Source organism: Kryptolebias marmoratus, linkage group LG4 (assembly GCF_001649575.2).
Source record: "Kryptolebias marmoratus isolate JLee-2015 linkage group LG4, ASM164957v2, whole genome shotgun sequence".
Classification (NCBI taxonomy): Eukaryota; Metazoa; Chordata; class Actinopteri; order Cyprinodontiformes; family Rivulidae; genus Kryptolebias; species Kryptolebias marmoratus.
In genome coordinates this window covers 15991617-16128788 of record NC_051433.1, presented here as the reverse complement: position 1 = coordinate 16128788, position 137172 = coordinate 15991617, and the positions used below count along the sequence as shown (strand labels likewise).

Genomic DNA, 137172 nt, shown 5'->3' with positions numbered 1-137172 from the left:
GTTCAGTTATTATCTTCTTTTCCTGATGATTTCAGGGTGTAACAGATGAAAGGTGGACTGGTGACGTGTTTCCTGGAATGACTGATAGAAGAACTCCGGAGCGTTCCAAAAACGGAAATAGCACCGACACAGTGTCTGCACACAGATGCACCGCAGTGGTTCTGTTAACATGAACATGCAAAGTATTTCCATTGTAGTTCCTAAAGAATTAAAGGAACCCTGGTTTGCTTTGCAAAGTCCATTTACCACCTCAGGCACACAGGGTGTGCTCAGTGTTTGCTTTTATAATTAAAACTGCCTTGAGCAGCAAACTTTTGTTACTTTTGCCTTCATGATTTCACACACAGAGAAGATTTTAAAGCTCCTGAAACTCCTGCGATGTGTCCTAACTGGAAACCGTGTGCTGGACTTCGGTCAGCCCACATCTAATAAATGGTACACCGATATGTGCACCATTGTCATCTTGGTTTTGTTTACAAAGGTGGGCATATAATTAGAGAGGAAACCAGATGTAGTTTCTAATCTATGTCCTTCTGTTTCTCTTTAATTTACTCCTCTAATGACTGGTTTTGTTTTGTTAAGCTGTTGGCTTCACTCGAGACACAAAGAACCTCGAGAAACATATTGTATTCAGTTTACAGTAACTCTGGTGGCCTCAGAAAGTAAAATGGACATTTGTATACAAAAGTTTGGAAATGTGGTCATGTAATTCATGCAGAGCAAAAATTGCAACCCTATGAGGCCTTTATTTATGCTGCTTCATGAAGTGGATTCTTTGCTTATCTGCAGCAGAGACAGTCCACAAACAGCAAACTGTCTTTTTATAAGACAAAAACTGGAAGACACACCTTATTTATGTAAAACAATGACATGTGAAACTAAAAGTTTAACTTATAATTAAAGGTCTGGCATTCCTCAAAGAAATTCATGTCACCCTTCACCTTTCATACATTTCAAGAGATTTAGACTAAGATCATATGTTGAGAATTTACAGAGTTGTAGTTGTTTTAGTCAAAAATAATGCTATTTATTATCTCATGCAATATCGTGAGATGCCCCACTCAGAGTATATGTTGTGAATGACTCTCAGTTACTACCACATCAAATTTTAGCCCAAATTTGGTAAAACTGACTGAGTTATAGTCATTTTTGTGTTGCCTAATGTTAATTATTAGTTGTGGCAACCATCTTGAATTGGGTTGGCTCTAAAAATGAATCATCTGTAGATGTACATCCAGTTATTATTTCCTGAAAGTTTGATTAAAAGCAGCAGTTCATGAGATATTTTGCTAACAGACAGAGTTGAGTCCAAAAAATTAAGAGCAAAGATTTTGTACAATCTTAAAATGCTAAGAACGTGTTAAAAATTAAGCTGAGTGACTACAACACTAAATTTTGGAACAATATCTGTAAAACTGACTGAATTATAGCCAAAACAGCTGATCATGACTGAGTGCAAGAAAAGTCATTATTCATTATTTATGACAGGCTGAAACTTTAAGGATCAAAAACTGCAAAAAATCTTTAAGTTTCCCAACAAGTTCAGACAAAAAATAAATAAATAAATCACCGAACTGTTTAAAAAAACTCATTTCCTCAAAGAAAGACTGATCTGCATTTCTCCATGAACAGTGCACTGCGTGAAAGAGCGATCCAAGGAATTTGGAGGAAATTAAAAACATCAAAACCCATCCAAGCCTAACACAAACACCTGAGACCTCCAGCCCCCGAAGCTTTCTGAAATATCTGATCCAACCATATCTGCAAACAGAAAGCTTTATGAAACGTTCAGCCAGGTACCTAAACTTCCAGATGTCACTTAAAGAGAAGAAGCCTTGTGTTAACTTTGTTCAGAGGCCATTTTCCAATTTAAAGTTGTCTTTCCTTAAATAAATAAGGAATAAAACCAGAAGAGGCTGTGCTCAATAGGACCTATTTTATTCAAAATATAAACCCAACCCACTGCTTTCCCCCTCCTTTCTGCCTTATTGACTCCAGCAAATTTCTTCCTTCTCTTACGTAAGTTGTGGTCATGTTTCACATTAATATCCTGTCCGCCAACCTTAGAGCCAAACCTGCAGTTTATTACAACCAAGCCACCAGCCAGGACGAGCGTCAAACAGAGATCCAGTTAGAAGAATTGCATCTTGTGCTTCCATTTCCTTCTGGCTCCTCCCAGACAGCTTAGTAAAACATTCCAGCCCACCTCTGGGAGTCTGCTGGCTCCTGCGCTCCCTCTCCCTCCACTCCAGTCAGGATTTTATGAAGAGAGCTCAAAGTGACCGAGCTGACCCACAATGAGAGGGCTCGTGGTCTTGGTTGCTTTGGCCTGCGTCGCCACGGCTCAGCATCAAGCACTGATTGACTACTTGGAGAGGAGGCTGCTTGCCATCGAGGTAAGACTGTCTTGACCGGCGCTCCAGAGTCCCCCCTCCCCGACAGGAAACTTTCAGGGACATGACAGATGCAATGGAATGCAGATGTGGGCAAATCCTGGGGAAAATACTGGAAAATACTGCTCTTCATCATCTGTACAGGATATGAGCGTCTCATCTGGAGAAAATGTGCAGCTTTTAAGTCTGAATGTTTAGTAGTGCTATAAAAAATAAGGACTTTCTTGTAATAATTTTAAACTGGTCTGTATCAACAGTTCTCCATGCTTACTGAAGGTCTTTCAAAACATTTCCTTTGCACTTTGGCTGCTCTTCCACTCATTTTCTGTCCGGTTCTTGTACCTGAGCCTGACAGCGTATTGTGCAGGGTGTGCTTCAAATATAAGGAGGGTTGACAAGTGGAGGACAAAAGAAGAAGCTTCAGGCCTCAAAAATACTATTTACAGCAGAAGGACATTATCTGAAACTCATCTCTTTAACAAAAAGAGGAAAAAAAATCATCAAAGACCTGAAAGACGCATCATCCTTCAGCTGGTCATTGGCTGTATGTCCTGTTTTCAGCTAACAGCTCTTTGGGAATCACCAGGTTGGTGCTAAAGTTATAGTATAAACTGTGCCAGCTTTGGTATTTTTCATAAACTTCATTATGAGGAACAATCTTTTTGACTATAGTGCCTAAAAAGTCCAATCTAAAATAGTTTCTTAGCAAAGTTATCTATTATGAGTTATCCCTGTCCTTCAGTCTCTGATTTGTTAGCTCATATTACCTGTAGATGGGATCTCTTCTAATTTTCTTTCTTCCGTTCACAGATCTGTTTCAAAGCTGCAGTAGAAAACATTCAGAACATTTCACTGAAAAACACTTGACTGACCCTGTATGTCCAGATTGTCACCTTGAGTCATTTCTAGCATTCACTGTGTCTATAAAGAAAAATAAATGCTATAGTTAATGGTTTTTTTACACAGAAACGTAAACAGGTTGTGTCCAACACTGATGGATCTGATTAAAAACAGGACAGGATCACTCTGTGGCAAGAGCAGACCACCCGCTATGCCTCGGAGCTGCGGGAGCTGAAGCAGCAGATGGTTTTGCAGCTGGAGAGTCTGGACAAAGAGAAGGAAACTCTGAGAACGAACCTGGACAGCGTGGGGACGAGGGTGGACCGGGTGGAACGGGAACTGGACTACCTGGAGACCCATAACGGGGCCCAGCCGTGTGTGGACGTGGACGACAAGCTGATAGAGCAGCAGGTGACTCTGGTGACCAAGAAGCAGAACTCCAAATACTTCAAACTCACAGGTGAGACACAGCTAAAACACTGAACCTGCCGTGGTTTAGGAGGCTAAATATTTATCCATCAAAGGGAAAGCTGGTCTTTTTATTTCTTGTTCTCTAAGCCCACTTGAACAACATCACCACCGATGCTTCTTGTGGGTCATTTTACATAAAAGTGACCATTTACTGTAATATGTATTCTAATAAACAGCCTAAATAATTCATTTAAAATGATTATTCCATCTGTGACAGCCATCTCCAAGCCCAATGACTGCTGCAGAGGATTTATTTAAAAAATAAAAACATAAATCTGACATTGGATAAGAGCTGAGGTACAGCCGGGACAAGTTTCAGAGACTGACAACGATGCATGTTCACACATATTTAGGGCTTTTCTGCATGGAAACGCACTGTACCGTTTCTCAGATTGTCTTCAACCGAACAGAATCACCTGAAACAACCCAAAACACTGCAGCATCCTTGCCAGGCGTGTGGACGGTGCCGTAATGCTGCCACCAAAACACACAGAAATCAGGAAATAAATTGTGGAATATGCACGTAAAGTTTGTACACTTGGTTTCCTGTTTTCTCTACTTGAAATGAAAACACATAGAAAAATAAGAGGATGCCCTCAGGTTGTAGATTAAGTTAGAGGTGGGGTTATGACATAACTGTTTACGCGAAAACGCAAGGGTGGCGTTTCATTATTTATTCAATCTAGTACAGTTTTTATAAAAAATACTGTTCTGGAGGTCCTAAGAACCAGTTACTGTGTGGACAAAAGGTTGACATTTACATATTCCCATCTGAACGGCGGCTTGGTGTCTCAAACTATTCTAAACCCCCAGGAAGAGCACGAAAGCTTAAAGTGACAGTTCCAATCTTTTGAAAGTGTGGTCCTGTGGAAAGGATAGGAACAATTATTATCTCACCTGCTGCAGTGAAAACAGAACAGAGTTTGGTTCTGACAGGACTGACAAAAGACTGTTTCTCCAAACTGAGGTCGTTCAAAGACCTATCTACAGCAGGTAAGATATTGAATGTTTATAACCGTAACTGGTAACTGAGATTTATGCAGTTATTATAAATGAAGATTTTTTTTATTTGAAATACCAGAGCCTTTTATTTAAGCTAAGTTAGTTTTGCAGATTGAAACAATCATCTTGAAACACTAGATTGGAAGGAGAGCTAAAACACACAATGCATTTTCAGGGTTCTTCAAAAAAAAAAAAAAACATTTTAAAGCTGCTGGAGATTTTTGACCAGCAATGATAAGCACGTCCACGTCTCATTTGCAGACTGCAGTGACATGATGTCCAGTATAAAAGCCATGAAGATCCTGAAGCGAGTCGGAGGGTCAAAGGGCACGTGGACCAAAGACACCAGCGGAGCCTCGGGGAAGGTCTTCATCTTCAACGGGACAGCTGAGGACACCATCAACGAGTTCGCTGACGTCAAAGACTTCACCCGCTCGCAGGGCCTCTCTCTGTCCACTAACCTGAAGCTCCCGTCCGCCTGGAGGGGGACGGGCCACGTGGTCTACAATAACCACGTGTACTACGTAACCCAGGCCGAGGAGATAATGGTGGTTAAATACGACATGGGGAACAGCTCTGTGACAGACAGCACGGTGTTTCCAGTTCAGGACCACGTCCCCGTGTACGGCCTGAACCCCGACACGGTCATGGACCTGGCTGTGGACGAGGAAGGCCTGTGGGCCATTTACGCCACGCGGCAGAACGAGAGGCACATCTCCCTGGCCAAGATGGACAGCGGCTCGTTGGACATCGAGCAGATGTGGGACACGAACTGTCCGAGAGAGAATGCAGAGGTGGGCTTCGTCATCTGCGGCACTCTGTACGTGGTGTACAACACCAAGCAGCCCGGTCGCTCACAAGTGCAGTGCGTGTTTGACGTGAACGACCTGGTGACGAGCGAGGAGGCGCCTCTGGTTTACTTCCCCAAACGCTACGGATCTCACTCCAGCCTGAAGTACAACCCACAGGAGCAGCTGCTCTACGCCTGGGACGACGGCTACCAGATCCTCTACAAACTTACTATGAAACAGAAGTTAGAAATTTGAGCTGAACAAAACCAAAGCAAGCAGTTTTTTGTTTTGTTTTTTGACTGTACCAGCATGTGTGGCATCTATTTTACTTCAGTCAAAACCCAAAACAGTGTTTGAACTCCACCATACACTTCACACTAGAAAATAATTGGCTATCCCTTTAAGACAGCATCAGAACCATCAAAATTTATTTTTCATTTTATTACTTTGTTTGCCTAATTCTGGTGTTTTAAATGCAAATGTCACCATTTTAGCATCCTCGGCAGTCATTGGAAACCAAATGTTAGATTGTGTGTGAGAACCTGCTGTACCACACACACACACACACATCACCACTACTTAATTTACTTTTTTGGTCCAGTGCATTTCTTTTCATCTACACATATCCATGTTTACATGTGCTTGTTATGATTATTTTCCGTTTCACCTGTTAGACGGTCTGTTTTTGTTCAATATGTTCATTTTCTTGTATCTTTCCCTGCTACACCCAGTTGGAGGTATGGTGCAGCACTTTGGAGTCATCTCCTTTTAATAAACACCTTTTTCTCAGAGATTCGTGAGCACTGACTGTCATAAAGCCTCAAGCAGTTATGTCTGAATCGGACAGAGGATCAGTTTGGCTTGGCTGGGATTTAAGTCTGTTGTTCCGTGTGCCGCTTTTAACGCTGTATCTGTGTACATAATTATTATCAAAGTGAATTGTTTCAGGCATAGAAAATTAGATTATTTTCTTTCATCAATCTGGTCAGAATTAAACTCTGTTTCTCCAAACCGAGGTAATCATTTAAAGTTATCTACAACAGGTAAGATATTCATTGTTTCTTCCATTTCCCGCTCAAATAATCTGATCTGCTGTTTTAAGGTGTATTTGACTAGTTGGTGTGAATTAAGTAAGACAGCTAATTTAACAGGTGGTGCAGTGGTTAGAGCTGTCGCCTCGCAGCAAGAAGGTTGGATGATCAATTCCCAACCTGGGTGGAGTTTACATGTTCTCCCTGTGCTCACATGGGTATACCCCGGGCTTTCCTCCCACAGACCAAAAACATGAATGTTAGGGTAATTGGTAACTCTTAAAATCATCCCTAGGTGAGAGTGTGAGTGGTTATTTGTCTCTGTGTCCCTGCGATGGACTTGTGACCTGTCCAGGGTGTCCCCCACCTATCTTTGAAACGGAAAGAAGATGGATGGATGACTTAATTAAACAATGGCGGACTGTTCAAGTGCGACTGACTAGTCAACCAATTATTTAGGCAGATTTTCAACAAAGGCACTCCTGAGAAAAAGTTCATTTAAAGGTAAGCACACAGGTGGGAATAAGAGTTCTTATACTTGAGTTACATTCTGAGACCTATTATTGTTATTATTATTATTATTGAATGCTCTAAGTATTATTCCAGATGTCTTCAACTGTTTGTTTTTCTTCCAAATCTAAATAAATCCGTCTGCATGAAATCTAAACCGTCACATTTAAAATTAGTTTCATAAACTGACCCATCAGCTGCCCTGATTCCTGCAGACCATCATTAATTATTTAGAAACCCTCATCAGTCGACCTCTGAGAGCAGTCTCTAATTCTGAGTCTCACTTTGGATATGGGTCCAGGGTGTACCCCACCCCTGCAGGAGACAGGCTCCAGCTCGTCTCGACTCTAAAAGGAAAAAAAAAAAAAAAGATGAATTCTTACGTTTACCTCCAGTATAAGACTCCGCTGCCCCTTCAAATTAAAGGCGTTTCTACTCCTGCCCGACGACGTTCCACCTGTCGACTTGATAATGTAAGCGTACAACCACCAACGACCTTTTAAACAAGTTTATTTTGTTCAACTCTATATAAACAATATCTATTTTTTTTTTAAAACTGTGCATTAGGTTTGGATAAAATCTACAATAAAAACAAAGATGCAACAGCAAATTTAATTCTGCAAAAACTACATTGGACATTTTTGTTTTGAATCCAAGAACTTCAGTTTTCAGGAAAGACGCAGCTTTAAAGCCCCTCTGATATAATTTGGACCCAAACGGTGCAAAGAACTGACAGAAAATTCAACTTTGAGGGAAAAAAAACCCAAACCAAAACTCCTGTAACCTCAGGTTGTTTAAAGCACCGACTGTTTTTCATTGCTTCACCTTACAAAGCGTGCAGTTTTATCCTTCCACAATCCCACAAAAGGTTTAATCATATTTAGTTCTAACCCCTGATTTCGGACATCCGCAAGCTAGGAAACTATTTAGGAAGAACTCAGTGGGAGGCACTATAGTGTCTGACTGGAACTGAGTGAGTCCCAAATCACAGATAACAGATCAAATTTGACAGCTGCACATAAATATGCAAAATATTATTAGAAATTACATTTTAAACACTTTGAACTCTTATAATATAGCGGCTGAAATAACAGCGGAACTTTCAGACCATCCAGCATTTTAAAAGGCTGAAGAATCCTACATATCCTGTAGTGTCCAGATCCTCTGACCGTCCGAGGCTCGGACCTGCGACGAGGCAGGGGTGGACCTTATTGCTTAGAGATGAGTGGTGTTTAAACACCCGGACAGCTTCGCACAAATTACAGTCTCAAATGAGGAGCTGGCATGGTGACGTCCCGGAAAAATCGGTGTACAAGTGCATTTTTGGCAGAGATCCTTTTGTTTGGATCATAATTCAGCATTTCCTAAAAAGAGATGCAGAAAAAAAAAAAAAAAATCAGAACATTAATCTCACCCTTTAGGTTTTTGGAAAATAGAACTCTGAATGTGCTTACTCCCAGCAGTTCTCGTCCATCCTCGTCAAGAAGAGGCACCACTTTGGATAAATCCTGCCGAGCCCACTTGGGAAAGGAAGGTTTGTAGTCTGGCATTGATGTGACTCCAGGCCAGACGGTCTCGTCAGGAGTCCCCAGCGTGCGAAAGATTCGGAATAACTGATCTATCTCAGAGTCACCGGGGAATAGAGCCCTCCTGGTGATCTGTGGACACATGCCTGCCGGTCAAATATCAACACTTTCTGCATAATGTAAGCTTTTGTTGTTGTTGTTGTTGTTCTGATCAATGAGGCTCATTGTTACCATTTCAGCAAAGATGCACCCCAGGCTCCAGATGTCAACAGCTGTGGAGTAGTATTTGCAGCCCAAGAGGATCTCTGGTGCTCTGTACCAAAGTGTTACCACCTGAAAATTTAGGAAAACACCTTTTTTTTTGTCCCCAAAGCAAACAAAAAGATGTGCCACAGCAAACAAAGACGTGATAATGAAAGACTTGTTTTAACCACCAGGTTAGACTTCCCAGGTTATAACAAAGCACTCAGAGAAAATAGGCGGTCACTGCTGCTAAATGTGTGTGTGTGTGTGTGTGTGTGTGTGTGTGTGTGGGGGGGGGTCCTTTAATTAAAGACCGTGTGAACGTGGTTAACCAGCTTACCTCGTGCGTGTATGTGCGCACAGGGACCCCAAAGGCCCTCGCCAGGCCAAAGTCAGCCAGCTTGATCTCACCCTCGGCGTTGATGAGGAGGTTCTGGGGCTTCAGGTCTCGATGAAGAACTCTGTGGGAGTGGCAGAAGGCTAGGCCTTGCAGCAACTGGAAGAGATAACTCTAAAAAAACACAGAAATCACACTTTCAGAACATAAACCCATGACATTTTGAGAGTGTTATGACGAATCTGAAGTGATGTTCACCTTAACCAAAGGCAGTGGGATCCCAGTGACCGTGGAGGAGTCCATGAACTTCTTCAGATCCTGATGGAGGAACTCAAAAACAAGGTAGAGCTTGTTTTCTGTGTGGATGACATCCCGCAGTCTACAAAAATAAAAATAATAATAATAAATTAGGTTTACGTAAAAACTGACACAACAAACAGGATTTAGATTCGGCTCAAACGTCAGGAATTTACTTGACAATATTTGGATGACTGAGTTCTTTGAGAAGTGAAATTTCCCGGATGGCTGTGCTCGGTACACCCTCTGTTTCTCTGAAAAACAAACAAAAAAACAAAAAAAAAGCACAGCAGGATGAGCTTTTTAAAGCTTATAGTAATGTCACCCCAACTTCTCTGTCATTTACAACATATTAGATGATGATCTGAAATTTAACTTTCCCATGATTGTAATAGACGTTGATGATCTGACACCCAGTAAAGTGTATGTCTAAAACTGAAAGATGTTCAGCTCTCTGTAAATAAATCACTGCAGCAACACTAATTTATACAATACATAATGAGAGCTTCATGCAGGGTCAAAGGTCAGAATCTAATGGAATTATCTACTGAGGCACACTGCTCTCTAAGGCAGAAATTATTAACATTCAGACACAGCAACAATAAATGTTTCCAGTTAGCTTTAATTGTGAAATGCAATCATAATCTTCCACTGCTGTTTTAGACTTCAAAAATGCTGTTAAATCACCAAAAAGTGTGCATATGTGTTACAGATTTCTTCTCTTTCATAGTCCCTGAAAACATACAGTGATCTCCAAGACGATGGTTTCCAAAGTTGGGGTCGGTACCCCGCTGTGGGTCGGGAAACGCCAAGTGGAGGTCCTTAGACACTCTCAACATATTGTCTTACATTTACAATTAACTGCTTATTGCATATTTTCACTATATTTGTTTTGCTAAATTAAAGTAGTAATCATAAATTATTACATTATTCAGTTTTTAATGGGTTTATTAGTAAAGTTTGTATATTTAAAGCAGTAATAAGGAGTCTGAAGCCAAAAGGTTTGAGAACCACAGCTGTGAAATTAACATTAAAGATGAGATTATTTACATTTTATCCTCATCTTATTATAACTGGTGATTATTTTAAGCTATGCAAATAATGTAAGGTTTTATTAAAGCCCTTTATGATCTAAAAAAACAACTTAGACCAGTTTTAGATTATATATTGGATTTGTATATGTAGGCTACTGGATAAATGGTTTAAAATGAAACAAATAAAATAGTTTTTTTTCTTCTTGTCACAGGAAGTTAGCAGCCACGTAGGGAAAGATAGAAACAGCTCATAAATCACGTTTGTTTTTAGCTCGAATGATAACTTACGTGTCGAGCCGGATTTTCTTCAGAGCAACAGTTTCTCCGGTCAGTTTGTTCTTGGCTTTGTAAACCACCCCGTACGTCCCTTCTCCTATCTTCTCCACCTTCTGAAATGTGTCCATCTTTTAAAAGAAGTGGCAGAAGAGTTTGTTTGTTTGCTTTAGCTGCTTAGCAGGACCTCTCTCTTTGTGTCGGAGCTAACAGCCGCTCGCGCGGTGGCGACAGCGACAGACGTTAAGGAGCAGCGCGGTGACCGACAGAGGATAACTGCCGCCCCGGATCACTTCACCCGGCCCGGAAACACCAGAGCGGGAGGACGGCGGGTTACCCCTCGGAGGATAAACTCTCTCGAGTCAAAGCGCAGCACACAGAAAGAAAAACATACACATTTGTAGCCCCTGGTTAGTTAATTGTACGCGTGAATTTGAAGGGTAGCGCGGCGGTTGCTTCTCGGTGAACCAACACAACAGCGTTTCCCGCGTTGCGCCGGGTGCGTGCGTTTTTGTCTCCAATACGTGCCGGTTAATTTAGGTGGGTGGTAAGTAGTTTTTTTGTTTTACCGCACACCGAGCAGCGTCCTCTCCGAAAACTGTTATAAAACAGACTGAAGTTTTAGAGTCTGTAAAATGCTTTATTAACTTTTGTCTCAGTAATGTATAAATTCTTGGTCTCATTTCACACAATTACACGTCGGGAGAGACGGAAGTAGTCATTAAGCAGCCCTCGAAGGGCACATGGTCGATTAATGATGACGTAGTTATTATGGGACGAGAACTTTGTAAATAAAAATTACTGATTTAAAATTGTTTCAGTCTAACCGATGTAAACTGTTATTCAATAAATATATCAAATACTTTTATGTATTTTTTTGTGTTGTTAAGAAAATTTTTGTTAACAAATAATAATAGATTTATTTTTTTATTTTAACTCAGAGCCTGATTGTCTTTTTTTTTTTTTTGCAACAACCAGTCTATATAAGCACACTGAAAAACAAAACATAGTTCAGTTTACATCTTTATGCTGGAGTTAATACTGTTTTATCACATGATACAAAAATTTAAAAGTTTTATTTAGCACAGAAGAAAGGTAAGAATGCATCAAAAGAAACTATAATAATTAAAACATTTCTATGCAAAGTCGACCTAATTTTAACATCAGGGTATAAACACAAATAAATAATCAATATCATGTATCTACAAAAAAGTCCAATGTTTACCAAAAAAAAAAAAGATTCACAACAGAACATTAACAGAAATCTTTTTCACCTAATTTATTTAAACCTAAACAAACGAAATATGAAACAATAGCAACAATTTAGTGCTAATGGCATAAAATACAAAACATAAACACCTTTATTGATATTATTATACCTTATATACCAAGAAAAGCATTAAGACAATCAACAAGTCTTTTATTTAGATTTCATGAACAAATACAGGAGCATGAAACTGACTAAGAAGGCCCTTATTTATTTTGTTTATTTTACACTTGCAGCATGAAAGCTCCCTCTAGTGGCAGCAGACAGTTTTTCTTTGTTTGTTTTTTTGATTCTTTATTCTTTTCTTTCCTTTTTCGTCATGTTATTTCAACACTGTGCATCATTGGCAGCATTATTATGTAGATAATACACATGCATTTGCATTAGTACATATGAAATATTAGCTCCACTTCATGTAGTTTCCTCTGGTCATGTGGTGGACACTCCTGCAGCGTTTTTGTGCTCATCCAGGCAGGAGGGGCTGGATTAAACTTTCAGGTTTTTTTTTGTAAGGTGGTGGTGGTGGTGGGGGACTTGCTGCTTTCTCTGTCAAATCCCTTCAGTGAATAATGAAACATGCAACAAAAGACCTCAACTGAAGCCAAACCATAATAGCTGTCTCATAATTTATTTAATCTGACCTGGCTGTGATAAAGTTTACACTAATGACACAAACAGGTTCTGCGACAGCTTCGGCAGCTCCACAAGAAGACAACAGAGGTCAACCAGCATGAAGAAATGAGCTTATAGTTATTAGATATAACTATGAGCTTTTTCTGCTGCGTCAACTTGAGGTCCATTTTAAATGGAATGACCTGAAATATGATGAGGCTCTTCTATAAGTCAGATGTCTTTTTCTCTGCGCCCTTTCAGACATAGAAAGCATTCATAACAATTCTGCACATGATCAAAGCCCCACAGCTTAACGCCCAGCAGATTTACAGCTAAAAGAAAGTTTCGGGGCCATAACAAAAGAGGAATTTTTCATGCCAGTGTGTAGAAAGTCATAAAATGACTGTCAGAAGTGGTCTTTCACAGCTCTGTAGTACAGCTGCTGGGTTTGGTTTGAGTTTAATGAAAGCTCCAGGGAAAATAAATCACTGGATATATATATATGTAAATGATTAACCTTTGGAGCCAACCCAATTCAAGATGGCTGCCACACCCAACTGACCTTAGGGAACATAAAATTGGCTATAATTCAGTCAGTTTAACAGTTATTGTGTTAAAATTTGGCATTGGAGCTGAGAGTCATTCACAACACATAATCCAAGCACCAACATTTTTTTATCAGTAAATGCTGGAGTTAGCAGCTCATATTGTTTTCACAATAAGGTTTTTATGGAACCATTTTAAAATCTCAAAGAAGGTTTCATCTCACAATGGCTTTTATGTCTTTTCACTGACAGTTCAGGCGGTTCCACAAGGCTTTTGTGTTTATTTTTTTAAAATAGAACAACCAGCAACCATTTTGTTTAGATACTACTCTATCCTTCTCAATGGTTGTTTGAGATTTTGGGTTCACTCCCACAGTCTATAAGCGAACACTGCTCAGATAGTATGAAGTGGAGAAAGAAGAGGAAGAAAAAAAAAGAAGCTAAAGGTTGATTATTTGTGGTATGTTGAGTCAGGTGCTCTTTTCGGGGGGATTTATTTCCTCCTGAACAGTGTAGTGAGCACATGAGGGGTCACATGTGGTGCAGCCTGAACAGTCTCACAGCCATGAGGCATCATCACTGGGAAAACCGCCCGATTCAGGGGAAGGAATTTGACTTCTTTAGTAAAACAAAATTGTACAATTAAAATTTCATCCATACAGCCATGAAAAAACATAAAAGAGATTGATAAAATGTTTGTTAGAACGAAAACTTTCATGTTATTGCTTTACTTTTAACTTCACTTTCATATTTAATTTAAGAAAACAGATTTTTAAGATTATAATTAAGGTTATTACAACTGGTTATCAAAAATGTAAATAAAAACAGAATGCTGTGATTTTCAGATCTTATAAACCCAGATTTTGTTCGTCATGGAACATAGTAAACATATCAAATGTTGAAACTAAGAAAAAGGCCCCTTTTTTAAGAAAATAAAAATGTAATTTTGAAATTTATGGCAGCAACACAACAAATGCAACAAATGGGTCAGGTCCATGTTTCTCTCTGTGAAACATCTCATCTTCTTTTAACATCAGTCTGTAAACATCTAGGAGCTGAGGAGAGCAGCTGCTGGAGGTTTTAGAGGGAATGTTGTCCCATTCTTGTCTGACAGAGGATTCTAGCTGCTCAACAGTCCTTTTAACTCTAATGCAGATCCTTTATGTCCTTAACATAATTTTTGTCAATAATTTGAGATAAAAGTGTTTCAAAGCTACTTATAATGTTATTTAGGAGCAGGACTTGTTTTTAATGAATCGATCTCTGACTGAATTACCATTACAAATTAAAATACTGTATTTTTCTCCAGCATTTCTGTTTCAACTCCGAAGCAATGTTAAATTAAAAACACAGATAAGAAAAATAATGGGCTGTGATGTAGCACTGTCTGTCATTCTCCACATCCGAGTTTTCTGTTCTTCTCTTCCTCTACACGAACGTTTGTTTGAGTCTTTATTCCTGAAAACTACAGACTCTGTGAGCTGCAGCAGCCCGAGGTGAGCAGCAGGATGTAGAGCAACGACCGAGGAAACAAAAAGATGCTTTTGAATGAGCTTCCACACTCTAATCTTGTGATATCCAGGCAGGCATGGCTCTGAGGTCATATTTCACATTCAGGCATCACTTGAGCTTTGTCCACGAGCACCACATACAGAATTTTTATTGACTAAAACTATTTACTGTATTTCCTGTAATGTTCTCAAGGCTTTCTATTTCCAGGGGTTCATTTTGAATAATTAACAGGCTCTTTATCCAGATTTTAATTTTTATTTTTTTATGTACATTACCATTCAGTAATCTGAGCTCCTGGTTTTGGGATTTAACAGTGAAAATACTCAGTTCATTAATCATTCAAAAATGATTAAATCAAAGGCCTAACATTTCCTGGAAGGAGTGAATTATAGCCGTTTTGGTCAAACCTTGTAAAAACAATCTGATGAGATATTAAAAAATCTGTTTGTGCTCAGAGTATGTGTTGAGGATGACTTTCCGCTACTACCACGCTAAATTTCAGCTCAATAGCTATAAATTTGATCAAATGATGGCCATTTTTGTGTTCACCAAAGTCAATTAGCTGTGGTGGCCATCTTGAAATTATTCAAAAAGTAAATCATTTCAATAATTACTTTGTGAAAGTTTCATTAAAATCCATCCAGTGATTAATGAGATATTTTGCTAACAGACATACAAACATTTATATAATCATCTATTTTTCGTGGAGGCGGGCAACATTAACAACAATGTTCTGACTGAACAGACGAAAAGTCAACAAGGGGAGGTCCCAGTCTGCAGACCTCCAGTGATGTCAGAGGCCAGAACAGATTTTATGGTAATTCAGGTCCAGGAGCATCTTAAAAAGACTGAGGGGGGGTTTGAGGTTTGAGGTCCGTTTGGGATTCAGGACAGCAGGGTGAGGATCTGTGCTCAGAGAGGAAACGCAGAACTGAACCCAGGATGAGGTCTGTGGCGTTACTCGTTTTGGCTTTTACGTCGGTAGTGGCGATAAGTAAGTATGTCTGAACTTAAAAACCAAAAAAAATTAATAAATCACAGCTGTTCAACAGTTTAGGTGCTGTTAGCACCTAAATAAGTAGTTATCACAACTAAGAAAAATATAATAACTTTTTAAAGTATGTTCTTGATTATTATTTTTTTTTTCTAACTCAAGCCACCTTCACTGAACTGTTTTATAACAATGCTCAAATCTTTAAAAGAATTTCTTTTTCTCTGGGTCATGCTTCAGACTTTGCACCAGTACGGTTTAAAACCATGGGCATAAATTATTTAGGATAACTGAAATCAGTGTGAATTTTACTCTATTATTTGAACTTTTCACGGTTTGGCCCACAAATCGAACAGCAAACAGTCGGTTCTGTTATTTCACGCTCGTTTCATGTTCACACACTCAGCTCTTTGTGTAACAGCATGTAAACTTCTACAAACTGATTTTACACCAATAAATTGTTCCTTTTTTATTATATTAAATGTGTAGCTTATAATTCAGCTAACTGTGATGAGAAAACAAGGTAGAACTCATTAATGATGTAAAATGAGCGTGTTTTAAGTAAAACATCTCATTTTTGGGGGCAGATTTTGTTGCAGCTGAGTCTGGGAGCCCTCACACCTCACAGTGGGATTGGCGGAGCTCAGCTGAGAGTCACATGAAAGGGATTGAGGGGGATTGTGGTCCGTGTGACTCCCACCACCAAGAACCTTCACTCCCATCAAAAACCAAAGTTCATGTTTATAATGTGCAAAACTTCAAGTCCACCTGATTTCTCACTCGTTTGTAGATAACTAAAACCTACGTTTTCCATCAGTTTCTCCTGTTCTTGCTCCCTTTGTTCCTCTTGATTGATTCTTTTTGGACTTTGTGGTAATTTTTTTGCAGGACAGAGAAGTCAGTTCACACGTTACCGATCGTGGAACTCCCGGATGTATCCGGTGTGGCAGGATGGAGACCCGAGGTTCAGGAACTGTTGGTTTGGTGAGGCCCGTTTGTTGTATAAAAAAAAACTAATGCTGTTATTTCTGACATTCTAATTAAATGTTAAATCGTGCATGTGTTTTTAATTTCCCCAGGTGGTGAGGTGACCTTTGACCTTAAGAATGATGCGCCCACTCTGACCGGAGCGAGATCAACTTTCACCATCAATCTTAATTTCCCACCAAACCAGACGATGCTGCCCGACGGCCAGGTGGTGTGGGCACAAAACTGCACCATCAACGGTGAGATAATGTTCAGTGTGAACGACTGATGTGGAAATCATTTTAGGTTTGGTCGTTATAAATAAATGTTCAGTACAACAAACTGACACTTATCGTGACAAATTTTCAAAAACCTTCACTACTAGATATAGGGATTATCTGAAAAAAGTCTGATTTTTTCTTTTTAAATCCTGGATTTATTTGGAAAGAAATCAGTAAAACCACATTTTTTATTCAAAAAGTTGTGTTTCAAAATGTTGAAATGAAATACTGAAGTTAATTATTGCAGAGGAATGACTGAATTGTTTTCCATGCCGTGTTTTTGATAAATGGTCACTGTCTTTGTTCAGGACGTCAGTACCAGGAGGGTCAGGCTGTGTATCCAGACCGGACCGCTGAGTGGACCGGAGTTTTCCCTGACGGCACGCCTTTCACCCAGTCCCAGAACAGGAAACCCCGCTATGTGTTTGTCTGGAAAACATGGGGTAAATTTTAAATAACCTTGTTGAAACAAAAACTGCTTTTGTCCAGTTTTCTTTAAATATATATATATGTTGTTGTAAATTGTGTTTCTCTTGAGATTAAATTTCCTGCAACACACAACTTGTACATTGTAGCACACAATAGTGTAGACTCTCATTCATTCAGGTAAACGGTAAATCCAAAAAAGTTAAAAAAAAACACAACTGGACTTCTATTCTGTAGTTAAATATGTTTTGCTTCTCATCTAAGGAGCAGCAAACACACACTTACACACATCTTCGCCTTCACCTTCGGCAGAAGGCAATAAAAATCTCCATTATGGCTCCTTAATGATGTTTTATTTAATCCATTTAAACAACATTTTAACAAAAAAATTGAGAATTTTAAAACGTTTCCAGATCATGAGGTGATTTATAATCATGGTTTATCATTTTGTTTTTGTCTTTGAGGCCGTTACTGGCAGGTTGCAGGCGGACCTTCCTCCTCACTCTCCATTGAAACAGATAACGTCCCACTGGGCTCCTACAAAATGGAGGTCGTCATCTATCACTGCCGAGGAAGAGACAAGTTCGTCCCCCTCGGCTACGCCTCTACGGACTTCACCATCACAGGTGGCTTGGGGCTTTTAAGCTCTAAGCTTCATAAAGTTAATTTGATTTTTTAATTCTCCTAATAATGTCTCTGTGTGTTTTTCTGTCATTAGATCAGGTTCCCTTCAGGATTTCTCTTTCTCAAGTCAACGATGTGAACCAGAATGACCAGAACTTCATCCAGAACCAAGCCATTGCCTTCGCCGTCACAATCCACGACCCCAGCCAGTACCTGAACAGCGCGGACGTCAGCTTCAGCTGGGACTTCGGTGACAACAGTGGAACGCTCATCTCCAGAGAGCGCACCGTCACACACACCTACCTGTCGGTTGGGACCTTCAAACCTCAGGTGGTCCTGATGGCGAGCATTCCTAACTCCTGTCAGAACCCCACAGCTGGTAAGAGTTTAAAATGATCATTCTGGGGGGTTTAATGTATCAGCGTACAGTATTCTGTTTTTCTTGCAGTTGTGCCTGTTGACGCCTCTGCTGCTCCAGCTGTGGTTGTCATGGCCTCCACCCCTGCAGCTGCATCATCTGAAGAAGATGATGTGATTGCTCTGGATATTCCTGCCTCTGACGCCACTCCAGTCGCTGCCTCGGTGCAGCCTGCTGAGGAGGAACCCGCCGCTGATACGGACTCAGAGTCTGTAGAGGTCGCCTCGGTGGCTCCTGCAGAAGTCGATGCAGCTGTTGTCCCAGCGGAGCAAGATCCTGCTGACACAGCTGGAGAAGCAGATGCTGCTGAAGAGGAGGCCGATGCTGCAGCAGCTGAAGAACCGGAGGCCGCTGAAGCAGCTGCTGAAGATGTGGCAGTTGCAGAAAACGTGCCCGCGACTGACGCCACGGCCTCGGCTGCTCCGGCTGCAGAGAGTGAAGAAGCTGCAGGTGAGGTGACTGACGGTGTCACTGCTGCCCCTGAGGCAGACGTATCTGAGGAGCAGGAAGCCACTGATGCTTCTGTAGAATCTGCCGAGGCCACGTCCGTCGCCACAGAGGTGGTACAAGCTGAAACTGAAGCACCTGCTGATGGCGTAGTTGCTCTTGCTGCCACTGAGACCACAGAAGAGATGGCTCCAGCTGACACCGAGGCTGAAGCGCTGGAAACTGACAATGTAGTCGCTGCTACTGAAGCCGCCGCAAGTAAAGATTTACCACAAGTTCAAACTAAAACGCAGTGGAAAGACAAACAAAAGCACTAATAACAGCTCTGTTTCGCAGGTGAAGAAGAAGCGGCTGTGGTTGAGGGTGAAGCTCAGGCTGAAGTGGAAGCGACTCCAGCCGAGGTTGCCCTGGTTGTGGCCAAAAGACAGGCCCCGGAGCTCACAGCTGACTGCACAATCTACCGCTACGGCTCCCTCGCTACGTCCGTGGATGTTGTTCGTAAGTGTTGTTCTATCATTGTGCGTATCACATTACTGCACTTTAAAAACAAGACAATACTGAGGGTTGCTTCATAATGTTTTACCGTCTTTGTTGTTGTTCTTAAACCCTGCAGAGGGTATTGAAAGTGTGGAGATTGTTCAGGTGGCCAATGTTCTCTCAGTGGCGACCGAGTTGGATCAGAATGCCGTGGACGTCACCGTCTCCTGTCAGGGAAGGTGAGTACAAGCTGTACCAGGTAGCTGAAGTTAATTACCAATCAGTACACCTCATCTATCCATCCATCCATCCATCCATCCATCCATCCATCCATCCATCCATCCATCCATCCATCCATCCATCCATCCATCCATCTTCTACTTATCCATGGTCGGGTCTTAGAGGGCAACAGGTCCAGGAAGGAACCCAGACATCCTTCTCTAGTTCCTCTTAGGGCAATCCCAAGGCTTTCCCAGGCCAGAGAGGGTATATAATCCCTCCAGCGAGTCCTAGGTTTCCCCTGGGGTCTTTTCCCAATGAGAAAACCTCAAAAGGGAAGCACCCAGGGGACATACTAATCAGATGCCCGAACCACCTCAGCTGACTTCTTTTGATGCAGAGGAGCAGCGTCTCTATCAGAAAGACTCTATTAGAAACATTCCTGATCATGAAAAGCACTTAAAAATAGTATATTGCATGGTTTAAACTGTTAATGTTCTGAAATTTCTATTCAGTTTATTTATATATTGCCATTTCACAACAAAAGTAATCTCAGTGCACTATTTATCAAATGAAAAAATCCAATTCAATTCAGTCCAAAATAGATCACGATCCAGGCTCAACAAGTAGATTGGGATGCAGAGCTTTCAATTATCAGGCTCCTCTCTTTTGGTATTTGTATTTATTAGTGTCTTGTGTTCCCTGTTTTTCTCCCCATAGAAACTCCACCTGAACCAGTCATTCTGTATTTGTTTGTGCCTCTTTTCTGTCCTCTCAACCCTCTGCTGGTTGAAGCAGATGGCTGCCCAAGATGTTTGACTTTATAATCTCCTTAAGAGAATATGTGAAGACTTTTAATGTGAAGCCTTTTAATTAGTTATGTCTTTTGAGCTTCACAACCTTGACCTTGCTTTTGATTAATCTTCTTGTAACGTCTCCTTTCCTTCTCCCACTCGTAGTCTGCCAAGCGAAGTGTGCACCGTCATTTCCGATGCCGACTGTATCACACCGGTACAGACCATCTGCAACACAGCCTCGCCATCTCCAGACTGTCAGATGGTCCTCCGTCAGTTCTTCAACGACACCGGGGTCTTCTGTCTCAACGTCTCACTGACCAATGACGTCAGTCTGGCCATGGCGAGCGCTAGAGTCAATGTAGCAGTGGGTGAGTGAGAGGAAAAATATAATATATCCAGAAATTGGTGTCAGAAAGGTGTTTTTTTTTTTTCATTTAAGTGATGTTATTTCATTAATTTCAGCCTCAGGTGGTTCACCAGCTGGAACTGCTGCGACTGTGCTGGGTGGTATGGTTCTCGCCTGCGTCGTTTGTTGTTTGGGTTTGATGTACAGGTGAGTGACTGAAGTGAGTGAGTGAAGTCAAGAAAGTGATCGAAATTAAACAAAAACATTGTTATTAATGTCAATAAAACACTGGAAGTTATATATTAATATTACATTCAAGGCAAGAATGTTGTCGTCATTACATGTTGTTGACAAAATCTGAGTTTTCAAAGTGATCTGGGTCTTTTTTTGTTGCTTTTTTATAGTTTCTTAATCACCAATTACAGTCCTCTCATTTTCTATAAACACAAGACTAAAAAAACTTATTTCATATATTATAGTTTTAAGAAAGTAAAAACTAGGATTTAATGGAAGCAGTGGCAGGGAGTCATCATTGGAAAAAAAATGGTGTTTAATTGACCTGTTAAACTAAATGTTCAGTAGCATATAATTTATTACAGCAAAAATCAGCCAGATTCAAAGAAGTTTAGTCATTAGCTGTCAGACATTAGACAAGAACACCTTAAAATTGACTGAAAACAAAATTCAAAGAGTTCCCAGCCAACATTACATCCATTAAAAATCAAACTAATACATTCTTAGTCTTTGTCAGGACTCTGGCATTCTATCAATTATAGATAAATTTAAATTTCACGTGTAATACTTTAAAATAAACCAAATTTTTTGGGGAACATGACCAAACTAATCTAATTTATATTTAATGTCTTATTTGATCAGAATACTTTTATTGATGGTTTTGTTTTAGTTCCAGGCTTTTAATCAATGTCAGCTACAAAAGATAAACCCTCTTGTCTTTTTGAACCTGTTTAAACTCATGTTTGAAGACCTCACCCGTGTCGTGTCTCTAACCAGGCGGTTTAAGCAGTACCAGCCTCTGAGGGACGACCACGCCGAGAACGGAGGCAGCTTCTCTGTAACGTCGGTGCCTTTGCTGCTGTGGAACCTGTTGAGTCGACAGTCACCAGGAGAAAGCCGTCCGCTTCTTCAGGGAAGGGTTGTTTAAAGAAACCATCATCAGTTTATGTACTAAAAATGTACAACATCTGCTAACATATCAGCTTTATATATATACACACGTGTGTCTGTAGTGATGCCATCGCGCTGAAACGCTCTTCACACCAAGAAACCCAAAACATGTAAAAGGTGTGAGAACCAACCCCCTCGTAAAACATCTGAACGAATCAGGAATCGTTTCTGTAACACTGAAATCACATATTTATTTTGTTTTAAAACATCTTTATAATGGGTGCAAATGGTAACGTATGTTATCTGTGGCCTGTTTATACTAAACTTATTAACAAATTTATTTCAATTTAATTCCTTTACAGCCTAATAAAGATGAGGTTTATCACAGAAATATATTAGGTGTGTGACCCTGAAATGAATAAATGGATCTTTATCACCATCATGTGCGTCTCTGATGCGTTTGTCTCGAGGCAGAGTCACATGACTTCACATCACCAGCAGTACAACAAAAAAGCTGAAACTGAAGATGTTTTTGTTTAAATAAGTTTGATGCTTTTTCCATTAAAAGGTCAACTCAGGAATCCATAAATCATAATAACTAGTGATGTAAATGAGAAGACAATAACCCCTTGTGCGCACCAGTATTTTCTTTGTAAATGAAAGGCAGAAGTAGATAATCTGCAGCAGCTTTAAGTTATAACAGAAGCATTAATCTGTAGGTAAAAGCAGCATTGCCCGAGCTGCTTTTAGACCAGCTGGACCAGCTCAATATTAGACCAGTTTAGTTTTGTGTTGCCTACTGGAGAGAAAAGCAGAAATCATTACTAACACCATCAATAAGTTCAGTTCCTGCAAACTTCAGCCTGAACATGACTCCAAGTCTGGTAAAAGCACCAAGTCCACTCCATGAAAACCTTCATTTAACATGTAGGATTGCAGCATTTCTTTCATTAAAAGCTCATAAACAGTGAGACGTATTTTAAATGCAGAAAACGCTGAGTCGTGGTTATCACGTCTGGTCTCATGTTTCTTTCATACTGTTTTTTTTGTTTGTTTGACTGGATATGATCATGTGTCATTGTTTAGCCTTTGTTGTAACTTTTACAGATTAATCCCAAAAATCTCTTTGTGAACTGATCATAAATCATCTACATGGTTGGTTTCTGTAAAAGCATCACGGCACCTAGAGCTGCTGGCTGTAAGGTGCTGTATTTTCTGAGTTTGCAGTAAACACTCTTGAACAATCATTCAAACTATTACATCAGTAAAACAGATATAATAAACTGCTTTACAAAACTAAATAAATCTTTAGACACAGATGGTGTGTTTGGGTTATTAATGGAAATACTTCATCGTTTTTATTCCATAGTTCTTGGTATAGAAGCTAAGGTTGCCCCCTGTTGTCCAGAGCTGGTTGTTGTATTACAAAAGTGACTGAAAGAGAGGGAGCAATAAAGTGTTTGTGCTAAATAATTGATTGGTCTCTTCAGCTATCAGAGTGCATTCATATTTTGTGTTTTTGTACATTTAGTTAAGTAAGGAGGAAACTTTAGTTTTGACAAATGCTTTGCTAAATGTTGAACAGGAATGCTTGGAGGGAATTTGATGCACAGAAACTTTACATATTCCAAACAGCAGATAAGTACATGTTCACTGTAAACAGATATTGGTGATAAATGAGAAGTAAAGAACTTCCTAGAAGGTTCAAGTCCATGTCATTTGTGGGAACTCTTTTTGAAGAATTTAATTTCATCTTTAAAGAGTTTGGTAAATTAGGAGTTTATTTTATAAAACATGTTTTATACCCATCAGGAATTATGTACTACACCCAGCAGATATAGTCCTATTCACATAACTATACTTTATTTATTTTTCAGCACACTTTAACTTCTTTAATGTTACATTAATGGAGTGTAACATTAGGTTTGGTCAGATTTGCACTAAAGTAGACCATAAGATTAAAGCACATTTACAAAACACTCAACATGTATAAGTACTTTGAGAGGAATTCAATGCACACTTACTTGTCACATGTGTACTTGTGGTAACATGTTTACATTATTACAGTAATAATATGTATGACAGCCTCACCCTCACTGTAGCACACTGCAGTGCAGGAATAAAGACTGACGTCACTGCAGCAATTTTTTTAATGGAAGAAGCTACAGCTGGCCCAACATGAACAAAGACATGCAGCGATGAGGGGGGAAATAATCTGAGAGACGGGTTTTGATAACAAAGTGTGCATGTAGAAGTTCAAGTTAATTTTTTCCCCTATTTTTCTAAGTGCTTCATGTTGCTGTATTTTCAAATTTTTCCTTTTAGTGTCAATACCTCTACTTTTTTGTATAATGGTAAAGTAGGAAATGAGTTTTGCTTTAATCTAGACATAAGGATATGAGAACAAACTGATCATATCATTGTTTCTTTCTAAAATGAACATGTTGGGATGCCAAGAGGCAGTTTGGATTGACCAAATGTCCACAGTCCACATGAAATTAACAGACCTGTGTAACACTGCAGTACTTAATTACAGTAATTGCCAAACATGACCATTAATCATGTCCAACTATTAACTTGTCTCTTGGCCACATGAACCATCTCTGTTCACTCCTGACTCTATGGATGGGAGACGCTCCAGAGGCTCATTATAAAAAGATCATGTCTTCTGCAGAAAGCAAACCATCACCGTGAAAGCCACCACCTCTCGCATCAAACAGAGACTCTTTTTTTTTCAAATGACTAGCCATTTTTGATTTTTTTGTCGTGACTGTGGGCAGTAAAACTGGGTATGAGTCTGTGAGCGGTGAATATCACCCAGGAAACCACACAGCTCTGATTGAGCTGAACGCCTTGTGTTGCTCGCCACTCCCTGGCAACAAATCTTTAAGGGATGTAATTACCTCCATCAGTCCTCGACACTGCAGGAACCTTTAAAAAGATGTCACGATAACTATCCCTGCTGCCAATAATCATAATAAAACGTCACGGCAGAGTTCCTCTCTAACACAATTAATTGTTTCTAATTGTTGCATCTGTCAGGCATAAACATTATTTTCTGTACTTCAACCTAAAGCAAGTAGAGGAATAATATAAGAATACTACTTGCATCATTATTAAAATGAAGACTTTTGTTGAAATCACCACAGCAAATAACTGATAAACCTTTTGAACAGATATTCAGTCAAAACACATTAATCACCAGTTTAATAATAGTTTACATGCAATAACTTTATTTTTGCATTTCTTTATCCAAAACATCACAATGTGTCCTGTGGATAACAGATGAAGATACAGATGGAAAAGTTATTTTGTTTAGAGCAAAGTCAAAACTGATGAAAGGCAGGAAGTCCAAAAAACATAAACAGCAAACAGACAGGGTGAGTATGACAAAAGAGAAAACAAAACCTGGCATGAGAAACACAACAGAACAGAGACAAGGAACATCTTAAATCAACTGTTACGACTAACGAGGGAGCGATGGGTAATAGGTGTCAATCACACTAATTGTGTAGTAGAAAAAAAGCAGGAAACAGGCAAAGGAAACTAAACAAGAGCACAAATTTAAAACACAAACAATAAAACAAACTTGAGCTCATTTTAACAAAACTTTCCAAAACACCTTAACAAATGTCAGGGTTTTTATTCTCTGAGAATTTTGAACCAAATCTGGAAATTACATTCATTTACTGTTTCAAATCTATGTACGCATGCAGATATAACTGTGCTGTTGTCTTTTTTAAAAGATGCCTAAATCTGACCAGATTATTCATCAGAGACTCACTGGAAAGTGGATCTCATCTCCTCTATAATAAGAACTGTTTAAATCCCTGCTTTTCTGCTTGAGATATTTAAATGCCTGTTTATATTTGAAACATGACACACATACTGACTTCTCAGTCTTGAAATGGTATCAGATATTTCAGTGTCAAAGAAGCAAAATTGGATTCAAGGCTCCTGTGGGAATTCTGGGAGCAGCAGAAGGATCATTTGCTAATGGCGTCATCTGGCTGAGGGTTAGTATTACTCACAGAAGCCAGAATAAATTTAGAAAGTTACCCAGTTTTTGTCTGTTTTTTTGTTTTCACGTGTAAATTTATGGTCGTTACACCCCACCTGTCTGAAAATGCAGACTTGATAAGAAATCTTCCACAGAGGCCATAAAGGCAGGATGAAAAAAAGTGAGATTGGGTTTTGTACCGAGAGAGAGAGGAAGACAGACAGAGTGAGTCGAAGGGGGAGGGAAGGAGAGGAGAGAGTTACTGACCATAAAGCAGGTTGATTAGATTACAGAGCTTTGTCTAACGGGCCATTTGTTACACAGAGAAACAGACCTCGACTGCGGAGGCCATTTAGAATGAGGAGGAAATGTATGAATGTATTGGTGAAAATTACAAAAAAATAAGAGATAAGCATACTTTTTTCCACATGTGGGCTGCACTGTAATGAGCTGCAGGAAGAACGAACCCAATGTTAAATTTAAGATAAAAACTTCTGCTTGTAGACTGAAACGTTCAGGTAAACACACTCAACAAAATGCATGCTGATAGGTTGTTGAATACAGGAGAGAATGAACATACACAGAGGACTAAAACCAGCGAGCATCACTTGGGACACAAAGGGAAGAAAGGAAGAAAGTGCCCCACCCAGTCGACACAGAGCATGCTCTGTATTACATCAACTTCATGAAGGAAAGACTGTCTGCAGACCTCAGTTAAAATGGCCTGAAACTCAAACACGAGCTAAAAGATGTGAAGATGTGCCACCTCATAAACTATCATCCACATTTATGTTTCACGATGCCCTTTGACATGGCTGCACACCACTATATGCCTAAATAATCTGACTAAATAAAGAAAAACTTCAACCTACAGCTTATTGATCAGGAGTTGGAGAGTATTGATTTATTTCTCCTTCTCTACTACCGGCTTTAAACTGCCCTGATATATTTTTAATAATTTCAGTGACTCCTAAATGAATAGTTCACATCTGTTAAGGAGGGGTTCTGTGAAAAGGTTGTTAAAAATTTATATTCTACCTGTTCTAGATATCTCATTGAACAACCTCAGTTTGGTGAAAAACAGTTTAATTCTGACCTGATTGACGAGTTAATGGCTAGTCTGAGCGGGGCCAAGACCAAAGTGGATGGCAATCTAAAAAATATAAAAATAAAAAATAGTAGTTTATTACGAACACCCTTTAAAAACCTTTAAACCACTGTCAGTTTCCCATTACATTGTTATTATGGCAGAAATATTATGATATTCCTGCTGAAAGTGCCCCAAAGTGCTACAGCCAGCTGCTGCTGCTATTTGTGCTTGCAAAAAATCAGTGTATATCAGTGTAAGGCAAAACTGATGGTAATGTAAAGGTTAAAATTTATTTCTCCAAACTGAGGTCGTTCAAAAAGCCATTTACAACATGTAAGACACTGATTACTCAAAACCTTCACACAAACACTGTCAGGATTTGGGTTTTCTTTGAGTTTTTGTATTCAGTTTGTTGCTTTTATTGTCTTCATGTTTCAGTTTGAGTTTATTGTTTATTTAATTCAGTTATCTTTGTTAGCTTTGTCTTAGTTCAGTTCTTGTTCCTCGTGTCTTTGTTTCCTGTCATCATTCATTTCTCCTCAGTCAGTCTCTTGTTTTCCTGCCACGCCCATCTTCACCTGTTCCTACTTGTAATCACTCACCTGTGCCCACTTCACCTAATTACCCTCTGTTTTAAAACCCAGTCATTTCCTCCACTCACTGCTGGTTCATTGTCACTTCATGTGCTGTCTGATTGTCCATCTCGTCTTGTGTCTCAGGTTTGCTTGTGTTTCTTTCCTGGATTCTGTTATGTTTAGTTTTGCTTCCATGTCAGCCTTTGTTTTGTGTTTATTGTAAATAAATTAGTTTATTTTCCTTTTTGAAAATGAGTCTGCACTCTGGGTTCGCCTCCTTCTCCACCCATCATGACAAACATCCCTTCAGCAGATCTGAACTATGCCTTTAATATGTTTTTTAAACACTGGATATGAAAGCTGAACTTGCCTGAAAACTCTAAAGACAAATTTTCATGCTGAAGATAAATCAAATATGTTTTAAGCAATAAGGAAAACATAATAGTACACAGCAAAATACAAAGTTATGTTGAACTAAATGACATCATGGATCTATAGGCCTGTAGACCTGCCATGACAATAGCCATTATTTGGGCTGTTTTTCAAACCTATTTTTTATTTTTATTGTCTTATTTTAATTATATTTGTCCGTTTTTGTTTTTCTATGATGAGCTGCTTGACCGTTTGGATAAATAAAGTATTTCTCTCTTTGTTTCTTTCTATTCTGAGTCTACAGGAACCTGCTTTCGACCACACATACAGAGGAACTAGTTAGAAAGCTTCCGCCCTGACAGGGGTTACTGGACATATGCTTTTCCAAAAGGATGAAATAACTGCAGAGTCATGGCTCTGCCCCAGACGGCCAGAATATCAATAAAGTATTCCATTACTGTAAAAGGAGAGACAGACAGGGAGGGGAGAGGCATGGAGACAAATGGACGGAGAAAAGAATCAAATCAATGGATCCGTGTGATTCGGTTTAGCTTGGAATTTCAGATTCTCTCACTGAGAGGCAGAAAACAAAATCTTTCACAAACACATTTCAAAAATTTTCATGCTAAGATCATTTATGAAAAGCCAGGTTAAAATTAATAGTTGTACACATAGGAATAATATGGAAAACAATTAAGACTTGATTTATTGCTTTGCAAAGTGGCTGTGAAGACATTATTAATGAGTGATGGAAAGGGGAGGACATGCTCATAGCTTTAGTTATCGAGGCAGTAAGAGGACGGCCGGTCTGGCTTCCTGCCAAGCTTTCTGGTTAAAACGCTGGCTGGAGATCAAGCTGGTGAAAGTGCAGAAAAAGGCAGTGAGGGGCAGGGAGTGGCCAAAGCCTGTGTGGTGATGAACGGAAGAGAAAGAAAGGGTGGAGTGAGGAGAGATGAGGGAGGGGGAGGTGTGATGCTCAGAGGGCCTGAGCGTATAAAAGCTCTCCGCACTCCTCAGTCTGATGTCCTGTTGCTCCAGGAGCATTTCAAAGCCTCCAGCTCTCCACCTTTCATCAGCCACAGACAACAGAACAAGAACAACCATGAGCCATTCTTCAATGCATACCTCCACCTCCTACAGGCGCACTTTTGGAAGCCCACACCCCATCACCCTGTCCTCCTACACCCCCGTGTCCTCCCGGGTTCCCATTCCTGGAGGCCGTTACATGCGTTCGGCCTCACCTGGGGTGATGTCCCGCCCCTCCACCTTCCACCAACAGCGTTCCCGTCCCAGTCCCCAGCCTCCTCGACTCTCCTACGACAAGGTGGACTTCACCTTGGCTGAAGCCGTCAACCAGGAGTTCCTCGCCACCCGCAGCAATGAGAAGGCCGAGCTGCAGGACCTCAATGACCGCTTCGCCAGCTACATCGAGAAGGTGCGCTACCTGGAGCAGCAGAACGGTGCTCTGCTGCAGGAGCTGAACCAGTACAAGGGCCAGTACCAGCACGGCCAGCCCAACCGGGCCTCAGAGCTCTTCCAGGAGGAGCTGAAGGAGCTGAGGAGTCAGATGGACGCAATCGGCAAAGAGAGAGACCAGTACCAGCTGGAGAGGGACAACCTGGCTGAGGACCTGGCTCTTCTCAAGCAAAGGTCAGTATCAAAGTGGCCAGAAAAGATGACGGATGGCCCTCTGATCACAGTTAAGGTTGAAGAAACTAGACTCCAGTGATGGTTTTGGGCGTGGCACAAGATTGTGATGCTGAGCTGCATCAAGTGTGCACACCGCTGTCATGCATGATTAAAATACACATGCTTATTAAATGTTTAATGAGGTAAAGAAAAGAAACTGAGAAACCGATAGTTTCAGTACAAAACAGCCAACTGTGACATATTATTTAAAGCCTAATTCAGTCAAGCCGAGAAAAAAAAAGTGTCTGTAAGCAAAAGGGCTTTTTAAGTACCACAACTTTACAGACTTTTACAAAACAAAAACAGAAGGATTCATGAGAGATGAGCTGAGAGAGGTGTTAGGGTGGAGGGACAGGACATTGGGTGGGGCTGGCTGAGAAGCAGGGAGAAAAAGGGGAGAGGAGAGGAAATGGGACCGGAGTGAAAGGGGTTGGGTATCAGGAAAAAAGAAAAAAAAATCAATGTGACTCAATAACTCCATTAGGTGTGTTTCAATGTCCCTCTCTACTGATGGGATGGTGCCAGAGAGCCCATTAGGACAATGGGGCCCGGCGTAACACAGCATGAATTAAAGATGAGGACGGAGGACATACTAATACTTTATGTCCATCCTGGGCAGGACCGCTGTCTGACCGAATAGATGAAGTTCCACATCCTCACACACAAGTGATCAATCAGAAAATGAGAGCAGAGGATGAGAAAACTTAAGAATAGTTCATCACAGGTTATTTTTAATGTCTTATGATGGCAATAAATTGCAGCATTAACCTTTTAACAAGAAGTCAAGGTTGGAAATGAATGAAACAGACCCTTTTCATTTCACTGTCTTTGCTCATTTTCGCTCGACGGTCCAAGAATAGCACCACCTTGGAAATGTTACGTTAATCTTTTTAGGACTGTAGAAAAGAGGAAGTGTCTGTACATAATCTAATTGGGTTTGTGCAGATGACCTTAGCGAAGTGCAGCCATGCCACATTTAGATGAAAGGAGCAGCTGCAAACCTGAATGTGAACACCCCCAAAGACCCTTTAATGGGACAGGGAATTAACAGATTGATCCAGAAAGCTTTTTCCCAGCTGATGCCTTTGACAGTAAGGGATATCCTGCTCAGCAAATAAAAACAACATTACATATTAACTAAACTGAACTTCAGATTCTTGGTGCTTTACAGGAGTTTGTATAATATATTGTCCTGCTCTCAGGTTGGATGAAGAAGCCCAGAAGAGGGCGGATGCTGAAAGTAACCTGGTTGCCTTCCGTAAGGTAAACACTGAGGTCATGGATAATTATTATCACACTGATGGCAGCGTCTGTGGTCTCAGATAACAGATCTAACTGATTAGCTTTGTTATATCTGCAGCCCACAGTGTCATAATAATATGACTGGGCAGATTTCTAGATATATTGACTTTCTAATGCTGTGAATATTTAATAAAACTAAAAATAATTACAAATCAAATGCTTAATAGTGGAGTTTTTGCAATAGGCTTTAGTTTGAGGCTTTCTTTGTGTCTTATAAACCAACCAGGATGTGGATGATGCTACATTGTCCCGTTTGGAGCTGGAGAGGAAGATTGAATCCCTAATGGACGAGATTGAATTCCTCAAGAAACTCCATGATGAAGTAAGTGATACTGCCTCTGCACTTCTTCACAATAGATTCCTAATAGATTTTTAATCTTATAGACATTAAAAAAGTGGATCTTACCTTCTGTATGTGCTTCCATTTGTTTGCAAACGCTCATATTATCAGGAAATCCAAGACGTACAAGTGAGCGTCCAGACCCATCAGCTGAAAATGGAGGTGGACAGCAGCTCCAGGCCAGACCTGACCGGAGCTCTGAGGGACATCAGAGCTCAGTACGAGACCATTGCCTTGAAGAACATGCAGGAATCTGAGGACTGGTACAAGTCCAAGGTGTGTGGACGGAGCAGGCACACACAAGCACATGGGGAAGCATTCATTTGTTCACTTTTGTGCTCTTTTGTTTTGCTCCTGCAGTTTGCTGATTTGACTGAGTCTGCAAAGCGCAACACCGACGCCCTGCGGCAGGCCAAGCAGGACGCCAATGAGTCCAGGAGGCAGATTCAGTCTCTCAACTGTGAAATTGATGCAATGAAGAACACCGTAAGAGCAAATACCACCTGTGGTAATCTACATAAGTACATTATACACTTTTAATTATGTTTAATCAGTTTTGCTGCCGTCTGTTTTTTTTTTTTCTTTTCTCAGAATGAAGCTCTGCTGAGGCAGATGCGTGAAATGGAGGACCAGTTTGGCAACGAGATTGTCAATTATCAGGACAACGTAGGCAGACTTGAGGACGAGATTCGCCACCTGAAGGAGGAGATGGCTCGCCACCTTCGGGAGTACCAGGACCTCCTCAACGTCAAGATGGCTCTGGACATTGAGATCGCCACTTACCGTAAACTGCTGGAGGGCGAGGAGAGCAGGTGGGGGCAAACGTTGGATTAATTCCAGTTTTTACAGTTAGGAACACTTTTTTGTTGTTGTTGTTTTTCTGTTGTCTCTTTCTGAACCAAACTGCAGAGCTGTGCAAGTTCAGTTTTAGGGCAAACCATGTTTCATTATATATATTTTTTCACATAGGATCTCTGTTCCCATCTTTAATGTTGGCATGAGCAACCACCTTGGTGAGAGAGGTAAGATATATCATTTTATTTCACAGAAACAAATTTAAATTAAAAGTCAAAAGGTTTATTTGTGTCTTTGACACAAATAAACAGGGGTACCAGTTGTTTTATGGAGGTATTTTCTCTTCTTTGACCAACCTTTATTTCAGCAGCAGTTTTTAGTTTCTTAGCAATGTTTTGTCTCAGTTAGGAAACTCGCTATCATTTTATCTTCTTTACTTTATGCTTTCAGTCTTTATGTAAGAATTATTTTCTTCCAAAGCAGTGGTTCCTCTTTAGGCAGATTGTTAAATCAGAAAGTTTTATGCCAGTGGCAGAAGGAGAACTAATCTAGTTATTACTAGAGATAGTTTAGTTCAGATCCTTTAAATTGTGGTTCTGTGAAGAGACTAGAACAAAATAGAATAAAATATAACATTTATTCATCCCTCAGCAGGGAAACTCACATTGTCGCAACAGTGAAGGTGTTGATCAAAGTAAAAATACCAATGCAAAAAGACACAAAGGCACTTAATACAAATTAAAACTAATAAAAAAAAAACTGTTAGTGAAAAATAACAACTATAATCGTAAAGAAAGTACCAAACCCCTGTAAATGTTTTCTCTCAATCTATGAATTTGAAGGTAAATTTTTCAGCTGTGGTTTATTTTGAAATTTAACAGACTATGAAAAGACTCCGGACCCTCAGAGCAAGAAGACTGTGGTAATAAAGACAGTGGAGACCAGAGATGGAGAAGTACAAGGATTTTACACAATATAACTTTGTCAACATTCCCATAATAATGTTTAAAAATCAACTTTTTTATACAAACGTCTGTTTTGCTTTTTTCATCAGGTTGTGAAGGAGTCCAGGAGGGAGAAGGAGAGTGACTCGGGTAAAACCACCAAGGACGAGTAGACGAAAACTGTGAAATTAGATAATGTGCCATGATAGGAAATAAGATGGATAAAAAATAAAAATAAAAACAATTCTGGCGCATCTAGTTCTCATTCCCATTAGTTATGTGTGTCATTGTCTAGCGACGTGTTCCTCTGCAAAGGTGCAATGTTGGATAAATCCTTTTAGACAGTGTGACTTTGGTGCTATATAAGCCACTGAACTTTTGCTAAACACCCGTCTTTGTCCGTAGAGCTGTTCAGAACTCCTTTATTACTGTACCACTCGAGGCCTTGATTTACAGTGCAATCCTGTGGAAATCTATATGGCAGATAATTAAAATGCAGACAATAAATAGGTAAATCCAGGATTTTAGTACTGTATGTCAGACTGTAGGTATGATTACTAACAAACATGCTGACACTGCCCTTTGGCCAACACACCTTAAAAGACAGAATAAGATTTAACCTAATCTGTCGGCTTTTGTTTTAGACGCTTTGCTGCCCTCTTCTTGTTCAAGCAACCTTTTAAACAAAGATGTGGATTAATTAATGAACATTTAACAGACAGGAAATGCTGATAGTGGAAATGTGATTATTTAAATAAACTTTTGCAGAATGAGCTTTTCGATGATGTGTGTTTCTGGCACAATTAATGAAAGAAATTGTCTGTGCAAATAAACTTCATTAGCGCAAGTATTTGTTGTCCGTCTGCATTATTACTTTTAAAGTAGTAATTTCTGTGTTTGTCAAGAATTATTTACCTGTCCACAAGAAAACATGACATGCTCTCCACAGTGTTCAAAAGAGTCTTTTCTGCAGCACATCTCATTCCAAACTGTGTGACGTAATCAATAAAATAGTTTTCACGTGAACCACAATTAAACTTTTGACTTTTTACACAAAATTACTCAGCTTTGGCAGTGACCTCACATTTAACTTAACCACATTCCAGTTACAAATCAGGAAACCACTAGGATTTGTTAATTATTGTGCTCAGTAACCAGGTTAACTATTTTTAACAATACAAGCCATTTCATTGATGTATTTCTCTGCATTTTATGCATTCAAATGCTTTAGCAACATGTTTCCTGATCGAGGTAGTACAGCACTGTGTATGACTGATTAATAGAGAAACAAACCTATAGAAAAACCTATATTTTTCATGTACATGCCTTAACACTTTATTTGCGTTCTATTTTGAAACTTGTTTATATGAGTGAATAAGTAACTAAATGAAAGTGATGAGGTACATTTCAAAACAAGCTGGCCGCTGAAGCTTTTGTGTGTGGAGTTAGTGTGTTTACTCCTGATACTCATACTTCCTTCCACAGTACTTTAGGTTCAATAGGATTTCTAAAATGGCTACGAGTCTATATGTCATATGTCTATATGTCTGACACAACCCTTTCATAAACAGACACTGTCTTTTGGTATGACAGCCCAGAATACTGCAACTCAAACAAACCAATAACCTTTGTTTATTTTTAATTGTATAAGTGTATGTAAACGCAAGCTATTTTTTAAAAGTTGTATCATATTTCAGTCAGTGCAAAACAAATAATATATACACTTCTGGAGTTGTAGCAGTTTGGCTCTCAGGCGATACTTTTTGTCAAACCGCAAGTAAATTGAATTGTGAAACATGCCTTCAGTTCGTTTCTTTTGTTTAAAAACACTTTATTTCTGACAGCCTGTCTCCCGAGAACTGCGGTGCCTGCGAGACAGAACTCAGGGCCCAAAGCTTCCGCCAGTGACGACATTCTACTTCCGCTTTCCGTGTTTACGCTCGCTGTCTTGGCGCGAGACTCGTACAGGCAGTTTGGGTTGTGAGACAGGAGGTCTGCAACTTTTTTTTTTTTAAAACAAGTGAAGAGAGTTTTACCCTCATTCTTTGACGGATATTAAACACGGCAGCTGTTGCAAAAACAACATTTGAAGAGCCAGGTTTGTTGTTTTTTTTGTTATTTGTTTTTTAGCCGAATTAATTTAGCACTCGGTGCTGCTGTTAGCTAACTTCGGCTCTGAGAGTTAAAATAAACTCTTATTTTTTAACATTTATTATACGAACTGAACTGTGAAGTAATTTACTTTTGATATCATCAGTCGTCCTTTATACTGTCATCATTTAGTGAAATTCGTGGGTAAATTCCAAAATTAAATTTAATTGCTTATTGATGATTATGTTAAAAACAGCTGCTAAGAGCTTTACATCTGAAACACATGATTGATGTTAATAACTGAGGAGAAAAGGGTTATAAAAGCCTCTGGTCCTGTTTACTAGTTGTTAGAAGCAGAGAACAAGGTCAATAATGATAATCCATCCTACTCAGCACATATTTTGTTCGGACTGGCTCTAGTTCAGAAAATAAAACACATAATATGATGTTCTTGTTGATTAAAAGGCCTCTGAATTTGCGTGTTCAGATTAAATCCCTGCACCTAAAAGGCTGAAACTCCTCCAGGATGAACTGTGAACTTTTGGCAACCTGCAGCGCTCTTGGTTATCTGGAGGGAGACACTTACCACAAGGAGCCTGATTGTTTGGGTGAGTACATTTAAACTGAATAGGTATGTGTTTGCTGAAGTGCATGCTCGTTTGTTCGTTTAAGAAAACTGTCCTTGGTCTGTGTGGTACAGAAAGTGTAAAGGACCTGATCCGGTATTTAAGGCATGAAGACGACACGCGGGATATCCGCCAGCAACTTGGTGAAAGCCAGATTGTTCAGAATGACCTTCTGCCAATTATCGTTCAGTATAGAGAAGACAAAGCCTTATTTGACGCCTGCATCAGGTGAGACACCTAACAAAGCAATTCAGTAATGACCACAACACCACAGTAAATGTAAATAAACTAGGTGGAAAGGATAGTTTGTTAAATTGCCTTTTCTGTGTCTTTTTTTTTCAGGCTCATGGTCAACCTTACTCAGCCTGCCATGCTGTGTTTTGGTAAAATCCCGGACGACCCGGCGTTTAGGCATCACTTCATGCAAGTGACCTCCCATTTACAAGCTTATAAAGAGGTATTTTTATCACCATTGTCAGAGTGAATATCTGTGAATGAAATAAGTTCAATAACTGCAATGCCTGTTAGTTGAATTAGACTTTACTGTAAATAAAATACTTGTGTATATTTGTGTGCTTGTTTCTTTCAGGCATTTGCGAGTGAGAAGGTGTTTGGCATTCTAAGTGAGACTTTGTACAACCTCCTACAACTTGTGAGTCATTTAACTTGGAGTAGAAATGTTTGTTTTTGTCTCATTTTCTTCTAGTGAGAAAACCTGTTTTTAATATGTTTCATTCATTCAGGACTGGGAACAGAGGCAGGAAGAAGATAATCTTCTTATAGAGAGGATTTTGCTTCTGGTCAGGAATGTGCTTCATGTGCCTGCAGACCCCTGTGAAGAAAAGGTTTGAAACTGTTTGTTTGATAAGTCTCTGAGTCTGTGTTGTTCCTCTTATTTAACTGTCTCTCCTCCCAATCCTTCTTTCTGGTTGTAGAAGGTGGATGATGATGCCAGCGTCCATGACAGGGTGCTGTGGGCTGTTCACATGAGCGGTTTTGACGACCTGGTCAAGTTCGTCGCGTGTGCCCAGAGCGAGCAGCAGTGGAGCATGCATGTGTTGGAAATAATCTCCCTCATGTTCAGAGACCAGGTTAGACAGTGACTGCTTGGCTCCACCAACACAGACATAGATTTCCTTCTGAACCTGTGCTTGAGCTTCTTTTGCTTTGGTTTACAGACACCAGAGGCTTTGGTGAGCGCTGGCCACGCTCGGTCAGCAGAAGAGAAGCAGAGAGACGCTCAGGAGCTGGAGGCGCTGAGGCAAAAGGAGCACGCAGAGAAACGCTCTCGTAACTTACAAAGAGGAAACAGGTGAAGACGAGCTGGTGGTGTTTGGCAGCAGCAGGGTCTATCAGTTGTCAAAAATCTTCTTTTCTCAGACTTGTTTAGCTGTTACCTAATTGATAGGAATCTACATTTTACAAAACGTTTTCCACAAAATTTGTGATCCAGTGTTAAATGTTAATTTAAAAAAATGTTAAAGCACCTATATACCGCCTGGAATATCTCATTACAAATGTCCCCTTTTCAGTTGTACAGTGTGGCGTGGATTTAAATACATTTACAGCAGAACTTTCTGTTGTTAGAGCGACACGAAAATGAGTCGGACCTCAGAGTGGACAGAAAATATTCTCACGTGAGCGTAACGACAACATCACTGCAGCAGCACTGATTTCCTGCACGCATCGACACATCATCTTTATATCAGAGGAGGGAAACTGATGCAAATCTGCTCTCTCAGTTTGCATCTCTCTGAACACAGACCGCAAAAATACTAATATTTAAAATTTTCATGAATTGTTCATCTACAAGCTTGGTGGATTAAACGTGACTATATTTATGGTAGTTACAGTCTGGGAAGATGTCAAACACCCCTGAAAGCCACATTTATGAAAAAATTAAAATAGTTTGAGCCAAGTGTTCATTTACTTTAAGCTTTTAAAGTTATTGTATTCTGAAAGTGTTCACTGTTTACTGCTCTTAGCCTTTGCGTTGATGGTTTTTTCCAGACACTCTCGCTTTGGTGGGTCTTACGTTGTTCAAGGCCTCAAAGCGATCGGGGACAAAGACGTGATCTATCACCAAAATCTTAACAAGGTTAGTGCTCGCCCATCCTCAGCTTTCGGCTAACATTAAATAATAATCCCAAGCAGCAGTTAATGTGTCTTTTCTTTTTATTTTGTAGTTTAGAAATTACTCTCACGACCTCGGTAAAGCAGTGCGACGCGTTCCCAAGAGGAATCGGCGCGCCCAGGAATGTAAGGACAAGCGCCGCTCGGCCTTAAACGTCCGACTCTTCCTGCGAGAGTTTTGCGTCGACTTCTTGGAGAACTGCTACAACCGACTCATGTACCTCGTCAAGGTCAGCCGCTGCGGCGTGACTTTCATTTATTTACTTTTGTAGCGGACATTGAGACCGAATGCAGTGAGCAATCCGGAAGTGGAAACTGGTTTTCAGCTGAAGTGTTTTGCTGACGTGTGTTTAGATTTGGATGTGTGTAAGCTTCCGCCTCTCAACAGGAAAGTTTGATTCGAGAGCAGACTCAGCAGCACGATGAGACCTACTACCTCTGGGCGCTCAGCTTCTTCATGGCGTTCAACCGGGGCAATGGTTTCCATGCCGACTTGGTTTCTGAGACCATGTCTGTTCGCACGTTTCATTTTATTGAGCGCAACATTACCAATTACTATGAAATGATGCTGACAGACCGCAAAGAGGCCACATCCTGGTCCCGCAGGTGAGACTGGTGTGAAACAGTTCAGAGGTGGCAGACAGATAAAGCTCCCCCCCCAACACATTTGTTCATATCTTTTGCTTTTTTTTAGGATGCACTTGGCTCTAAAAGCATATCAGGAACTGCTGCTTACTGTGAACGAGATGGACCGCTCACACGATGAAAGCATCCGTCAGAGTTCTAATGTTATTAAAAGTAAGCTGCTCTTCATTCAGTTTTAGGTTACTGGCTTAAAAATATGCTTAGAAATGTCAAATATGGGTTTAAAATATATATTTTTTATTTGCCCTCCACCAGGGCAGTTGATAATGGAATTACCTGTGTCTGTTTGTGGGTGTGTTCATTTGTCTGTTAGCAAAATATCTCATGAACCACAAGATTGACTTTAATTTACCTCTCAAAGTAATCCCTGGATGGACATCTATAACTGACTAACTTTTACAGTCAAACCAATTCAAGATGGCTGCCACAGTTAATCAGACTTAGTAAACACAAAAACGGCTCCAGCTCAGTCAGTTTTACAGATCTTGAGCTAAAACTTGGTGTGGTAGTAGCTGAGAGTCATTCCCATCACATACTCTGAGTGCTAACAGATCACATGAAATCTTAGTTTCAAACTTTGGCATGACAGTTTGCATCTCTTTAAAGAACGCTGGTTCCATTAAGGTTAGTTATGCTTAAATAATATAATGATGCTTGTTTTTAAATTTCACTTTCACCATGTAGGCAACATATTCTACCTGATGGAGTACAGGGAGATATTCCCGACCTTGCTGAGAAAATACGACGAAACCAAGCAGCCGCACTCCTACCTGAAGGACCTGGTGGAATCGACGCATCTGTTCCTGCGCATGTTGGAGCGATTCTGCAAAGGACGGAAAAACCTGATCGTACAGGTAGGCCCGCTTAGGTTTCTTCGAGGTCGTCTGAATGCTTTTAAAACATGCTTGAGATGTTTCGTATTCTTTGCTCTGCTCACTCTTCAGAGGAAGAAGGTGAAGAGAAAGAAGAATCATGGTAAAAAGAAGCAGCCGGCTGTAGACTCTAGTCCTGAAGTGCTGGCAGAGACCTGGAGGATTGTGGAGGAAGAGCTGAGGGGGATGAGCTTTCAGGTTAGTGTGAGAACTGGCCTCTAGGGGGAGCTGTGAGCAAAACTGCGTAAAACACCTTGACTATTTTTTGGTTTATTGTTCCTTTTTTTTTAAAGTCTGTCAGATAAAGATAAACTGGCGCTTAAATTGACTCGCCTTTAGTCCACAGTCAATGCCACACTTCTGCTTTTTGTTTCAGTTGTCAGAGTCTTTAACGGAGAGCATCGTGCCTTTTGATGCTACATCTGAAACTCCTCTGGAGGAGCAGAAAACTGAGGCGATGGTACGAGTGCAGGATGCTCTGCTGGCTCGATTAGGACCCGAAGCTCTGGCGTTGCTGCGTGCCGCCAGGTCAGTAAAACATTCCTGTTCTTTGTTTCATTTAATCTGCCGGCCTCGTTTTTACGATAAAGTTTAAACTTTTACAACGGCCACATGGACTCAAAGTTATCTGAGCAGCAGCTCAGATGTTTTTAAGTCGGGTTGAGTGGACAGGTTATGAACAATTATTATCTTACCTGTTGTGGATGGCTTATTGAATGACCTTGGAGAAATAGTTTAATTCTGACTGGACTGATGAGTTATTCCTTTAAGATACTCATTTAAAAGTAATATAAAGACAAGCAGTAAGTCCTATTTCATCTCTTATTGTTACAACCTAACCCTGCATTTTGTTTTCTCACACCAAGAGTTTGGGATGTTCCAGTTTTGTTTGTTTTTTGGTGATGTAGTGGAAAGGTGATACGGTGAAGCTATCAAACAGAAATCTTTTATGAGTGCATTTCAGATAAAAAGTTCAGGCATTAAGAAATCACAAATCTTATTATACATTTTTTATTATATTTTGGTCAACAACAAAAACTGTGTTTTAATTTTTGTATCATGGTCAGTCTTCCTTATCAGGCATTAAAAAAAAATAATATTGTATGGTGATTTTTCCTCCAAACCAAATAACATTACAGTGCGTATTGAAGCTCTAAATAAAGATTGACTTTGTTTATGTAAAATTAAGTTATTGACTGATTTATTAGCTTCTTGAAGGGGTGAATTTGTAACAGAAGGGTGCAGGTAACACTAAGAAAATAGGATATAAGTAAAGTTATTTTGATATTTAAAAAAACCCTCTAAAATATTTTTATTATCTTAATATTAAAGTAGCTACTGATTCATTTTGTGAAGCAAGGTTTATCAGTTATTCTCACTTTCCTCCCTAAATGAATCGGATGTTCTTAGTCGTGCAAATATTCAGGTTTTCTTCCTGCCGCGTTCAGGGAGGTGTGGCCGGTGGGAGACGTGTTCGGCTCAGCTGATGTGGAACCTGAAGAAGAACTCGAACTCCTCAAGCAGATCCTCCACGCCAACCTGCCGCGTGAGTGCTTTTAAAAATCCGTCTTTAATCCTCAGTTCCCCTGCAGCTGTGCGGGACTTTACCAGGTAACTTTTATTTCAGGGCCGTCCCCCGAGGCTGTGGTTGAGGATGAGGATGATGGAGCGGAGCTAGAGGAGGAAGAGTTGGAATCTGTTCAAGTTTCTGAGACGGAGTTTAACTTCCTAGATTTTATCAAGAGGTGAGGAAATAAGAAAAGCAATTAGAGCCTTTTAAAATCCAAATATAGATTCTGAAAAGGTTGACAAACACATTTCATGATCTGCCTGACTGACCCTCTTTCTCCTCAACTCTGAAAGGTTCGCCAACCCTGCCATTGTGCATCCGTACCTTCTCCTGTTAAAATCCTACTCCAAAAACACGGCCCACACAAACCACTGCATCGCACGAATGCTGCACCGCTTGGCTGTCGACCTCAAAATGGATGCCCTGATCTTCCAGTTGTCGGTCTTCTACATTTTCAACCAAATCCTGAATGACCCTGCTGCAGCAGCGTATAAGGTGCGATAATCCAAGGAGGGAATATTTCCTAGTTTAAAACGTACACAAGTGCTCAGCTCCTTCCTCCCCCCCCCCCCTTCCTCTTCACAGGAGCTAGTGACCTTTGCCAAGTACGTGCTGAACCGCTTCTTTTCAGTGGCATCGCAGAACGACAAGGCGTACGTTGAGCTGCTCTTCTGGAAGAATGTTGGGGCTGTACGTGAGATGACTGAAGGCTACAGCAAAGACGGGTGGGTGTTCGTTTTGTTTGCATTTACCTGGCGAGTGCCCGAGCTGACTTATGTTGCAGGTTAAAGATGCGGTCTAAGGCTTTTGGATTTATTTATGCCCCCCAGTTTGTAAAGAAAAAATATGTCAAATGTTTCAGGGAGGGGAAAAAACCAGCGTGGACTGAAGAGGAGGAAGAGGAGCTGCGTAGGCTCTACATGGAGCATTGTGAATCTGAAGGTTCGCTTTGAAATGTGTGATCAAATCAAGCTGAACTGTCGATTTAATTCAGTTGAAACATACGTGAAGAGGGAGCAATGCTTAAGGATAATGCTACTCATCAAAAAATGCAATAGACTTTGAATCAGTGGCTTATCAGCAGAAAACTACAACTTCTACAACTAATAACACAAACATCTAATTGTAAAACAAGCATGAACCTAATAAGATGTTGGTTGTTGTGCTCAGTGCCGGACATCGTGGAGACTCTCCTGCCTTTACTCAGCAACAGCACCCGCACTCGGCGGCAGGTCGTCACACAGCTGGTGCACATGGGTCTAGTCTGCAACGCCAAAGAGCTGAAGAAACCGAAGTATGCAGCCTGCTTTGTTTACATAAAGTGAGATAAGTGTATGTAATTCAAGGCTGTTTATAAAGGTGTCTTTTTTTTTCAATTTCATCTGATTTAAAGGAAGGGCACTGGGATCATTCTGTGGACAGAGGAGCAGGAGTTAGAGCTTCAGATGCTCTTTGAAGAGTACAAAGACTCTGATGGTAACAAGAGAAACCTCTTTATTAGCAGACTAATGATCCCGTTTCTGCTACAGCCGTCCCTTTTATGGAATTCTGCAGGTTTATAAGCACTTTATGTTCACACAGATGTGCTGGGTAACATCCTGAAGAAGCTCACAGCCAAGCGGTCCCGGGGCCGTGTGGTGGACAAGCTGCTCAGTATGGGCTTGGTGTCCGAGAGACGGGAGCTTTATAAGAGAAGCCGCGGCGCTAAAGGAAAGCGCTCTGGAAAGGGAATGGTAAAGTTGCTTTAGATGCAAAATGTGATATTATAATCCTAATATTGTGAACGGCGTTTAAAAAACACGTGTATTTTCTGCCACAGACTGAAGAAGAGTTCTTAGCTGAACTAACGACACAAGACCTACCAGACGATTCCCTGGACAGAGATGACGACGATGAAGACGAGAGAGGCGATGAGTCTGAAGATAGCGAGGAAGAAGACGAGCGGGAGAAAGGAAAATCACAAAATGCTGAAAATTACAGCCAAAACTTTCACATGTCAGTGAAGAGGAGAGTGGACATAGGCACCATGGTGAACAGTCTACAACAAGAAGGTGAGATGAAGGCTAAACTAACCTGACTATAATGATGCAGTACATGAGCTAATTTGATTTCTCACAGTCTTAGTTAGATGGATCCCATTTTACTTTATTTTAGATTTTAATATTTGTTTTTGTTTTTTTGTAAAAAAGGCATGTCTGGACCATTGCTGTGGCTGCAGATCTCTCTAAACAGAACAGCAAAGGACCGTAAAGACGATGGTGAGTGTGACAAAAAGAAGTAAAAACACTTTCTGTTCCGTTTAATCTCTTCGCGGTGATTCTGGGAAGGTTCTCATTAACGTTAACGGCATGCAGAGGAGAAAAGGCTGATTTAATTAGTGTTGTTAATGAAATTTTGGTCCATTTCCCAGGTCTGTCCCAGGCTGTTCCACTTGTCCCTCTAACTGAGACAAATGAAGACGCCATGGACAACAGGAGGTTCCAGAAGCTGTTACACAAACTGGGAATCCGACCGCCTGCAAATGAACAAGTGTGTCTTTGTGTTTATATCTTTCAGCATATATTATCAGACTGAGCCTGCTCCTTTTTGCTGTAGACTGAGATTATGTTGATTCAAAGCCGTTAATAAATATCTGAAAGCTACAGCTGACATTTTTATATATCCATGTGAATTATTTGCATTTTTCTGTAATCAGGAAACCTTCTGGAGGATCCCAGCAGAGATCAGTCCATCTCAGCTTTGGAGTGCAGCTGCAGCTTTAACTCCAGGAGAGAACCAAGCTGAAAACTCTGAGGAGCGAGAAGGGCCCGGAAACCCAACAGACGAGCCTCAGGAGGAGGAGGAAGAGGAGGCCCCAAGCGAACAGAGGACTCAGGCTCTGAGGGCTCTGCTGCTCGCACGCAATAAGAAGCTCCGCGCTGCTGAGAGTACAGGTGGGAGTGTCGTCCTCGGCACAATTTAATTACAGCTTTCTCAGCGAGGTATTTGTTACGTTACAAGGTGCACATAAAACTTTCTTTCACAGAGGACTCGCTTTGTCTCCTCTCAAAAAGAAGGCTGTAAAACTCAAACCGCTGAAAGAAATGCAGCAACGCAAAGTCGTGAGGTTAAAAACAGGACGCTTTAAATAATACACAGTAATGACGTTCACCCTGGCACACCATTTTATCTGGCTTTGGAGAAGATTCAAATTAAGATTAAAGTAAAATTACTGCTAGTTTGAGGAAAAATGAAAAATAAATTTTTAATGGCCTTTAAATAAGCTTTAGCCAAGAAATACACCAAGGTCCCTCATGTTGCTTGAAAGTAAAAGCAACTCTCTGGAGAGCTTTATTATAGGAAGAAAAATCTCTTAATTGCCAAATAACTTAAAGAAATGAGGCATTATACCAGCTCTTTTGAAAACATAGATCCCATTAACAGATTGTTGGGTTTTTTTTCCTTTTAGCTATCCAATTTATTGCTCCTTTGTTTTTTACTTTTAATAAGTAAATGCCACCAACCTTGATGAACAGGCACTTCAAATGAGCTTAAAGGGTGGGGATTTGCATTTAAGATGAAGACTTTAAAGTGTTTTTTGTTTTGTGGTTATTTTTAGCGCTTGTGTCGGATAATACTCCTAATGGTGACACAAACAGCATAACAGAAAAGTAAGTTTTTGCTTCGTGATGGCATTTAACATTTAAGGCAAACCTCAGCTACCGTTTTTTGAATTTTTCACATTATCCACTTCATATAACAGATCCCAGGAGAAGACATCAAATAAAAGAAGCAGAATATTGGATGACGATGACGACGACGATGAGGAGAAAGGTATTCTTTGCCTGGAACAGTAAGGAGTGTTTTATGATGCCAGAGCTGCAACATTTCACTAACAAACAGATTTCTTTACAGAGAACGATGCCACCTGCGCCATGGAGGTGGACACAAATGCTGATGCAGATTCAGACCAGGAGGATATCTCTGCTCCTGTGAAGCGAAGGCGGAAAATGGCCTTAATTGATGAGGAGGAAGATTAGTGAAAGTCTTTAATGGACTGCAGACAGGAAGGTCCCTTGTGTCATTTGGAGGGAAATCGGCCCACTGGAGAGCTGAAGTCCAGACAGCAGAAAGTATTAACAGAATACTAAACAACTAAAAAAAAAAAACCTGTTTTATTTTAAGTGGGAAACCTGTTGTTGTTCTTATTTGTTGACTTTTACATCGTGTGAACACAGAATTTGTCACAACAGTTCCTGAGTTGACTCAGTTGTTTCATGTTTGACTTTAAATTTGTTCCATAAATAGAAATACTTGCAATGTTTTTAAGCCATTTTCTGTCTTTGATTCTTACTGCCATTATAAAATGCATATTGATCAATAAAACAATTAGTCTCTTTGATGCAGTACACATTTTTCAACACTAGAGGGCGTATGGCTGCTCAACTTTGTCATTTAGGGTCAGGATTTAACTCATCAATCTATCAAGATTAGTCTTTTTAATTTTACCTTTGCATGAAGTATTTACTGGTTGTACATCTATAACTGATTACCTTTTGGAGTCAGCATGATTCAAGATGGTCGCCACAGCCAACTGACCTTAGCAAACACAAAAATGGCTATAATTCAGCCAATCCTACAAATATTGACCTACAGTTTGGTGTGACTGTAGCTGAGAGTCATCTTCCACACATACCCCAAGTGCTGCTCACACTGTGAGAACTTTGTTCAAAACTTTAGGATTAGCCAGCATTTTATAGCCACGTCTGAGGTGGTGTGTTGTGCTCACATCTGGACGACATTAGGAACTTCCTGTCCCAGCATCTGCTCCGTGCCCCTCGTCTCCCAGATCCAGCGGAGACCTGACAAACACTGTCATGAGGCGAACACAGCGATGTGTCGAGTGTAGATCGTGAATTAAGGCACATCACTTCATCTGTACTGAGGAACGTCTAACAGTCCTCCTTGAACTTAAGATAAACGGCTCTATGATAGTTGGCTAATAGACTGAGGTGACTCATTGTTCTGTGAGCAGCAGGCCTGAAGGCTGTTGCCTACACGTGAAACAGATGGCTCGTGATAGTCATCAAGTTCAGGGGGGAAAAATGCTTATGCAAAGTTTTGTTTAAAGTTATTAATTTTTTGCATTCAGGAGTTAGAAGACAAACTTCTAAAGTAATTCAGAAAAACAATAATTTACGTATCGAGCAGTTTTTAATTCTCTTCTTTTTGAGCAGCTGCTGACAGTTTAGGCTTAAAATATGAGATTCACTGGTCAGTCAGAACATTTAAACCTGAAAGAAGAAACCAACAAAGCTGTAACGCAATGAAAGTTCACGTTTGCACATAAAAAAAAAGAAAAGATCTTAAACTAATCCAAGCACACCTCATTGCAGGAAATGAGTTGTAAACACCCTTTAAATGCTCCTGGTTTTCAGTTGATCGCCTCAGGGATATTTACCTGTTGGTTCAGTTGAAAGACATGGTAAACACTAAATCATTTATCATACTGAGGAAAAACAGCTTTTCTTTCTTTTTCCAGGAAACCCTTGGATTCAAACAGTATTTCATGTTGCAACACATCTTAAAGATGTGCCTTTCTGTTGTCTGGTTTCATCTGAGGGGTAGTTCTGTCTTTAGTGTATTTGTTAGTTACACTAAGAAATTTAATTCTGATGTGACTCAGAGACACAACACAGATGGCTCAATATCCTCTTTGTGCTTTCATATGAGTTATAGTTATTCTAAGCAATCCGTAGTTGTGCTCAGCTGAAAATACAGCCAAAACATTAAGGATTATGCCAACAAGTTGCATGGATCTCATCTAACTGTTTAAGTCAAACATGTCTGAACAGATCAAACAACTCTTTGCAACAATAAATATAGGAACAGAAATGTACATAACTAAGATCACATGGGTGTAGGTCTTAATTGCCAGAGAGAAAGCTCTTGATCGAGTTGTGTGTGCACGCTCATTAAACGCAGACAGCCACCTCCTCTGGCAGATACTGTGAAGGAAACGCAGCTCCTCCAAACAACAGCTGCAGCTCATTCATGAAGACAATCCTCAGGGTCCTGCGTCAACAGTTTTTCATTTTCTGTACCCAGGAAAAGTCCCTGGATGAAGAAGAAAAAAAGAAAACGAAGGAAACAGACGAATTAGAACATAATTAAGCCTCCCAACTTTAAAAGGGCAAACATGGATTACTGTCCTAACATGTGGAGCTCATTAGGCCTAATGAAGGAGTTTTTGTGTTAATGAGGATCTTAATTGAGTGTACAGAACACCAAGTTCTCTGTTACATAATGAATAAAGCGCTCCTATTACTTTGTCCCAAAAAGACACAAGCACATAAATAAGCCACCGTTATAAATAACAAAAAGTAATAGTAATAAAAAGTGATTTTGATTTGTTGCTTTTTTATTGCATATAATGTATTATATTCTACTCCCTGTAAATGAGCGTTAAAACAGACTTTATTATCCTGGTTCATTAGATAAAATAAATGTATTGTCTAGTAGTACAGTTTAATGACTTTTTGATAAAATGCAAGTTAGTTTAAAAACCTTGCAGAACTCTCCAAAAAGGTCAGAAAAATTGTGGATGTTTTTTTAAATGTTTAGTACTTGCTGGACCCAATTATCGCTGGTTGTAGCAAAGAGATATTGCTATGATAAGGTAATTTAACAAGAGCAAATTAATGACAAACCATCACAATATTCACTTACGGCTGCTCGTTTTACTATTTTGTAACAACTGTGCGAAAATGTTCAATTAACAATCATTTTTAAATTTATTTTGCTTTCTATAGATCGTTTTAAGACCCTCCACCTGATGTTTTGTGACACCAAAACAAAAACAAAAACTGTGTCTAGTATCTTTCAATATCTTAATGTCAATTTATCACAACTAAAGCTAAAACAAAGAGGCCACAATTAGAAAGTTGTTTATTTAAGCCATATATGTATATATCCAAGCAGCTGTGTTTTGAGCATTCAGGGCTACCAGGGCACTTCCAGAAAGGTTTCAAAGGGGTGGCCAGATGGGGGCCACTCATAATCTTGGGGTGGCACATCAAAACTAAAAGCCATAACATGCATGAGCACACCAACAACAGTAATTTTGGCGGATAGCGGAGTGCTGTTTATGTTACTCAGCCTTGTCAGTCCAAGGGGACATGGAAGTTGTCGGAGTGAGGACAGAAGACAGAGTAAGATGGAGGAGGGTGGCAACCCCTGAAAAGAGAACGATTAAATAAAAAAGAGAAGACCCTTTTCAACTTGTAGCAGCAACCCACCTCACTGTAAGTCTAAACAAACGCCCGCGTAGTCATCATTTTGGACATAATTGCGTCCATGCTCGAGAGACTGTTGTCCAAGGCTGGCATGGAAACTACAGCGGGCTCAACGAGCTCAGCAGCACCGTGTAAACATGTATCTTTCTTCCAGTCAACATCTAAAAATCGTTTCCAGGAGATAAATCGTGTAAACAGGGCTTCAGTTTGTGCTCTTGGTAGATTTACACAAATCACATAGTCCCATATCTCCTGCTGACGGGTCTAACAACTCCTGCGGATGTTTCAGGCGTTGGGAGATCCTTTTGTACCCATCCCCTGACTTGTACGTTTAATAAAACATCCATACTTTTTATTGGCCCTGTTTTGTTGTTGTTGTTGTTTTTTAAGCGGCAGTAAATCTGAGGGTGCCGGGGTTAGCATACAGAGGCAGACAACAATGGCTTGGTGCAAATTAAATAACTGCTTTTAATCTCATTAGCTCACTATCGACTCCCTTATTTACAGCTAAGGGTGAAAATTCAAATCAACAGCCTGCCGCCCCCCCCCCGGACCTCCAACGGCCGCCTCTGGACGGGGACAGGGGGAGGAGGACTGCCCTCGGGGCGGGGGGAGGAGGGAAAACTTTTCCTTCATTGTTGTTCCTTCACTTCAGCGGGTAGGAGAGGAGCGAGGAGCCGCGTCGGGACCTTCCGGGGGGGAGGCTGACATGGACTGCCGTGTGGACGGGACCTCGGACGGTTGGAGTTCTCGGACAGAGTGAACTGAGAAACCCGGCCGACCTCCATCGCCGCCTGGGCGACGTGTGGAAACATTTGCGCAAACCAGGACCCAGAACCAGAACCAGAACCAGGACCAGAACTCAGCTGCCGGTTCGGAGGAGCCCGTAAAGAGCCTTGGGGGGAACAAACTGAGACAGAGAACCGGTTTTCTCTGGTCCCCTTTGTGTCTCTGAGGTGGGCTGGTTTTCCTGCGTGACAGGAGAAAGTTACACGCAGGGCTCCTCGGTGAGTTTTTTTCTTTTTTTGCACTTTTAATACAAAACAAACAGCAATTTAAAAAAAAAGAACAGCTCGTCTTACCTGCGAGTTTCCCGTGTCTGTTCTCGATGTCAGCGAGTCTGAAAGCCTTTGGCAGCAGTTTAAATTGAGATTATTTTAGTGTAATGATCCAGCTCAGGTTGGCTGCTCCCTGCCAGGCTCTACAGCTGGAAATATTTGGAAGAACACGTAGCCAGGCTGCCTGCAAAGAAGGCACATTTTGACTTTCAAAAGCACACAATGCAGCTTTTCCTTCAGCCTTTTAGGGCAGAAAAACCTAATGATGCAGAACATATAGGCTTTATTGTCACCAGAGTGGCAGAAATGGCTCTTAATTGGCGCCTAATGGTTTAACAATCAATCAGCAAACAATCTGCTGGCTTCCTTATAGATAACTTTTACTGATTGGCATTTTATAATGTAGGTGGATGTTTCTGTGCAGCTGATGTGACTTTTGTTGGGAATTGGCTCTATATAAATAAACTGCATCGAATCAGCAACTCCTGAGTTGGTTATGAGTCCAAAATAAGAGACTGGTCCTTTTTAAAAGCTCTTAAATAAAAGTATTTTAAAGCCAATACATGCTAACTGTATAGGTTGTTCATTTATCAGTCTCTAATGGCACGATCCAGCCTTAATTTCTTAATGGTTTGCTTTTAAGAACTTAGATTTTCTTATTTTTTTCAATAGTTCTTCAGGCTTTCTGAGGTCCTGTCAAAGGTTGTGTTTTTTGGGGACTTTGGTTCCTTTTTTTTGTCTAGTCCTTGTCCCTGCATGACAGCGGATTGCACAGATTTTCTTTTTAAAGAGAAAAGTGGACACGCGAGGGACAAAAGAAAATGACCTAAAAACTCCAAAAGCCACCCCCAGAAGATGGTATCCGAAAGCCGTGTTTTCAAGGAGGAGAAAAAGGAAATTCGGCAAAGACCTGAGAGCTACGCCATCCTTCTGTTGAGCACGTTTTTTAGCCTTGTTGGTGCTGTAATGCTGTTTTATGTGTCAAACTACGCTTCCTTTTGCATTTTTCTTAGATTTGAGTGAAGAAATGGGGGATAAATTGCCCAAACGTCCTATTTAAAATGAGTTCTTTGCCAAGTTTTCTTTCACACTGGTTTATCTTCTGGGTTTTGGAGCCTTTTTGTGCATGAAGAAAAAAGAAAAATCACAATTTTGCACAGGACTAAACATGAACATATCTCATGTATCTCCCAGAAAGCCCTGCCTTATGCCTCTTCTGTGTGATCAAGGATGGGGGTGCCTCGTTTTTTTGTTTTTTTTGGGTTGTGCGATGACAACCTACAGGTCTTTTTCTTGACGGTGGTGTCTGTAGCTGTACGCCCACTCAGTGCAGCTCTACATGACCTACTCTGTCAGCCTGCACCATATGGTTTAATCCCTTTGAAAAGCCAAAAAGGAAACCCTTCCTTTCTTTAGGGGGAATATAAAGAGGAGTCCGGAAAAGAGGCAGAAAGAGCCGAGGTTGAGCAAAGTTAAAACCACTCGTGTTTTTTATTCTGCTCTTATTGTTTTGATAAGGGCGGACAATAGTAACTTAATACACTGTCATACATTTGTCCAAACTGTAGGAATGTCTGCTTTTTCTTTAGATTTTTATGTGGCTGTCACAGAGGAAGTCTACGGGAGAACTGAAATAAAGAACAATGCAAGGGTTTTTTTTTTGCTGGAATTGGAAGGATCTGGGTGCAGGGAAAAATCTCATTGTCACATGGGAACCACAATGAAAGTGATGCCACAAAACCCAGAAACATCCATCCGAGGACGACTTCTAGCAGCTCTGTAAACACTGGTCCGATGAGAGGATGGCGAGTTGGCGTTGGAGGGAGGGGAGAAAAAAAAAAGAAGGACATACATGATATTTAGGGCTTGCGAGATCGCTATAGGAGGTACAATTACTGCAGACTGGAACTTAACAAAGGGGGTTACAGTAAATGGTAGCTCGAAATGACAGAGCTGTAGACATATTTAAGAACTGCATTGGAGGTCTGAACCACTGCTGTTTTATATGGCTGACTTTTACATGGGTACTTTTTGTGTAAGTAATTAGTTTAAACACAACTTCACTTCAGGTAACTCAGGTTTTTCGTAAAAAACTCCCTTTTGTATAAAAGAAAAACTGTACTAAGTTTAATTAAGCTAAGCGAAGTTGGAAGAAAAGCGATATCTATTTTATCTCCTGGATATGAAACTGCTTTAGCGTGTTTATACAGAAAACGTGGAGCTGCATGTACTTGTATTTCGCCCAGGGATATTCTGCATAATCAGCGGTTCCATTTTAAAATCTCCTCTCCAACCTGTTCATCAACATCATATTATATATTCAGAGCTTTACTGTCACGCTCTCCCTAACATATGGCCATCGCCTACCACATGCGCCTCTCCACCGCAGACTTTAATAAAGCGTTATGGAGCTGCCCCTCCTTGCCACACACGCCGGGCGCTCCACCCTCCGTTCCTGAATTACAACGCAGACTTGCTGCCGTTTAATCAGTTTAACCTCTGTGTTAACGAGCATGTGCGTTGTATGTCACGCGCTCATCCGTGCACAATCATGCAACACGGATGCGCTCGTCTCTGAACTAAAGCTTTGTCTCTCTGTATCTTTTTTTATTTTCCTCCCCCGTCTCTTTATAAGTCGCTCTCTGAAGCCTGGAGTTGAAAGACTTCTATTGTTTAGAACAATTATATTATGAGCGGGGGAAAAAATAGATACTGCTAATCGGATAGAAGTTGTGTCCAGCCGTCATCTTTAAAGTTATCAAATGACCAACTCTAAACTCTCTGTGGAAAATAACTTTTTTTCATTCAGGGCACTTTGTAGGGAAAAAAATGAGCACAAGTTTATTTTGAGCTCATTAATTGTTAGGAGACACTTTAAAATGTTGAGGATGTATTAAAAAAATGTATCCGAAAGGTCTTTTTAGGTCTTTAAAAGCGTTTGAACCAGTGTCCTAAGTAAGTCAATCAATAGCAGCTGCGACCCTTACGTTTTATTGCCATATTTATTTAGACGAGCTTGTGTTTAGTTTTTCGGCAGCAGGAAAATGTGAGCAGAAAAGGGCAGCCCTGAGTGGAAAAACATACATTTCCTCGAACCGGAGTTGAAACACATTGGTTTATCTAAAAAAAAAAAAATGTCCCACGAGCCAAACATAATCCACTTCAAGTTTTAGGAGTGAGCTACATTCAACAGGTCTGAAAGCAAAGACACAAGCGGAGGAATCAGACAGGCACTGCTGTGTTCCAGTTTCGCAGTTGTTTATTTTTTTGTCGGTGTGTTTAGGTTTACAGAAGTTGGGAAGAGTGACTAAAGACAGTAAATCTGAGTTGGCAAATAAATGATCCGAATAGGCCCAAAACCAGTGTTTGCCTGGTGCCAATAACAACTTTCAGGTTATCGGTTTCTAATTTGGCCATCGTTGCGAACTAGAGTTCAAAGTGCAAAGGCTTGGTTTGAATGTGCCGACGTGGGGAAAATATGAACGTTCAGAGTCTGGTAAGAACAAAACATATCTTTTGTTTGGTTCTTTTTTTTTTCCAGTACAAGTTGTTTTAACACACAGCTGCTGTGCACAAAATTCCTTCTCAGTCTGTCACATAAGCACTTGTGACACGATTGTTTAACATGTAGATTAGCCTGGAAGATAAACAGATTACCATCTTACTTTTCTTGTATCGTAACACTGCCTGTGCTGCTGCTTTTGGACTAATTTCTCAGATCAAGGTTTTCCACAGTTTCAGTCACACCCCCCCAATCAGACGTCCACCTCAGCTTCGATAATCAAACTCATTGGTTCTGCCTCTGCTCCATCTCACACAAACACACGAGTCAGTTCCTGCTGAAACACGATGTTCCACTTCCTCATCTGGTCCTGAGCTTCCTGCTTTGGAGGGACAGGAAGCTCGGCGGTTGGACACTCGATGTCTTGCTGTAGATGCTTTATGGCGTGAGCAGATGTCGTTGGCTCGATGAGCTCATGTTTATGTGTGTACAGTATGCTTTTACACTTAACACATCATTGCGCCACTTTATATCCCCGCTGGGACTATTAAACCGTGTTCCCATGGTTCCTGTTGTCAAGTGATGATCAGTCTCTCAACCGTTCAACTTAAGGTGGTGTGATTTACAGCTGCAACTGTTCGGTCCTTTGTGCCTCTGACATTCCTGGTGGTCTTTTTAAACGAGGTTGTGGGACAGTCGGGTCATAACATGGCAGGTTTTCGGCCTCTCAGCTGGTCTTAGCTGTCAAGTTAGTGGAGCGCTTGCAGAATCCTGCGATCACGCGTGCTCACCCCTTGATTAAACGCGCCCAAATTAGCTATGTGGGGAACTTGAAGTCAGCCTTGCTCGCTCCTCAGCAGCTGAGCACTCGGATCTGCTTCGCTCAGCAACCCCCGCAATTCAGGCAAAACGAACTCAAGACAAAACTGATATGATGCTCACCTAGCTGTCTGTATTCTGTCAGTTTGCAGTTTGCCATCTAGAAGTGATAACATTTAACATTTACTGGCTGTAACATGGCCCAGTGAGAGACTGGGGATCTGCTCCGTTGGTACCACGCCTCTGGACCACTGGAGATTAGTACCAGCTCCCCTCAGCGGGATCAAACGAGTGCAGAAGATGGATAGATGGATGGAAGGATTTAACATTTCCCCAATAAATTGAAACCTTAAGCTTTGGAGTGAGGGGCACCAAAAATAGTTTAGAATTAATGTAAAATTTTATTAGCTTATTTTTTTGGCTATTTTTTAGGTGACTATCACAGCGATAGATATGGAATTAGAAAAGCAACATGTTAAATGATATGCAGCAGTTTAGTGCTATAAAAATGCATTGACTCCAACAGGCTGAGCATTTACCGCAAAATATAAGCAGCGATGACGCATCAGCAGCCCAGAACGTGACGTTGACCAGAAGATCAAGTGCTTAAAAACATGATTTTTTTTTTTTCCGCTCACTGAATTCACCACAAAAAGTGGTGCGGTAGCTTAGCATGTCTTCATTGTGGAAGGTTTTTCACTGAGCAAGTCGGCTATTTTTTTAATGATTGAGGCCTTCAAAAAAATAGAGAGGCTTTGCTTAATCAGCTGAATGGTTTGTAATTTAATCTGCTTTATAAAGGAGATGCACTGTAGTTCCTTTATAGTTGGACTTTATTTTCATGAATACCTCTGTCTAGTAAGCCTGGAGCAGTTTATTGTTTGAGCTCCAGTGACAGAGTGAGAACGCCCTGTCAGGTCCTACTGTGGAGAAAATGTTTTAAAAAGATCTACATATTGTTAAGTACTCGCCGTCAAAATTTTAACTCGGCAAAAATTTACAAGAAATACTATGTTTACTGTCAACTATAACCCATAAAGAGAAATCAGAGTCGTTTGAAACTTGTATCGGCAGGTCAGAGTTCTACAAAAATCGGATTCGGCTTAGAAAACTGCAGTCTGAGCGTTTCCTTGGTGTGCTGGAGCACGTCCTCTTACGGCTCCCGCTGTCGACTTGAGAACGAGATGACACGTGTTGAATTAGTTGCAGAAAGTACTTCGTTAGAAAGTTTTTGTAAAGCCTCCCCCAGGCTCCCCCATCCGCTCCCCTGCTTCAGTCTCAACCAGCTCACTGAATACAAATAGCTGCCACACATCCTTAAGCAAGCTGGGGCCGCTTCCCTGCAACGCTCGGGCATCTCTATGTGGTCTTCTTTTTTTCTGTCTGCATGGTTTCCTTCAAGTGCCACTAGAGGTCACAGCATGGCCCTCCGAGGCTTTGTTTTGCCCCATAATGGCTCTATTCTCCCACAGCGGCATTGACTTCAAGCCCGCCTGACACAGGACACCATTGTGATGAAGGGAGGTAACTTGAGTCATGGGAGTGAAGGGAGTGTACTACTTCACACAGCTAATGCTGACTCTACAGCTAATTAAATCGTGACTTCCAAAACTCTAATGCAAAATCATTTTACTTTAAGTGCTTTTGAATTCTTAATCCTGTGAAACGACCACATCCAAGTCCTCAGCCCGCAGCGAGCACTTAGCTTTTACTGTGAAAACGTCTCGTTTATTATCTATCCACAGAGTTTTGTAGAATTGATTGTTGATCTTTGTATAGCAAGGAGAGAAAAAAAAAAAGTCTAAGAGTAAAAGTCACCTGGCGTGCAGGTGTGTTCGGTAGATGACGTTCTGTGCAGGGAGCTGGTTCAAGTTTTTCATATTCAAACCAACCAGGAGGCACGTTGGACAAAAGCCAAGTAGGGCAAAATGCATCGAAACAAACCTGCAGCCGTTAACTAAAACAAACAAAAAAAAAACATGAACTCCCAGTTTGTTGTTTGCTTCATTTTGCCCACACTATAGCTTTACATAAATCACTTTATGCGTAATTTAAACCAGTCGTTTTCTCTTTTAGTTAAATTTCTAGGAAGACGGATCACAGCTCCACCTAAACCGGAGAGAAACAAAAGTTATTGTCATTAAAAAAAAACTTTTATACCATTCAGGGTCACAAAGAGCTGCAGTTTTTCTTACACATTCGCAGTATCATTCACATCTGCTAGAAATTTGGAGTTTACTTTGAGTCTCCCCCATGTCAGCCCTCACAGATACACACCCAGCTGTCATATCTGCTGTCTTCCTGCTACGGGTTTCTTTTTTCCCTTCAGCAGAGGTTGTTTTTTGTCTCATTGATCCTAGTCTCTCTCTCTCTCTTTTTTTTTTCTTTTTCCCCTCGCAGCTGTTCCTTGTCTTCGTGTCAGAACAGTTTGTACAGCTTGTAAAACGTATAAATTTTATAATAATTTTTATATAATTTTATATATATTTTATAAACTATTACTCATTGCAAATTTTTTTATTATTATTATTTGCGCCGCAGAGAAAAGTTTTGAGCGTACCCTCAGTCCTGTCGGAGCAGAATCGAGACGTCGCAGTTGCCGATGACAGAAAGCCTTAAGGAAATAGGTGCAGAAGACATGTGACCGACGAAGAAAGGAGAACTTTCCAGCGGCCTCATTTTTTCCAAGGAAAGTCATTCCTGGACAGAACACACAAATTATACAGTCTTGTGTTTGAAGGGGGAGGGTGGGAGGGGGGCAAAGCAGTTGTCACATTCGGGGTTTAAAAATCATCTTTAAGTTAGGAGATCTTTGAGGTGAAGGAGTGACGATGGAGAGGCGAAAAAACGAGGAAAAACTGGGAGTTATTGAGCCCCAAAAGATGGAACCGGCTGTTCCCGGTGGTTTGTGTGAAGCGGACAACGTGAAGAAGTTGTAATCTGATCTCTGCTGTGGTGAGCTCATACATGAGGCCTGCCAGCAGCCTCAGAAAGACGAGTCCACCCATCTGCCTTTAACACCACTGCAGACCTGCCAGCTTAAATATCGTCTAATCTTTCAGGAGTAGTAGAGAGCGTCGTGCTGCTGAGACGGGAATCATCGAGGTGGAGAAAAGAAGAAACCGAATGTGCAATTCAATATGTGTTTGTGGAACTGAAAGATGAGGGTAAAAAACTCTAATATAGCAAAAAGAAAAAAGAAAATCATGATTCTTTAAAGTGTTGGCTCAGATTTTATATGAAGCAGGGTTCTGTGGAAAGGTGATGAACAATTAATGTCTTACATCTTACAGATAGATATCCTGTTTATCAGGATAAAGCTTTTTTTTCTTTCATTTTTCGTTGACACTTTCTCTTCTCCTGCAGTCACCGAGCCTGCACAGATGGACTCGAGATAGCCGAAGTTCTGCCTTCATCCTGACCTCCAGCCGGTCCCGGAGCCTCTGACCTTCGACCACAATGACTGATCCCACTGGGCTGAGCTCTGAAGGAGAAGGGGCAGGCATGGCTGATGTTGATGCCTGCAGTTTGGAAATAAACAGAAAATATGACGTCATCCCAACCGTTATCTGCTCCATGTGTTGCCTTTTCGGCATCATCTACTGCTTCTTTGGTGAGGGCCCCTTTCAGCTCACACATGTTGACACTGAGTGTGAGTGTGGGATAGCTGCTCGTTCTTCTGTTCCCTTCAGCTCCTGATTTCTCTCTCTCTCTCTCTCCTGCTCCTTCAGGTTACCGATGTTTCAAAGCCGTCATGTTCCTGTCTGGTCTGATTTTTGGCTCGGTCATCATCTTCCTGCTGTGCCACAAGGAGCATGTTTTTGACACCCAGCTGACGGTGGAGGCCAGCGCGGGTATCGGCCTCGGCATCGGCCTCCTGTGCGGCCTCGTCACCATGCTGGTGCGCAGCGTCGGCCTCTTCATGACGGGCCTGCTGCTGGGGCTCCTCCTGGCCCTCGCTGGCCTGCTGGTCGCCCACCAGTTCTACACGCCGACCACAGTCTGGGTGCCGTTGGGCTCCCTTCTGGGCTCGGGCATGCTGTTCGCCGTGCTGACTCTGCAGTGGCAGAGGGTGTTCACGATGCTCTCCACGGCCGTGTTCGGCGCGGCTATCATGACTGTGTGCGCCGATTACTTTGTGGAGATGCTGGCTTTGGCCTCGCACGTGTATGACTGCTTACGCCTCACGCCCGGACCGTTTCTCTGCTGGTACAGCTGGGTCATTCTGGGCATCTGGCCCGTTCTTAGCCTTATTGGAGTCCTGGTCCAGTGGAAACTCACAGATGACAGCTTCTCACACACTGAGGGTAAGAATGAAACGCATAATATGTAAGGGAATCTGACAATAATCCAACACATACAGGATCTGCTGTAGAACAGGTGGAGGCAGCATGTTGAGGCACGTGTATCTGGGTCTGTTGTGGTTATTGATGAAGTAACGGGAGACAGGAGCAGACATGTGACCTGTGAAGCGTACAGGAACACAGTCTGCTCACATTGACCCAAATCCAGCAAATCTGATTGGATAGCACTTCACATCACAGATGGACGCTGACTCGAAACATACTCAGAGAGTGACCTAGGAGTTGTCAATGGTTTCAAAAAAAGGTACCCTACACATGTAAAGCTATAGCTTGCATTTATCAAAAGAGCCTGCTTGCTTTAAGATTTAACTGTGCTAAAACATAAATACACCCTAATTACAATATCACGTTGGGTTGAGTTTTTTAATGGCATCTTATGACACAAACTGCTGCTTTATGACACATCCCGAGGCTCCAGCATGGTCGGAGCGGAGCAGCATGACTGTGGGTAAAATCAGGACACACTTTCGAAACGGGTGGGAAGCTCGAGCAACGCTTCATGCTTTCGATGGATCTGGACGTAGTTTACTTCTTGGACGAGCGCAAAGATTGCAGCGACATAAGGGGAACATAATGTGAGCATAAATCATTAATGTGATTATGCTCTGTTGCTTTTTGGAACAGGGGGATAAATCGGAACCACCTACTTGGGACTTCTGCAAGCGCCGGAAAACAAAACGTTTGCGGTATTTAGTAAACCTTGTTAGTCCAAATAATGCTTGCATGTTAAAATAGCCAGTGAGGACGTGTTTCTGTTGCTGAAGGGGAAACAAAAAGCAGAAAGGAAGGAATACATGTTTCTACTTTAATATTATTTGTGCAATAATTTATAGATCACCTCTTTTTGGATGAACATCTTTTAAACTAAGGCTCAAATTCTGCACCTAAACCTCGTGTTTTATACACACATCTTAAAAAAGCTACGGATGTATGATAATTATAAGTGTGGGTGGGGCTCTTACTGTATGGTACTGTAGGAATTAAGCTTCACGTTCCTGATATGAACTGTAGACAATCTTTTTTGGTTAAGCTGCGCAACATGAGACTGCATTGAACCTTTCGATCTTGGAAAGATTTTGATTCAGGCCCTGGTTGCAGCAGAAAACGTGCTTTCTTAAGTCAGAGGGGTTTTATTGAATAGAAGGACAATGTTGTGCTGGAGAGCTTGAGGGTGAAGCTTGTAAACTCAGTAAGTTTGAAGAATAAGACGCATTAATCAATAGGATTTAAAGGCCTCTAAACCGATCACATGAATAAGCTTTAGTATTATTTTTATAGTAATGCATTCAGGAAATAGCTTATTTGTATATTTGTATTTATCAATTCGATTTCCCTTCCTCTCGCAGTTGTCATCAGTCGGAGACAGAAGAGGGTCCAGCTGATGCGGATTCGAGAGAAGGACGCCAAGAAACGACAGCAGGCAGGTGGGCAGGAAGGCACATACCGTCGTAAACCCACCCCAGTCAAACGCTACGCCGGGGACCTACTGGCACCGGTCAGTGTCACCCGACATGGCGTGTGCTGTAGCGACTTTTAGTTTGTCGTCTTTTTCCGTCAGTTGTGTTTACACGCTGGAGTAAAAGCTCCAGAAGTGCAAGGTTTGTCCTCGCGCTCACCCGTGTCCCTCCTGCTTTCAGAGTTACCTACAAAGTTTGCGGGACAGGCAGATGGGAACGGGCACTTCCCTTAGCAGCCTCGGCGCCGCCAACCAAACCGTGATCGACCTGGACTACGACACCAGCTCCACGGTTCCCCTCACGGCCACAACTCCGGTGGTCAGGGTCTGAGCGGCAGAGACACGGAGAGACTCATCACGCCGTCTTCCTAACGTAGAGGATCTTCTGTAGGAAGATTAGTCGCACGTCTTCCTAACGTAAAGTAGAACCCACCCACCGGCCGCTCCGGGCTCTGAGGGGTTTATTGCTGTGAAGTAGGTTTGAAGCGAGGATGTTTTGTTTCAATCCCCCAGTGAGGGAACAGAAAGGTGCTTTCTGTGGGAAAACAACTCCTGTAAGACTATAAAACAACAGTTCTTTTTTTTAGGAAACCATGAGAAACATAGCTAGCAGAATAAGGCCTTCATTTCCACTCCTTGTGTAATAAATACATTGAAGCAAATACGAGCCTCGTTGTTTGACATTACACGTACTGTACTTCTAAAATTAGTCATTGCCATGAAGGGTTGTATTATTACTTGTCTTATCTTCTAGCTGCCTGGGCATAGGATTTGAGGAACGTTTATAAAGTGACTTATGTGTGTGTGTTTTTTTTTTTTTTTTTATAGAGTCAGGTGAGAAAGAGTAAAAAAAATGCATGTGAAATGAAATGTTTTTAAAGCCCTCATCAGGATCTATTAAAGCACCACTTTAGAGCTGGTTTTACCTTGTAGCTCTTGTCGGAGAACAATCGGTGAAGAATTTAGTGTTGTGAATGCTTGTGGAATAATGTTTTTTAAAATAATTTATGTAACAAGTACCTGTTTTTTAATCAAGGACCGAAGCAAAGCATGTTTGTTGTTTTGCCTTTTTGTGCCTTCTGTGTCCGAATATTTCTGTTTTACACAAACAGCACATCTGTAAATACCTGTTGATAGGATTTTCATGAATAAAATAAATGTTTATTAAGAAAAAAACAACTTATTGAATGAGTCAATTATGTAGCGCTGTTTGTCTCCTCGGGCTCTTAGCAACAAGCATTACTCAGTGGATCTCTCATAAAGAGGTCATGAGGAGGATTTCCTGCCCTCTGATTGGTTGGTGTTGCTATGGTGCCTCAATTTTTTTTTTTTTTTTTTTGCTGACAACAACACAGAACAGATCATCCTTTCTTCTCCATGACTGTTGGAAAAATTTCTGTGAATGTGAGCAAATTTCTTACAAACCATAGAAGGCAACTTAGTTACCATTAACTTTGTTTTTATTTGTATAAAAAAAATTTCATTTTCGCTATAAAGTAGAATACAAAAAAAGTCTTCGTCACAGGATCACAGACACTCCTATCAACAACAGAGAGAGTGTGGCAACACAAACATACATCGATGATGGAAAAAAAGACAAACTTGATTTCTCTCCAGGATTGTGTTAAAGCTCGCATAATTCATCAACCCTAAAAACTAAACAGTAAAAAAGGATAACCTGCTAAAGAAAAATCAGCCTGCTTTGAACTGTAGCTTGGTAGGAACTGGATCCAGTGAAGTAGTGCCAGTGATAAACTCCCAATCACTGCTGCCCCCTGATGGCTGAGCGCTAACATCGCATCCAGCGCTCCTTCTTGCTCAGAGGGTACCCCCTGTCCACCCTCAGCAGCTCGTTCACACGCCAGTACTCGTCCCCCTTGAAGACGAAGATCTTGCCATTGGTCCAGGTGAAGGCTGCGTCGGGAGAGGGGGGCACGCCGCTGAAGAGCATCCTGAGCGGTTTGGGGTAGAAAGATAAAAAGTTGTAGCTCAGCTCATCGAACTGCCAGTACTCGGCTCCCTGCACGCACAGAAAGGAAAGAAGGAGTGAGGCAAGGTTAAGTGTTGTGAATGACTCTCAGCTACTACCACGTCAAGCTGTAGCTCATTATGTGTAAAAATGACTGAATTGTAGCCATTCTTGTGCTTTCTAGGGCCACTTGGCTGTGGTGGCCATCTTAAATTGAACTGGATTCAAATGTTAATGAGTTGTAGATGTACATCCAGTGAGTAATTTCTGAAAGTTTCATTAAAATCCACCCAATGGTTCATGAGATATTTTGCTAACAGACAAACAGGGTGGACTCAAACAGTTAACGCCAAAGTTTTAAGTAAATATCTCACACAATGTGTCATGCTCAAAGTATGTGTTGTGGATAACTCTCAGCTACTACCACAACAAATTATAGGTCAAAAGCTGTAAAACTGACTGAATTATAGGCATTTTGAAGTTTCTTAAGGTCAGCTGATTGTGGCGGCCATTTTAAATTGAATTGCCTCCAAAAGTTAATCAGTTGTAGATGCATGTCTAATAATTAGTTAGCGAAAGTTTCATTAAAATCTATCCAGTAGATCATGAGATATTTTGCTAACAGACAGAGTTGACTCCAATGGGTAATGGCAAAATTTTAAACAAAGATCTTATGCGATCTGTTAGCTCTTGGAGTGTGTGTATGAGATCAGTCTCAGCTACTACCACACCAGATTTTAGAACGATGTCTGTAAAACTGGCTGAGTTACAGCCATTTTTGTGTTTGATAAATTTGATTAGCTCTGGGTGCCATTTTGAAATGGGTTGACTCTAAAAGTTAATCAGTTGAAGATTTCCATCCAGTGATTACATTTGGAGAGTTTCATTCAAATCCGTCCAGTGTTTCATGAGATATTTTGCTAACAGACACACACACACAGGCAAAAACATTGCTAGCTTTTCACCTTTCGACGGTGGGCGATAAGAAAGCAATTCTAAATGTTTAAATTACGCTCATCTTTCTTTACCTTTATGAAGATTAGCTTCTTGTTTTTCTGCAGGTAGAAGGCTGCGTCGACATCAGGAGGGACACGTTTCACCTGTTTGGGGTAGCCGTAGTCGAGCATGAACCTCGTGTACCTCCACACTTTATTGCCTGTGACCAGACGAAGTTTAGTCTTAAGAAGCTGACAGGTGCAGAACAGAAACCGTGCAGAAAGTCAGCTGTACAGAACAAAAAATGACTAAAAAAAAAAAAAAAAAATCCCTCCACCTTTGAAGAAATAGGTCTTGTTGGTTCTCGGAGAGTGGACAGCAGCGTTCAGGTTTCCAGGGAGTTCCCTCCACAGTCTGTTGGTCTTTATTGGAGTGTTATGGCCGAGGTCAGTGATGGTCCAGAAATACTCACCGCTGAAGGCGAAGGTTTTCTCCCACGGACCTGAGCGAGCACAGCGTCATGATGCTTCAAATTATAAAGCTTTGACTGAAGCAAAAGACACGAAGCCTGACGCGTACGACACAAACTTTGAGCTGATGTCAGGAACACCGGCACGTTTTCTGGCACCTAACAGCGTACGTCACCTAACATCATGGCATCCAGAGCGGCGGTGCAGGGATCAGGAATCCTGTCACTTCCGGAGCTGCTTTCTGTTGGGAACTGGCTCTCTGGAGGCGCAGGGCTGGCTAAAGTGCTGCGTTTGCCTAAAACAACAACAACAAAAAATTGACAAATTTTAACAAACACTTTCCTTATTTTGCCATTTGATTTTTTCCTATAAGCAACCAGATATGCACAATTATAAATCTTTTTTAAAATATTTTTAGTGCTTGCAGATACATACATTGACTTTAGGAGTAGTTTTAGGTCAAATAAACCCCTTAGGAGGGGGACAGCAATACAAACCGGTTAACTTTTTCATACTTGTTGTGACTGTAAATACATGCCTACAACTTATTAACAGTCCCTTGAATGGTGTTTCTTCCATACAAAGTTAAATATTAAACTTAACCTGAGGCATGGAAACTTATGGAAATAAATGACCATTTCTCAATAAAATGTAAAAAGTGTGCAGAATTACAGAAATTCCCCTCTACAGAAGACGCTAAGGAAACTTTGTTGTAGTTCAGACCTTTTTTTTTCCCCTTTCTTTTGCTGTAACTTGTCTTTGTTATAACACTTTTGCACAATATATCTGTGTTGGGGGGTATTTAAGTGAAAAGGATTTCACCGCAGACCTCCCTCCTCAGGCCCCTCGTCGTGGTATTTGAGCCAGTCTCAGTGTGACTCACTGCTTGGAAGAGACCACGTAAACTTTCAACAGAAACCCTCCAAAAATCTGTTTCTGAAAAAAGTCCTGAGGGGGAAAAAAAAAGACAACCTTGCATTCAAATCCTCATGTATTTAAGGTTGAGAGGATCTAATTTAAGTTTGCTCTGACTCTGCTGCAGTTGGATTTGCTGTAATATTCTCCTACAAAAACCTCTGGTCTTTTTAAACACGAGTCTCTGCTTTTTGGTGTTCTTTCTTTGTTGCTTTGTAACGGGGGAATTTTAAAGAAAAAGGTCAGATCTTTTGAAATGGCGTTCTGTGGAGAAGTTATGAAAAATATCTTCTCTTTTGTAGATAACTTTGTGGCTGTTTTATAAACCCATGGCAGATATTTTGGCACAAATATTGTGAAATTCTACTAAATTCTACACAAAACTGACTCGTGTAAAACTTTATAAAACAGCATTCACGGCTCAATCTAGCTCTTAGCTCATTAGTTTTGTCAGAATTAAACTATTTCTTCACAACGAGTTTGTTCAAAGAGCTATCTACAACAGGTAAGACAGTAATTGTTCATCTGAACTATCACTTTAACAAAAGCTTGGACAGAAAGTTCAATTAGGGGCTTCAGAGATGAGAGTGAGATGAGTAATGTGTGCCGGTCCAACGTTAACGGAGAGCCTTCTTGTTGGGCCCTGAAGTCACTCACCGTACAGCGCCTGGATGCCTTTCACATCATCGGAGTGCAGCCTGAAGTTGGCACGGTACCCTCCGTAAATCGGCGCCATCAGAGCACTCTTGAACTGGGAGTGACCCAGGCCGAGAGCGTGGCCGATTTCATGGGCCGCCACGATGCGCAGGTTAGTGCCGTAATATTGTCCCTCTGTCCAGAACTCGTCCTCGTCGAAGTGGACGACGCCGGACTGCGGCGGTTCGGCGTGAGCCAGGACAAGGCCTGCAGGGAGCACACACAGCAGAGGGACGACCGCGTGATTGGAGGCTGTGGGGGGAAACGATGAACGCATTCAGAAGGAAGACAAACCTCGGCCGTCAAACGGGACGGAGCAGTAGCCGTCCTTCCTATGAAACAAGATTCGGATGTCTGCTCTGCTGTAGTCGACCTCTCTGAAGGTCAGATCTGCCACGTCGCTCCAGTACTGGAAGGCAGAACGGATGGCCGACTTGACCTTCGACTTCAACATGTCGGGCGTGTAGTTGTGGATGCGATAGGTAAGACTCTTTTTTCTCCAACGACCTGAGAGAAAAACAAAAAACCTCCATTTTAAGTCCTCATTACAAATAAGAAAAGGTTTATGTTGTAAATCTTATAAGTATCACGGTTTAGGGGGGTCTTTGTTTCAGTTGTTGTATTTGGACTTGATCCCTGTTTGGTTTTTTAGGTTTCGTTGTATTTAAAAATGTCTTCAGTCGTCCCTGCCTCCGGCTCCACACTCACCTGTCTCTCATTAGTAATCAGCACACCTGTCTGCACTCAGTAATCAACCTCTCCAGGAAGGCGCTTTTTAACTAGTTTAAAGGATTCTCTCAGCGTAAAAGGGACTCTTAGTCCTACTATGAAGCAGTTAAAAGGACCTACGTATTTGCTTTCACACTGCCAGAGGAACTCTGTGACTGTGAAATGCATGGACGACGGTGCATGAGGCCACGTCACTTGTGCACGTCAGATTGGAGCTATGAGCTGAGGATGTTTGTTTTCATTTTTAAAGCGGAGTTTGAATGAGCGACAGAAGCTCATACGGCAAATCGGTTTCTGTACGCCAAGGCAGTTAGGTAGCTCCCACTTTAGTAATGTAAATGCAGTTTTATTAATGCTGGTGCTGGAAGCAGGGGTGCGGCTATGGGGCGGTCAACCCATGTATGCACTGACTAATCACGTCTCCCTTTTGAGCCAAGAAAACGTCCACCCTGCAGCAGGAATAAGAGTTTAAGGACTGTGAAAAGCCAGAGTACAGGCAGCGCCCGAACAAAAATGACACAAACTACCTCAAGTGGTTATAAAGTTTGTCCTGCGGTCCAAAAGCACCTATGCTTCCTGCTTTTTCCCAGTTCTTGGTCAGATCCGCCTGTTGGTTCCTGGTTACTCCTGTTCTTGTTTTTCACTCCTGCCAGTTCAAAGTTTTTCTCCCAAACCTGCCTCTTGTCTTCCCTGTGTTTAGGTCCGTTCATCAACATGACAATAATGAGACAGCATTTTACAGATCTCTAAATCTCTGTAACCCATGTTTGTTTGTTTTTTCCCTCATGGTCTTAATTTCATGTCTTAATCTTGGTCTGTAATCGTGTCCAGCAGATTCAGAGTTGAACTAATTTATGACAACTTCTATGACTGTTACTATAAATGGTTTTTTTCTCACCTTCATGCAAAACAAATATACTTATTTCCAATCTTTTACAAAACAAAAGCAAAAGTTCTAAATTGTACTAACACCCTGCATACCAGCAGAATTGAAACTGAAAGTTTGATTTCTGTGGGGATTTGTTTACGATTAAATAAATTTTAAATCCTCTGGCGTCTGAACCGGCGACTCACCCATCACTCTGTACTTGAGGAATTTCTTATTAAAGGGATCTTCCAAACCACAGCGAGGCTGCCTCATCACCTCCAGGGTGTCGTTATCCAGCTCTCCAGTAGGTGGCAGATCATTCACCCTCTGGAAGACTCTGCCGAGATCAGAGGCAAATCAAACATCTGGAGAGCAAGGATGAAACAAAAGTAACCCGATTCTTTGTAGGAAGGTTTTTTTTTTTAAAGCATATTCTGATCTAACAGTTGGAGCAACATGAAGTGTGTTTTCTTAAGGAACGCCAGACATAATGTTACCTAAGAGCTTCAATGACCTCCTCCAGGTTTTCATGGTCTTCTGGATCAGCTGGAACATCCAGGTAGCCGTACTTCCTCAAATACGCCTGCGCACACCATCTTATTTTACATCATATAAAAATGATTTATACACCTACCTGAACATTTGAGATGAAAGGGTTAAAGATAAAGGTGTTTTGCTTTGATCTTACCTGTGCTTCATTTAGCTCTGCCCATTGGACCACTGCACACACCGCTCCGTGAAGGCTGAGCAGCAGCAGCAGCAGCAGCTCGGCGACGTCCATCATCAAGGTTTCATCGGTGAGATTCCCCTGTCCCTGCTCTCCAAAGCTCTGGTGCTTTCAAAGCCAGAGGAGCGTTCAGCAGAGACTCACAGTAGACTCTTTGTGTCCTGGCGGCTCCGGGGGTTTTTAAACTCAGCCGAGGATGAGTCAGCCGCAATGATCCACCTCTGAGGAATGAGAGCAGCCGGCTGACCTCAGCTGTTAAACTGTACAGCTGTTCAGGGGGAGGACCCCTTCAGAGTCCAGCCACCGGTAAAAGAAAAGGCTCCAGTTCAGTAGAAGTCACAGAGGCGAGGGCACGCTTTCCGCACTACGATCACAGGCCTGTTTGTTTGTTCCCTGGCGTTCAGACTGGATTTAATCACAGATTAAAAGGAGGAGGCTCGTTTGTCTCCACGTTCCCGTCCTCCGCAGAAAAAACATTTCGGTTTTCCACCGAGCCAAAGAGTTTCAACTATCAGCAACTTTTATTGTTTCACAAGAATAGTGTGTGGGTGTCTCCCTTTTGAAATTAAATGAATAACATCTGAAATACCAGACACAGATGGGAGAACATCTGTAAAAGCTTCGCCTGGTAAAAAAAAACACATAAATTTATGTTCTCCTCAGGAAGCTCCAGCACGAAATGTGACCAGTCATATACAAATGTAGCGTGTTTTATTAATTAACTTTTAGTAAAGCTGATTTAAGCACGATTATAACTCCAGAAGACCAGTCTGATTTAAAGCATGTGTGGGAGTTAACTAACCTGCCATCATCCAGTAAACTTTATATTACTTCTCTTCTTCCTCTGATGTCGGAGCTGATGAAGAAAAGCAGGTGACAAACTGCATAAAGTTTTAGAGGTTTTGTTTTTCCCCCATGAGTGTTTCGATCGGTTTTAATTACATGTAAAGAGATGTTTTAATTTGGGTGTTTAAGGACGTGTTACTTCATGTTGGTGCATTTTCTTTCTCTCTTTCAAGATCCGTATGTGAGCATTTAGTGCACAAGTGAGCAAAATGTGGTCCGAGGACCAGAACCGGCCCTTGGAGTCATCCCCGTCCGGCCCTCGATGTCGTCTTGCATTCAGAAGTCTGAACTTCCGAATTCAAAACTGGATCCAGGTTTTGGCTGTAAAACAGGCTTTTAGTCCTTTTCTAAAATGTTCTCCAGAATAACATTTACAGGAATGAAGTGAGTTGTTTTTTTATTTGTTACTATTTCTGTAAAAGGAGGGTTGGATTTGGCAATTTCAGCTCAATTTTATTCCCACTTTCTGGAAATGGCATCATGTTTTTGGCATCACTGATAGGCCAGGATGATAATCACCTGCTGAAGAAAGGTGGAGGTGGAGAGAGTGTTAGCAAAATATCCCATGAACCATCGGACAAATTTTAATGAACTGGCAGAAAGTAATCATTGGATCAACGTCTACAAACTGACTAACTTTTGGAGAATTCAAGATGGACGCCACCGTTAACCGACAACTGTAAAAATGGCCGTCCCTCAGTCAATTTAACCAACATTGAGCTAGAATTTGACGCGGTAGTAGCTGAGTGTCATTCTGAGCGGGACATCTCGCAACATCACATGAGAATGAGCATGAGGTTATCATTTCTCAACACGAGATGACCTCAGTCTGAAATTCTGTCACTAAAGGCAGCGGGGTGACGTGTCCCTTTAAGGAACGCTAGGCCTTTAACGCCATTTGTTTTCACCTTGATGGTAAACGTACAAACGCGCACGTTTGAGCTCTCCGCTGCTGTGACACATTTGTAAGCAGAAAGTTATCAGCTGTACACTTCCTGTGTTTGTCATCGTTATGACCGTTCACTGAGAGGTAAACCAGCAGGACAAAAAAAACACAGGAAGCAGTAAGACGTGGGAGGGCGATTCGCTTCTTATAGCGTTTATGTTTGATGGATTTTAAGTTGCTGCCAACTTACTCACCATCTCTCACATCAGAGGACATGTCCACATGTACCGGGTTATCTGCAGAACAGTTCTGATCATCCAGCTGCTCATGAGTCAGACACAGACGCACAACGGAACTTCCTGAAAGATGCCAAAATTTATTGTGCGACTCAAATCCTTTTTCCACTCACACAGAACAACTTGCAGGAAAACAAACAAACAAACGTCTGGACTGAATCCTCTCCAGGCTTCAGAAGTATTCATCAAACAGACAACACAACATGAGTCTTCTGCTCATTCAGTAAGAAAATACGACACATACACGTGTAGCATCTTAGTTTTCAATTTACATGCCACTGTAAAAAAAAATAAAAACACTTTCTCATATTTTAGAAGGCTGTTTGAGTTGTTTGTATCCCATTTATCACTTATCCAGTTATTCAGAAAATGATTAAAAGCCTTCAAGGGCTTGATAAATCCCTTCCAACAATATATGTTTTAACCTAGCATCAAGTTTTAAAAACTTAGATCAGCGTTGAAGGAGAGCGATAAGATTACATCTGCCTCTGCTGAAAGCTGAAAAGCGTCGTTTTTCCTGTCTTTCCTCTGCTGCGCTGCACCTCTGAAGTTTCACACCAAGCAGCAAAAGAATCAGCAGAAAGAAGTCGGTGTAAAATTAGACACCCTCGCCGTTTACAGTAACCTGAAATTCAAAATGCATAACGTAATCACTGTGCACTCAAAGGAAAAGTCAGCAGGTTAAGGAACACACGGCTCTAAATGTGTATTTCCAGTTCCTTGAAAGAAGCTTTCTGCTAGAAAAGTTCAAACTAAGTCAAAACAATTCATATTCAAACATTTTACTGTTAATTTCTTTGGCCTTGTGCATCATTTACCATTTGTTTCTATTTGTGATCCAAACTTTTTATCCGCTTTCTCTCTAAATCGGTTATTTTTTTTTACGTCTACTCTACTTAGAGCTTAGAGTAAAACGTCTAAACTATAAGAAATGTGTCTGATATGTTCATTAGCACAGCTGAACGAGACATTTAAGTTTCATGCTTTTTTTGTCTTGAAGTGACGACTAAAAATACTCAGTTACAGACAGAAAAGTTTCTTTAAGTTACTTATAAATAAAAAAAAGAGTTAAATTTCTTGTACCTTGCAGAATCTACTGATCAGAAAATACAAAACTTGAGATGAAGTATTTTTAATGATTTTTCTTTTTGTTTATTCCAGTTTAGTCCCAGTGTTTAGCTTTTCTGACTGAACTCCTTCAATAAAAACCCTGTTTTAAAGTGGTGATTCCTAACATGCGAATAAACACAATGTATATTAATGTCAAAGTTAATTTATAAAATTAATCTTAACAGTGATTCTGTATGTAAAGAATAGAAGCTACCTTAATCTGTTAAAAAATACAAAAATAAAAGGTTTTCTTTTCTATAAATTGCAAAGATGGAGCATTACCAGAACCACATCTTCACTTTGAACTGAGTGTGCGTCGCAGAAACAATCACCCATCGTTTGGTTCAGATTCCAAACCTTCAGCTTTCATCAGATCTCACAGGAAACAGGATCACAAATACACAGCTGATCGTTTCCTGTTTCCTTTCCCCTCTGAGGCAGCTTTAAGACACAGTTCCTTCCATGCCGGCTCAGTTTTAAACACAGACTAAACCTGAACCCGGTTCTAGTCGTCTCTGACCCGGACCGTCACTCTGTGCCAGGCGTTACTCAGCAAACCTCTCAGGTTCCAGATGGGGGGAACTGTGTCCGGCTGCACGTTGTAGCTGCTGTCCACTGCTTTGCAAACGATTTCCAGCTCCTGAGCCTCAGGAGGAAGAGGAGCGGTGATCTCCCACAGCTTCCAGGCCCAGGCTCGACCCGGCGGAGGCGGGGCCTCTGGGGCTTGTCCCTTCTCGCCGCTCCTCAGCTGGGCCACCTGCCACGTCTCCCCTCCGTCCAGGGACACGTCCACGCGCACCACCTCCCTGCCCCCGCCGCTCCACGCGTAGCCTGTCACGGTTAGCGTTTCGTCGCTGCGGTCGATCACGGCGCCGTCCGCCGGGACAGTGATGGCCGACTGGATGGGCAGCTCCTGGATGGCCGGAGCGGATTTAAAGTCCACGTGGTCCCAGTCCGTCCCAGGTGAGAAACCTTTGTAGTCGTGCTGCTGCCAGTGGCTGCCGCTCTCCTCCGCGCTGACCACCACCCTCCCCAGCCACTTCACGTTGCGCGCGCCCACCACGCCCGGTACCACCACCCGCACCGGGAAGCCGTGGTCGCGGGGGATTTCCTCGCCGTTCATTTCGTACGCCAAAAGCACGTCCCCTTCCTCGCTGACGGCCTTGCTCAGAGGAATTGAAGAACCGTAGGGAGTCCCTGTCACGTCTTTATCCAGTCCCTCAAAATGGACGTGGCGAGCCCACCGGGCCACATCTGGGCCAAAACCAGCAGCCAGAAGCACGTCTCTGAGCCTGGCACCACTCCATCTGGCATTACCGATGGCAGTTATGCCCCAGTTCAGACCTTTCACCGCCTTCACCTTGTTCATGTCACTGCGGCGGTTACCTGCACACTGCAGCGTCGCAGTGACGGTGTGTTTGGGGAACTTGGTCTTCAGGTCCTCCAAAGACAACGTCAGACCGCCTCCAGGCAGCCCCTCCACCTGAAGCCGGTAGGAAGCCGGGTCCACCTGCGGAACCGGCAGGTGGTTCCTTTTGAAGAAGAAGGCAGCGGGAGTGATGTAGCTGTCTGAGAGGATCTCAGGGGGCGGCTCGCCGTTGAAGGGCTTGCGGGTGTTGATGCGCAGGACGGGGTGACGCTCGGGGTCAGAGGAGAATGGGTCCGTCGGTTCAGCAGCTCGCTGCTTCTTCAGGTCGTCTTCAGTCAGCTCACCAACCTTAGATTAACCACAAACACAGAGGCTTCATTAGACACGGCAGGAATTTATTTTAAATTGGCGTCTTGTTGAAAAAACATCATCATCCTGTAATATGGTGCACTTTAATGTCCTGCAAAAACAAACAAATAAACAATTCATAATCTGGTTTATAAATGAGACCGTTTTTCCTTCAGTTCAACTGAGTTTTATTTGTTCAAAGGAAGAGAGAAGTTTCAGTATCTTTGTTGCATCTTTGTAAAAACTTAATCATGAACACAAAATCAAATTTCAATATTAAACCAGAAGCAGAACAAATATTTTAAGTTATATATATATATATATATTATATATATTTGTATAAATGAAAAAAATCAGAAAAGGCAAAAATTGGAAATTCTTTTTTTTTTTTTCCCCTTCTACTGGTGTTTTGAGAGTGTGCCAGTAGGAATCCTACAGATGGTCCTCAGTATACAGATTCCAGCAGACCTTTTCTTTTCAGTCTGTGGAGACCAAGACGAGGCAGACGGCATCAAGTGAGAAGCTCCTTTAAGGAGAAATTTCTCTGATATTCGCCACTGTTCAGCTGAAACGACAAATATTCAAAAGCCAACCAGACACACAGGACGCTGTGGCAAATTGTACTTTGTTTACGTAACACAAACCCGTTAAAAAGCTTAATGATTTAACTGAACTTGGGTTTTATTTTAGTTTTACTCACTAAAGCATTTTCTGGACAATAAACACAAGAGATCTGATGATTAAACAGCCTGCCTACAGATGTTTAACCTCCTTATTTTGCTTTTTTTGCAACCAGTCAATTTAATGTTCACTTCCAGTTTTCTGAAGAAGTGCGCAGATTTTCGGGGCAAGTTTATTTTTTCCGTAAAGCTTTAAAATATGCAAAGCAAGAAGCACATACACTAAAATATATGGTTCTATTCTTGTTAAATGTCATATTGAAGCCACTGATGGTTGACATTTAAGATCTATAGTAAAACTCAGATGTTTGTTTATGTTTAAAAGCTGCTCATTAGCTGTGTGTCCTCAGAGCTTTTCAGAAAAAAAGATTCAACTTCCTGATTTAGGAGGAAAGGCTATAATGTCATTTTATAAGTGTAAAAACAGGAGTCTGACCTTGTACTGTGAGAGGATCTCCAGCACGTGTTCCTGGTTGTGTACGGCGTACAGAGCCCAGAAAGGTTCAAGAGCTCCACCTGCTGCCAGCAGGATTTTATTCCCGCCGGGGTGCATCGCCACGAACTCGGTGATGTCATAGACGCTGCCTTTGTAAGTGACCCAGACGCCATGTTCCAGGGAGCTGTGCTTTGTGACTTCGTCCTGGCTGAAGATGGGCAGAGGGGAGCTCTTCTCCAACGTCGACACCCCAACATCCGCTTGCTCAGCCTGAACGAGACCAGAGAAAACATCAGCTTTGGAAAAATGATAATAAAAGGATGTGAACAGGGACTTTAAACTTTACTATCTTGAGTACACAGACCAACACGCTGCTTACAATGGAGATTTATGTCTGTATTTAAACACACCACCTGCTTTTAAAGCCATTTTCACCCGCTCGTACTAACATCCCACACAGCTGTGGAACCAGCAGCTTTATTTCTGCCAGATGGCTTTTAATTAACAAGCAGCGAGCTCGTACTCCTGAGCAGTTAAGGCTTCATGTAATTCTCTGAATTTTCTGCTTGGGAGAAGTTAATGTCCTCCAACCACGAGGGGTGTGATTTTAAATTAGTTTGTAAGCTGTAAAGCACTTAAAAATAATTGGTATAATTTAGCCTTGGAACAATAAAATAATAATAATAATAAAAAGAATAAAGCCTGGTTTGAAATATTTACTCCCTTCCGAACCTTGTGCTGGTGCAGGCCATAAGCCAGTACTGCCCCTGTACCAGCCAGCAGCCCGGCCAGGACGTGTTTCCAGTTTGTGCGCTGGGACAACCTCTGGTCCTCGGCGCCGCTGCTGCTGCAGAGACGGGCTGTGCACGAAGCCACGGCGGGCGTCACCTTGTGTCTGAGAGAAGAGAAGTTAATCTTTAAAACACATAAAACCGAGCTCAGTGTGCATCGCATGTTATTGCATGTCTAATGTTTCTAAAGTAAAGTAAAAAGTAAAATAAAAATAAAAAAGTTTCAGACACCCCGGGTCAGACCGAGCTGTGTTCATGTGAAGTAAAACCTCCTCCATCTGGGTCTGGGTTCTCACCTGTGGGTGCTGACTGGTCCACATCGCGTCAGACCGTGGCAGCGTCTGAGAAGCAGCATCGCATTGATGTTCTGGGAAGCTGTGATGCTGAAAGAAAAACCAATAGATGAATGAATAGATTTGCTGATGACCACGTAGGAAGCTGACAAGCTGATGCACAATGCTGCATTATGTTCAAAATATGGAAACGATTTTAAACAGAACTCAAAACACAACGCCCACACGCGTTCAGGCTGTTAACCACGAGTTAAAACGGGACTCGTTACGTCGAGGGACCAGAGATTTAAGTGGAGCAGCGGGTGTCCCACACTCCTGCACAAAATCAGGCATCAGAATGACGCATCGTTCTGGTCTGAGGATCAATCCGAGAAACGTTGTTATTTTCCTTTAATAAGTTCAGCTGCAGCTAAAAAACACTTTTTTCCCCAATATGTAAGAGAATGATAACAGGTAAAAGGTGTTTAATGATTAAAATAAAGAAAAAAGGCACAAAAACATCTTTATATTTAAAATATTAAAGTATTAAATATACACAAATGAGCTGAAACTTATGTTGAACACTATACAATAATCTAATCCAGATTTTATTTTATAATAATCTGTTTTAGGAGCAATACATCACCATCCAGAGGGTACACAGGGTTAGGGATGAACAAAATCAGACTATTGTAATAGCTAATCAGTCTTAAAATGAAAAAAAAAAAAAGTGTTTGTTTGGATTAACAAGCTTTTCATCACTTACCATCAATATCAACAACTATCTTCTTCCTATTAAATTTAAACTTACTAAAATAACATTTGTATTTTAAAGACACACCAGGAAATAATAATAAATATTATTATCTGAAAGGCAGATAGTCGGCATCAAATACACCGTCTGATTTCACACATGTGGACATTTTGCTCCAGAACTGTTCTCTACCTTTACAAAAGAACGTGTTTTTATTAACTCCCAAACTGACCCTTTAAACTCTTTACCTCCTACTCAACCGACCAATCAGCAGCAGCTTTAATCTGTCAAGCAGCCAATCAGCTGAGGGGGAGTGAAGAGAAAAAACAAAACAAAACGAGGAGCCCCGCGGCTTCGGTTAATGTGTGAGATTTACAGTAAAACACGAACATTATAAAGATCCTAAATTAAACATGAAACCATTCAGTGGAGAATGTCAAACTGAGTTTGACCTCCACGGTCGACCACAGACGGAGGTGATATTCCTCACCTGAAACGACTTCAGATGGAAGGAGAGATGTAGTTTTCTTTTAACTGAAGCACAATAAAAAGGAGGCAAAAAGCTGGAAGCGCAGACCTAGCTAATAAAACTTTTCTGGTCCGTCATAAAGTGACAGGTTAGAAAATAGCTCCGCTTTATCAGAAAATTACAACCGTCTTATCACCGTCTGCAGATGCAATTTAGATTAGCCTGGATTATCTCCCAGCAGCGGGTTTGTCTGCAGCTGAACCACTTTTATTCTGTCCTTATTTGACCACAGAGCTTCAGCTGACATGCAACATCTCTTCCTCCAGAGACAAAACAACTTCAAGGCTTCTCATATCGTCTTATGTCGAGAAAAAGACAAAGAGTTACGATAAGATGTTAGGCAAACCTTGTAAATGACTTTATGATTGTTCTCATGAGATACTGTGACATATCCTCTTAGCGCCTGGTGAATGTGTCGAGGATGACAGTTAAATGACAGTATTATGACACCAAATTTTAGCTCAATATCTGTAAAGCTGACGGAGTTAAAGCCACTTTTGTGTTGGCTAAGGTCGATCGGCTGCGGCAACCATCTTGCCTTGAGTTGATTCTAAATGCTAATGAGTTTTGACGTGCAGCCAATGATTCGTTTCTGAGAGTTTTACTAAAACACTGAGGATGACTCTCAGCTACTAACACGCCACATTTTAGCTCAGTATCCGAGTTATCGCCACCTTCATGTTGGCTAAGTTTGATAAGCCGCGTGGCAGCCATCTTGAGTTGGATTAACTCTGAAAGTTAATCAGTTTTAGGTATCAACCCAGTCATTGCTTTCTGATAGTTTGATTAAAATCCGCTCTCTGCAGACACACAAACACACAGAGACAAAAACATCATCGACTCTCGCCTTGGTGGGTGATAATGAAGTGAAATTGAAGTTAAAAGAAACATTTTAGACATCAAAGTTAGATCTCTGCGTCAGCATGTTGACTGAAAGAAACAATCGGAAACTTTGCAACATTTCAATGAATTAGGGAGGGACGTTTTCTGCTTTTTTGTGGTCTAATGTTTCGAAATAAAGCAAAAGATCGACATCAAACTAAGCAGAAGGAAGAGGAGCTGACACTCAAACACAAAAAAGGCTGATGGCAAGGAGAACTTTGTATTGTTTTTATTGGTTTATGGTTTTAACCATTTTATTGCTTTGATTGTGTTTTATTTGATTTTACAGTTTTTATTCCCATTTTTGGAATTTTATGCGTTTTGCCTCTCGTGTTTTTATTTGTTGACTTTTCAAAGTGCTTCATAAACAAAATTGCGTTTTGTCGTTTCAGTCTTTGCTCATCACAGGGCAACCACTGATCCAGTTAATCCGCCCCACCCAAACACTTTCCACTCGGTAACGCCAAGATCGGTGGCTTTAGATCGCACTGGATAACAACCAATCAGCTAAACACTGAGTTCTTCTGAAGCAACCTGTGCGTTCTCGCTCTAATAAGGAGACCACATCTGACCGTGTTAAAGCCGGACCCGTTCACAGAGAAACGTTGTGATATTCAACCCTGTCAGGACCTCAATCCGAAGGAGGCGCTGCCACGTAGAGGGTCTTTTAAGGTCACGCATTCTGATCTTAGTCACGCTATAAAAACACACACCTACATCTTTATTGCATTTTTTACATTCAAACAGCCCGGTCTGTTGCTTTACTACTGGTGTTATTTTCAGGTTTTCAGTGCAGAAGATTTTGAAAGGAGACATTTTGGGATGAGGGTAAAACTCAAGTAAGGCTAACAACCTGCATGTTAGGCTGCCTTCAGGCCCAGATCTGTTGTCTCAATGGGACTTGCCTGGTTAAATAAAGGTAAATAATAAGGCTCTGTTCATTGAGGGATGTGGACAAAATCAAGACTGGAATAGTTCATCAGACAGAACCTTAGCATTTAGACAGAAATCTGAATTTAATATCCACGTTACAGCTCGTATTAACACCGTAGTCACAGTATTGGTCTTAACTGGAATAAAACTATTAGTCTGAGTATTGCTGTGCTGTGAAATCTGGGAGTGAAATCGGGGCGTAACTTTGATATGGTGACACATTTGTCTCCAGCTCACGCTGCGATTTCAGAAGGTCAAGCAGCCCTGCGCCGCTGATTCAACCACAGATGAAGAAATATTTCAGGAAGGAGGAAAAAAAAAAAAAAAAAAAGGCTTTGTGAGTCAGAGGCGGACAGAAAAACTGAAGGTCCAGGTCTGCTTAACCTTTATAAAGGAATCTTGGAGATTTATTTGATAATAATTGCTCAGATTAGAAAACATCTGAGACACATTAATTTATTTATTTATTAACATATCTGCAAATCCTGCACAATGTTCCATCTGAATATGCTTAGAAATTCAGTGACAAAAGTATTTGTCTTATTTATTAAATAGAAAATAAGGGAGACATCAATCCATTCCCCCTTAAACATCTTTCTTCCTTTTTCCCCCCAAAGTTATTTATTTAAAAACGACTTCTTGATCCTGTGTGTCCTCTAAGAAATATTCAGCTCAATAACACTTGAACAAAAACACTGATTTAATGTTTCTGTTCTATATTATGGTCCTAAAACGGTACATACAATTAAATAATGGAGCGATGGTAAAATAAATAAGGTTGCATAAGAAAAAAAAAAACAACTAACTCTTAATGTTCACATTTCTGTTCATATTTAAATAGACTGGATGTGTGACATTAGCTGAAGGTTGGGGTAAAATGAGCCCCATTTAGTCTTCATTTAAACAATTTACACGAAATATAACCACTGAAGTCAGAAACAATATAGTTGCTTTTAAATCAGTCAGTTTTTACTTTCCCCCAAACTCCATGTTGGTATTTAAGGAGTTTAAAGAACAGATGTGAGCTAGCTAACATCATCCATCTGTCATCACTCACATGGCTAAAGCTAACATTTAAGTTAGCCGCTTTCATTCAGCCTCTCATCCGCTCACAAACAGGAAAACAACAACAAAATAAACATCTGCTCCCGGTTCTTCGCCCCCCTCCAGGATACTAACTTACGTCTGTGGATTCGGTCAGTTTTCTGCTCGGACCCAGCAGCCGATGCGGAGCCGAAGCGACCCACGTCTTTATGGAGAGGAGCTGAGCGTGACAACAACTACGCAACCCCGGGGCACGAGCTGCGTTCGAGGAGGCTGCGCACTATTTGATGCCCGGCTGAAAAAGCGGCCAGCCGGGGTGGGCGTGGCCTACACTCCCCGTCGCAGGCGGCCTATGGGGCGGAACGCCCCGCTCACACCCGGCGGCTGAACCGGCTCAAGTGTTGCCAGATACACGATAATTACCACCGCCATCATTTGGGTGGAAATGTAATCATTTTAAAGCGACAGTACGCTATTTCCTCATTTCCTACCTGGCAACCCTGAACCGGCTTTTTTTGATGCCAAGATCCAAAAGTGATAAATAAAGTCAATGAATTAGTTGAATATATGGCACAATGAGTCAGAATAAGCAATTTTTTCAACATTAAGTTACTAGTTTCAAATTCTCCATCTCAAAAGCTTTAAAATGACACATAGTCTGTTGAAAAATGTTGATTTATCGCCTGGCAACGAGCTAGTTTTGTTTACGAGAGGGACAATTTATTCGAAAACTCGATTTTTATTGCTCTAGAATAATGTCGTCAGGAATTAAAGCTGTATACTTAAAAGGAGGAATGCCTATCACAATGAAGACAAACATTATACAAAGGGATTTCTCCATGTGATGGCAGCCAGCAGAGAAAAAAGGTCACTTTCAAAGACAAAATTATACGACAAAGAATTATTTCTGTAGACAAACCAGTTAGCAAACATAAATTTAAAGGAAGATTAGATGCTATTTCAGTTACCTGGATTCCTAGATGGTGCCTTTAAGGACTAATTCTTATGCAAATAAAAACAATATTTGTACTTATGTATGATAAATTACAGGTTACGTGTTTAACAGGTGATTATTTTTTTTACGCCTCCTCCCATCAGTAAACGCTTTGCTCTCCATTTAAGAAGACGCTCCTTTCCTTCCCCGCCCGTCATCACTTCTACCCGGGTCACCGCCTGGCTGACTCAAAAGGAGCTTACCCACAGATCGAAGCACCCACCCTGAAGAGGAGATGCAAGTTTGTTCAAAACAAGTCAAATGGTTTTACAGACTTTTCCTTTTTTCCTGCATATTTTTTGGTGTAAAATGTATCTTTTTATGTTAAAACACCTAAATGTTTGTGTTAAAAATGGTGGGTTAGCTCCTTCGCTTATCTCTTGAACAGAGTGATAAACGTTTATTGGTGGGAGGAAAATAATTTTTTTTGTGTGTGTTATTAACAGATGACAACACAGATGTGGAAAAGAGAAATGAAAAAATACCCAATAAAAATGTGTTGTATTTAATTTTAATTTAATAATTTATTCATTAATTAAAGGCAACATTTTCATCCTGACATGAAACCAACATATGGATGTTTGTGTCAGTCATGTGGTGGAGGTGGGCATATCATTGTAAAGCTGGATCCGCACCGTTTTGTTTAGGCAGACTCCACCCATTCGACCCGTTGCTACCTCTGCAGGTGTATAAATGGTGCGGATCCCACCTGCCCTGAGAAATACTAGAAGCACCTGAAATACAGGCTGAACATGAAATCAAATTAAACAATAACTGACAATGACAGTAAACAGAGGCGCATCAACGTTTAAGTTGAAGCACAGCTTTTAATCTTTCTGCTGCTGAGATAAACACACGGCACAAGTCTTACCTCACAGCTGACGACGGCCTGGAGATAAAAAAAGATAAAGTCATAAACAGCTTGAATTCATCCGACAAGGAGGTCATGTTTTCAGTAGTGTCTGTCTGTCTGTCTGTGTACAAGATTAAATCAAAAAGTTATGAACGGATTTCCATGAAGTTTTCAGGAAACGTCAAACATGGTGCAAGGAACAAGTGGTTGGGTTTTGGTGGTGATCTGGTCAAAGGTCACCGATCAGGCCGTGTAACAGGAATGTCAAACTCCACACCTGGACACCTCTTAGGTCAAGGGTGATCACCACTGATTTTAAAGTCATGGGGTCAAAAGTCAACATCACAGTTGACCAAGAGCTCTAACTCTGCAGCAGTGCAATGTAGGACAGTCAAACTGCACACCTGGACACCTCATGGGTCAAAGGTCAATGTCTAGGTCACAGGTAACCCCTTTGTTAACACCTTCTCTCTGCTCCTACATGTGACCGTTTTGTTCCCTCCTCCAAGGAAGTTGTGTTTGTCTGTCTGACAGCAAAGATCGGGTAAAAACTCATGAACAGATTTGGATGAAATGCTCAGGAAATGTTGGGGTCGTCACTAAAAACAGTGGATTACATTTTGGTGCCGATCCAGATTATGATCCGGATCAAACTATTTTCTATTCACACTGTGGCCTCAGTGGAGGTTTGCTCTCTGAGTGCTTCTAGTTAAATGTGTTTTAAGACTCCCTCACCTTTCTCTGCCTCTTTGACTGGATGAAAGCCATTCAAGTATTTAAATAATGAAGTGTTTCTAATAACATATAAACTTTAAAAACCTATGAACAAAGACACATGCGTCCAAGCTACAGGTCCCGTCTGCGTCAGCGTCCTGTTTCCCCACAGGACATTGAGTAACTTCGAGCGAGACACATTTGAGATAAAACAAACAAATAAAAAAAGACAAGAATGTGCGGTCAGACTTGGCTGCTGTTTTGTAAACTGCAGCTCAGTATCAACCGTTTCCTTTGTTCAGCTTTCAGCCTTTGCCGCGTCGGATGAATCAGGTCCAAGCTGAGGGCTGAGGACCGTTGCCGCGGCAACGGCGGACTCACTGGACCGTGCTCTGATTCACGGCTTCCCGGGAATAAAGAAGGGATGAAGCCCACTGATTAATTTTCGCAGCACAAAAGTGCCGCCCTGGTTTGGAGCAGAAAAAAAAAACCCAATTCATTCTTTGTTTCATCCAGCTGCACCGACTCAAATGTATCCTTACAAGGGGGTGCTGCTGACCTAATGTTTACTTTTTCAGGCAATTTAGACAAAAATTGAATCAGAATCACTGCTGAAATCTGCACTTTCTTAAAACCTGCAGCCTGAACAGGCATAAATAGACGACATTTCTTTGTCATTTGCCTTATTTAGTGAGGCGATTGCCAACCTATGCAAACCCTCAGCCTCGTCATTTTCACTTCAACATGTAAACAAAAGAAATATGAGCATGATCTTTAAATATGAGCCATTTTGGCTACAGTGTGTAAAAAGAGGCGATGCTCAGAAGAGCTGAGGTTGAGCTTTAATATGAGTGAACCACAAAGAATGAACACAAAAATAAATACAATCCAAAAAGCTAATAGTGGACCCATTTCAGTCATTTACTTGATGAAGGGCTCATTGATCCAAACAGAATTCCAATGTATGTTTTGCAGTAATGTGTTGTTGTTCATAAACTGAGGAAGGCTTCCAACAAGGGTTCATTGTCTGCAGAAATCCTGTGATAGAAGAAGTCTTTTCATCAAACTCTTTAGACACATTGGTGCAAAAATCAGCCCCAAATGGAGATCACAGTCACTGGAGCAACACAAAAAGACGTCATTTAAAAATAAAAAAACTGGGCTCAGTCAGCCTGAACCTTCCTGGGTGAGGAGAACCGACCGGCCGACAGCTGCATGTTCAGATGTGTAGGAACCACTGAGGCGCTTTAATCAGGGGGGATTAATGGATATTTTGAAAAGATTTGCCACTCTGTTCAGATGTTTGCTGTAGATAACGTTGACCATAAACCAGATGGACTATTTGACAGTAAATACACTGCAATGACAATATGTTACAAGTCATCCTCGTTAGTTTAATGTTAAGGTCTCAGACTTCCATTCTTTGTTTTGGTGTTCAGTCACCGCTGAGTGCAGATGAAAGCTTCAGATTATCAGCGGTGTTGACAGAATCCATTCCAGGTCCTCCTCCATCCACCTGGTTTTTATAAGCCTGTTGCTTGTTAGCGACCGTCTCTTTGACGGGATTTAGTTGTAAAAACCCAACAGTGCACGTGGCGTTAAATCATTTCTCTAATTATAAAACTGCTCCTTTGACACAAACCTGGATTTCCTTTTTTTTTAAGGTAGGTTTATAAATAGATTAAGAAAAAAAAAACGTATCATGCAGTTTTATTTTTAGATTGTATGCATGAAACACCAACCTGAGCCACTATTCTCTAGAAGAACGTGATGGTTTACCTTCATCACTGGAGCTCAAACTACGTGTGTTTAGAGATGAAAACAGCTGCAGAAACTCAATGTTGAGCAAAAAACACCAGCATTAGTGAAAGATTACACACAAAACATGACTTTTGTCTAATAATTTATATGTTAAATAATAACATTCAACCAATTCAGGCTAAAAGTTGCACGTCTCCATGAATAGAACAAGCAGAAGTCAAATGTTTTGAAAGCAGACTCTAAAAGAGCTGAACTGAAGAGGCATCGGGATGTTTGAGTATACAAGTTTATTACTTTAAAAAGGCTTGATGTGAGAATTTAAATAAAAACCAAACAAGGCTCTACAATAAGAGTGTCTATATTAGAAAACAAACGATCCTTACACCACACTGGAGCTGTTACCATTCTGCCCCAGGGTTTAGCTGCAGTCTGTTTAAGGTTCACATGTGAGGGCGAACGCCCGTCCAGTTCTGTCCGGCTGAGCTTCATTAGCGTCTGTAAACACAGCTTAACACAGCTAAACACACACACACACCCCGACCACAGAGCGGGTCCTCCCCCGCGAGGCCGGCCCTCACTGCTGCGTCATCTTAGCGGCTTCAGCTTTGATCAGCGAGATGAGCTCCAGGTTGATTAGAAACACAAAACGAAGACCGGCGATCTGAAAAGACAGAAAGGCAGGAAGGTCTCAGGATGTTTCTCACTCGGCGTGTTCGGCCCGCTTCCCAGTTAGTGCTCTGCGCGCACACACCTCCACCACGGAGTTGTTGTTTAGTTTCCACTTGTTTCCGGACAGGACTGGTCTGCCGTCGATGTAGATGGGCCGCCTGCCCTCGTTGGCGATGAAGAAGTCGCCGTTATTCTTCAGCTTAATTATTCCTGTCGAGACAAATTGCCAGGGAAACCTCGGTAAATATTAGCGGATGATTTATTAGTGGTTGATTCATGTCGCCAAACATCACAGATTTATCCACTGTTATTACATTGTGGTGAAAGATTAGGATTTAATTAAATAATCTATAAAAATAAACTGATCATTTAAACAAGACGTGAAGTTTAACAGCTTTTTAGGTAGGACAAGGTTGACTAAGCTCAAATTTATTTCTGGACCATATAAAGAAACAAAATACACTGAAGCTTTTATCTTAGGACCTTCATTAGAGAATAATTTAACATGGGGTCTTTTTTTGTTTCCATACAGGAACAAGAAATCACTTTACATTTAAGTTCCTGAAGTCACGACACATCTTTTAACTTTTTAAAAAATTGCAGTTAAAGTATAAAGATGAGCCTCGTTAACAAATACCGAGTCATTGTAGTAGGATTTCTCTGTTTCTTAGTTGCAAAAAGACTTTTTTGAGGAAACGTTTGAAACTGAATTCATCGATCAGTCCAGCAGGGGTCACTGGAGAGTTGACAGCATCCCCCCTCTGGCTGGAGGAGCTTCTTCTGCAGCCTGATCCTACTCAGAGTTACAGGGAGCTGAATTATCGCCAGCAGTCACTGGGTGAGAGGCGGAGCACAACCTGGACGGGTCGCCATAGAGACAAGCAACCATTCACGCCCCCACTCACACCTAGGACCAATTTAGAGTCACCGGTTAACCTAATGTGCATGTTTTTGGACTGTGGGATCACCCAGAGAAAACCCATGCATGAAAAGGGAGAACATGTCAAGTTCACGCGGACGGCCTGCATCCAGAAATCAGTCCCAGGACATTCCTGCTGTGAGGCAACAGAGCTCAGGTCCAATGAAGTAAAAACCAGACTTCATGACCTCTTCTAAAACTTATTGTTTTGTAGGAGAAGTTTCTGCTGCAATGATTCATTATTTTCCTAAAATAATCCTCAGTAACCGGAAATATCTAAGTAACATCTGGATCAAATGCAAATATTCTGACTGAATATTGTCACAAAAAACTAAAACAAGTTTGGTTACCTTTCAGACTGATTAAACATCAAATAAAACTATTATTATACATTTTAGATTCTTCCAGAGGTTCCCTGTACTCAATGAGAAAATGTAAATGTAATAAAATAAAGGTTAAATCACCTTGTTTCCTTGATATTTTCCAGGCAGGCCCCTCCAGTGACAGGTCCACGTCTATCTGTTTGTCTTTTGTTGCTCTCCCCAGTGTAATCTGGACGAATACAGTTCATTATCAGAAGAATACATCTTTAAAGGTGAATTTATTTTACTGCTCCCCACTTTTCCCTCCCCCTCACCTCTCTTGATCTCATGAGGTAGCGGACCATTCTTCCTCGTAACGCCGCCAGGGTCTGATTGTCAAAGTCAGGCATGCTCATCCCTGGTTACAAACCGCCCCCAAAGAATGATCAAAAACAAGCTCCACAAATCTAGATTACTCATATAAAATATAAACAGCGCCACAGTTTACACACCTGTGATGCTGTCCACGAGGACCTGCCATCGAGGCAACTCCTGCTCCAACTGTCGGATCTCTTTTTTCTGGTGGCGATCAGAAATCATCAGCTCTGAAAACGAGACAACAGAGAAAATAAGAAATATTTAGTATGAAATTAACGAGTTTTTCCACTGACTTTACATGAAGACGTGTGTCAAAGCTAAGAGTCCTTCAGTTTGTTCAAGAAAAATCACGCTGGTGACAACAAAACAGACGTGTTTAACCAGAAAACGCTGTTAGAACTGCAAAGGAGGCATAGACTGACCAACAACTAAAAAAAGTTAAGATTCTGATTGTTGTAAAAACTGCATTTCACCAGTAAAAGCTGATTAAGTGAGACACGAGTATTTTATCCTCAATTCTACAAGAAGCTCTACAAGTTAAGATGTATTAAAGAGAGCAACAGAAAATCTAACTTCTTACCGTGTTCCAACACCTCGTCTCTACTTTCCCTGCACGGAAGAAGCAGAAGACGTCAGCACGTAACAATCAGGGACAAAAACATATGAACGCTAGAAAACAGTGAGTGACAGAGAGAAACGTCAGCAGCAGTGAAACCATGAACTTACTTTAACTTCGCATCATCGACCATCTGCTCCGCATCCGAAAAGTTGAGGACTTGGTCACCTTTAGGGAGGGGCTGTACTGCAATACAGAATCAGGTAACAACGCTTTAACATAAAACAATAGAGTTATAGTTATTATTTTACAACTACTGTGTTCACTATCATACTTAAATGGTAAAGAGTAAAGATGTGGTTAAACTCAGCATTATTAATCAATCACATAATTGTTTGGTTTAATCATTGAAGCGACATTACTCGTTCATCAGGCTCATAGGTTTGGGCAGCTGTGAACCACTCCTATAATAACCAAGTTGACCACAATTAAGAGAGTTACAAGAAAAAGACGAGTTGAAATGAGACGTTTCTTTCCAATAAAAGCAACTGTGTTGATAAATTCTCTTGGATTTTAATGAGCTCTTCAGGGGAAACGTGTGAGTAACTAAACTTACCACTCTGGTCATCCAGTAGGTAGTACTGCTTCAGCAGCTGCCAGTGAACCATCAGGCTCTTGGGTGTGCGAGACGGGTGAAAGACACTGGGGTGTTTGCACAAAAGCTCCTGGAAAATGTCCAGTTTGGGCTGACTGGTCTGTTTTAGAAAGAAACATTAACAAACCTTCTTTGGAAACTAAACAGCCCAATTGAGTTATACAATGCTCCATTAAGAAAGAGAAATAATCATTTTTAAAGAGTTGATGTTGATTCCTTTGTTCGTGCATCAAAAACCTGACATATATTCATAAAAGGTAAAGTGTGATGTGACTTACTGAACCAATTTTGGCCAGCAGTGCCTGTTCAGTCTGACTAAAAAGAGCTTTGCTTTGGATGGCCGCGATTGCTTCAGGATGGAGCTGCCTCATAGCCTGCCACGCCAGCCTGTTCACACAGACAAACACTCTTAGAAGATAATTCAACAACAGTAGTGGAAATAAGAAGGCAAACTCAGAGACAAAAAAAAAAGAGAGAAAAGCTAAAATTGACAAACTCTCAGCCTCTTACTTTGAGATGACGGGATCGTACAACAAAGCGTACCACCGCTCGTTAATTTCTGGCAAACTGAAGCGACAGCTGAACTTGACCCCGAGATGAACAGCAGTCAGATCAGTAGTCTGGAAACAAATCAAGAACGTGCACACAGGCTGATGATGTGTTCGTCTCACATCTGACAAAAATTAAGAGTCACTAAAGTGAAATAAGAAAAATTCAATGTTTTTTTTCTAGACCTCACCTGTAGCACAGCATTTATTAGCAGCAGGTCATCTGTAGGTTTCCAACGCCCCAAGTCTTTAGTAATATGCAAAGGCTGCTTGCTTTTCTTCACTCTTTTGGCCATAGGTGTGGGATTTATTACCATTGATAGAGGGGGGGTGAGAGCAGTGCCTGATTTAGTTACCTAAAAAATAATAAATAAATAAATCACTGATAAATCCAGCCATTTTAAGGATGTTTCTCATATGTGGCCAGTATTTTTGTGTTTCATACCTTCTTCTTCTCGACAGATGAAGGTTCACTGCTCGAACAGCGAATAGGCTCGATGACAGGAGGGCCTTTGACTCGACTGGACGACTTCACGAGACTGCTCTCCACGAGCTCGTCATCGAACTTCTTCCTCTTTATTGACCTTACAGTGGTAGAGACATAAACAGGTATGCTTTAACATTAAAAAATGTGCCACAGGTATGTATTTAAAACAGCATTCGTTGCTACTACAGAGCTGCTGTAAAGGATCAATGTGCAGTCGCTTGTGAATCCAACCTTGACGAACTTCTTCGTTTGGGAACGCCACCTCCAAATGCTTGGGTCGCTGTCCTTTTCACGTCTTTTACGCCGAGAGACTCTTCATCTTCAGACCGACTCTGAACACCAGCGACTCCCATCGGCCCTCCAACCACAGGGTCACTGGCCTGCATCTCTTCATTCACTTCAGGAAATATTAGAAATTAGTTACAAGTTCCTGTATGAGGACAGACTGTAAACATGGAAATACAAGACCTGGCCTCTTTTGACTTTTAAAGGTAATGTAAAGCAAATACATAGTAATTTTGAATAAGTAGGCATGTCGTTCTTAATGTTTGCGAGATACATTTTGAAAACAAAGATAAAAATGTGGTTTGAGAGCTTTTACAGAGCTGTGCCATAGTTTACATCTGTCATGATTTACTGTACAGCTCGGTATAAAAATGTTACTCAAATCTGAAAATAACTTTGATTAATTGAAACTGGACTGCGTTTATTTTGGTGATAAACTTTATTATAGAAGAGACACTATATGGCCATTTAATCACTGACATCTTGCAATCATATGGCCAGTGAATTACAGCTTAAATGAAAGTATTAAATGCATAAAGTATTTATTAACAACGTCTGTTGTTTTGTATTCAAGTCTAATATGCGACTCCTTTGTTTACATGACATGTTAGCATGAGGCCTCTCACCTTCAAGCGCGATATTAGGCGACAAATAAACACATTTAATAATTGTGTACACACATCTATCATAGACGAGACCAGAATGCCATTACAGCAACAGATAACACCAGTGTGTCAAATAACTCAACTGTACGTAAGTTAAATGCCGTTACCTTAGCTAGCTCAGTTAGCATCCAGCGCTGCTTAATTAACGAGCTAATACAACTAGCATCGCTGCTTTACGACTCACCTTCAACCACTGTTGTCTTCTGCTGCTGGAAAAAATTGTAAATTCAGTTTATAGTGTCTATTTTTTCCCTTTTAGCAACGCCGTGTTACCTCGACTACATGTCTAGCTCGAACATTTAACGTCCGCCGTGTTAGCATTAGCTGCTCGGCTGGCTGTGTTTCTCTTCCTGTGTTGTTCCTTATCGCCGGTGACTCAAACTAACCTACGGCGCACTACCGCCCCCTGGTGGGCCGGAACAAAACACCCAGTTATGTCAGGCCGTTGTAACATATAATCAAACCATGCCTATCTCCTATTGTTTTTCCTCTGAAATTAGTATAGACAGAATTAAGATTAAAAACATGTAAGGTAATATCCCTAAATATGAAATTCATATTTCAAAGTCTCTGCAACAACAAGTTGGAACAAGTGACGTCATTTGTCCCAGGAAGGATAACACTGGAGATGATACCTGAAGAACTGATGGTGGAAAAGATGAAATTCTTCTGAATATTGGAAATGTTTATTTTTGACAAAGAAAAAATTAGGGTCAGTTTTGAAATTCATGTCATGTCCAAGTAATATGTGATAAAGAGGCTTACCGTAGACCTCATTTAGGCTCTTTGTTCTACTTAGACTTGAATTTTTATTGTTGTCAAGATTTACAATATTGAACTTGCAGCTGAGAGATAAAAGAACAGTTTATAGGCAGAAGTTAAATGTTTAAAATACCCCAAATAAGATCAATGCAATGTTGAAGGATGGACAAATACCCTAATGAAAGTGGAGCGTAACATCTGTGGTATACATAGAAAACTGATATCTGTTTCAAGCATTAGGACTGGGCTTCATCAGCACTCCCCTCCTAGACATTTTAGACAAAAGGCTGACTATAACTGAATATTGTGAGCAGGTGTTGAACTTTGCTGCTTATGGGGAGAATGACTGAAAAGCCACTCATCTCCGGTGTTGTATTGGTCGTCAGTCTAAATCATTTCTTATAACTGCAACTAAATATTCTTTCCCTCAAAATGCCAAGAAGCATTTTTAGATCATCCTTGTTCCAAATCTGAACGAGTTTATGTCGGCGAAATAAATCGACCCACGGCTGCAGCAGCGCAGCTTACAACCTGCTCTTGTTATGCAACAAATTTGCACACCCAGCCATTATCATCATTAATCGGTATCAAACTTTGGGCAGTTGGAAACATGTCTGATCGTCTTAATGCCTAATCGGATGGAGCTGGTGGCGTAACAAATGCTGAGTGGTGACTAACAGGAATAATTTTCTTTTGCGAAGTAAAACAGCTTTAAATATATCATCACTATATGTGATAGAGACAGAAAGGCTATTTTTAAATAATGGTCTGAAGATAAACAGGCAAATGATCAACTTGAAACCTTTTATTGACATTTACAGTAACAGCTTCAGATTCCTTTACATACAATACATCGGGACTTTAATGCTTTTGCAAGATAATGTAACAGAAACATACACAAAAACAAAACAAAAAGCAGAGATGAACTCATATACTGTGCTTCTTTATCGAACACAACCATATGAGCGTACCCGCATCTGGAATTTCAGTAGCACCATATAATCCTACGCAGGTTTAACCTGAAGAGCTGCCTCTTCTTTTTTAAAGTACTCTCCCTGTAAGCACCAGACAGAAAACCTCACAGCAACAGAATCAGAGCTTCAGATACAAGAAACGGCGAGTCCCTGCACCCGTGTATATTGTGGTCACGGACCTATGCTGACACGTTCGTCAAGTCTGACGTTTGCATAATCAGGATGCAGAAAATCACTGATCTTGTGGAAAGAAATCCTGGAAAATCGGCTTTGAACACACCTCTGTGTCAGGACAGATTTTATAAATCAGCTTTGTCTGACTAAGTCTGACTCCAAAATGTAAGGTTTTATTTGAGAAGTAAGACGATCACTTGTTTGATGATCTTGGGAGAGGGAAAAAAAAAAAAAAAAAACTGGTCTGAAAATTCCTCTTGTATCAAGCTGTTCATTAGAGGTTGCACAGCAGCTCCGGCGCTGTCAAAAAAAAAAAAAAAAAAAGCCGCCCACAGCATGAGTTCAGTCACAACTCGCCCAGAAAAACAAAACTAGTCCACGAGCCTCTTTCCTTGTTTCCCGTCGGCCCTGCCTGCGCTCCCTGGGCTGCAGGTTAGGCAGGCTTTCTGGGTCAAAGGCTGGAGGCCTGCCTCATGATTCCCCTGATAACGATGCCTGCCAGCTCTTTCCACTTCCCAGGAAAAGTTGGAAGGGGGGCGGCGGGGAGGATGGAAGGGGCGGGGACGACGACTTGCATGTGAAAGTGACGAAATCCGGAGAGGGCTGCAGGTCATCGTTCGATAAACTGGAGGTTGATGACATTTTTAGGAACCAGAAGGGTTCGGGTCATGGGCTTCACAGAAACTCCCTTGGGGTCCGGCTGCACGTCAAACTCAGTCAGGATCTAAAAAGGGGAGACCAGAAACAAAATTAAGATTAGGATCAGAGACCATTAAAAAAATAACATAAAATATGACTACATAACCCAACAGGAAGTGGATTTCTAAAGTTATTTCTGCTGTTACACCACTAAAATGAAAATAAAAAAGTTGTACAACTCATTTGTGCTTTGCTGACAGATAATTTGTTAAACTTTATGCAGTCAGTGAACGTTTATTCTGTGAGTAATTTAACAAGCAGAAGGCTGAATAAAAAACACGCCCGGTTTCAAATACATGTACAGGTCCAGCTAACGTACCCGAGACAGAGCGAGGTAGAGCTCCAGCTCCGCGATCCGGCGACCTATGCAGCTGCGCTTTCCCACGCCGAAGGGAACCGAGGCGTACGGGTGATGGGTTTGGTCCTTGCTGAACCAGCGGTAGGGATGGAAGTCGTTCGGATTCGGAAACACCGAAGGGTCCCGTGACGTCGCAAAATGGCACAAGGTAATCAAAGTCTGGAAGGATGAGGGGCAGAGGGCGGGGTCACAATCAGCGTGTGTGCTAAATGCAGATGAAGGGGAACCTCAGGTGCACGTTTAAGGATTACTCACATTTTTAGGAATGATGTAGCCTCCGACCTGAATGTCCTTTTCTGGGACGACCCTTGCGTTGGCAGGGATGACCGGGTACAACCTGGACAACAGAGAAGTCGGATCAAGTCAAACGTTCAGTTTCGGAGATTCATGTTCTCGAACAGCAGAGCACTTTGTGAGACTCACCTGAGCACTTCTTTGACTGCAGCCTTCAGGAGGCGCATGTTGGCCACTTCTGTGGCCTCGGGGATCCTACGACCTCCCAGCACCGTCAGCACCTCCTTCCTGATCTCAGCCTGGACCTCTGGGTGACGGGACAGCTCGTACAACGTCCAGGACAGGGTGCTGGAAATCTGAAAACGCCAACGAGGAGAGAGGAGTTTAAACCCTCCGCTCGGATCGAAAGCTGAACTCCGGAGGGGGAAGGACTGGATCTTACCGTGTCGACTCCGGCGAGGAGCAGCTCCGTGATGTTGCTATAGACGGTCTTCATGGGCAAATTCGTCTGCGACAGGAAGTAGGTGAGGTAATGCCCCTCCACCGACTCACCTCTGGCGACCTTCTTGGCGTCGGCTGCCATCCGCTGGTCGATGTGACTCTTTGCTGCACGCAGAACAAAAATCAGGACCAGCCGTGAGAACAGCGCTGCAGATTCACCCAACCAGACACTCTTACAGCGAGTCTTAACCTCTAATATTCTATAAATTTTAACATCAGATGAAGCAGCTATGCATTCCCTGGACTTAATATCGGGGCAGATTATCTCGTAGTGCGTGAGGGTTAAAGACTTTAATCTCCCGCTTCCTGATTTTAAGGTGATTATTTTAAACGTTTGAGGTCTCAGATCTGTGTAAGACACCACAGAGCCGAGTGAACCCCCCCCCTCCAACAGCCAATACGAAGTGAGGAGGGGAAACATCCTCGCTTTAGAGTCCATGTTGGTGCTTTAGTCTATCCTTCTTTGGAAGATCCTCTAGAATCTGTTAATTCTCTGAAGCTTGATTAATTCTGGTAATCTTGCTCTCTGACAACCAAGATGCATACGTTTCTTTTTTGTATGGATGCAACATTTAGAGTCAGCCATACGTACCGAAATCAAACATGTAGTCCCAGGACCGATAGAAGTCGTTCCAGGGTTTGGGGCACAGCTGGTACAGCCAGCTTGGCAGCGCCATGGTGATCAGGGTCATCACGAACATGGTGTTGATGGACTGGATGAAACGCTCCGTCTCTTTGGGGACAACCGGATCCAAGCAGCCGATTCTGGACTCAAACAGCACCGAGGAGATGCCTGTTGGAAACCAAACTCACAGTCAGGGAAACAGGAAGACAAGAAGGTGACGCAGAAGATACAGGCACAGTGAGGCGGGTTTAACGGGCTGAAATTGTCACCGAAAAGCTCATAAACCCAACTTCTTGTGGTTAAATTAAAAACACCAACTTTCTGAGGATGCAGTCAGGAGATCAGTTCTGGATTTGACAGACATGCAGGGTCACCAAGTCAACGATCATCTACAGTTCTCCTATAAATCCCCCCACGTCTACATGGTGCAGAATAACCTGCAGTCATGCGAGCTCTTACCTTCGAGGCCGAAGCGATAGAAGTCGCTGGCGATGTCGGTGACGAGGCCTTGGGAGCTTCGGCGGTGGCGAAGTTTGGCGATGAGGTCATCGACGACACTGTTCAGGGTCTTATCGTAAACTTCCACTGCCTTCGGTCGCAGCATGTGCTTCCCCAGGAGGCTTCTCACCTCCTGCCACTCCTCGCCCTCACTGAGGAGGAAATCAACAGGGACGTGTGACCGTGGGCGCCAAACGCAACTTTTAAAACACAGTTTTTTTGCCTTTCCAACTCCCACAGGAGCAAAGGACGGTCAAAAAAATAAATTAATTCAGTACTCACGACGTCAGGAGTCCGCAGTGGTGTCCCCGGAGCTTCCTGTAGTCCTTCCAGGAGGACAGATTGGAGCGCATGGGGTGCTGGCCCTCCTGCCTGAGGACCTGCTCGATGAGCTCCGGCTTGGCCACGTGAACCGTCAGGATGGGGCCAAAACTCGCCTTCCACATGGGGCCATATCGACGGAGTCCTGCCATCTGGGACAGAAGACAAATTGATGTTTTTTTTATTTAAAAAAAAGAAAACCCTGCAGGCTATAAAATGACTGGCATCATCTGAGAATGCACCAGTCTCCTTCAGATTAAAGCAGAACAGAAAATCCTGGGGTTTTTTATTTTGTGGGGAAAAAAATCTAACAACAAGAGTCACAGTTTGAAGTAAAGATTTCAATGAACAACAAGAGTCATAGTTTAAAGTAAGAATTCAATGATGACAGATGCTGGTTGCATTATTTGCACACAAAGATTTTTCTATTTTGGTGTATTTTTGTTCCACCTGAGCATGCATTTTAGGAATGAACCAATTCCCTGGTGGACAAAAAAAATCAAGACCAAGAAACTTTGACTCCGATCTGAATGGAAACTAGTGGAAGCAGCTCTGCAGCTCCTCTTCCTCACCTGTAGCTCGTGCAGACGTGACAGACCCTTCTTGGCGAACAGGTCCCAGGCGAAGCTGGCGACCCCCGGTCCGGGCATGTGGTCCAGGGTCCGGACCTCCGCCTCCGCCTGTGCCTGGGCCGGTGGTGAAGCGGAGCCCCCGGACCACCTCTCCATCCACCTGAGCAGGGGGAAGGAGTTGCGGACGGACACTCTCAGAGCCTGCTGCGACATCCTCCTGATTAAGAGCCGCGAGCTGCGTCGGACGTCAGGACTCATCTTTGTTTGCCCCCAGCAGGCTGTATTTATAACGCGCACGCTGAGCCACGCGGGAGGGGGGGGGGACAAAAGCTGTAAATTGTCCCTTTCTTTTTTTTTTTCTTTTTTTTTTCCTTCTTACATTTTTGGACCAATCACTGGGTGTGAAGGTGGCTGCTGCCGCTCAGGCCCCGCCCCTCCTGGACCGAGCTACATGGAGCTTGAAGCCCGGGGTGGAAGGTGTGTCCAATCACAGCCCTGATCTGGGACCAGCCCAGAAAGACGCGCACGTGGAAGGACTTGGATAAATAATGCACGGCTTTCTGCTTGTCGCTGGGGGGCTGGGGGGAGGAGGGGCGCTCTGATCGCCAATATTCCTGTAAATCGACTCTCTTCGGGTGATCCCCCCCGCTCCCCCTCCAAGGTCACTGTTAATTCAGTTCTCCTGCAAAGACTAAAATCAGACAAACCATATCAGAGCTGCTCATTACAAGCTATGAAATTAATCTGAGCTATGCCAGATGATGCAGTTTGGTGGAGATTCTCAGTCATCCAGGACATGGCAAATAAAAAAAAGAAGCGCCATTGTAAGTTTTGTCCTTGTTCTGGGTCTGCAGAGCTCTGATGACAATAAGGTTGTCAAACAGAAGGTACTGATCTGTGTGGGGTCTGATTTCCTGTAAACCGCTCTTTCCATGTGCACCGAACAGTCCACGCCGTCGGGCTGAACACGTCTCCCACGAGGACAGTGGGGAAGGGAACAGAAACTGCACAGAAAAAAAAAGCTCTCCAAACATCTGGATATCCTGACTGGGATTTTGTCAAGTCAGCGAGGAAATCTTATAAGAAACACGCCGCTGAACAGAACAGGGAGAAGAGCAGACGCAAAAACGTTGTCATCCCTTTATGTTGCAGGAGTAGCTGAGAAGCTCAGAAGGATTTTTTCCAAAATGCAACATCCTCGCACATTTCAAACCCAAACAGGACACTTAAACAGAGGCTGGTCCACCCCGAGGACACAAACTGAGCGGGGTGGTGTCTGCAGTCCAGACCTCCATATTGGAGAAACCAAACAGCCTCTCCACAGATGCAACACAGGAGAGCAGCTCTTCAGGACAGGACTCAGCTGCTCATCTACACCTCAAGGATAAAGCACACTTATTTGAGGACAAAAAGGTTCACCATATTTTGGACCGAGAAGACAGATAGTTTGAGAGGGAGGTGAAGGAGGACATTTATGTCAAATGAGAAAAAACAACAAAAGGAGGTCTCAGATTTCAGCTTTCTAACCTTACAATAGAGATATCCAGTCAGTTTCACTGTAAGTCACACCTTCACACATGTGTCCAAAAGCATCTCCCTTGTGAGCCAGACAAACAAAGAGCCTGTAACGACTCTCCACTGGGAGGGGAGAGAGATTAATCTACATGTGAATCTAGCTGCACAATGGAGCATCTCGTGCAAAGCTTCTGATCTGCGAACATCTTCAGCTACAGAATAGGATCCAGTTGCTAAATTATTCACTTTATTTATTTTCCAGGTATATTGATATGCAGTTCCGAAATGTGGGTACGCACTCAGTGTAAACAAAGCGCTCGGCTGAATTTGCTGAAAAACACACGGAAGCTTGAGTCACGTGATTGACCTACATTAGGCTGGCTGTAGTCTGTGGGGTAAACAAACGTGACAAAATTGGACAAATATAGACTCTTGAAGAAGATGTTTAGGTGCAAATATTCGAGTGAATCTGCTGCCAGAGGAAAGGAAAAAGAACGACAGCTGTTAAGAAATAATATCAGGGATCAAGCAGGGCAGTGGAACGCCATGAAGACAGAGATTTGCATTCAAACACACAGCTTTTGTGAAATTTCTGTCAGACCAGTAAGATGACTGTTTCAGCCTAGCCCATCTTTATACCTGCTTAGTTTACTCAACAAATCTGAGCGTGAATACGCAATGGTACATTAAAATTCTTCCATGGACGTCACCATGGCTGACCTACTTTCAGTCACTTCGGCTGCTCCTGGAGGAAAACAAGTGGAACGTGGTAGATGGCAGCTGTTCGCAAATTTTGCTTATAAATTTTTAATTCGGGGGCACATTAACCATCGCCGTGAGAGTGCAATGAGTAGCTTTAAACTCTAAGCAGGCAGTGAAATTATGTTAAAGCCTAAAAGTATAAATCCAACGCTAAAACCAGCTGAATTACAAAGAGTGTTGGGCCTTCAGAGCTGCGTGTGCTTTGTTAACCCAGCTTGACCCATTCTTCTGCGGACTTGCCGGAGAGAAAGAAAATCTCCTGATTTCCATTTGTTCTGGAGCTTCTCCAAAGGAGACGTGTGTGTGTGTGTGTGTGTGTGTGTGTGCGGACTGTGAAGCTACCAGGGGGGCTGCGGAGTCCGAATCTGCTTTGAGATTTGATCCGGCGCATCGCATGCTTTCACTAGAAATCTTAAATCCCTCCACACACTTTCAGAGAAACACACAGAGTGCTGACTGTCAAAGTCAGGAATGCGAAGACTCGCCGAAATAATCGGGGGTCGAAGGTCCCATCTGTAATGTGGGTTGACTGCACCGTGTCTCAGCACTGACTTTACAGCTAACTGTATTTCACAGTATTTTGTGGGGGCAGTGGACGCAAAGGATTCACAAAAAAAAACAACAACAACAAAATCTGAATGTTTACATAAAGTGGAAAAAATCTGAGTTTTTTTTTTTAAATTTTGATGTAATTGAAAGAACAGGTAATTACCAACTCCAGAATTGCTCTTTAAGTCTGAAAAGAATGACCTGTACAGATTCACACCAGACGCTAAAAGTAAGCTTTAGTAGTTAGAAGATGTATACAACCATCTCCAAAACGAGAGAAAATGTCAATCAGCTGTAAAGAAGACAGCTCAAAAGACAAATCGTATAATAATCTGTTCTGTAATTCTCTTGTTTTTAAACTGAATCCTGTCAGAGCCATTTTTATTAAGACTTCAGGAAATGAGAAAGTCAATGTATTGTATGGACCCATATAAAGTCAACATTTGATCGATCGCACGTGAGAAACACACAAGTGGAGATGTGGGCAGTTAATAAGTGTTCGAAAAGAGGCATAATATGTCTGTCTTGGGTCAAGACTAAATATGCTTTCTGCACTAACAGATGGTTAAATACAGACAGAAAGCTGATCAAAGTTGAATTAATAAGTTGTGTAAAAGTCTGGATCTCTGAAACAGCTGATAATTAAAAATAAGTTCACACAAATGACTGTAAAAAGCATTGGATTTAAGAACAGATGCACAATTCTGCAGAACAGGTACCTGGGTGAGCATTTTTACAATACTAAAAAAGGAAGAAATATACATCCATGTTTCTTTTTCAGTGTAATATATGAGCTTGTGGTCACAGCATCTGCTCATAAATTTGCTGTCCTGCTAAGAAGCCACAAGAAAAAGAGCATTTTGTTAGGTTTTATATTCTAGTTCTTTGATGTTTTTTGTAGAATCAGTCTGATATGTAAAATTTACTGTTGAATGATCCTGCTTTAAACTATTTATACCCGACCATATAATATGTATATATAATATTACTGCAATCCTGAAGAAACATGTATAAACTGTGCTGCCTGATGGAGGACGATAAATGGATTAATATCTTAAAATAAGCCCAACAGACCACTGTAACTTTCATGTGTATGGGCCTCTGCCTGGTGCTGACTGACTCTGTCAAAAGAAAACATAAATGTTTTAACCCCCCCAGATCACCACATGTCCAACAAACCTCCTGAAAGGTTCAATGTCAGGACTTGATTCACAACCTTTAGATTATTGAGGGTTTGTTGCCCCTAGATTTGAAATCCTGTTGAGCTTTAGAGAAACATTCGGAACAATTTCATGTTTCAGCAGTTCGCTGCCAAAAAAATATAATGTGATGTTTTTTTTTTAATCAGGTGCCGGAGAAGGATTTAATCAGCTGTTTTTTTATTATCTGTAACAGGTTACAGCTGCTAGAAAACTGAAATATGAGCAACACTGATAACAGCAAGAAGATAATGAAACAGCACAGCTGGTGATTACAGACTCTGACATTGACAGAAATGAAATTGATGCTTTCATTCGACTGCTGTTCTCGTTGTATTGAGCGTGGCTTCCAGGAAAAGCAGGGAGACCTTTTTCAAGCACAGCTACAATCCTTGCCCTTCTGACCTCGGTGTTTGCAGAGACTGACCTGCAACACGTGAGGCCGCTCCAGAAGCCGCAGCCAAATTGAGTTATGGAGGAAGAACGTGCAACGTGCAAAAACGTGCGCCGTGAATCACACCTGCTGTGTCAGAAATCAGATGACCACAAGGGCCCGAGATATGCCAAGTTGAACCTAAATAATGCTAACTATGCATGCAGAGTTATCTTGAGGAATAGGAGATAATCAGTGACCTCTGAAAGTTTTTGAGGACACAAACAACTTTTAAAACAAGCTCACCGAGGCCTAGATGAGTCGCGGTTTTACACAACAGCACACTCGCAAACAAATCAAACATAAGACTGAGACAAGGAGCTCAAGTTGACCAACTGTAACCTTGAAACAACGTCAGAATCACTGTCAAAATATTTGACTTAAGAAAGCAAAGTTTTCTGTCAAAAGCTTGCTTTTGCTGTCATGGTGTTGTGGTTAGAAGGGATAATTGGAACAAACTAAGAAACTGAAGGACAAGGGACCAATAGAGAACAAACAGTAAAGAATAAAGCTGGGTGTACAAATGAACTGTGAGGATTGATGACAAAGTGACTGGAGCTGGACTTATTAGCAAATGAGGCACAAGTGAACAACGAGGAGCTGCAGGCAGGACTGACTGAGGGAAGGCGATGGTAAAAACAAACCCCTGGATCATATTTGCGTTTGATTGTAATGGTGCTCAAGATAAGTGATCATTTACAACTGCAGAAGAAGACCAGACATTTTAATTACTCTTCATCTGTATGAGAAATCACCAAAAACATAATAAATCTTGTATAAAGAATGTCTTCTTTGTGTGTTGGTGTGGCCATCGAGCTTTAGGGTGTGGTGGGGTGTCAGCTTCAGAGGTATTTCCCATACTGTACTGGTCCTGTGCCCAGAAGGGCTGTAGTGTCAGATTAGTGTGTTAAAGTTCATGTCTGCAGTTTGCATGCCTGCATGTCAAGAGAAAAGTGTCTTCATACACATATAGCTGCACAATTATGCTCACATATTCCAGTTTGTCAGGTTTTCCTCAATAGGCAGGTGTTTCAGAACGAATCCAGGGGTGCTGGGTCCACCCCGGCACATTTCCTGCTGCAGCAGTGCTTTATTTGCCGTTTTTGTCAAATAGACACCATTATGCTTTTTGTGTGTGTTAGTCACATGACCAAAAACAGCTGTTTGTGAAATAGTCATATCTGCTGGTTCATGTTCTTGGTCACATTTTATGCTTTTCATCAGTTTCATGGTCACACACATGTGCTTACAGAAGTTATTTTAATGTTAAGGAGCAACAAACTTCATTTTTAGAGGAAGGATGGTGGAATAAGGTGTATGTTGGAGTCCTGACACACCTGGTGCAGCTTTATCAGAATGTGACAGAAAACAGTTAAATCCTGAGTGTTTAGTTGTGAGCAAAAACGGTCCCGGTGAGAAGAATGAGACTGGGGGATGAAGAGACTCATCACCGAGGTTAGTGAAGCGTTTTAACTACCTGGTTTCATTTAGAGTAATAGTTCAAAATCTTGATAACACAACAGTTCTTCTCATTTCCCTTCCGGCAATATGTCAAAGGTTATGAAAGGTCCGCCTCCCGTTATCTCTGCATCTGTGAGTCAGGATTTTTAACCCCAAGAAACATGTAATTTGTCTGGGCAGCCCTTGATTCAATCAGTTGTTGAACATGACATCGTCTGGCCAGCTAAGGCCGCAGATGAAACGCTGTGTTTCTTTCCACCTGCAGTATTTTTCCACCTGCTCGGATGAACCGTCTCCAAACTGCTTTTAAGGGATTCAAAGGGACCAGTTTCATTTCAGTAGCTGGACAAAAAAGTTAGCATGTCCATTTCAGTCCAATTACAAATCTGTCCGATTCAAAGCCCAACACACACAGTCCAGTTCAAGTCATCTCAGCGTTTGTTTCTTACAGAAGCAGAGAAGCCAAAAAGGGCCGTGTCTGCAATAATTCACTTTGGTGTGATTTTCTTAAGTCGAGTCAAATTTATTTATATCGCACTTTTCAGCAACAAGGCGGTCCAAAGTGCTTCAGATTGTGACTTGACTTTTCTGCTTTCTTGAGTCAACCAAGCTAGTTTTACCTGGGGAAATCAGCTTTGTGTTGTCTTAAGATAACCTGCTATACTGAGGAGTTTTGTGTTCTTGATATCATAAGATCATTATGGTAGAACGAGCGGTTCTTTACTTACACATCATGTGGAGTATTACTGCTGTCGTGTCACTTCGAGATGACCCAACAGTAAGTCAAGTCGCAGAAAATTAACTCTGCTGGATTTACCTTCATCTGACAAATCAGCGTGACTGCCCTAATCTCTGACAAAGAGGGAACCCCTTCGCCTACTCTGATTTAGAAACTATTTCTGGCTATCACAAGAAAACAAACGTTTTGGGGTGAAATAATTAGAAAGATTAAGCTTTTATCTGAAGGAAAGTATTTCTGTTATCTCCAGATAACGAAGTAATTAAATCATTATCACAACAAAACAAGCTTCCTTATCACAGCATAATGAGAGAGATAACAATGCCAGGAAAATAAATGATACAGGCTTGGTCTGTCTTGGCCGTGTGGTTTGCCTCAAGACGAAGGAAAACTCAGACTAAACAGCTGGTAACACATTTGTGACAAGGTATAAAACATCTGAAGATCAACTTGTTTTGATTTTAATTCATTTTACTTACTTGCATTTTTTTGTCATTTGCTGCTTTATTAACTAACAACCTGGAACCATTTACTGCTTTAAACACACAGAATGTAGTCAGGGGCTGAAGAGTTGTGATACATTTGGAAAATACTGCATTTATTGATTTACTTTTGCAGACTTCTTATACTAGAGCTCATAATGTGAGGTCCATCCAAGATTTGCAATCTCTTCTGGAATTTGTTCTACCTTAAAAAATTTATTTAAACAGGTTTCCACATAAACAAACAAGGTGGTTTATGATGACGATGATTTGCCTCTTGGTTCTGTCCCAATCTTTTCTCTGTTACGTGCCACGCATACACACTCTCCTCCTATTCTTTGACTCAAATTCCAGGTACTAAACAGGTTATTGACGTTTCACTGAATTTAGCCTCCTGTCATCCTGATGGTAAGAATCACTATGAAGCTTTTTTAACTTGTGCCAAGGTCCCAACAAAGCTTCCAGGTACATTAGCTCCCTGTATTCGTTACAGGAGGATTTAACATCACCTACAGTGCTCAGAGGTTTACATACACTCATCATGACCACCAATATCATGTTAATTATATTAGATGATTTATTTGAATCGTTCTTTTGCCATGGTTAAATGATTATATAACATATAACTTCCATGGTTTTTAAAAATAAGAACTGGGTGCATAACTTTCGACCTATTGTAGACTATCCCGAAACCACACAGGGGACATAATTATAAATATATATACACCTCCACTAATATTTGATTAAATGTAGCTAATTGCTCTTCCACCACACTTTTTGTAGCCATCAACAAGCTTCTGGTATAAATAAGGCTGGATATTTAATCACTCATCTTAGCAGAATTGGTAGAGTTGATTTAAATTTGTTGGTTTCCTGGCACAGACTCAACTTTTAAACACAATCCACAAATTTTAAAAAAGGACTGAGGTCAGGGCTTGGGAAAGGCCATTCCAGAAAGTTAACGAAACCCAACAGGGTTTGGGTGTTGGAGCACCCAACTGAAGTGAAATGAAAGAATCTGGAGTCAGACCTCCTCCTTCAGTATCCCATCCACTTTGTGTCATGCACCAGTACCACAGCATGGTGCCACCACCACCATGCTTGAACCTCAAAACACACTTTTTATCATTGTGGCCAAATGATAAGAAGTCTTCATCTTATGTGACCATTAAACCTTTGCCCTAAAGACATTTAGCTCGTCGCTTTGGGAGCAGGGGCTTCTTTCTTGGTCAGCACCCCCTCAGTTCATGTAAGATTCACTTCACTGTGGTTCTCAGTTCATGTCAGGTTTAATCCTCGGTGGTTCCCGTGTTGTTCCCGAACATCCTGAAGGGTTTCCTTTTCTCTGAGGATGACAGATCATTATTGGTCATTCCACTGTGTGCTGTCAACGATGGTCACTAATGAGAAGTTAATAGGTTTTGGCCTTGTCAAGTTAAAAAACATCCTAGAACCTTCAGCACCACTCATTAAAAAAGGTGAATATATATATTTAAGCATGCTTGTATATTTGTGACCCTGTGTATGGATTACAAAAAAATCACAAGATATTCAAACATGTGTACCCAATTCTTAGTTGTAAAAATAATTAAAGTTTTGTGTTGTTTAATCATTCCACCCATTCATGCCCATGATGAATGTATGAATGACAAACTTAGTTTTGTTCTAATGATGCCATTATCTTAAACTCACAGACACAATTTATCAGTATTTTTAGTACCATACTCAAATGCTTTCATAGGTATAGTTAATCTATGAATCTTTAGATTTTTTCCCCGTCTTGCTCTGCAAAAGACTGTGTTGCATTTATGCTTGAAAACAGCTTTACATTTACAGCTGAGTTCAGCGTTTGCAGAAATGCAGAATGTGAGGTTGAACACTAAAAACAGAATAATAAAATATCTGAATAAAACATTTTATTGACACACATAATCATTCAAGAAGATTGTGAGGATTTTTAAAAAAGGGACATTTCGTATGTAAAATAAAGTGTTTGAGGTGTGCTAAAGGGCATCTGCTAAATGAAGAGCACATCTGGACACCAGATGTGTCTGACGTAAAAGGAAGACTGTTTTTAAAATTGTTCTGTCTGTATATGATGTATGTCCACCACAGTGACTGCACATGAGTGAAGGACAATGATCTGTCTGTATAACATATATGAGTGATTGCAAAGAAAATATAACTCTCTTCAGGGATTTTTCACTAGAACATATACATAATGGTCACCAGACTGAAAAGACGTGCGCCTGAGTCGAGGCATTTATAGGAGTCTGACCTAAAAATATTAAGTTTATTTATGATACGTGTAAAAAATGTGTCAACTTTATGTCAAAACTTCTGTTAAATATAATTGACTAACTCTGAGCTTTTTCTTGTAACATGAAGCTTTTGCTGGACTGTCAACAACTATTCCTTTTAACCTGCTACTTTATTCATACCTCACAATGAATATGCACTAAACTAAGCCACAAATGCACTTGTTTTAACTTAAATAAAATTCTAGGATCAATCAATCAATATATAATGGGTACATAAGTCTTCAACCCCTCTAGGGTTTTTTTTTTTTTAATTTTGTCACCTCACGATTTGATATCTGAATTTTTCTTTTTAATTTCACTTAAATGGAAATTTTCAAATGTCATTATAAGTAATAAATTCACAGCAAACCTTCTAAGAGTGGGTTCTCTACTAAATCTCACAAACTGAGCAAGATGGGTATTAATCAGAGAAACGTCTTCCTCAAAACACGCGGATGAAGGTGCTGTGGTCAGATCAGACCAAAATCGAACTTCTTGGCCATCAAGGACAACACCGTGTCTGAGGAAAATCTACCACCTCTCAACATGCTGAGATCACCATCTCCACAGTGAAGTATGGTGGCGACAGCATCATGATGTGGAGATGGTCCTCATCAGAATGGACTTGGAAACTGGTTAGAGTTGAAGAAAAGAACGATGGAACAAAAAACAAAACAATTTCTTTAGGGAAATCTTTTAGAGAAATTTGAGGTTTAGCCCTTATGGTACACACACATAAATCACATGAAAATGTCCTAAAACCACACAGGAAACATGCGCTTAGACATGTGTTTCACATGTTAATATGTTTTTACATGTGATTTCTACATGTCAAGTTTATGATGTTTTTTTCTTTCCGTAAGGGCGCCTTCTAGCAGGAAAATGAGCCTAAACGCTCCCCTGGTTTGAGGAGAAACAGTTAAATGTCCTGGAATGTCCGAGTCAAAGCCCAGACCACAATCCACCTGAGAATCTCTGCTCTGATTTAAAGATTGCTGCAAACAAGCAGCGTTCATCCATCTTGAAGGAGCTGAGGCAGTTTGGTCATGAAGAATGGACAAAAATTCCAGCGACTCGATGTGCCAAGCTCGTGGAGACGAACCTGAAGAGACTTGCTGCTGCAAAAGGTGGGTTTTTGAATTATTGACCTTTTAAAGAGCGAGTGGGGGGCTTGGAGGGGACGTTAAGTAGTTATGCAGATTCAAGTTTTCTGTTTTCTCTTCTGGTCAAAAAATGAAGACAAGAATGTTGTTTCCTTTTATTGCACTGAAATATGTTCCACCTATCTCTTCGTGTTTTCCATCCATTTTCTTTACGCGCTTTTCCTTTCCAGGTCACGAGGGAGCTGGTGCGAGAGGAGAACAGTCATTGTGCAAGAGGCGGGGGACACCCTGGACAGGCCTCCAGTCTATCACAGGACCACATNGGGGCAGGACAGGACAGGACAGGTCAATCCAAGACAACAAGTCCATCACAGGGCCACATTGAGACAAATGAGACAAACAACCATCCACGCCCTCACTCACACCTAGGGACAGTTTAGTTACCAATTAACCTAACGTGCATGTTTTTGGTTTGTTGGAAGAACATGCAAACTCAAAAGAACATGAAGCTGCTTGGAAACGCTCTTGTAGCCTTTACCGTTAACGCTCCTCAGACAGCTCTCACCTTTGCTTTCTCTGGTTCATGTTCAGTGTGGTGCTCACATTGACACCAAACTACCCAGTGACTGTTTTTCTCTCATTAAATAGGCTGAAAAGCTGATCAAATGTTTGAAGGCACCTGTGATATTAAACCCTTGAAGCATGACTATAATTCAAAGACTAATAGTCTCTTTAAGGGTACCAACGTACTACTTTAGTGTATCTTTGTAAGATAAGCAACAAATCATTTGCTTTCACAATATTTTTGTTTTCTTTATCACATAAAGAGGGCATGCAGACACGGCTTACGGCCATATCACCCTGATCACACTCAAACCCGTCTGACCTCCAGAGGCTATGAAAGGCTGGGCCTGATTAGTACTTGGATGGGCGACCTGCTGTGAGCTCTGGGGTGGCTAAGGTTCAGTGGTTAAGTGTAGTCATCCTCAGAGGTCTGACTCCACCAGTCTGCCACAAGTCAAAGTGGCCCTGGGCAAGACAGTCATCCCCTAATTGCCTCTGATGTGTGCCCCCGTTTGTGTATGAATGGAGTTTGAAGCACTCATTATACTCTAAAGAATGATTTATTCAGATTAGCTTTGTAGAGATGTAGCAGAGTGCTGTATGAATGTCTGTGTCGAAAGGTGAATGAGGGCACGGATTGTGTTGTAAAGCGCTTTGAGTGGCCTGGCTGGCTAGAAAGGCCCTACATAAGTACTGCCCATTTACATACATTAGATAACTGCTTTGAAATGATTTTCACAAGAACTGAAGTGTTGTTTCAGGGAGCTGACCAACAAATTTACCTGCGTCAGAATTTCACAATCCAGTCTGAGGTGAGAGCTGGTCAAAAAGAAGTTGAATAGAAACAAATCATCCTGCCTCTTCAAAAGTATCTTCTTTAAATTCAATTTGAAGAGAATGAACTCATCTCTAGATAGTTTAAAAGTAAAAAAAAAAAATATATTAATATATATTCTTTGTGTTCGGTCAGTCACATGAGCTGAGCTTAAACCCACCGAAAGTTATGAACATTATCATATCTGACCTTTGTTGGTTTGATTTGTTTTTTTTATTTAATCAACTATATTTGTGTTATTGCAACAGTGCTGTTAAAAAGAGGGTAATAGGTATTATTGACGTTCACCTCACTTTCCCCTTTGTGTGTTATTTGGTTGGGCCGAACCAGCATGCAAGTTACCCTCAGGTGTCACTGTGTTAGGTCACTTTGTTCAAATGAATTGGTCAGTTTTGTTTAGTTAACCATTTAACTTTTTTGAGTATAGTTATGTTTAGTTGACCTCTTTTGCTTAGAACTGCTGAACTTTTGGGTAAATAAAAACCGGGCCTCTGATAAGAGAATTTGCTGTCCTCTTTACTTGACTGCTCAGAGCCCAACACACATCTTTTTAAATTGCTCTGAATAAATGAAATAATAAAGAAAAATGAGTCTAAGTTCGTTACCATGATATAATTAGAGGTCATAATCTTTTTTATATAATTTTATGGTCATATTTCAGTTTGAATAAACATTATTGCTGTGTTTCCTGTAAAAAAATATAACTTAAAAATAGTTATGAATGGAAAAAAAAATCCAACTTAAATGGGCTAAGTTGTAAGTCGACCCCACACTGGTTCATCTCTGGAGTTTAGGAGCCAATTTATTTTGAATGATGTAGCGGTAGCTAACAAGATACTAGCTGGAAAGACGGACACTAAATTATAGAAGAAATAGATAAAAAAATATATTCTTTGCAAAGTTATTTCTACACAACACTGGTTCAGCTCTACAGTTCAGAAGACATAATATGCCTGAATAATTCAGAGGTCAGAGTTGAGGTGATTACAAAAAACACTAAATACGTAAATGGATGAAAATAAAAACAGACATCTGAAAAAACATTTCGAAAAACATCCAGAAAGCCTGAATAACTATTGATTGTGACCACTTTAAAATGTTGCATGAAAGTCTGGCTCCTTGGAAGCAAAAGATAAAGAAATGAGGGACTATTCAAGACTTTTGCACAGTGCTATGTCTAAAAAACCTGAAGCCACTTTAACACAACTTCAACTCTGTAGACAAAGCTCAAAAGAGCAGCGCTTGTCCAAAACATTTTCAGAATTAAAACATTTATAACGGATTATAAGAAAAAGAATTTCTCAATCCAGAATTAAGACTTAAGACCTCCCCAGTTAAGACTGTTACTGGGCTGGGCAACACAAGAAAATACTGAAAGAAGCTACACATTCAAGTCATAGCACAAAATAAATGTATGGATCTGTTTAATTAGTCATGCTAGAACCTAAACAGAGATGTATTTCGAAGAGTCAGACTTTCTCCAGGTGCGCTAAAAGACAAGGGGAAAGCGTTCAGCTACAAGAAAGATATTTGGTCTCCAGGAAAGACAGAGACGGAGGAGAATGTGTTGAAACTTGAGGAGTAAAATGACATAATGGGCGTGTTATGGTTATGTAATGATTACAACAGCAGGCAGCTGCCCCTGTCAACTCATTCAGAGGGATTAACCTTTGACCTGGAGAACATTTTTAACATCCAGATGTAATGAATCCTCCATATGTGAAGCAGAAGTGAGGCCCACATGCCTTACTGGTGCTGTCAAAAGCTTATTGTTGGATTTTGATTCTCCTGCAGGGCGTTTCATTAACATTTGGTTTGATGGCCTGTTTTTATGGTTACAGCTGCTCACTAACATTATTGTTTCGATGGACTGATTAACATCCATATCACAAAAAAACCCCCATCTAAATGTGTTCTGTGCATTTTAAACACTATGATATGGGAGTAATTACATTTGGATGGGTAATAAGGCGGCTGTGGCTCAGTGGTTCGAGCAGTCAGCCTCTGTTGAAGTGTCCCTGGGCAAGACACTGAACCCCTCATTGCCTCTGATGTTCTGATGAGTCCCATCAGTGTATGAATGGACTTTAAAGCGCTGATTAGACTCTACAGAATGATTTATTCAGATTAGCTTTGTAGAGATGTAGTAGAGTGCTGTGTGGATGTGGAAATGAGGGTAGATTGTGTTGTAAAGCACTCTGAGCAGTCTGGTTGGCTAGAAAGGCGCTATATAAGTGCAGTCCATTTAATAAGTGTTTGTTTGCATTTTTCTGAAATATTTCATAGCCTTTTCTTAGTAGTTAGAGCTGTCCGATTATTAAGCAAATCATAGGCCCTTATATTTCAAGTACCATGTTTTAATGCAAATAATAAATCTGGTCAGTCCAACAGTCCACACCTGGTGTAGATGATAGTGACGACAGAAGAGAAAGTGAGGAGTGAAGAAAATCTGGGTTTATCGCAACTGATATTGCACATCCCAAGTTTTATGAAGACAAAAAAAGGCTTGGTGCAAGTTAAAAATGAGGCTAAACTTTTGTTTTTGCTTTGTATATTCAGTAACAAAACTTCAACATAAGAAAGCGTGTTAAAACCTGCGTAGGACCCTTTGAATAGAGCCCTGACCCAGCAGAGGGCACAGAGCGGGGACATCTGAGGGCTGCCCCGTTTCATTTGGCATTGAGACGTTGGCAGCAAACCTTCTGGGTTCTGCGGGGCGACAGGTGAGATGCATGTGGTTCGGGCTTGTTCTGGCGCATCTCGCGGAGGCCTGTTTGGACTGAAATCTGGGGAATTTAGAGGCCAGGTCAGTGCCTCGGGCTCTTTTTTTTTTTTGTGCCCCTCGAGTTATTTCTGAGCAGGTCTTGAAGTGTGTCAGAGCACACCGCCTTGCTGAAGGAAGGAGGCTGCTGCCACCTGAAAGTTAACAACATTGACATGGGCGCCAAAGTGTAATATCTAACATAAGAAGACTGCTATTCCTCATCTGTCAGACGTTTGACTGCTGCGGCTGATTTATGTAGATAATAGTGATGTTCTGTCAAATAGTTATTAATAGTTAGTACCCTGTCAGCCGTGATATCATGGAGAACAGCGTATGAAGAAAAGGACAGAAGCTAGGCTAATGGCTACCCAAACAAGAACCAGTTTGTTGTTTTTCAAGCCTGTAAAACGATTCTTTTTCAAAAACAACATACTGAAAGATTGCAACATCAGCTAATATTGAACTTCTACACTTTTGCATGTCACTGTTTAGTCTGGCATGGTTTCGTCAACCAAACAGCGTCAGTGTATGTGCAAGAGCAAAAACCGTGTGTCTGCTGAAGGTGCTGAGCGTGTTCAATTAGTCCAAAAGTTGACTCAACTCCCGGCGCACGGATACATTCGGCAGCTTCAACACCCCTGATGAGCAATGGTCTATGCTCTGCACACATTACTGTAAAAATACGGGACGTTGATTGGTTGAGAAAACAGCCACAAACTAAACAAACAATGCCATTAAAAAGTGTAGAGGTCTAATTTATTTTTGAGAAAAAGTAAGCTTCACAAAACAAAATAAAACCAGTCGTTAACTCAGCCTGGACGGACACTTCTGCCCTTTTCTCCATCCTCTGATAAAGTCTGATAACTATCTGACAAAACATACCTTCAATTATGACCAGACTAATCCTTTAAGGAATTATTATAATACAAAGTACTGTCATTTATGTTGATATTTAAAGCTGCAGAGTGTGTCTAAATTAACAGGTAAACTTTAACACAATATGGAATAATATTTTTAAAAAATGCACAGTTAAGTTTATGGTACATTTTAGATTTCCAGTTTACAAAATATGATGAAATGTCCAAATCTGAAAAGGGACAAAGAGGGGATTTTTTGTTTTGTTGGAATTGTTACAATTCGAGTGCTTCAATAGTTCTGTGTTCAGTTTTTCCAGCGTCTGGGTTTCCATCATTAAGGCATGTGCTGTCCTGTTCATAATCACCGCAGCCTGAAGCACCAAAACGGCTTTCAGACCTGCGCCATCCCGTTTCCAAACTCTTGACAGACCAAAAAAAAAAACCCAACCTGTAATATACGGCTAAAATCCCAAAATAAACACTGAAAGTTACTGTTCCTGTAACCAGACTATTTTGAGCTGAACTTCACAAAGATAGCCTGGTAGATAAAGATAATTACTCATCTCATTAAATTTGACAGAATGAGCTGCTACTCGCTTATCTTTCAACCAGACAGACAGTGATTCAGAACAAATGAGTTAAAATGTAAAAAGGTTGGAATCTTTTTTTTTCTTTTCTGTTTTTAAGATAGAAAACAAAGCCAAGAACAAAGTGTATTCAAACAAGTTTTAGTCATTTTAAACATGTTACAAACTAAAACAAAACATTCAGCTCTTGACTCATAAAAGCTGTGTATTAAGTTAAACTTAAACTCATCAACTGAAGTTAAAGGGATAGTTCAGCACTCTTGAAGTGGGGTTTGGGGTTATTATGTTCCATCTTTTAGATGGCACTTTGCAGAACCTCAGTTCGGAGAAACAGACTGTAAATACTGACCGGACTGATGAGCTAACAGCTAGTCCGAGCTAACCAAGACCGCAGTTTACTTGAAAGCTACTTTCTAATCAGGTTTGCATTACACAGTTATATTAAGATAATCCTGCAGGAGGTGCTGCAAGCTGCACCAGGAAGGCTACAGCCAACTGCTGCTGCCAGTGTTCGCGCTGACAAATACCCAAAGATTTCAATGTAAAGAACCTTGAAGGAAGTTTAGGTTTATAAAACAGTGTTCGTAAGACCTGATAATGAAATGTTTAAGACTGGAGCTGTTTTAAGACGGCTGTTATCCACTCCCCACGCTCAGATTAGCTGTTAGCTCAGAGTTCTTGTTAGCTCAGACTAGCTGTTAGCTCAGACTACCTGTTAGCTCAGAACTAAACTCTATTTCTCCAAAGAGAGGTTGTTCAGAGTTATTTACAACAGGAACAAAATTAATTATTTATAACTTTTCCACACCTGATTTCAAAAAAGATCTGAACTATCTCTTTGAAGAGAACAAAATCAAATCTGTCCCAAGTATAAAATAAAATAAGAACTACTTCCCCTGTGAACTGAAGGACACAATGCATAAAAAAAAAGATTTACAAAATCTATTTATAATATTGTTCTATAATAAAAGTACACTTTCACATCATTTGGTCTCAGAGTGGATCTTCAATCCTACGGAAAACTGCGAGGTAATTTTTCCCGCCATTCCTCTGCACTTTCTTTCCTTCTTCTGTACATGTACCCAGGCGACTTATAATGACATCATCAACCTGTTGAGAGAAGATTAAAACCCTGATTACATTAAAAGATGGGGATGACAGAACTGAGAGTCAGAAAGAAAAAAAAAAGCTGAGGTCTGACCAAAGTTGGGGGTAAAAAAAGCCCTGAAAGTGTCCCAACGAGGTGGACGTAAAACCTCAAATATCAGAACCAGTCAGAGCAGAAACATTTGGACTTTTCCCTGCCTGTGTAACATTTAGCTGTGGCTCATAAGCTGATTTGAATAAAAGATCCTCTCCTGATAAACAATGAGACGAGGCGTACGTGTTAAAACACATTTCTGCTCCTGTTTCATACTCTGACCGCTTTTTCTTCAACGAGCAGATAAGCTGCTCTCGTCAAACGTACCAGTTCTTCTTCTGTGACCCGTGTAAACAGTGGATGTTCGGTGAAGTGCTTCACCATCCAGAGGTGGACTTCCTCCACATCTGTTATGGTGTATACTAAACCCTGACAGGAGCAGACAAACACACAGAGGTTATTAATTCAGCTCAGAGGTTCATGAAGTTTCACACAGGGATAAAACACAAATTATGACTTTTTTTTTTTTCCCTCCAGGTGAGGCTTTCATCCCCAGCAGGAAGATAAAAATAGTCCACAGACAACACAGAGGTGAATCACCTGGGTCAATAGTGTTTACTTTAGAGACTGGGAGATAAATTTACCAGAAAAGGGATTACTTAGAAAACGGCTCACATTTCCACACAAGCGTGTTTCATCACTTATGGTCTGTTTTCCCAGAGAGGGTTATGATGAGAGATTGTGTTCTTGACACCTAATTCACACTAATCGCTGCTGTTTAATCAGCACTGCTTGCTGTTTTGGGTGCTGTCTGACCACGTTTTAAATTTGAATAATTGCGACTTATAAATAATACGCTGTGAGACTGCCTCTGTAAAGGAGCAGATTCTTGACAGCCTTCCCACCCACCAGCAAAGATATGGCTCCACGCCACTGCTGAAAGCCCATGTAGAGCTCACACACCAAACACACACACACACACACAAACATAAGCATCCACAAATCCATCAATGCACACTATAAAGTCAAATTCAGACACAAGCCTTCCATTGTTCTCAAAAACCCTCCATCAGCGTTCAGGCTCTGTTCAAGTGTCCCAGTCCTGCACTGACAGCTGGTGGAGGGGTGGAGGGGGCAGGGGAGGAGACGGAGGCTCAGCTGCAGGCCACACCGGTTGCTCAGTTTGGTTCCAGTGAATTCAAGGATTTTCTGCAAAATGCAATCCACTGATAAAAGCGTAACAGAGGCAAAAGTCTTTGATGAATAAAAAAAACCCAGAAAAGGAAAAAATGTCCTAATTATTATATTATAATTAAAATTAAGTGTCCTAAATAGTTATTACTACTGACTGTCACAAAAAGATAGGTTTAAGTTTAATTACATATTCAGTTTAGTGGAATTTTAAAAAAAGATGAAAACATCCAGCTGTAGCGCAAACATGTTTTCACAAAAAGAAGCTGCGAGTCAATCAGAGGCCCGGTTAGCTCAATGAATGGGAAAAGCAAATAAAACTCCCAATTTGAAGTCCCACGTAGGCCAAACTTTTGTTTTTCTTGCCAATCTTGACTATTTATGACGGCAATTGTCAAAATAAACAAAACAGGCCGTAATTATCATGACAAATCAAAGTCTGGCCCCCGCGCCGGCTGCTCGGAATAAATTTGGCTGTTCAGCTGATTTAGCAGCTTAAAGCATGAGGTTTTTGATATTCAAACACCTCCAACTGTGCACAAACTCCTTTAAACATGAACAATTATCCACAGGTTGTAGAAGGATACAGAGAAGGATTTTAGGCTCTCAAAAGCAGAAGTTTCTAAAATAAGGAGAAGCTTGTAGCCACTAATAGTTGTCCTAAATTTGGCTGCCCTACAAATTTGACAAGAACGAGATCTAGAGCTATTCTATAAATGCTGAAAATCTTATCAGGACGTCAGGGAATGCTAGGCCTTAAATTATTATTATTCAACAACATTTTTGTCAATCCTTTTAGATTATTCTGTAAAAACTGCAGAAGTTGTTTCTGCACAGAACTGAATGCACATTGATAGGAAAAACTAAATGAATCCATTTCAAGATGGCTCTAAACCATAAAAACTGTGAAAAACCTGGAAGAGTGCACATTCGGAAACCGCGGCATGACTGATTCTTTCCAACCAATAAAAATCAGAGTCTTCACTTGATTCAGTTTTTGTTTGGCTGTCGGCAGGCATACATACCCCAACTCTCAGAGCATAGGCATATTCCGCTAACAAGGTGGGACTGATGATCCTCCATTTATGTTTGGTCTTCTTAAAGTGAGGGTCGGGAAACAGGAAGAACATCTTACTGAGCTGCAAGGCCAAACAAAACACGAGGCGTCAGTCAACAGAGCACTGATTTAAACAATAAGTGAAGCTGTTTTCTTGACCTCAAGAATACACAAAGAATTTGCCTTTTCAGTGAAAATGTTGACTGCCGAGTGATAATGATGCTGAAATTTGCAAGAAGCTAAAACTGAACTGTTAAAAGCAAAACAAGCAGACCACTAGCTAGAAGCTAAAAGCAAAATGTAGCAAAGGCTAGCTGAAAGAAACAAAAGACTATCTAAAACCTCAATGTAGTAAAGGGTTACCTAAAAGCTAAAAATAGCAAAATGATAGCTAAAACTTGCAAAAGGCTACAAAAAGCTAGAGTAGCAAATAGGTAGCTAAGAGCTAAAAGTAATAAAAGGTTATATAAAAGTAGAAAAAGTGGCAAATGGTAGCTAAAAGCTAAAAGTAGCAAAACTCCAACTAAAAGCTAAATAAAGCAAAGGCTAGCTGAAAGAAACAAAAGGCTATCTAAAAGCTTAAAGGTTAGCTAAAAGCTAATACCAGCAGAACAGTAGCTAGAAGCTAGAAGTAGTAAAATGCTAGCTAAAACTTGCAAAATTTTACAAAAAGCCGAAGCAGCAAAAGCTAAAAGAAATAAAAGGCTACGTAAAAGCAATAAAGGTTAAACTAAAAATTAATTATAGCAAATGTTAAGCTAAAACATATATGAACAGCTAATTTAGCACAAAGTGTGCAGAAGTAGTTAGACTGCAAATTTGAATTAACTTTCACATAATAAATGTTTAAACTGTGTTATTATGGGTCAGCAGAAAATAAAAAGCAGATCAAGATTAAGCTCAGCTGAACACAATAAGGCCTGAAACGCAGAAAGAAGCTGAAAATGAAGCTGCCGTAATATTCTGTGGTTGGTTGTTAAACAAGACTGGAATTTCCCTCTCTGATTTTCTGTTTTCTATATAAAGCTCTCTGTGTGTCTGTCTTTGACAGGCGAATGTGAGCAGCTTCCACTGACATTAGTCTGACTGATATATTAAAAAAAAAAATCACTCCAGTCACTTTTTATTAGGTAAAATAAATACCATCTGGCACAGGCAGAAAGACGTGGGGGGAAAATCACCGGGATCAGCAGCCCTCAGGGGCTCCGGAGCTGCTGATGGAAGACGGAAAAACCTCAATACTTTAAATTATTTTTAAGTTACAAANTGAGTCGTTAAAATGTGCTGATTTATGCGTGTAAAGACAATTTGTCTGGGTGGTCTTCTCCTGATCCATGAGTGTCCTAATTATGAGCTGCACAGACGGCTGGTAATAAAGCAACAGATGTTCATCGGTAACAAATTATTAGGGATGATTTGTGACTATTTTACAAAAAAAAGGTCAAGCTTAATTTCTTAGGCTGACACTAAGACTTGACATGATCAATTATTGCTTGAATAGTGCAGTTAAATTTTTAAAAGACGAGTTTGTAGCTTTTAGATGAAACGCCTACCATCTGAAACCCATAAATGTGTCACTTTTACAGCTGCTCCTTTCCTAGTTTATTTGCACTAAAGATAATCTCTTTTTTTTAATCCACACTATGTAGGCAAACTGTTGAATCTAAAATGAGTTTAAACAAGTCAGAGATCATCGTGCCGTGTGTAGCTTTGTGCTCAGTCAACAAACTGATACATCATTTATGAGAATCTGGATGAATTATTTCCCTCCATATGCTTAAAATGAGCAAGAAACATTATATTTATATAATCATTTTACGCTCGACTGAATGAGATGTTATGTAACTACAGTCCTTTTTGTTTATTTCCTAAAAATATATTTCACAGAAAATTTTACAAATAGTGGCAACAAATCGGTTGTAGGTAGCTCTTTGAATGACCGCAGTTTAAAGAAATAACAATAGAACGAACTGACAGCGAGTCTGAGCGAGACTACGATCAAAATGGATTGTTGCTATCTCAAAACAACTCCAGTCACTAAAGCTTAACAGAGGTTTACACAAACGCTATTTTACAAACCTTTAAAGAGCTGTCACCTCCACATTACACTGCTATTTACTTTAAAAAATCTATGGTTACTTGCAGGCGAGCTACCTTTAGCATTTAGCTCCTCTGGTGCGATCTGGGACCACTTCCTGTCGGGGTATCATAACCTTCCTGGTGGAATAATCGTGTAATTTGAAACTGACAGTGATGTGAAGGTGTTTAAAATAAAGAGCTCCAACACACAACCTAAATAACACTTAGTACTTTAACATTACTCCGTTATTTACATAGAATTCTGGGGTTGTTTGCAAACACAAAGAGCAGCAGCAGCTAGCTGTAGCACTACTAGTGCAGCCTCAGACACACCTGACAGGAATATTATATATATATATATATATTATATATCTACTGACCCATGAGATGCAAAATTAATGTCTGCGTTCAGGTAAAGTGGTGTTCAAATGAAGGTTTTGAGATCCGGAGTTGTTTGGAAATGTATGCAACCCACTTTGGTCTTGGCCTGTTCATCATCAGTTCAGTCAGAAATAAACTCTATTTATCCCAAACCAAACAGCCACGGAAATGTGAAAAAAAAAAAAAAAATTTTTTTCCCCCAATTTTAATTCTGGTAAATGTGAGGACATGATCATCCTCATCTGGAATCATAATGAGTTGTTAATCAAAACAAGCTATAAAAGGAGGTAAAAAAACACAAAAACAGCTCATATGGAGGTTTGTGGATCAGAGAGAGAAACAAGGTCACTGATTCTGATTCAGTTTGAGAAAAAACGATCAAATAAAATCTGTCAAACTCATCCGACTCGGTAAAGATGCTGTCAAATACGTGGAAAGTATTCATGAAAGAGAAACCTCAGCTCCGAGTCAACAAAATGGACCGGTATGAGTGGTGACACAGAAAAACAAGTAGAAAAAGATTACTATTTCAACCTGCTGAGTAACTCACGATATGATGCTGTATTTCAAAGCTTTGTTAGTGTGTATATGTACAGGAAATCTTTTGAAATGTACCTGTCCTTTGAGGAAGAAGTTGGGGAGGTACTTCATTGCATTGCTGCGGATGCAGGCGATGTTCTGATAGCTTCCCGGGTTGGAGGCCCGCAGCGACTGAATACGGTCCTGAACATAATCTGACACTTTCACTCGAATCTCCAAACCCAAGATAAGTTTATCTGGGAAGAGCGGCGATAACTCCACTGGAGAGAGTGAAGACGAAGACAGACACGAGACATCAGATCGATACAGAGCGGGACAAAAAGTACTGGCCAACAGATCTGTGACCTAATCACCTAAAAGGCCACCATATCCGCATCCGACGTCCGCAAATTCGACTCGCGGGGTATCTCTCTCAGACTGGTCAGAGGTCGCGAGCTCTGGATACAGCTTGGACCAGTCCATTTCATCAGGACACACCGGACTGAGGAGGAGGAGGAGGACACAGTGAGGTGCAAAGATCTAACTTTTAATTGAACAAATTGGTACTGAAGTACTGAAGAGAGACTGCAGGCAACAAAGAACACAAACTGCAGTCATGAAAAAATAACACATGGCCATTTATCCAGACCTACAAGAGCATTACAGATTTCTGATTCGTAAAAACCTTTTTTCTAAGTAAAATCAGTCCAATTTGAATCACATACATCAAAATGAAATAAGGGTTTTATGGTGGGATGTCAGTGTTGGACTCATAGTGACTCCTGTTAGGCAACATGCAGATTTAATCAGCTGGACCTTTAAAACACATCAGTCTGACGAGGGGGTTTGATCAACGCAATAAGATTCAATAGTTTTGAGGAGCAAGTCCAGAATTGTGTAATGGGGATCACTAGCATTGAACGGTCAGTCTGACTCAGTCGTTATGGTTCCAGGAACTGGGAGGATGGTGGGAAGGCAGAACCAATCCAAACTACTGGACTCGAAAAAAAATAAAAAGGCAGATTATATCTGAAAATATATCCTCGCAAAGATTTGCTTTGGACTTTGGCTGGTTTTTCACTCGATTTCTGCTCTGTCCTTGTGTCGTGTGCCTAAAAAAACAAGGACAAGGGGGGAAAAAAAAGAGTCCATAAAACTATCTGCATCAGGTTAATAGTATTTGAAAGTTATTTCTTAAAGGAAGAGGAAAAAATCCAATAAAGTCCTGAGATATGCGTCATCCTTCAGTTTTTGCCAGGTTTTCAGCTGACAGCTCTTTGGGTTTTGCTCTGTTGATGCTAAAATACAATTTTATGTCAAACTGTACTTTTTTTGTTGTTTTTCTTAGATTCAGTTAAAGCAATTTTTGTACAAACTACTAGGGTCTAACAGATTATTTTTTGCCAACTTGCCCGTTATGTGTCGCCACAACACTGGTTCATCCTTTGAGTCTGAATGACCCACGAGTCAACATTTAAGAAGCTTAACAAACAAAAACACATTTCTCTGAAAATGATGAGGTTCTGAAAATGAGAGAAAACCTGCAAAAGTCCAAAGAAAACAATTGAAAGACCTTCACAAAGCCTGAAGATCTATTAGTTAAGACCACTTTAGAAAAGTCCTTGGAAAATATAAAGAAATGAGTGATTATTAAGACTTTACCAGAGTACTATTTGTATTACACACTACCTTAGAAGTGGGATTTTATTGCTTTCACAAAATCATTCTTTAATTCTTATCATATTATGTATTAAAGTAATGGAACTCCACTGAGAAATAATAAAACAAACAACCAGAAGGAAACAAGTGGCTGTTGTATGTCTGGACAAATTAACAGATTGTTACACTTGGTGACACTGAGTCACCTTATTGAGTTTATTGAGCTGAAAACCAAGTTCCCAGCGCTCTGGGGTTTGTTTCATTAAGAGTTGTATTTAAGAATGCACAAGTGAAAACTGCTGATCTAAACCCCCGGCCAAGCACAGAGGAGCAGTGATGCGACGAGGAAAGTCTGCTGAAGATCACTCACTAATCGAAGGTGTGATGCGCCATCGGGTTAGAATGAGCTCTCTGTCTGTAAAAACGCTTCTGCGGCATTGATGAAGTCATGTTGGAACAAACTGGACTCCTAACCGAGTCCAATATGTCCTTAAAATCACCGAGAGCTACAACAAGCCGCCTCGTTCGTTTCTTCTCGGTGAGTTTGTCACATGTAGAGAGTCGCGGGCCTTTTACGTCATCACCGAGCGTCTGCTCGGGGTTGCCAGGTTTGATGAAATCAGCGACAGAGACGGAAAAACAAAACAAAACAGGACTTTACCTCCTCTCTGTAATAAAATAAACCAAAAGAGAAGAATTAACAAGTTAACATTTTCTCAGTCTAACTCACTGTGTGTAAAGTGCACTTTTAATGGATTTTTCACAGATAAAATAGGTTTATTCAAACAATGAAATTTATTTATATCCCTAATTAACACAGATGAATTTTAGTTTGGAGAATTTATATATTGTTTTCTTTTTTAAACTAATTGTCATTGCTTACCCCCATGTGTTCCTCAGCTTCACTTTAGTTAAAACATCTGCTAAATATAATGCTATATGCCTCCAGCTTTATCTCACTGGGAACCAAGTTTGTACTTTTCCAGTAGTCACTGTGCGGTCCAAACCTTTTGTTTCTTTGAAACCAGACATAATATTACAACACCACACTCCTTTGAACCTAATCCAGGCACCTTGTTTACATACAGCAGGAGTGACAAAGCATTTGCTTCTTTAGGAGATGATCAGTGTAGCTTGATGTTCAAGTCACGGGGATTAGTTGGCAAAACCCGGATTCATTCTCTGATCTTGTTTTCACTTATCAGATTTATTTAATCCTTAAATTTTTTGTAGAAACTGAGATAACACTATGGTACAAAATCCAGCTGTATCAAAACCACAAACAGCTGTTTTAAGCTTTGAGGAAAACCCTTCAGAAGAATTTTTAATTCTATATTTTCAAGCATAAAGGGGATGCAGCTCGTCCCCTGTAGCATTTTTAATTACTCTGACTCATCAGACTTAAGTCTCCATTTGCTTTAAAAGGTTAGAAAGCAGGAGGGAACATTCTGTCTCCATCAGCAGATCGGGAGGTTGAATCACTGATTCCAACATCTCAAAATTTATGATATGAGACAACATAAGAGAGCTAAAAACTGTAGCAAAATGCTGCCTTCCAAAAACAGTCATTTTAATAGATTATGTCAAAACATTACAAGTATCATAGATGCTCAAATGGAAAAATTCACATAGCCAAACTCTGGATTCTTTCCTTTTTCTTTGACTGAGCTAAAGGCAGTTCACCTTTTTGCATTTTTCTGCAACAAAACTTAGTTTTTTTACCGATCTGAAGTACTGCACAGCTCGGTTCTGCTGGCATTAGTGACGATAGATTGCAAATCTGTTTCACGGACACATCAGCTGCTACAGAATTAAAGAAAATCTAAAAATTTACTCGTCGTTACTTGTTTCCACAGCCCATTTGGAACTGACAGGTTCATTTGATATCCTTTTGTTCTCTTATAATACAACAAAACACAGTATTTGTTCTAAAACAAACACACACTTTATTATAAATTATATATTTTTAATGGGTTTTTTTGAGCATATATGTTCAAATTGTATTACTGGGCTTTGAAAGGTCACATCTATTGTGTGTGTGTGTGTGTGTGCATGTGTGGAGAAATAGGAGTACACAATCATTTTTATCATCAAGTTTTGTATAATATCAATAACATTACTTTTTTTCTTTTTTAAATACAAAAATGAAGTAAAAATGTACTTAGTTACATGTAGAAACACGTGTCACGGTGATAAAAATGAACAAAACTCTTTAAGGTTTTATTGGAATGATCTCCGCTCTGAAAGCTCAGAAACGTGTTTCTCCTCATAGCTCAGTGGGAGTTCATGTAACTACAGTCCCAGGCAGTTTTTATGTTTTTGTTTTTTTATGGCACATTGGGATTTCTGTGTTTAAGCACTTTGACGTCCTCTACGGGGACTCGCGTCCGTACGTCCCGGCCTCATACGGTGGTCACTCTCATGACCATCTCCTGGTTGGAGCCACTCAGGTTGGAGGGCCTCAGCTGGCTGAGGATGTGCAGGAGGGTGTAGCCACAGTGGTGGCTGAGAATAGTCCTGACGTAGCGGCTCGTTCTCCGGCCGCCATGGGGAAAGTTCCTCTCGACCCGAGCGCCGGCTTTGCTGCTGCAGCTGATGGGGTCGCCTAAGTCCTTGGCTTTCTCGTAGTTCAGCACTTTCCACTGCTGGTTCACTGCCCGCCAACGCTTAAAGATCCGGTAAACAGATGATCCTTCGTGGATTATAAGGCCTGGGCGTTAGGGACAAAAAAAAAGTGGAGAGGTTTAGGCAGGATGTAGTTTCAAAGAGACAAACACTTGTTTGTTCAGAAACAAACAATTAAAGGTGCAGGGTGGTGCTTAGGTTGTTGGTGAGTGTTTGGGAATTAAAGTAGTTCAGAGATTTGCTGGCAAGTTCACAATACATGTGAGAAAATAAAAGCTAACTGAACCGTAAACTTCATGGAAACAGGATTAATAACAAAATGAACGGTAAAAAAGAACACTTTTTATTTTGGCAGACAGATACGTGACATGCCATCGAGGAGCCCGCGTCTCACCTACACACACCACGTCCATGAAGCCGTACATGCTGTAGCAGATCTGAAACAGGAGGTCCTGCCGCTGCCACTTGGCCGAGGGGCTGAGAGACGACCACACCAGCCAGGAGACGCTCGCGACGAGGAACAGGAAGCCCAGGATGATGGCTGCAATCTGCACCTTCTCGATCACGGTCAAAGAGATGGCCTGCCACTACACACACACACACAAACACTGATCACACACATACATTTATATGTGTATTTTATATTTTACACAACTAATGGCTAACGAGACACATAATAATGGATTTAGCAGCTGTAAAGTGAATAAATCTTGCATTGGAGCCATTGGTCCAACTTTTAAAGCCTGAAATCATTTGGTGACATCATATATTTAGTTTTACTAAAGAAGATTATTATGATTTGGTGTCAGCTATAGCTCCAGTGGGTTGTAGTGATGCTCCTACTGAGCACTGTCCTGTTAAACTTCTGTTTTTTTACTAGTTCAAATAATTTATCCTCTATTTATTGTACAATATTGAAAAGCTCTGACTTCGAGCAGTTCCTTGCAGTGATGATATTCCTTAGTTACTGTGCATGATAATAAAAACTTTATTATGGGTGTGTTTGAGCATTTCTACAGATCACGGTTGCCCAAATATTTGTTGTGAAACATTTTTCCCATGGACTTAATTATTTGCATGTGAAAAACTCTTTGTCCTAACGGAGCATGTTGCTACAGGTGGACGGTAACGATGCACCCTTAGGGGGACAAAGCTGTCCATAAAAAAAATCACTGTACTTTCTTTTTTTTAAAAAAAAGGAAACCCAAGATATGTTTTAGCCGAAAGATTTATGATTATTTTATATCCTTTTCTACACAACATTATGCTCACAAAGTAAACTGTGTTCATAGTTGGGAGTAAAATGAATAATAAGGAACAATGTGCTTTAGTTACATCCTTACTTACTGAATTACAGAACATCTGGATTCCAAAATCCAAGATGGCTACAGATAAAAAGGCCAAAAGATTGTGTGGTGCCTCGTGTTGTTTTAGGCGTTTGAGTTACTTTGAATTTTCAGTATTTATTTGTTCCTGTACTGGACTTTTCTTCAGAGCTACAGAAGCTTCATCCTTTGAAGCATCATGTGAAGCTGCTGTGCTTCCTGTTGAGCACGTCGTGGTCTTAAAGTAAACCCTGAATAGAGCAGGTTTCCATTATAATTAATATTCTTTTCTCTCAGTTAGTCTTAAAGCTAACTGAAACTTTTATTGTCTGTAATAGCATGAACGCTGCGTGCTGAAAGAAGCAGAACAGGAGCTAAAAGGAGAACAAAGGTTGAAAACTGATAGAGAACTTAAAAGCAGCAAAACTCTACCTTAAAGCTAAAAGTTGCGAAACAATATCTAAAAGTTAACAGCAGCAAAACGCTGTCTTAAAAAAACAAAACTTAGCAAAATGCTAGCTAAAAGCTAACTATAGCAAATTTTAGCTCAAAGAAGCAAAATGCTAGCCAAAGAAACAAAAGTAGCAAACCTCTAGCCAAAAAGTAATGGGAGCAAAAACACTAGCTAAAAACAACAACAACAACAAAAAAAAAGAACGCTGACTAAAATGAGCAAATCACTAAATAAAAGCTAAAAGTAGCAGAACAGTAGCTAAAAGCTAAAATAGCATAAGAAGACAAAAATAGAGCAAAATCATAAAAAGAACAATGTTTCTGAGATTTCGGTGCATTTCTATGGGAAAAATATTTGTAAATAAAGTTAAATATTTTGAAAAGTATTAAAGTTATAGAAACCAAAAGTCACAGCACCCATCTCCTAAATGAGCTGAGCGCTTTGATATACATATGATATAATATATTATGGCTAAAATAGTATGTAGAAGTAGTTAAAATGCAAAAAATGTATGGAAATTTTTAAAAAGAACAGCATTTTGGCACAAAGCCTAGAAAAGTAAAAGTCCAGTCTTTGTTCATGTCGTTGAAGGGTGTACCTGCAGAGGGTTTCTGGTGCTGATGGCCAACACCTGGTACTTGAAGTAGCAGAGCTCGCAGCTCCAGGAGCCCCTCTCACTGATCCAGCGGACGAGGCAGGCCTGGTGGGTGCAGCGCACCGAGCCGTCACAGCGACAGGGGCTCAGCAGCTCCCCCTGCAGGACAACACAGGCCGCTGCATGAGAATAAACCACTGAGTCCACATCTGAGCGCAGTGAAGACAGAGTTCATGTTGTCTCAGGTCACACAAGTTGCTGTGTTGTGAAGCTAGCAGGCATTATAATAAACGTGTTAACAGGCAGAAATAAATCTATACGGGTGAATAAAAAGTGTCCTGTTGTTTGTTTACTGTTAGTTGAAAACAAAAGAGCTGCCTACAGTTTCAGCTGCTTTGCTTTTCATAAATATTCTGTTTCTTTCCACCATTAAAAGACAGGATCCTGTAACTCATGCGTCTGTTTTCAGACGCCTCGGATCGTGTCGACTATTCATCTTCTCCGATCTTTACTTTCATTTTATGCCACTTTGATCATCATTCTGTTTTTTCTTTCCGACAGCTCCTGGTGCTCATTTACTTTTTATCATCTCTGTAAAATAATCACAAGTCCTGAAAAGAAAAGACATTTTGAATAACTTCATTAAGCTGCATAAGCACTGTACCATATTGGACACACAGTTCTCTGTCAGCTTCATGTTGGCACGTTACTAAAAGGTACGTTTTATCCCCCTCCACTGAAAGGTGCCGGTGGATAATATTGTTATTTCACATCTGTGTGTTTGTGTTCATGTGTCTGTGAAGAAAAAGGAGCTTTGTTTAAAATAACGTCATTAACTAATGTATTTGGAGTCAAGTCAGCCCGTCTGTTAGCAAAACAGTTCATGAACCAATGGGAGGATTTTATTGAATTTTTCAGGAAATGATCCTTAAATTTACATCTACAACTAAATAAATTTTGGAGTCAATCCAATTTAAGACGGCCACCACAGTCAACTGAACTTATAAAACACAAAAGTAGTTATCATTTAGTCGTTTTTACAGATATTGTGCTAAAACCTGAGACGCTTGTAGCTGAGAATAAGTCACAACACATATTTCAGATTCTGCTCATTGTGCAAAATCTTTGCTTAGAACTGTAGCATCAACTGCTGGAGTCAATCCTGTTTGTCTGTTAGCAAAATATCTCATGAACCACTGGATGAACTATGATAAAACTTTCAGATAGTAATCATTGGATGTACATCTACATATGATTGACTTTTAGAGAGTCTAGATCAATATAGCTGCCATAGCTAATTGACATTAGCCACCATAAAAATGGCTCCAATTCAGTCAGTTTTACAGATATTGAGCTACGATTTGCTGTGGTAGTAGCTGAGAGTCATTAACAACATATAATCTGAGTGTGACATCTCGCAGTATCGTATGAAATGTTCAAGATTAAACCTTGAAAATACAGACTCAGTCGTTTTGTAACATAAGATGATCTTAGGCTGGCATTTTAATATTGTGTATATGTAATTCTTCTTCATTGTTGACAGTCAGTTTGGTTTTTTTACAACAGCAATAAAAGCTTTTTTAGCCATGTAAACTCCCAGTGAACAGCTACAAAGTGGTGAAACCTTTAAACTGCAGTCAGATAATCCTGGACCCTCTGCTGGACGTCCTAGAAACATTTTTGGCCGTTCCTTCCCATTTAATTGTGTCTACCTAGGTTTAAAATTGATCAGAAACGTTCTTAAAGCATTGTGAGGGATAAATCTCACCGATCAAACAGAAAGAATCACATCCTGAACTTTTGACATTAAAACTCATCTTTGGAGGATTGAGACACTGATGCATCTTTTGTTTAATATCTCTGTCTGGACACAGTTTACGACTCTAAGCAACACGCGAGGTCTTGAATTAGATAAGCTAAAACACAGGGTGGACACAGACCCAAAAAGTCTAAATGTTTTAATGGTTCCCACTGTTACCCAACTTATACCTCCTCCTTCAGTCAGTCACACGTTTCGTTTTGTACAAACTGCAGACCTATTTCTGTGAGGACTTCACATCAGAGTAAACACAAAGACGCAGACTATTCTTAACTGGTGCCCTTTGTCTACTCACGGGTATTTTTAGATCACTACTGATACTCAATTTAATCTCAGGCACTCCATAACTTTACTTTGAAATCAGATTTGAAAAATTCTTACAGACTAAGATTATTTTACGTTGAGAAAGGACAGTGTTATAGCCATTCTGTCTAAACCTTGAAACTAACTTAATGCACAATCTCATAAGATATATTTTGTGTGATCTGTTAGCGATTGAAGCTTGTGTTGTGAATGACTCTCAGCTACTACCACGTCAAATTCTAGCTCAGTATCTGTAAAATTCACTGCAGTGTAGCAATTTTTGTGTTGGCTAAGGTAGATTAGCTGTGGCAGCCATCTTGAATTGGTTTGACTCCAAAGGTTAGTCAGCTGTAGATGGACATCATGAAAATCTGTGCAGTGGTTTATGAGATATTTTGCTAACAGGCATACAGAGCTGACTCTATTAGTCCATAGCATGATTTTAAACACGGATCTTGTGCGATCAGGTAGCGCTTGTTGTCTAAGCTGGGGCTCAGCCTCAGCTACGACCACGTCAAATTTAACCTCATTGTCTGTAAAACTGACTGAGTTATAGCTGTTCATGTGTAAGTTAACCCAACTCAAGATGGCCGCCACAGCTAATCAAACCTCACAAGCGCAAAAATTGTTATAATCCAGCTAATTTCACATATATTAGGCTAAAATTTGTCATGGTAGTAGCTGAGAGTCATCTATACCACATACACTGAGTATGTGGTATAGACCTTTGCTTAAAACTTTGGTGTTAACTTTTGGAGTCGACCGAGTTTGCCTGTCAGCAAAATATCTCATGAACCAACAGAAGGATTTGAATGAAACACAATGCAACTCAAGATGGCCCCCACACCCAGCTGAGCTTAGTCTAGACAAAAAATGGCTCCAACTCAGTCAGTTTTACAGATATTGAGCTTAATTTTCACGTGTTAGTAGCTGAGTCGTCAACAACACCCTGAGCGTGACAACTCACAGGGTTTCACCAAAACAAGAACGATCTTAGTGTAAAACTCTGTCATAAAGGCAGCGAGAGATGATTCCTTTACAGGTCTCTAAAAAGCACTTTATTCAGAAGAGGCCCCCTGATCCTGCCTTATAGAGCCCTTCAATAATCTCCTTTGTTCTTTCATCTTTAAGCACCTTGTACCAGGAGCCACCTGTCCTGCTGAAGGCTCCATAAGCTAACCGCCGGCTTCATGACAACACAAGGGACTCGCAGGAACAAAGACCTGCTCCCCTTCCTGCTCATGCACGGACGCACATCAAGACCCAGGTCCCCTGACTTCACCTTCTCTGGCCCCTGGAAGCAGATCCGGCACTGTGGCGTCCGCGTCCCGCTTTCGGAGAGACTCGGCAGGGACCCTGAATTCAGACCCCCGTCCTGGGCTCTGGCTCCCTCTTTATCCTCAAGAGCCAGACTGCGTGGCCGGGGTTCCGAGCCATAGTAGTCCTCCTCATCGTCATCGTCATCGCCGCGGATCTGATGAGAGCAGCTCACCCGCGGCCAGCGACAGTCTCCAATGGCAAAGCCCCTGGTCCTGATGCGGGGGTCGGAGCCCGGGTCAGCCCTCCTGCTCGGATCGGAGCGCATCAGCAGCAGCACCTCGTTGAACAACATCTGGATCCGGTACTTGAGCATGCTTTGGCTGCTTTACTACACAGGCAGCTGGAAACAAAGAAGCCCTCACCTCGGCTCTGATCGCTCCATCCTCACCGCACCAGCATCCTTGTGATTGCTCCTTTTATTGTCAGTCATTTAAACCTTTTGGCGCAAGCGGGCAGAGCACATCTGGTTACAACATAAAATACAAATCTTGGTAGAAAAGCGTGCTCGGAACGTGATAGGCTGAGCTCTTTGCAGATCCTGTTGTTATAGCATGTGCACCGCTGTCCGACCAATGGGGAAGGATTAGTATTTTTTTTTTTTTTTTATGAACGCAGGCGATTCCTATGGAGGTTTGGGACAAACATAAAAGAAAAAAGGAAAAATAAAAAATCAGGGATCCACTAAAAGAGACAGAGGAGTCCAGAAGCAGTGCAGCAAACAAAGAGCAGGAGCTGTCCAAGGTTTCAGCCTCTGAGGGAGGTAGATGTGAAATCTTATTGGAAACTAAATCATTTATAGATTAGTTTGTTTTTCATGAAAAAGCCGCTTCTTTCTCGTCTTCTTTGTCCCACACATTTACCTTCAAATAATAAAAAAAAACTTCTATGTTTATTTGTTGTACCTCTTCTTCTCCTAGCCATTTCTGCTCCACATATCGGGAAGAACAGCGATATTCCTGAGCCGATTTTACAATAAAAAAAAAAACAATAATACTAATAACAACAAAAAATCAGCTGCACATCCTCCTCATCGCATCTTTCCAGGCTTCCTGGGAATCAGCAGGACAAGTCCCCCGTCTCATCCCCAGGACCCGTCTTCTCTGGAAGTCCTCGGTTCTGTAGTCCCCTCCTCAGCTGATCGGAGAACTGCTCCATCCATTTTGGGCGGAGAGGCAGCAGCGGGATGCAGCTGCTGTCCAACGTGCCTGCGGTCACGTGACGCGCGGCCACGTGCTCCCCCATTCAGCAGCGGAACGACGAGAAGCTGATAGGTGTCTGTGGAAACCACCAATAAACAGAGGAGTGTGTGTGTGTGTGTGTGTGTGTGTGTCAGGACCAGTTTGTATTTAAGATACCAGGATTTTTTAAAAAACATTTTAAGAACCCATTAAGGGGATATTTGGGGGGTAAATCTCTGTTTGAGAGCTATCTGAGACTGTATGATCCAAAGCTGTCATAAACCCAATTAAGTCCAAAATAGATCCAGGTTCAAATCTAATGACAGTGTATTCATTCTATTATAATGCAATGTATTCCTGATCAGCATGGTGGAGACAGTGGAAAGAAATTACTTCCTTTTAACAGGAAGAAACCTCCAGCGGGACCAAAACCAGGCTCAGGATGGACGGCCATCTGTCTGGACCGGCTGGACATTAAGAGGACAGGAAAGAGACACAGACAAACACGATTGGTCCAGTCGTAGTCTCTATGGGAAGAAAAACAAAGTGAGCTATGAAATCAAACAAAAAGAGCACCCCAAGCTATCAAATGGTGCAGTCTGAAAGCATTTCCTCCAGTAGTTTTCCAGATATATTGACATGCAAATCTGAAATGTGGGTGTGCACTCAATGTAAACAAAACATTCAGCTGAATTTACTGCTGAAGTTTTCAATTCAAGGACACATTACCCAGCAATATGAGAAAAAATATTGGGTGGGTTTTGTTTCTTACATTATGACTTTATTTTTGTTTTTTGACTGGTCTTCATCACGTGGTAATGAGTAGCTTTAACGACAGCAACGACTGCATGTATAAACGTGGGGAGCTGTGGAGAGGGGAAATGTGGTCAGCTTGTCCTCCAGTTTGACCCGAAGGCCACAGGAGGGTCAAAGCAGACAGGGCGTCAGCCACACTGGACAGAAACTGGAAGCTGGTTCCACAAGAGAGGAACCTGAGAACTGAAAGCGCCGCCTCCCATTCTCCTTTTAGAAACTCTAGGAACCACAAGTAAACCTGCAGTCTGAGAGCACAATTGAGGTTGGAGTTCCATTTGTGTTAGACGACCATGATGACCTCAATGATAGTTAAGGGACAGTTCAGGATTCTGTAAAAATGTTGTGATTAATTACATCTTACTTGTTGCAGACAGCTCTTTGGATGATAGTTTGGAGAATCAGAGATTTGTTCTGATCGAAATAGCTGACCAAATGCTATCTTTAAACCTTCACAGTGCTGTTAATTACGGATTATCCAATTATCCCGGCAGAAATGTGTACAGTAATAGTCCTGAAGAAAGTACAGCCTGCTAGTCTCCTGATTTTGCTTATTTTTTTTGCAATTTTGAGTCACCAACTAGTCTTCAACAGTCCCAGCCCAGCGAGATACTGGGCCAAGATATGCATTGTTCACAAGCTTTACAGAAAACTCAAATAAAAAAAATTACTTTGATGATCTGATGTGTTCAAACTCTAAAACACAGATCAAAACTTTTACTACTGAGAAATGAGGTTTACTGTTGTCAGGTATAACGGTCCCTCTGTTCCATTATTGGTATTTATCCATAAATTATTTGCTAAAGCAGTAAACATTATACAAGAAAACATAGCCTAACACCAATTGTGACTTTTTTCATAAATATTAAAAAGGATTTTGAAAATCAGAAAGTAATCTTAGGAGGAAAATTTTAATTTGTGCGCTTTGAGTGCACAAATTTAACCAAAATCTTTGTCTTATCGAAGATAAATGACAGCAAAAATAAGGAAATACCAGACAGATGCTGACAAAAACAGTGGATCTTTGAGACTTTTGAGACTGATCTGTAGCCTAATGTACACTCCGTGATAAATATAAAGTAATATATATGAGTAAAACCACAATAAATAAGTGAAAGATGAGGTAATAAATGCCAGAGTGTCAGGAACGGTGGAGACTAAGGCGAACCCAGAATGCAGACTCATAGTAAGGGGGAAAAAAACTAATTTATTAAACTTGAGAATAAACAAAAACAAAAATGCTGACGTGGCAGCAAACAAACAAAACCTAAATTTAAATACAAACATGGAACCGACAGAAACCAGGAACACAGAACGAGGGTAACTAAAACAATAGACATCAAACTACATCAAACAATAGACAACTAACACAGACAATGAACCAGCGACTAGTGGAAGAAATGGCCGGGTATTTGAGTACTGAGGATAACGAGGTGAGTGGGAACAGGTGGAGTGATTACAGAGTCAGGACAGGTGTAGATGGGCGTGGTTAACAGGCAAGTGAGTGACTGGGGAAGGGTGAAATGCAACATGAACATAAGACAACAAAATGCAGACTACAACAGAATCGCAACAAAACCCCAAACCAAAGAATAAAATAAAACATAAACAAAACCCATAGAAAAACCAAATCACCACACAGAGGAAGTGAAAACATGTGGACTGTGGTTAATAATTTGTTTGGTAGAGAGGATAACTATTTAAACAGGAGGTGAGGACTCATGTTAACAAACTGTTCTGCCTTAAAGAAGAGATTAAAAAAAAGGAGTGTGAGGAGGGCGGTGTGGATCGTCTGTAAGATAACAGGATCCAGAGGTTGTTAGCTGACTGTGGTACGTATTATTACTGACAGGGCAAGTAATTTTGCGGGTGTAAATCTGTACTTGAGCAGTTGTTTTTTTCTGTGCTCTGTTGCAGAGCTTGTGTTAGATTGTTTCATCAGTTGATTGTAAAGGTGAGCTCTCCTGACGCTGCAATCAAAGCCAGACTCAGAGGAGTGTTTGGGGTCATCAGCGACGCTCAGATGTGCCTTGAATTTTGAATAAATTAGCAGCCTTGCTCAGGAGCAACATTCCCTAACACATCAGACCTCCCACCGAGGCTTCACAGTGAAAACCACAGTTTTCCTGCCGAATCCATTCTGTTCCTTTTCTTGACAAAAGCTCTTCAAAAGTCTGAATCCTCCAAAGTGCTGATTTTGAGACATGACGGCTGAGAGGCGCTATTAATTATTGATCGTTGAACTCAACTGAACCGTTCCTCTGCAGCAGAGGTTTTCTCGAACCAGAGCCAATTTTTTCTGCACCTTTGGTGGCTTTAGCAAGAAGAAAACTATTCTTTGCGTTTTCAGGGAAACAATCAGCTGTTTGTTTCTTTCTGCTTAAGTGGTTTTTGTTTTAGCAAAGGGCAGGTAAAAACTGCAGGGGGTATTTGCAAAAACCGGCACAGAAAGTAAGTGTCGAATTCATCATCTAATTAAAGCTCTGCTCACCATTTTAGCTGACCTCTTTATGAAGCTGGTTGTTATAATGTGCAGCTGTCATCGAGTCAAACAGTGGGTGTATTGAAGAAGTAAAACGTGTAATTTGTTGTGTCTAACTTATTTTACAGCTTGGATGTTCTCAGTATTAGGGGTGCAGAAAAAAATCGATTCTGTAGAGAATTGCAATTCCTAGTCCTGGGAATTCTAAATCAATGCAAAATGCTCAAAAATCGATTTTGAAATCATTTAAAATAATAATCAATACAGTTTTAGAGATTTGCAAATCATGCACTCTGACTGTAAAGTCTGTATTTTATTTTCAGACAAAGGTCAGTGCACCATGGTAGACTGAAGTAAGTTTAATTTTTGTAAAATCATATTTTGAATATTTTTTTTATACATACACATACAAATGCTCTGGTCTCTAAAGGCAAGGACTTCAGCATAAAGGGACATCTGAGTCAAACTCTGCAAGAGCGGAGGGATTCAATTCATTACGGCTTCCTCACACCACAGTCATTATCACATTCTCTGTTAACTACTTATTACTGTGTATTAACTGTAAATAAACTATTTTATAACATTTTGTTTCATTGCTTTGATTGTGACTGTCTTGGAGCATTTAAACGTGGATTTCCCTGCAGTGTTATTCATGACAATGTATACGACAAATAAACTGCTCATATCTTAAATCTAGTTTAAACATTTGTCTTGGCTTTTCAGAAAGTGCTGCCATTGTCATTGCAGTAAAATCCCATTTTTTGCTCAAACCTTCTCCTGCTGTAGCGAGCAGCAGGGACTCTGGAGCCACTGCTGGAGGCAGAACTGCAGAAGCATGAAAGAAGACTAAGTGGATTTGTTGTACAGGACTTGAACTGGAAGTTGACATCTGGTTTTTGTTTAGCGACAACTGAGAGTCTGTCTTAAAGTGGTTCTGTGAGCTCATGAGTCAGCATGGGCAATTTGTCCAGTCATTTTGTAACCAAGCAACAAACTTTAAAAATATATGATTAACCTTCAAAGGGTTGACTCACAAAACTCAAACTGCATTCAGTCCATTTAGCTTACTAAGCTAAATGGGCTAAAAGCCCTGTCTTTTTTAGAATCTTTTTTTTACATTATCTACTGTTTAGTGTATTTTTTTTATATCAGTCATTAAAGAAACAATATTTGAGTCATGGGATAAAATGTTTGCACAGATGAAGATTGTTTTGTATATTTAAGCTCTGCTGTTTTCAAGTTAATCTCTTATTTCCACAGTTTACTTTCAGTAATCTGATTTAATTTAAGTATGATAAAAAAATATTATAAAAATACCCACTAAGTATGCATCATTCACCAAAAATCCACAGGATAATTTATATTAACTGAGTGAAATCAGCAGTCTTGTTTTGTTGCCAAAAATTGTTGTCTGTTTACATCCAACATTGACAAGTACACTTTGGACAGTCGGATGTAAATCGAGTCAGAGGGAGAACAATGGAATCAGAGATACCAGGTTGAAAGAGAAAAGGTAATGTTCTTCTTCTGATTACAAAAAAAAACAAAAAACAAAAACAACGACTAAAAACTGTGAGGACTAGAGTCGACAGAAATAGTCATTTTGGGGAGGAAATTGAGGAGAGCATTAAAGCAAAAACATAATATGCAAATAAGCTATGTCAAGATGTTTTGAACTGTAATGATAAGATTTCTGACGGATCGTAACAGATCGCCAAATCTAGTTGTAAACAAAAGTGAGGAATATTTGCTGTTTTCTAGCGCAATTTTTTCAAAAACTCTGATGAGCTTAGGTTACATTAACCCACAAACAGTCACTTAATGGTGTAAAAAATTATGTTAGAAGCATTAAAATTCAAAAAACACTGAAAACACCGCGGATTTTGACAGTTATTATGGCTTTAAAAGTTTTTTGTTTTGACGCTGAAGCTTGTGGCCCCGCCCCTCTGACTGGCTTTGGCCCCGCCTCTTCATCGACCTGGCCCCGCCCCCTGGAAGACTCTTGGCCAGAAGCGGAGGGAAGACGAACGGAAAAAAGAAAAAAAAGAAAACACGTAGAAGCGGAGGCCAAAAATCAATCAGGCTGCTGGGCTGTAAACTTCAGCCCGGACCGGACCGGACCGAACCGGACCTGCGCAGCTCTGACCCGGTTCTGGACGAGTTAGACGTGGCAGAAGAATGAGCATGTTTTTGCTCCTCGAGCTAAAGTGAGCTCACCTGCCGCTGAAACACAGCGGAGGAGGAAGAGCCGAGGTAAGTTTTTTTTTTTTTTTTTTAGGAAGCTGCTGCTGCTTCAACAAGTGTGTCACCTGAACAGCTGAGGACAAAAGTATAAATAAAAGTTGCAGTCGGTGGTCTGTGTGCCTCCTTCACCTCCTCACCCCCCCCTGCTGTCGCCTCCCTCCGCCACGTCAGGGCACATGTTAGTGAGGAGGAAAAAGTCCGCGTCGGCCTGTTGTTGTTGCTGCACTTTTTCTTCTTCTTCGCTTTCTTCAACAAAGGAGCGCCATGGAGGAGCACCACGTGTCTGCTTCCCGGCCTGCAGAGCTCTGCCTCCGCCCACCGACCTCCACCAACCCATCGGCCCGCCGTGGAGCTGATTGATCAGTAAATGATAAATCAGCCCGATCGGTGCTGCCTTCGTGCGATCAGCAGCCCCCCTCTGGGTGTCAAACTCGGTGAAACCTGGTCCCACTACTGCTGGTGATCTCTGCTAACAGGAAATGAGAGATGTTTTAAGGGTGAGAAGTCAGGACCAACCCCATGAGCAAGTCTAACACAGTGAAGGACAAGGAAATGCTCCAAAACACATGGTTCACACAGCGTCTTTTTTTATATATAAATGTCTGCTCAGGAACAAAATAGTCCCAGTTGAATTCTGGGTTTATTATTTCTTTTGTTAAAGAGTCAGATGTTGTTACTTCTGTGTGTGTATGTATGTAAAGGTTCTGGTTAAATCCACCCCTCATAAAAGTTTGTCTTATAGGTTTGCCGTTCACGATTCTTCGTCCATGCATATTACAAAATAATAGATTTTCAAAAGAAAAACAATGATTCAAAACATTTTGACCAATGCTAATTTACAGCAGGCTTCCTAATAATAAATATTAGGAATAGCAAAGAGTTCAGAACCAGCTGACAGAAACAATTAAAAGTTGAAGTGATTAAAGACGGACACAACATGCTGCTACACAGGCCACTGGTGATGACATCATCTAGGCAGGGACTTTTGGTTTGGACCAATGGACTGTAAACACCTTCAATTAGGAAAGTTTATCCCTTTTTCCATGACAGTAGTTTGCTACAACATCTAGAGATGTTTCTCTGCTCTTCAGCAGGTCTTCGAGTTCTGCAGCCTGTTAATCACTCAGTCAGTCAAATCAGGTGTGTCATCATGCAGGATGGTGGCCCTCCAGGACCAGGATTGGACACCACTGCCCTAGATTGTATATTGAAAGACCTCTGATGCGAACCCAGAAGTTTAAGCCAGAACAGGACCAGCTCCCCCTCATTGGCTGGTTGCAATCCAAGTTTGAAGCCCCGCCCCCTCCATGTAAACAAAGGGACATTGCTGTTGGTAAAATAAAACCATACACCTTGGATAATTGATTGTAGGTGTTGACTCTTGTTGATTCACGCAGCTCTTACCTTGCTGCTGTATTGAATCGTAATTTTTCTTATATGCTCAGCGTGTTTGTTTGTTTTTTAAAGCTTATGTGACACTATTGTTGATTGTAGGTGGGACTCAAAGCCCGACTTTGCTACTGCACATACTCTGGTTCCAAAAATACAACGTGGCAGCTTGTGTAAAACGGGATGTCCTGGATTCAGTTCCCAACAACAAGGGAAGGAGGAGACACTTGGTCTACATGTCTATGAGGAACACTCTGTTTTGATCAAAGATATGCCTGTTTTTAATGGGTTTGAGTATCCTCAGACTTTACCAATTTATTTCAAATTCATTTAAAAAAGCCAAAATAATAAGCCAATCAATCTATCAATCAATCTACTTCTAGTTTGCTCCTTATGAACCATTTATACCCTAGGCTTTTCTTGCATTATGTAATATTTTTATTATGACTGCCTGCCTATTTTTGCACACTGTCAAGCACATGGAGAATTTGACTGCACTATTGGTCGAGTTGCCTGACCTAGTAAGAGGTATAAAAACAGTTCATTTGATTACTAGCAGGAGTAAGTTAATTGAAGTGGATGATCTTGCAGATTACTGGCTAAAGCCTACATATATTGGCAAAATACATCCCGAGAGCTGGAAGTAGCCCTGGGGCCATCTAAATTAGGCCCTCACCAGGCTTAAATGAAAACAAATCAACTTCAAATAAATTAGTCCAAAGCAGCAGTTTATTATTAACTCTTAAGGAAAGTTAAGACAGTCCCTACTGCCCTTTTTACCTGTTTCCAACAGATACTACTGTATTTGTTTTGAATTAAAATAGACCTGAACCTTTCTTTGCCAGGGTAAATGAGATTAGTGTGCCGGTCGAACCAAATTATTGTGTCACTGTGTTTTTCACATGTCAGGGGAGCCCTGTTGCATTTCAACCAACCATGCTGAAAAAAAAAGTCCCGAAAGTGTCTACCAACATGGCTGACTGAATAAATATTTGTATGTAAGCAGTTGTCCATCTATACAGGGATATAGTGTATGTTGATAGGCATTGGCAGCGTTTTATGCTCATGTTGGTAAATCATCTGTGGCTATTCAGTTAATATAATAGAGTAAAAATGTCCCTCTTGAAACCAAAACAAAAAAACAGTTGCCCATCCCAGGTGGAGAAACATTGTTGGAAAGAAGAAGGCTTTTGTTTTATTTCCTTCCTCGGAATAATAAAAAGAAAGAATGAAATTCAAAGCGATAAAAGTTATGACACTGAAAGGAGGAGTTTTATTTTATGGGAAGGGCTCTGTCAACATAAACACTGAATGTTGCAACATTTATTTGGTTTACAAATGGCTCTTCCATGAATGTGTAGCACACTTGTATTGGAATCATTACAAACAAAACAACGTGGTGTAAACACAATGGAGGTAATAGAAATAAAAATAGTTTAGGGATATTGATAATTTCCTCCTCAGTTCTCAGGTGGTTTAATGCTTGTGGTGGAAAAGCTGATGTGCAGTCTGTCTGTTTTCTTCTAACTGGAGGAGATTAGAGATGATGCCCACTGAAAATGTGGCTGTCGCACCTGTTCCCTGTTCTGCTCCCCTCATCGGTCACCGCACCGTGCAGCCGTAGATCACGCAGCTCTTTTGCCCCTTTCACACGTACCCTAACGGTCCCGGCTCCACTCTACTCGGCTTGCTTTGGGAGCGTTCACATCTGCATTTTTTCGCACTCGGTACCTGCTTCGGAGTCGTGTGAACGCGATGCATTCTTTATAGAGCCGAGCCGAGTAGAGCCGGACTTCTGAATTAGGGGCCGTGTGAAAGAGGCATTTGTTGCAGCAGTCTGGTGGAAGTCAGACGGGTGGTCGTGAGTTTAACCATAAGAAGTTGAGATCGTATCGTGCCTTTCTCTCAGGGTGAAGTCGGCGCAGATATGAACCCAGACGGGTTTTTCTGTCCTTCCAGTTTCTGTGACATATCAAACAGCTCAAACGTCTTTTTATTAAAACATTTCTCTTCTTAATTTGAAGCTTTTAAGCTTCTCAAAAAGCTCAGGTCCAAACTAGCAGAGTGCAGGGCTGTTTGTCTTTGTTTAGGTGCAGTCAGCTCGGTGTCATGTTTGTGACTGTCTTGGACAAAATAAATGTCCGTGCTGCAGTCGGGACAGTGCTGGATTAGTTCAGAGCAAAAGTAAATTACCAGTTGCCAGACTATATCTGCTCCCCTTTCACGTGTCTTTTGAAATCCTTTTTTCTATTCAAAAGAGTATTGTTTTACTGAAAGCTGCATTAATACACAGCTCCTCTAACTATTCACACGTGCAGTGGCCACTCCCTTCTTTCACATATATTAGGGCTGTGTAGTCAAGTCTGAATCATAAGAAGCTGGGATTTTTCCCACAGAAATAATAAAAAAACAACTATCTGTAGTCTGTTTCTCACGTTAGGCCTTACATTTGTAACACATGTAGAGAAGTTTGTTGCTTTCCAGACACTGGCAGTCAGACTCGTCTGAACTGACAGTCCGACTCAACTTTCTTTTGCACAAGAGGAAGAAGCGTAGTGTCGTAATCATACAGCTCTGCAGCATTTAGCATTAACGTCTTCAGTACTTGTGATTTGCCAGCTTATCTAGACATTGTTGCTGGTATGCGATCTGTATCTTACCAAATATTGATGCAGCAAATTATTTTTTAACAGATAACAAAAAAATATGGTTTTATTTGCAATGTTTTGGTGCTTTTAAAGCTGACCATGCCGCTGGTTAGATTTTCACACAATTTAAATACATCTTTATAGACCAAAAGAGGTATTTGCTGTCAGGGTTTAAAGTGATGATGTGCAAAACACATCTTTTATTTTCTTTAGAGTTATATCACTACCTTCAAGCCAACAATGGAGTCACAGAAAGACATTTTTTTGGGTGTAAAAATTCAACTGAGTTAAATTCAGTTTGTTCGTTTAGCACCAGTTCGCAACACTTTCTGCTTTAGAGGAAAAAAAGGAATTGGGTCCACATGAAATCTGTCTTTGTGCATCTATTAAACCCTTCAGTTTAATCCTGTTATAATTCCCATCAGTAGAGTAAGATCCCACAGAGGCACCGGTTGCTGTTTTGTTGACCAATTCTGACTTTTGTGTGGCTCT

General features: G+C 41.0%; 13 protein-coding genes and 1 long non-coding RNA gene across 18 annotated transcripts in view; 7 read left to right on the top strand and 7 right to left on the bottom strand.

The window, feature by feature from the left end:
- Positions 1 to 2105: 2105 nt before the first annotated feature.
- On the top strand, positions 2106 to 6290 carry olfml3b (olfactomedin-like 3b). The gene is made up of 3 exons (XM_017415756.2): positions 2106 to 2396; positions 3408 to 3693; positions 4968 to 6290. Exons 1-3 carry the CDS (start codon positions 2298 to 2300, stop codon positions 5750 to 5752), a joined length of 1170 nt encoding a protein of 389 aa, XP_017271245.1. The 5' UTR covers positions 2106 to 2297; the 3' UTR covers positions 5753 to 6290.
- Positions 6291 to 7531: 1241 nt separating this feature from the next.
- On the bottom strand, positions 7532 to 11261 carry cdk2 (cyclin-dependent kinase 2). The gene is made up of 7 exons (XM_017415712.3): positions 10764 to 11261; positions 9618 to 9695; positions 9403 to 9523; positions 9148 to 9318; positions 8796 to 8897; positions 8493 to 8696; positions 7532 to 8402 (listed from the first exon to the last, which is right to left on the bottom strand). The coding sequence occupies exons 1-7, from the start codon at positions 10877 to 10879 to the stop codon at positions 8298 to 8300; spliced, it is 897 nt and encodes a 298-aa protein (XP_017271201.1). The 5' UTR covers positions 10880 to 11261; the 3' UTR covers positions 7532 to 8297.
- Positions 11262 to 15523: 4262 nt separating this feature from the next.
- pmela (premelanosome protein a) lies at positions 15524 to 22243 on the top strand. The gene is made up of 12 exons (XM_017416032.2): positions 15524 to 15678; positions 16564 to 16659; positions 16755 to 16901; positions 17231 to 17365; positions 17813 to 17974; positions 18067 to 18351; positions 18421 to 19095; positions 19174 to 19335; positions 19451 to 19553; positions 20493 to 20698; positions 20793 to 20883; positions 21688 to 22243. The coding sequence occupies exons 1-12, from the start codon at positions 15627 to 15629 to the stop codon at positions 21836 to 21838; spliced, it is 2265 nt and encodes a 754-aa protein (XP_017271521.1). The 5' UTR covers positions 15524 to 15626; the 3' UTR covers positions 21839 to 22243.
- Positions 22244 to 28840: 6597 nt separating this feature from the next.
- Positions 28841 to 33750, top strand: prph (peripherin). The gene is made up of 9 exons (XM_017415976.2): positions 28841 to 29488; positions 30730 to 30790; positions 31056 to 31151; positions 31281 to 31445; positions 31530 to 31655; positions 31761 to 31981; positions 32139 to 32191; positions 32846 to 32919; positions 33019 to 33750. Exons 1-9 carry the CDS (start codon positions 28860 to 28862, stop codon positions 33079 to 33081), a joined length of 1488 nt encoding a protein of 495 aa, XP_017271465.1. The 5' UTR covers positions 28841 to 28859; the 3' UTR covers positions 33082 to 33750.
- A 1102-nt stretch (positions 33751 to 34852) lies between these two features.
- On the top strand, positions 34853 to 45046 carry timeless (timeless circadian clock). Of its 2 annotated transcripts, none has more exons than XM_017415975.3 (30): positions 34853 to 35006; positions 35487 to 35607; positions 35700 to 35853; positions 35968 to 36082; positions 36215 to 36277; positions 36369 to 36470; positions 36561 to 36716; positions 36804 to 36937; positions 37636 to 37723; positions 37812 to 37988; positions 38147 to 38364; positions 38453 to 38556; positions 39088 to 39257; positions 39348 to 39473; positions 39652 to 39803; positions 40724 to 40821; positions 40903 to 41020; positions 41139 to 41340; positions 41431 to 41570; positions 41708 to 41787; positions 42016 to 42139; positions 42239 to 42321; positions 42427 to 42578; positions 42665 to 42896; positions 43035 to 43103; positions 43256 to 43374; positions 43541 to 43778; positions 44444 to 44495; positions 44588 to 44658; positions 44740 to 45046. In XM_017415975.3, the coding sequence occupies exons 2-30, from the start codon at positions 35526 to 35528 to the stop codon at positions 44862 to 44864; spliced, it is 3744 nt and encodes a 1247-aa protein (XP_017271464.1). In that variant the 5' UTR covers positions 34853 to 35006; positions 35487 to 35525; the 3' UTR covers positions 44865 to 45046. The 2 variants fall into 2 exon arrangements, with proteins under 2 accessions (XP_017271464.1, XP_037831445.1); XM_037975517.1 differs by having other exon boundaries at positions 35465 to 35607.
- A 3691-nt stretch (positions 45047 to 48737) lies between these two features.
- Positions 48738 to 60497, top strand: LOC108235745 (transmembrane protein 198). 2 transcript variants are annotated; one of them, XM_017415948.3, is made up of 5 exons: positions 48738 to 49126; positions 56865 to 57111; positions 57230 to 57805; positions 59209 to 59286; positions 59500 to 60497. In XM_017415948.3, exons 2-5 carry the CDS (start codon positions 56958 to 56960, stop codon positions 59550 to 59552), a joined length of 861 nt encoding a protein of 286 aa, XP_017271437.1. In that variant the 5' UTR covers positions 48738 to 49126; positions 56865 to 56957; the 3' UTR covers positions 59553 to 60497. The 2 variants fall into 2 exon arrangements, with proteins under 2 accessions (XP_017271437.1, XP_017271436.1); XM_017415947.3 differs by having other exon boundaries at positions 48739 to 49126; positions 59209 to 59357.
- Positions 60498 to 60760: 263 nt separating this feature from the next.
- Positions 60761 to 66729, bottom strand: mmp19 (matrix metallopeptidase 19). Of its 2 annotated transcripts, none has more exons than XM_037975105.1 (9): positions 66590 to 66729; positions 66399 to 66497; positions 66108 to 66238; positions 64599 to 64811; positions 64266 to 64511; positions 62869 to 62988; positions 62561 to 62725; positions 62316 to 62443; positions 60761 to 61338 (listed from the first exon to the last, which is right to left on the bottom strand). In XM_037975105.1, exons 1-9 carry the CDS (start codon positions 66598 to 66600, stop codon positions 61108 to 61110), a joined length of 1344 nt encoding a protein of 447 aa, XP_037831033.1. In that variant the 5' UTR covers positions 66601 to 66729; the 3' UTR covers positions 60761 to 61107. The 2 variants fall into 2 exon arrangements, with proteins under 2 accessions (XP_037831033.1, XP_017271433.1); XM_017415944.3 differs by having other exon boundaries at positions 66399 to 66484; positions 66590 to 66726.
- LOC112450499 lies at positions 66341 to 69314 on the top strand. Its single transcript, XR_003039143.2, has 2 exons — positions 66341 to 66460; positions 66605 to 69314. It is a non-coding gene; the product is annotated as an uncharacterized LOC112450499 (long non-coding RNA).
- On the bottom strand, positions 69056 to 78097 carry suox (sulfite oxidase). Its single transcript, XM_017415942.3, has 5 exons — positions 77944 to 78097; positions 73687 to 73773; positions 73332 to 73494; positions 72600 to 72869; positions 69056 to 71483 (listed from the first exon to the last, which is right to left on the bottom strand). Exons 2-5 carry the CDS (start codon positions 73743 to 73745, stop codon positions 70272 to 70274), a joined length of 1704 nt encoding a protein of 567 aa, XP_017271431.1. The 5' UTR covers positions 73746 to 73773; positions 77944 to 78097; the 3' UTR covers positions 69056 to 70271.
- A 3962-nt stretch (positions 78098 to 82059) lies between these two features.
- mcrs1 (microspherule protein 1) lies at positions 82060 to 87971 on the bottom strand. Its single transcript, XM_017415701.3, has 14 exons — positions 87775 to 87971; positions 86872 to 87037; positions 86599 to 86737; positions 86345 to 86509; positions 86116 to 86225; positions 85884 to 85992; positions 85567 to 85705; positions 85121 to 85196; positions 84975 to 85003; positions 84529 to 84621; positions 84352 to 84434; positions 84179 to 84266; positions 82878 to 83005; positions 82060 to 82787 (listed from the first exon to the last, which is right to left on the bottom strand). The coding sequence occupies exons 2-14, from the start codon at positions 87024 to 87026 to the stop codon at positions 82701 to 82703; spliced, it is 1401 nt and encodes a 466-aa protein (XP_017271190.1). The 5' UTR covers positions 87027 to 87037; positions 87775 to 87971; the 3' UTR covers positions 82060 to 82700.
- A 1840-nt stretch (positions 87972 to 89811) lies between these two features.
- LOC108235620 (25-hydroxyvitamin D-1 alpha hydroxylase, mitochondrial) lies at positions 89812 to 93588 on the bottom strand. Its single transcript, XM_017415736.3, has 9 exons — positions 93309 to 93588; positions 92698 to 92888; positions 92377 to 92567; positions 91885 to 92085; positions 91234 to 91397; positions 90981 to 91147; positions 90813 to 90894; positions 90519 to 90716; positions 89812 to 90224 (listed from the first exon to the last, which is right to left on the bottom strand). Exons 1-9 carry the CDS (start codon positions 93564 to 93566, stop codon positions 90111 to 90113), a joined length of 1566 nt encoding a protein of 521 aa, XP_017271225.1. The 5' UTR covers positions 93567 to 93588; the 3' UTR covers positions 89812 to 90110.
- A 15995-nt stretch (positions 93589 to 109583) lies between these two features.
- mettl1 (methyltransferase like 1) lies at positions 109584 to 118043 on the bottom strand. Of its 2 annotated transcripts, XM_017415997.3 has the most exons (6): positions 117856 to 118043; positions 116201 to 116328; positions 115923 to 116107; positions 112816 to 112929; positions 110927 to 111028; positions 109584 to 110568 (listed from the first exon to the last, which is right to left on the bottom strand). In XM_017415997.3, exons 1-6 carry the CDS (start codon positions 117933 to 117935, stop codon positions 110452 to 110454), a joined length of 726 nt encoding a protein of 241 aa, XP_017271486.1. In that variant the 5' UTR covers positions 117936 to 118043; the 3' UTR covers positions 109584 to 110451. The 2 variants fall into 2 exon arrangements, with proteins under 2 accessions (XP_017271486.1, XP_037831294.1); XM_037975366.1 differs by lacking the exons at positions 109584 to 110568; positions 110927 to 111028 and adding an exon at positions 111117 to 111808.
- Positions 118044 to 119064: 1021 nt separating this feature from the next.
- LOC108235768 (E3 ubiquitin-protein ligase MARCHF9) lies at positions 119065 to 127118 on the bottom strand. Its single transcript, XM_017415996.3, has 4 exons — positions 125889 to 127118; positions 122488 to 122643; positions 120505 to 120697; positions 119065 to 120195 (listed from the first exon to the last, which is right to left on the bottom strand). Exons 1-4 carry the CDS (start codon positions 126237 to 126239, stop codon positions 119888 to 119890), a joined length of 1008 nt encoding a protein of 335 aa, XP_017271485.1. The 5' UTR covers positions 126240 to 127118; the 3' UTR covers positions 119065 to 119887.
- Positions 127119 to 132378: 5260 nt separating this feature from the next.
- cdk4 (cyclin-dependent kinase 4) overlaps positions 132379 to 137172 on the top strand; it is an 11724-nt gene continuing 6930 nt past the window's right edge. Inside the window, exon 1 of the mRNA XM_017416035.3 lies at positions 132379 to 132652. The gene's annotated coding sequence lies outside the window, so the exon portion shown is untranslated. The remainder of the gene's footprint in view (positions 132653 to 137172) is intronic.

What these genes read in the sequence shown, in the direction of transcription:
- pmela (XM_017416032.2), top strand. Translation starts at nt 15,627, where the DNA reads ATGAGGTCTGTGGCGTTACTCGTTTTGGCTTTTACGTCGGTAGTGGCG. An exon ending in TACGGACTTCACCATCACAG is followed by an intron (nt 17,975 to 18,066) that starts GTGGCTTGGGGC and finishes TTCTGTCATTAG; the next exon opens with ATCAGGTTCCCTTCAGGATT. An exon ending in TGTTTGGGTTTGATGTACAG is followed by an intron (nt 20,884 to 21,687) that starts GTGAGTGACTGA and finishes GTCTCTAACCAG; the next exon opens with GCGGTTTAAGCAGTACCAGC.
- mettl1 (XM_017415997.3), bottom strand. Translation starts at nt 117,935, where the DNA reads ATGACTTCATCAATGCCGCAGAAGCGTTTTTACAGACAGAGAGCTCAT. An exon ending in ACTTCTTCCTCAAAGGACAG is followed by an intron (nt 112,930 to 115,922) that starts GTACATTTCAAA and finishes TTGGCCTTGCAG; the next exon opens with CTCAGTAAGATGTTCTTCCT. An exon ending in GGGTCACAGAAGAAGAACTG is followed by an intron (nt 110,569 to 110,926) that starts GTACGTTTGACG and finishes TTCTCTCAACAG; the next exon opens with GTTGATGATGTCATTATAAG.
- LOC108235620 (XM_017415736.3), bottom strand. Translation starts at nt 93,566, where the DNA reads ATGAGTCCTGACGTCCGACGCAGCTCGCGGCTCTTAATCAGGAGGATG. An exon ending in CACGTCTGCACGAGCTACAG is followed by an intron (nt 92,889 to 93,308) that starts GTGAGGAAGAGG and finishes CTTCTGTCCCAG; the next exon opens with ATGGCAGGACTCCGTCGATA. An exon ending in GCTACATCATTCCTAAAAAT is followed by an intron (nt 90,717 to 90,812) that starts GTGAGTAATCCT and finishes TCATCCTTCCAG; the next exon opens with ACTTTGATTACCTTGTGCCA.
- LOC108235768 (XM_017415996.3), bottom strand. Translation starts at nt 126,239, where the DNA reads ATGCTCAAGTACCGGATCCAGATGTTGTTCAACGAGGTGCTGCTGCTG. An exon ending in GCACCAGAAACCCTCTGCAG is followed by an intron (nt 120,698 to 122,487) that starts GTACACCCTTCA and finishes GTGTGTGTGTAG; the next exon opens with TGGCAGGCCATCTCTTTGAC. An exon ending in CATGGACGTGGTGTGTGTAG is followed by an intron (nt 120,196 to 120,504) that starts GTGAGACGCGGG and finishes CCTAACGCCCAG; the next exon opens with GCCTTATAATCCACGAAGGA.
- prph (XM_017415976.2), top strand. Translation starts at nt 28,860, where the DNA reads ATGTCCTGTTGCTCCAGGAGCATTTCAAAGCCTCCAGCTCTCCACCTT. An exon ending in TCAAGAAACTCCATGATGAA is followed by an intron (nt 31,152 to 31,280) that starts GTAAGTGATACT and finishes TCATATTATCAG; the next exon opens with GAAATCCAAGACGTACAAGT. An exon ending in TGGAGACCAGAGATGGAGAA is followed by an intron (nt 32,920 to 33,018) that starts GTACAAGGATTT and finishes TTTTTTCATCAG; the next exon opens with GTTGTGAAGGAGTCCAGGAG.
- LOC108235745 (XM_017415947.3), top strand. Translation starts at nt 56,958, where the DNA reads ATGACTGATCCCACTGGGCTGAGCTCTGAAGGAGAAGGGGCAGGCATG. An exon ending in CAGCTTCTCACACACTGAGG is followed by an intron (nt 57,806 to 59,208) that starts GTAAGAATGAAA and finishes TTCCTCTCGCAG; the next exon opens with TTGTCATCAGTCGGAGACAG. An exon ending in CCGGGGACCTACTGGCACCG is followed by an intron (nt 59,358 to 59,499) that starts GTCAGTGTCACC and finishes TCCTGCTTTCAG; the next exon opens with AGTTACCTACAAAGTTTGCG.
- suox (XM_017415942.3), bottom strand. Translation starts at nt 73,745, where the DNA reads ATGCTGCTTCTCAGACGCTGCCACGGTCTGACGCGATGTGGACCAGTC. An exon ending in GGACCAGTCAGCACCCACAG is followed by an intron (nt 73,495 to 73,686) that starts GTGAGAACCCAG and finishes CTCTTCTCTCAG; the next exon opens with ACACAAGGTGACGCCCGCCG. An exon ending in AGATCCTCTCACAGTACAAG is followed by an intron (nt 71,484 to 72,599) that starts GTCAGACTCCTG and finishes GGTTAATCTAAG; the next exon opens with GTTGGTGAGCTGACTGAAGA.
- mmp19 (XM_017415944.3), bottom strand. Translation starts at nt 66,685, where the DNA reads ATGATGGACGTCGCCGAGCTGCTGCTGCTGCTGCTGCTCAGCCTTCAC. An exon ending in CAGAGCTAAATGAAGCACAG is followed by an intron (nt 66,485 to 66,589) that starts GTAAGATCAAAG and finishes TGGTGTGCGCAG; the next exon opens with GCGTATTTGAGGAAGTACGG. An exon ending in AGGCATCCAGGCGCTGTACG is followed by an intron (nt 62,989 to 64,265) that starts GTGAGTGACTTC and finishes TTGTTGTTTTAG; the next exon opens with GCAAACGCAGCACTTTAGCC.
- mcrs1 (XM_017415701.3), bottom strand. Translation starts at nt 87,026, where the DNA reads ATGCAGGCCAGTGACCCTGTGGTTGGAGGGCCGATGGGAGTCGCTGGT. An exon ending in CATCTGTCGAGAAGAAGAAG is followed by an intron (nt 86,510 to 86,598) that starts GTATGAAACACA and finishes ATTATTTTTTAG; the next exon opens with GTAACTAAATCAGGCACTGC. An exon ending in CCTCGTGGACAGCATCACAG is followed by an intron (nt 84,435 to 84,528) that starts GTGTGTAAACTG and finishes GTTTGTAACCAG; the next exon opens with GGATGAGCATGCCTGACTTT.
- olfml3b (XM_017415756.2), top strand. Translation starts at nt 2,298, where the DNA reads ATGAGAGGGCTCGTGGTCTTGGTTGCTTTGGCCTGCGTCGCCACGGCT. An exon ending in GGAGGCTGCTTGCCATCGAG is followed by an intron (nt 2,397 to 3,407) that starts GTAAGACTGTCT and finishes GATTAAAAACAG; the next exon opens with GACAGGATCACTCTGTGGCA. An exon ending in CAAATACTTCAAACTCACAG is followed by an intron (nt 3,694 to 4,967) that starts GTGAGACACAGC and finishes TCTCATTTGCAG; the next exon opens with ACTGCAGTGACATGATGTCC.
- timeless (XM_017415975.3), top strand. Translation starts at nt 35,526, where the DNA reads ATGAACTGTGAACTTTTGGCAACCTGCAGCGCTCTTGGTTATCTGGAG. An exon ending in CCCTCATGTTCAGAGACCAG is followed by an intron (nt 36,717 to 36,803) that starts GTTAGACAGTGA and finishes TTTGGTTTACAG; the next exon opens with ACACCAGAGGCTTTGGTGAG. An exon ending in ATCACCAAAATCTTAACAAG is followed by an intron (nt 37,724 to 37,811) that starts GTTAGTGCTCGC and finishes TTTATTTTGTAG; the next exon opens with TTTAGAAATTACTCTCACGA.
- cdk2 (XM_017415712.3), bottom strand. Translation starts at nt 10,879, where the DNA reads ATGGACACATTTCAGAAGGTGGAGAAGATAGGAGAAGGGACGTACGGG. An exon ending in AGTCATCCAAATATTGTCAA is followed by an intron (nt 9,524 to 9,617) that starts GTAAATTCCTGA and finishes TTATTTTTGTAG; the next exon opens with ACTGCGGGATGTCATCCACA. An exon ending in TCCCACTGCCTTTGGTTAAG is followed by an intron (nt 9,319 to 9,402) that starts GTGAACATCACT and finishes GTGTTTTTTTAG; the next exon opens with AGTTATCTCTTCCAGTTGCT.